Source organism: Xenopus laevis, chromosome 4L, assembly GCF_017654675.1.
Source record: "Xenopus laevis strain J_2021 chromosome 4L, Xenopus_laevis_v10.1, whole genome shotgun sequence".
Taxonomy (NCBI): Eukaryota; Metazoa; Chordata; class Amphibia; order Anura; family Pipidae; genus Xenopus; species Xenopus laevis.
This window is the reverse complement of record NC_054377.1, coordinates 154,040,373-154,184,551: the sequence shown is the minus strand read 5'-3', so window position 1 is coordinate 154,184,551 and position 144,179 is coordinate 154,040,373. Positions and strand designations below refer to the sequence as shown.

Genomic DNA, 144,179 nt, shown 5'->3' with positions numbered 1-144,179 from the left:
GGAGATAATAAACTAGGGAGAGACAGGGTCCGGGGAGATAAACTGGGGAGAGACAGGGGCCGGGGATAATCTAAACAGGGGGCGGGGGGATAATAAACTGGGGGAGAGACAGGGGCCGGGGGATAATAAACTGGGGGAGAGACAGGGGCCGGGGGATAATAAACTGGGGGGACAGACAGGGACGTTGGGTAACACAATGGGGGAGACACATATTAAAGGACAGGTCAACCCAAAAAAATAATTCATTGCCAAATAAAAGAAAACCAAATTCTAAGCAACGTTCCAATATATATTTATTAAACTGTGTCAGTGCATTTTAAGTTATTAGTAAAATTGAAAGCAGCATTGACTTAACTCCTGATTGTTACTTTTTATACAACGTTGCAAAAGTCTTGGTTCCCCAGCAGCAAAGCCCGGTCTGTTAATCAACTGCCTTGTCTTACATTGTATCAACAGTCTGAACCAGCAATGCAGAGAAATGGACAGACATTGCTTTCAATAACAATACAAATACACATAATTTATAAACCAGAGAGTATATATAATAAATGTACAGAGCAGAGTTGCTTAGAATTAAGTTTATTATATTAGACCAGGGCTGGTGCCCCGTGACCCCCCCCCTTGTGTGACCCCCCCCCCTTGTGTGACCCCCCCCCTTGTGTGACCCCCCCCCCTTGTGTGACCCCCATATGAAAGTCTGACTGCTGTGTCTCTTTAACTCGTGAGGCAACTTCGGGCTCTGAGTGCCATCCCGCCGGCAGTTTAGATTCAAGCTAGCGGGAAGGCATTGTGGGGTATTAGTCGCCCAAAGAAGAGTCGATTTGTCATCAGTTGATTAAATCTCCCGAATCTCCATGTGTGTCTCTGCCCTTAATACGTATCATCACTGAGATTAACTGACCCCTGTATTGTCTAATCCTCAAATTCACACTAATCCCCTGTATTGTTCACACCTGTGACCCCTCTATTGTTTCTATCCTAAAGCCCCTGTACTGTTCTACCTGAGACCCCTCTATTGTTTCTATCCTAAAGCCCCTGTACTGTTCTACCTGAGACCCCTCTATTGTTTCTATCCTAAAGCCCCTGTACTGTTCTACCTGAGACCCCTCTATTGTTTCTATCCTAAAGCCCCTGTACTGTTCTACCTGAGACCCCTCTATTGTTTCTATCCTAAAGCCCCTGTACTGTTCTACCTGAGACCCAGACTCCTGCTCCTGCTCTGTTCTGTCTTCCCTATGCTCCCTGTGTGTCTCATACTCTGCCCTTCTCATTCTCATCGTCATCCTCACTCGGATACTTCTCATCCTCCTCTTCATCTTCACTCAGATACTTCTCATTCTATTTTTCATTCTCACTTAGATACTTCTCCTCTTCATCCCCACTCAAAGTACTTCTCCTCTTCATCCTCACTCGGATACTTCTCTTCTTCATCCCCACTCTGATACTTCTCATTCTCATCTTCATCTTCACTCAGATATTTCTCATCCTCATCTTCATCTTCACTCAGATACTTCTCCTCTTCATCCCCACTCAAAGACTTCTCCTTTTAATCCTCACTCAGATACTTCTCCTATTTATCATCACTCAGATACTTCTCCGCTTCATCCTCACTCAGATACTTCTCTTCATACTCACTCAGATACTTCTCCTATTTATCCTCACTCAGATACTTTTCTTCATCCTCACTCAGATACTTCTCCTATTTATCTCCTCACTCAGATACTTCTCTTCATCCTCACTCAGATACTTCTCCGCTTCATCCTCACTCAGATACTTCTCCTATTTATCCTCACTCAGATACTTCTCCTTTTTATCCTCACTCAGATACTTCTTCTCTTCATCCTCACTCAGATACTTCTCATCCTCCCTTTCATCCTCACTCAGATACTTCTCCTATTTATCCTCACTCAGATACTTCTTCTCTTCATCCTCACTCAGATACTTATCCTATTTATCCTCACTCAGATACTTCTCCGCTTCATCCTCACTCAGATACTTCTCCTCTTCATCCTCACTCAGATACTTCTTCTCTTCATCCTCACTCAGATACTTATCCTATTTATCCTCACTCAGATACTTCTCCGCTTCATCCTCACTCAGATACTTCTTCTCTTCATCCTCACTCAGATACTTATCCTATTTATCCTCACTCAGATACTTCTCCGCTTCATCCTCACTCAGATACTTCTCCTATTTATCCTCACTCAAATACTTCTCCTATTTATCCTCACTCAGATACTTCTCCTATTTATCCTCACTCAGATACTTCTCCTATTTATTCTCACTCAGATACTTCTTCCCTTCATCCTCACTCAGATACTTATCCTATTTATCCTGACTCAGATACTTCTCCGCTTCATCCTCACTCAGATACTTCTCTTATTTATCTTCACTCAGATACTTCTACTCTTCATCCTCACTCAGATACTTCTCCTATTTATCCTCACTCAGATACTTCTCCTCTTCATCCTCACTCAGATACTTCTTCTCTTCATCCTCACTCAGATACTTATCCTATTTATCCTCACTCAGATACTTCTCCGCTTCATCCTCACTCAGATACTTCTCCTATTTATCCTCACTCAGATACTTCTCCTATTTATCCTCACTCAGATACTTCTCCTATTTATCCTCACTCAGATACTTCTCCGCTTCATCCTCACTCAGATACTTCTCCTATTTATCCTCACTCAGATACTTCTCCTATTTATCCTCACTCAGATACTTCTCCTATTTATCCTCACTCAAATACTTCTCCTATTTATCCTCACTCAAATACTTCTCCTATTTATCCTCACTCAGATACTTCTCCTATTTATCCTCACTCAGATACTTCTCCTATTTATCCTCACTCAGATACTTCTCCTATTTATTCTCACTCAGATACTTATCCTATTTATCCTCACTCAAATACTTCTCCTCTTCATCCTCACTCAGATACTTATCCTATTTATCCTCACTCAAATACTTCTCCTCTTCATCCTCACTCAGATACTTCTCATCCTCCCTTTCATCCTCACTCAGATACTTCTCATCCTCCCTTTCATCCTCACTCAGATACTTATCCTATTTATCCTCACTCAGATACTTCTGCTATTTATCCTCACTCAGATACTTCTCCTATTTATCCTCACTCAGATACTTATCCTATTTATCCTCACTCAGATACTTCTCCTATTTAACCTCACTCAGATACTTCTTCTCTTCATCCTCACTCAGATACTTCTCCTATTTATCCTCACTCAGATACTTCTACTCTTCATCCTCACTCAGATACTTCTCCTATTTATCCTCACTCAGATACTTCTACTCTTCATCCTCACTCAGATACTTCTCCTATTTATCCTCACTCAGATACTTCTCCTCTTCATCCTCACTCAGATACTTCTTCTCTTCATCCTCACTCAGATACTTCTCCTATTTATCCTCACTCAGATACTTCTCCTATTTATCCTCACTCAGATACTTATCCTATTTATCCTCACTCAGATACTTCTCCTATTTATCCGCACTCAGATACTTCTCCTATTTATCCTCACTCAGATACTTCTCCTATTTATCCTCACTCAGATATTTCTTCTCTTCATCCTCACTCAGATACTTCTCCTATTTATCCTCACTCAGATACTTCTATTCTTCATCCTCACTCAGATACTTCTCCTATTTATCCTCACTCAGATACTTCTCCTCTTCATCCTCACTCAGATACTTCTTCTCTTCATCCTCACTCAGATACTTATCCTATTTATCCTCACTCAGATACTTCTCCGCTTCATCCTCACTCAGATACTTCTCCGCTTCATCCTCACTCAGATACTTCTCCTATTTATCCTCACTCAGATACTTCTCCTATTTATCCTCACTCAGATACTTCTTCTCTTCATCCTCACTCAGATACTTCTCCTATTTATCCTCACTCAAATACTTCTCCTATTTATCCTCACTCAGATACTTCTCCTATTTATCCTCACTCAGATACTTCTCCGCTTCATCCTCACTCAGATACTTCTCCTATTTATCCTCACTCAAATACTTCTCCTATTTATCCTCACTCAGATACTTCTCCTATTTATCCTCACTCAGATACTTCTCCTATTTATCCTCACTCAGATACTTCTCCTATTTATTCTCACTCAGATACTTCTTCTCTTCATCCTCACTCAGATACTTCTCCTATTTATCCTCACTCAGATACTTCCCCTATTTATCCTCACTCAGATACTTCTCCTCTTCATCCTCACTCAGATACTTCTCCTCTTCATCCTCACTCAGATACTTTTCATCCTCCCCTTCATCCTCACTCAGATACTTCTCCTCTTCATCCTCACTCAGATACTTTTCATCCTCCCCTTCATCCTCACTCAGATACTTCTTCTCTTCATCCTCAAGCAGATACTTCTCCTATTTATCCTCACTCAGATACTTCTCCTATTTATCCTCACTCAGATACTTCTCCTATTTATCCTCACTCAGATACTTCTCCTCTTCATCCTCACTCAGATACTTCTCCTCTTCATCCTCACTCAGATACTTTTCATCCTCCCCTTCATCCTCACTCAGATACTTCTCCTCTTCATCCTCACTCAGATACTTCTCCTCGTCATCCTCACTCAGATACTTCTCCTATTCATCCTCACTCAGATACTTCGCCTATTTATCCTCAGTCAGATACTTCTCCTATTTATCCTCAGTCAGATACTTCTCCTATTTATCCTCACTCAAATACTTCGCCTATTTATCTTCACTCAGATACTTCTCCTATTTATCCTCACTCAGATACTTCTCATTCCCATTTTTAATATATTCATTTCTCCCACATTTCTCCTCATTTTCTCTCAATGTTCACATCTCCTGTATTTCCACTTCACTGCTCCCTACTTTTCTTTTGTTTTAATAAACTGAGTTCTCTCCATTTTCTCTATTAACTACACTGTCCCACCTTCTGTAAATTCTCACATCTTTCCATAACTACAAACCTTCTCCCCATGACAGATGCAGAATGGGGACATATGAGCAGACAAGACTGGATTGGGTTGGGTTGATCAGGGGTGAGTCTAGGCAGGTGTATGGGGCACCCCAGTTCCTCCCAGTATCTCTTTCCATTCAACTATTTGTCATATTTTCCTAACTCTTCTTCTGCCCCCCCCCCATTGACTCTTCATTCTTTTCTTTATTCCGTCTATTACCCCTTTTGTTTTCAATTCCTCTCCTTTCCCCCCACTTCTCTTTCCCCCATCATTTCTACAATATTCTGATTGACTCTCTTGTCCATCTTCCCTCCATTACTCATTTGTTTCCCCATCTTCTCCCTGAATAACAGACTCTGCGTCTCTTTCCCAGACATTTATTCCCATCTGAGATTTGGCCCCTCCACCTGAACTGACCCCCAGGATTTCTAAAACTGTTTTGTTCCCAGAACATCCAGTGGAGACTTTACATTGGCAGACACAGGTGATTAATGGGGGACACACAGTATCCGAAAAGCACCTTCTCTCTCAGGACTTCCACCCACACATACTCTCCTTTGTCTCCACTGTCTCCCCCTCCCCTGTCTCCACTACTCCCTTCACCTCTTTGTCTACAACCTGGACTGTGGCTCCGCCCCCTGTATCTGGGGGTTTAAGAGATAAAACAGAAGCATCGAATCCTGTCCCAAATGATCCAGAGACCAACGGCAGCAGCGCTTGGGGATTCAGGGAATTCAGGTGGGAATGGGTTAATCTGGAGACAGGAGGGAGATTTGGGATTAAGAAGGGAACGTTCCAGAAACTTCATTTCTACACCTCAAAAATACCCAACTTTCCCCTGTATTTCTCTCTTTTGACTTCCAGCAATACATGTGACATGGGCAAGGTGCAGGGAGTTGTAATTCACCATTAAGTTGATCCGTCATGTGTCAGTGCCAATGAGCTGCGGTTGCCCGGGGGGCACAATGTCCGATGCCCTTATGGCTGGAGGGAGACATTGATATCGGGGGGATAATTCCAAGTCACTTACCTTGTGCTGCCGACTCGCTCCCTCCCTCACTCACTGGTACCCGGGCACAATGGGCACAATGGGCACAGTCTCCTGATTCCTCACATGTTCCTCTGGGGGTCCCTCCTGCTGCTGCTGCTTCTGTGCCAGGGGAGGGTACTGGCAGGTTGGGCGCAGTCTGAGCCTGGCGGGTCCCGTGTTTCTGTGCCAGTGGCTGATGCCCAGGCAGGAGGGGCACAGGCTTGTTACATGGGGGGCACCCAGTCAGGATTTGCCCTCAGAGAAGGAGCAACGGGGGGTATTTTGGAGGCTCAATGTTCTGTGACTCTAGTGAGAGGGATCCTCCTGCTTCTCTGGTCTCAGTACAAATGCAGCTGCTCCTCCTTCCCTCCCTCCCCTCCAGCCGGCGGATTAGTCCCCCCCTTCACCTACAACACTGAGCCCCCACTTCTCCCTGAGCCCCCCACTGTCTCTGTGTTTCCTTTTTAGGGGGAGGCAGGGGATTCACTACGGAAACCCTATGAGCTGACAATCATCTCACCCCCGTATTTGTGTCTCTCCTGAGCTCCCTATAGCGAGAGATGCACCCGTGGGTGTTACTGTATTGCACTGCAAGGCTGGGGCTGCCCTACTGATTAGCACAGCAAGGAAGGCTGACATTGTATGGCAAGGGATGATATAGAGCAGTACCAAGTATTACTGGTCATTGTGAAAGAGTAATATTATATGGTACAGCCAGGCCAGGAGCAGTCATTATATAGAGTAATGAGCAAAACTCTCTCCATCCATTTATTATTCTCCCCTATTTATATAACACCAACATATGCCGCAGCGCTGTACACAGATCATACATCATTCCCATCAGCCCCTCTCTATCCTCCTGTCTGTCTGTCACACTGAGAGATAACTGGGCAACTGGAATGTCAGGTCAGGGTGTGGCCGAGCCTAAAGAGAGGATTAAAGGGGAAGTTATTGTCTTTATATCAGAAGTGAAGTGATATTGGATTCCTGGCTGGCGATTAGCCAATCAGATTTATTCATTTATTTACATAAAGTATTCACAGCGGTACAAATGTTTCATTGTTCAGGGAGGATTGACAGCAGTGCACTATTATAGGGGTGTTATTATCAGTGCAGTATTATAGGGGTGTTATTATCAGTGCAGTATTATAGGGGTGTTATTATCAGTGCAGTATTATAGGGGTGTTATTATCAGTGCAGTATTATAGGGGTGTTATTATCAGTGCAGTATTATAGGGGTGTTATGATCAGTGCAGTATTATAGGGGTGTTATTATCAGTGCAGTATTATAGGGGTGTTATTATCAGTGCAGTATTATAGGGGTGTTATTATCTGTGCAGTATTATAGGGGTGTTATTATCAGTGCAGTATTATAGGGGTGTTATGATCAGTGCAGTATTATAGGGGTGTTATTATCAGTGCAGTATTATAGGAGTGTTATTATCAGTGCAGTATTATAGGGGTGTTATTATCAGTGCAGTATTATAGGGGTGTTATTATCAGTGCAGTATTATAGGGGTGTTATTATCAGCGCAGTATTATAGGGGTGTTATTATCTGTGCAGTATTATAGGGGTGTTATTATCAGTGCAGTATTATAGGGGTGTTATGATCAGTGCAGTATTATAGGGGTGTTATTATCAGTGCAGTATTATAGGGGTGTTATTATCAGTGCAGTATTATAGGGGTGTTATGATCAGTGCAGTATTATAGGGGTGTTATTATCAGTGCAGTATTATAGGGGTGTTATTATCAGTGCAGTATTATAGGGGTGTTATTATCAGTGCAGTATTATAGGGGTGTTATTATCAGCGCAGTATTATAGGGGTGTTATTATCAGTGCAGTATTATAGGGGTGTTATTATCAGCGCAGTATTATAGGGGTGTCATTATCAGTGCAGTATTATTATAAAAAGATAGCAGCACCCCCATCTTGTAAAGATAAAACTTTATTATTTCATACGGCAACTCCACGAACGTTTCGGACCCTCCAGGTCTTTTCTCAAGCTGACAAAGTATCAATTGCAGATAATTACAACTTCCTTTTATACCCACATAACACATCGCCTCCTAGTGGTACAAACATAGAACTACAGTGAAACCTCAATTTTACATCCCCTGATTTGAAGTTTCCCCTCATTGGTGTTTTGTGGTCCCGCCTATATATTATACATAATGCATGAACCTGATTTTACATTTTCCTGGATTTTACACATTTTTTTCTGGTGCCCTGAAAAAACATAAAATGGGGGTTCTACAGTATACATATTTAAAATACATAGTACAGGGTTCCATCAGCAATCATAGCAACACCATAGCAACAACCAATGTAACGCAAATTCAAATATCAACTTTTTTAACATTGCTAAAAACAAGTGAGCCATATATACATCATAATTAATTCATATTCTTTATTGAGACCCCAGGCATTAAAGTACACATGTTTTTAATCCAGTTTTCTTCACATTTGGGGCTCTTACACACGGCCATTTTTGCCTGCTCTCCCCTGCGTTGCACTTTCTTCTGTTCAGCCGCAGGGGAGCGCAGGAGTACTCACACAGACGCATGTATGCGCCAAACGCAGGTGAAATGCACCATGCTGCGTCCAAACCTGCGTTTAGCACTTACATGCGTCTTTGTGAGTACAGCCCCCTTCACAATAATTCAATGCGTCTACTCCTGTAGTTCAATGGAAGAAAGCGCAACACAGGGGAGCCCATAAGTAACTGGTTTATTCTGTCTCCGCCCTCTTAGGTCTGGGAATGTGTTGGAGAACCTGAAAACGCAGCTTCCCAGACGTAGGAGGGCGGAGACAGAATAAACCAGTTACTTAAATGTGAAGAAAACTGGATTAAAAAACTGGGTACTTTAATGCCTGGGGGTCTCAACAAAGAATATTAATTAACTCAGTTGATTTAATTATGATGTATATACGGCTCAGTTTTTTTTTTTTTATAATTTTAATATTTTTTATGAAAATAGATAGATAAATCTTACAAGACGTAACACTATATGCATAAAGAAATGTAACAAATGTTGATATTTGAATTGATGTTACATTGGTTGTTGCTATGGTGTTGCTATGATTGCTAAAGGAAACCCTGTACTATTACTTCCTGTATTTTCAATATGTGTAGTTCTATGTTTGTACCACTAGGAGGCGATGTGTTATGTGGGTATAAAAGGAAGTTGTAATTATCTGCAATTGATACTTTGTCAGCTTGAGAAAAGACCTGGAGGGTCCGAAGCGTTCGTGGAGTTGCCGTATGAAATAATAAAGTTTTCTCTTTACAAGATGGGGGTGCTGCTATCTTTGACTCTGAGCTGGTATGGGAAGGTATCTTTTGCTGCACCCCCAGAAGAAAATACATATAACGTGTTCCCAGAGATTGTTGTTTTGGGGTATCACTGGGGACAGTAAAATTGCCCCGGTATGGGTGGGGGCATTATGGCACAATGTCAGATTGGAGGCAAGAGGGGCAGTTAGGGAAACACACTGGGCAACAGGGCAACAAAGGGCTGAGTCACTTGCCACTTAGTTTGTTTGATGGAAAATGCGGCATCAGGATTAAAGGGAATGAGCGGTGTCACTTCTTGTCACATGAACTGCGCCCCCTTGTGGCAGGTGGCCCCTTGACGCACAAGATAGATTTGGGGAGCATGTACTTGCCCCCACCTGCCCCCACTTGCACCAAGTGCTGCTTAACCCAGATAATTCTCTGACTGGGGGTTCTCTGGGTTTAGAAAAGGATCTTACAGTCTAGGGATTATTTTATATGTGCCCAAATATGGGTGTTTTGTACTTTGCATAATGTGCGGTGGGCACTGTAAATGACCCCCTATAGTTATTAGTCTTAAATATCTCCCTAAAATACTTCCCCCCCCAGCTTCCAACCAATCCAGAGACACTTCCCCAGCTTCCAGCCAATCCAGAGACACTTCTCCAGTTTCCAGCCAATCCAGAGACACTTCCTCAGCTTCCAATCAATCCAGAGACACTTCTCCAGTTTCCAGCCAATCCAGAGACACTTCCTCAGCTTCCAACTAATCCAGAGACACTTCCCCATCTTCCAGCCAATCCAGAGACACTTTCCCAGTTTCCAGCCAATCCAGAGCCACTTCCCCAGCTTCCAGCCAATCCAGAGCCACTTCCCCAGTTTCCAGCCAATCCAGAGACACTTTGTCAGCTTCCAGCCAATCCAGAGACACTTCCCCAGCTTCCAGCTAATCCAGAGACACTTCACCAGCTTCCAGGCAATCCAGAGGCAATTCCCCAGTTTCCAGCCAATCCAGAGACACTTCCCCCATCTTCCAGCCAATCCAGAGCCACTTCCCCATCTTCCAGCCAATCCAGAGCCACTTCCCCATCTTCCAGCTAATCCAGAGACACTTCCCCATTTTACAACCAATCCAGAGACACTTCCCCCAGCTTCCAGCCAATCCTGAGACACTTCCCCAGCTTCCAGCCAATCCAGAGACACTTCCCCATCTTCCAGCCAATCCAGAGCCACTTCCCCAGCTTCCAGCCAATCCAGAGACACTTCCCCAGCTTCCAGCCAATCCAGAGACACTTCCCCAGTTTCCAGCCAATCCAGAGACACTTTGTCAGCTTCCAGCCAATCCAGAGACACTTCCCCATCTTCCAGCCAATCCAGAGAAACTTCCCCAGCTTCCAGCCAATTCAGAGACACTTCACCAGCTTCCAGGCAATCCAGAGACACTTCCCCCAGTTTACAGCCAATCCAGAGCCACTTCCCCATCTTCCAGCCAATCAAGAGCCACTTCCCCAGCTTTCAGATAATCCAGAGACATTTCCCCATTTTACAGCGAATCCAGAGACACTTCCCCCAGCTTCCAGCCAATCCAGAGACACTTCACCATCTTCCAGCCAATCCAGAGACACTTCCCCCATCTTCCAGCCAATCCAGAGCCACTTCCCCATCTTCCAGCCAATCCAGAGCCACTTCCCCAGCTTCCAGCCAATCCAGAGCCACTTCCCCAGCTTCCAGCCAATCCAGAGACACTTCCCCAGCTTCCAGCCAATCCAGAGACACTTCCCCAGCTTCTAGCCAATCCAGAGACACTTTCCCAGTTCCAGCCAATCCAGAGCCACTTCCCCAGCTTCCATCCAATCCAGAGACACTTACCCAGCTTCCAGCCAATCCAGAGACACTTTGTCAGCTTCCAGACAATCCAGAGACACTTCCCCATCTTCCAGACAATCCAGAGACACTTCCCCATCTTCCAGACAATCCAGAGACACTTCACCAGTTTCCAGCCAATCCAGAGACACTTCCCCCAGCTTCCAGCCAATCCAGAGCCACTTCCCCATCTTCCAGATAATCCAGAGACACTTCCCCATTTTACAGCGAATCCAGAGACACTTCCCCAGCTTCCAGCCAATCCAGAGACACTTCCTCAGCTTCCAACCAATCCAGAGACACTTCCCCAGCTTCCAACCAATCCAGAGACACTTCCCCAGCTTCCAGCCAATCCAGAGACACTTTCCCAGTTTCCAGCCAATCCAGAGCCACTTCCCCAGCTTCCAGCCAATCCAGAGCCACTTCCCCAGCTTCCAGCCAATCCAGAGACACTTCGTCATCTTCCAGCCAATCCAGAGCCACTTCCCCAGCTTCCAGCCAATCCAGAAACACTTCCCCCAGCTTCCAGCCAATCCAGAGCAATAGAGGTGTAGACTATTCTCAGATATTGGTGAGCCCCAATGTTTGCCCTTATATCTCTATATATATATATATATATATGTGCCCCACGTATTCTCCCCATATATCAGTCCCTCTTATAGGAAATGACTGGTGAGTAATTATTGGGCCCAGCGAGGGGATAAAGTTACAAAGTCAATAAACAACTTTATTCGTTGAGAACAAAACCTGGGCTGGGTCAGAACCGATGCTCATTAAAGTAGAAACGACTTGTGATGTTAATGAGTTGCTTCCTCTCCATCTTCCTTTCAACATAAAAGTCTCTTTGAAGCGCAGGAGCCGCCTGGAAACACTTTGGACTTTGGGGCCAGTTTTGTTTCTTTGATAAAAACGGTGAGTTTGTTGCTCAATCCGCTCCCTTTATTCAGCCCTGTCCCTGCTCAGCCTCTGCCCCACGTGGGGTATCAGAGCATTAGCCCCGGGGTAAATGGATAAACAGGGAAACTGGGCTAAACTGGAATAATCCCCAGGAGTAACTACGGAAACAAAGCCCGGATCCTTCTATACAGGGATAGGACTGTCAGTCTCACCGGGCAGCAGTGCTGTAAATGCAGCTCTAAAGCTTCCACTGGCCCACGAGAGTATTAGAGTATTAGAGTATTAGTATTAGTCTGAGTAAGGGTACGACTCCACGGGCGATAATATTAATATTACCTTATTTCCGTCGCATCTGACTTGACGCCTGCGTTTTTGCGCATCGGATCGCGTTGAAATCGCCATGGAGTCCGACCCTTATAGCCGTGTATAGAACTTTTATCTTCATCCAAATGTGGAATCAGGAATTGATTAAAGGATAAGTCAACATTTAAAAAAATGAATGTAAAATTCCTCAGGATGCTTTACTAGGCACTTTTGCAAGAGGGGTGATTCACTTTTTCTGATGACTCTTTCCAGCTTTCAAATGGGGGTCACTGACCCCATCTAAAAACAAATGTTCTGTAAGGCTACACATTTATTGTTATTGCTACTTTTTATAACTCATGTTTCTATTCAGGCCTCTCCTATTCATATTCCAGTCCCTTATTCAAATCAACACATGGTTGCTAGGGTAATCTGGACCCTAGCAACCAGATGGCTGAAACTGCAAACTGGAGAGCTGCTGAATAAAACACTAAATAACCCAACAACCAGAAACAAAAAAAAAATAAAAAATTGTCAAAGAATATCCCTCTCTACATCATTAGTTAATTTAAAGGTGAACAACACCTTTAAGTTTTTACTAACTGCCAATATAATTTGTAGCACCACCTGCTGGTCAGTGCATGTAACTGTAACAGTCAGAGAGATTTACCTTCTGAAGGAAAACAGAGAAGTGTTTGGATGTTGTTCTGCTCAGGAAAGAGATGGGAAATGGCACCTGAGGCTTCTGATCTCTTTCCTGAGCAGAACAACATCCAAACACTTCTCTGTTTTCCTTCAGAAGGTAAATCTCTCTGACTGTTACAGGAACAACTCAACTACTCACATGTATTATTTTCCTCCTATCACTATGCACAGCACACTAATTGCCCCCTCTCTTGGTAGGGAATCCCATAACCTGACTGTCCTTACAGTAAAGAACCCCTTCCTATGCTGATGATGAAATCTCCTTTCCTCCCCACCAATGAATCACTCATTCCCCCTCTCTTGGTAGGGAATCCCATAACCTGACTGTCCTTACAGAAAAAGAACCCCTTCCTATGCTGATGGTGAGATCTCCTTTCCTCCCCACCAATGAATCACTCATTCCCCCTCTCTTGGTAGGGAATCCCATAACCTGACTGTCCTTACAGTAAAGAACCCCTTCCTATGCTGATGGTGAGATCTCCTTTCCTCCCCACCAATGAATCACTCATTCCCCTCTCTTGGTAGGGAATCCCATAACCTGACTGTCCTTACAGTAAAGAACCCCTTCCTATACTGATGGTGAGATCTCCTTTCCTCCCCACCAATGAATCACTCATTCCCCTCTCTTGGTAGGGAATCCCATAACCTGACTGTCCTTACAGTAAAGAACCCCTTCCTATGCTGATGATGAAATCTCCTTTCCTCCCCACCAATAAATCACTCATTCCCCCTCTCTTGGTAGGGAATCCCATAACCTGACTGCCCTTACAGTAAAGAACCCCTTCCTATGCTGATGGTGAGATCTCCTTTCCTCCCCACCAATGAATCACTCATTCCCCCTCTCTTGGTAGGGAATCCCATAACCTGACTGTCCTTACAGTAAAGAACCCCTTCCTATGCTGATGGTGAGATCTCCTTTCCTCCCCACCAATGAATCACTCATTCCCCTCTCTTGGTAGGGAATCCCATAACCTGACTGTCCTTACAGTAAAGAACCCCTTCCTATGCTGATGGTGAGATCTCCTTTCCTCCCCACCAATGAATCACTCATTCCCCTCTCTTGGTAGGGAATCCCATAACCTGACTGTCCTTACAGTAAAGAACCCCTTCCTATGGTGATGGTGAGATCTCCTTTCCTCCCCACCAATGAATCACTCATTCCCCTCTCTTGGTAGGGAATCCCATAACCTGACTGTCCTTACAGTAAAGAACCCCTTCCTATACTGATGGTGAGATCTCCTTTCCTCCCCACCAATGAATCACTCATTCCCCTCTCTTGGTAGGGAATCCCATAACCTGACTGTCCTTACAGTAAAGAACCCCTTCCTATGCTGATGGTGAGATCTCCTTTCCTCCCCACCAATGAATCACTCATTCCCCCTCTCTTGGTAGGGAATCCCATAACCTGACTGTCCTTACAGTAAAGAACCCCTTCCTATGCTGATGGTGAGATCTCCTTTCCTCCCCAACAATGAATCACTCATTCCCCTCTCTTGGTAGGGAATCCCATAACCTGACTGTCCTTACAGTAAAGAACCCCTTCCTATACTGATGGTGAGATCTCCTTTCCTCCCCACCAATGAATCACTCATTCCCCTCTCTTGGTAGGGAATCCCATAACCTGACTGTCCTTACAGTAAAGAACCCCTTCCTATGCTGATGGTGAGATCTCCTTTCCTCCCCACCAATGAATCACTCATTCCCCTCTCTTGGTAGGGAATCCCATAACCTGACTGTCCTTACAGTAAAGATCCCCTTCCTATGCTGATGGTGAGATCTCCTTTCCTCCCCACCAATGAATCACTCATTCCCCTCTCTTGGTAGGGAATCCCATAACCTGACTGTCCTTACAGTAAAGAACCCCTTCCTATGCTGATGGTGAGATCTCCTTTCCTCCCCACCAATGAATCACTCATTCCCCTCTCTTGGTAGGGAATCCCATAACCTGACTGTCCTTACAGTAAAGAACCCCTTCCTATACTGATGGTGAGATCTCCTTTCCTCCCCACCAATGAATCACTCATTCCCCTCTCTTGGTAGGGAATCCCATAACCTGACTGCCCTTACAGTAAAGAACCCCTTCCTATGCTGATGGTGAGATCTCCTTTCCTCCCCACCAATGAATCACTCATTCCCCTCTCTTGGTAGGGAATCCCATAACCTGACTGTCCTTACAGTAAAGAACCCCTTCCTATGCTGATGGTGAAATCTCCTTTCCTCCCCACCAATGAATCACTCATTCCCCCTCTCTTGGTAGGGAATCCCATAACCTGACTGTCCTTACAGTAAAGAACCCCTTCCTATGCTGATGGTGAGATCTCCTTTCCTCCCCACCAATGAATCACTCATTCCCCTCTCTTGGTAGGGAATCCCATAACCTGACTGTCCTTACAGTAAAGAACCCCTTCCTATGCTGATGGTGAGATCTCCTTTCCTCCCCACCAATGAATCACTCATTCCCCTCTCTTGGTAGGGAATCCCATAACCTGACTGCCCTTACAGTAAAGAAACCCTTCCTATGCTGATGGTGAGATCTCCTTTCCTCCCCACCAATGAATCACTCATTCCCCTCTCTTGGTAGGGAATCCCATAACCTGACTGTCCTTACAGTAAAGAACCCCTTCCTATGCTGATGGTGAAATCTCCTTTCCTCCCCACCAATGAATCACTCATTCCCCCTCTCTTGGTAGGGAATCCCATAACCTGACTGTCCTTACAGTAAAGAACCCCTTCCTATGCTGATGGTGAAATCTCCTTTCCTCCCCACCAATGAATCACTCATTCCCCTCTCTTGGTAGGGAATCCCATAACCTGACTGTCCTTACAGTAAAGAACCCCTTCCTATGCTGATGGTGAGATCTCCTTTCCTCCCCACCAATGAATCACTCATTCCCCTCTCTTGGTAGGGAATCCCATAACCTGACTGTCCTTACAGTAAAGAACCCCTTCCTATGCTGATGGTGAGATCTCCTTTCCTCCCCACCAATGAATCACTCATTCCCCTCTCTTGGTAGGGAATCCCATAACCTGACTGTCCTTACAGTAAAGAACCCCTTCCTATACTGATGGTGAGATCTCCTTTCCTCCCCACCAATGAATCACTCATTCCCCCTCTCTTGGTAGGGAATCCCATAACCTGACTGTCCTTACAGTAAAGAACCCCTTCCTATACTGATGGTGAGATCTCCTTTCCTCCCCACCAATGAATCACTCATTCCCCTCTCTTGGTAGGGAATCCCATAACCTGACTGTCCTTACAGTAAAGAACCCCTTCCTATGCTGATGGTGAGATCTCCTTTCCTCCCCACCAATGAATCACTCATTCCCCTCTCTTGGTAGGGAATCCCATAACCTGACTGTCCTTACAGTAAAGAACCCCTTCCTATGCTGATGGTGAGATCTCCTTTCCTCCCCACCAATGAATCACTCATTCCCCTCTCTTGGTAGGGAATCCATAACCTGACTGTCCTTACAGTAAAGAACCCCTTCCTATACTGATGGTGAGATCTCCTTTCCTCCCCACCAATGAATCACTCATTCCCCTCTCTTGGTAGGGAATCCCATAACCTGACTGTCCTTACAGTAAAGAACCCCTTCCTATGCTGATGATGAAATCTCCTTTCCTCCCCACCAATAAATCACTCATTCCCCCTCTCTTGGTAGGGAATCCCATAACCTGACTGCCCTTACAGTAAAGAACCCCTTCCTATGCTGATGGTGAGATCTCCTTTCCTCCCCACCAATGAATCACTCATTCCCCCTCTCTTGGTAGGGAATCCCATAACCTGACTGTCCTTACAGTAAAGAACCCCTTCCTATGCTGATGGTGAGATCTCCTTTCCTCCCCACCAATGAATCACTCATTCCCCTCTCTTGGTAGGGAATCCCATAACCTGACTGTCCTTACAGTAAAGAACCCCTTCCTATGCTGATGGTGAGATCTCCTTTCCTCCCCACCAATGAATCACTCATTCCCCCTCTCTTGGTAGGGAATCCCATAACCTGACTGTCCTTACAGTAAAGAACCCCTTCCTATGCTGATGGTGAGATCTCCTTTCCTCCCCAACAATGAATCACTCATTCCCCTCTCTTGGTAGGGAATCCCATAACCTGACTGTCCTTACAGTAAAGAACCCCTTCCTATGCTGATGGTGAGATCTCCTTTCCTCCCCACCAATGAATCACTCATTCCCCTCTCTTGGTAGGGAATCCCATAACCTGACTGTCCTTACAGTAAAGAACCCCTTCCTATGCTGATGGTGAGATCTCCTTTCCTCCCCACCAATGAATCACTCATTCCCCTCTCTTGGTAGGGAATCCCATAACCTGACTGTCCTTACAGTAAAGAACCCCTTCCTATGCTGATGGTGAGATCTCCTTTCCTCCCCACCAATGAATCACTCATTCCCCTCTCTTGGTAGGGAATCCCATAACCTGACTGTCCTTACAGTAAAGAACCCCTTCCTATGCTGATGGTGAGATCTCCTTTCCTCCCCACCAATGAATCACTCATTCCCCCTCTCTTGGTAGGGAATCCCATAACCTGACTGTCCTTACAGTAAAGAACCCCTTCCTATGCTGATGGTGAGATCTCCTTTCCTCCCCACCAATGAATCACTCATTCCCCTCTCTTGGTAGGGAATCCCATAACCTGACTGTCCTTACAGTAAAGAACCCCTTCCTATGCTGATGATGAGATCTCCTTTCCTCCCCACCAATGAATCACTCATTCCCCCTCTCTTGGTAGGGAATCCCATAACCTGACTGTCCTTACAGTAAAGAACCCCTTCCTATGCTGATGGTGAGATCTCCTTTCCTCCCCACCAATGAATCACTCATTCCCCTCTCTTGGTAGGGAATCCCATAACCTGACTGTCCTTACAGTAAAGAACCCCTTCCTATGCTGATGGTGAGATCTCCTTTCCTCCCCACCAATGAATCACTCATTCCCCTCTCTTGGTAGGGAATCCCATAACCTGACTGCCCTTACAGTAAAGAACCCCTTCCTATGCTGATGGTGAGATCTCCTTTCCTCCCCACCAATGAATCACTCATTCCCCTCTCTTGGTAGGGAATCCCATAACCTGACTGTCCTTACAGTAAAGAACCCCTTCCTATGCTGATGGTGAGATCTCCTTTCCTCCCCACCAATGAATCACTCATTCCCCCTCTCTTGGTAGGGAATCCCATAACCTGACTGTCCTTACAGTAAAGAACCCCTTCCTATGCTGATGGTGAGATCTCCTTTCCTCCCCACCAATGAATCACTCATTCCCCTCTCTTGGTAGGGAATCCCATAACCTGACTGTCCTTACAGTAAAGAACCCCTTCCTATGCTGATGGTGAGATCTCCTTTCCTCCCCACCAATGAATCACTCATTCCCCTCTCTTGGTAGGGAATCCCATAACCTGACTGCCCTTACAGTAAAGAAACCCTTCCTATGCTGATGGTGAGATCTCCTTTCCTCCCCACCAATGAATCACTCATTCCCCTCTCTTGGTAGGGAATCCCATAACCTGACTGTCCTTACAGTAAAGAACCCCTTCCTATGCTGATGGTGAAATCTCCTTTCCTCCCCACCAATGAATCACTCATTCCCCCTCTCTTGGTAGGGAATCCCATAACCTGACTGTCCTTACAGTAAAGAACCCCTTCCTATGCTGATGGTGAGATCTCCTTTCCTCCCCACCAATGAATCACTCATTCCCCTCTCTTGGTAGGGAATCCCATAACCTGACTGTCCTTACAGTAAAGAACCCCTTCCTATACTGATGTGAGATCTCCTTTCCTCCCCACCAATGAATCACTCATTCCCCCTCTCTTGGTAGGGAATCCCATAACCTGACTGTCCTTACAGTAAAGAACCCCTTCCTATGCTGATGGTGAGATCTCCTTTCCTCCCCACCAATGAATCACTCATTCCCCCTCTCTTGGTAGGGAATCCCATAACCTGACTGTCCTTACAGTAAAGAACCCCTTCCTATGCTGATGGTGAGATCTCCTTTCCTCCCCACCAATGAATCACTCATTCCCCCTCTCTTGGTAGGGAATCCCATAACCTGACTGTCCTTACAGTAAAGAACCCCTTCCTATGCTGATGGTGAGATCTCCTTTCCTCCCCACCAATGAATCACTCATTCCCCTCTCTTGGTAGGGAATCCCATAACCTGACTGTCCTTACAGTAAAGAACCCCTTCCTATGCTGATGGTGAGATCTCCTTTCCTCCCCACCAATGAATCACTCATTCCCCTCTCTTGGTAGGGAATCCCATAACCTGACTGTCCTTACAGTAAAGAACCCCTTCCTATACTGATGGTGAGATCTCCTTTCCTCCCCACCAATGAATCACTCATTCCCCCTCTCTTGGTAGGGAATCCCATAACCTGACTGTCCTTACAGTAAAGAACCCCTTCCTATACTGATGGTGAGATCTCCTTTCCTCCCCACCAATGAATCACTCATTCCCCTCTCTTGGTAGGGAATCCCATAACCTGACTGTCCTTACAGTAAAGAACCCCTTCCTATGCTGATGGTGAGATCTCCTTTCCTCCCCACCAATGAATCACTCATTCCCCCTCTCTTGGTAGGGAATCCCATAACCTGACTGTCCTTACAGTAAAGAACCCCTTCCTATACTGATGGTGAGATCTCCTTTCCTCCCCACCAATGAATCACTCATTCCCCTCTCTTGGTAGGGAATCCCATAACCTGACTGTCCTTACAGTAAAGAACCCCTTCCTATGCTGATGATGAAATCTCCTTTCCTCCCCACCAATGAATCACTCATTCCCCCTCTCTTGGTAGGGAATCCCATAACCTGACTGCCCTTACAGTAAAGAACCCCTTCCTATGCTGATGGTGAGATCTCCTTTCCTCCCCACCAATGAATCACTCATTCCCCCTCTCTTGGTAGGGAATCCCATAACCTGACTGTCCTTACAGTAAAGAACCCTTCCTATGCTGATGGTGAGATCTCCTTTCCTCCCCACCAATGAATCACTCATTCCCCTCTCTTGGTAGGGAATCCCATAACCTGACTGTCCTTACAGTAAAGAACCCCTTCCTATGCTGATGGTGAGATCTCCTTTCCTCCCCACCAATGAATCACTCATTCCCCCTCTCTTGGTAGGGAATCCCATAACCTGACTGTCCTTACAGTAAAGAACCCCTTCCTATGCTGATGGTGAGATCTCCTTTCCTCCCCAACAATGAATCACTCATTCCCCTCTCTTGGTAGGGAATCCCATAACCTGACTGTCCTTACAGTAAAGAACCCCTTCCTATACTGATGGTGAGATCTCCTTTCCTCCCCACCAATGAATCACTCATTCCCCTCTCTTGGTAGGGAATCCCATAACCTGACTGTCCTTACAGTAAAGAACCCCTTCCTATGCTGATGGTGAGATCTCCTTTCCTCCCCACCAATGAATCACTCATTCCCCCTCTCTTGGTAGGGAATCCCATAACCTGACTGTCCTTACAGTAAAGAACCCCTTCCTATGCTGATGGTGAGATCTCCTTTCCTCCCCAACAATGAATCACTCATTCCCCTCTCTTGGTAGGGAATCCCATAACCTGACTGTCCTTACAGTAAAGAACCCCTTCCTATACTGATGGTGAGATCTCCTTTCCTCCCCACCAATGAATCACTCATTCCCCTCTCTTGGTAGGGAATCCCATAACCTGACTGTCCTTACAGTAAAGAACCCCTTCCTATGCTGATGGTGAGATCTCCTTTCCTCCCCACCAATGAATCACTCATTCCCCTCTCTTGGTAGGGAATCCCATAACCTGACTGTCCTTACAGTAAAGAACCCCTTCCTATGCTGATGGTGAGATCTCCTTTCCTCCCCACCAATGAATCACTCATTCCCCCTCTCTTGGTAGGGAATCCCATAACCTGACTGTCCTTACAGTAAAGAACCCCTTCCTATGCTGATGGTGAGATCTCCTTTCCTCCCCACCAATGAATCACTCATTCCCCTCTCTTGGTAGGGAATCCCATAACCTGACTGTCCTTACAGTAAAGAACCCCTTCCTATGCTGATGGTGAGATCTCCTTTCCTCCCCACCAATGAATCACTCATTCCCCCTCTCTTGGTAGGGAATCCCATAACCTGACTGCCCTTACAGTAAAGAACCCCTTCCTATGCTGATGGTGAGATCTCCTTTCCTCCCCACCAATGAATCACTCATTCCCCTCTCTTGGTAGGGAATCCCATAACCTGACTGTCCTTACAGTAAAGAACCCCTTCCTATGCTGATGGTGAAATCTCCTTTCCTCCCCACCAATGAATCACTCATTCCCCCTCTCTTGGTAGGGAATCCCATAACCTGACTGTCCTTACAGTAAAGAACCCCTTCCTATGCTGATGGTGAGATCTCCTTTCCTCCCCACCAATGAATCACTCATTCCCCTCTCTTGGTAGGGAATCCCATAACCTGACTGTCCTTACAGTAAAGAACCCCTTCCTATGCTGATGGTGAGATCTCCTTTCCTCCCCACCAATGAATCACTCATTCCCCTCTCTTGGTAGGGAATCCCATAACCTGACTGTCCTTACAGTAAAGAACCCCTTCCTATGCTGATGGTGAGATCTCCTTTCCTCCCCACCAATGAATCACTCATTCCCCTCTCTTGGTAGGGAATCCCATAACCTGACTGTCCTTACAGTAAAGAACCCCTTCCTATGCTGATGGTGAAATCTCCTTTCCTCCCCACCAATGAATCACTCATTCCCCTCTCTTGGTAGGGAATCCCATAACCTGACTGTCCTTACAGTAAAGAACCCCTTCCTATGCTGATGGTGAGATCTCCTTTCCTCCCCACCAATGAATCACTCATTCCCCTCTCTTGGTAGGGAATCCCATAACCTGACTGTCCTTACAGTAAAGAACCCCTTCCTATGCTGATTGTGAGATCTCCTTTCCTCCCCACCAATGAATCACTCATTCCCCCTCTCTTGGTAGGGAATCCCATAACCTGACTGTCCTTACAGTAAAGAACCCCTTCCTATGCTGATGGTGAGATCTCCTTTCCTCCCCACCAATGAATCACTCATTCCCCTCTCTTGGTAGGGAATCCCATAACCTGACTGTCCTTACAGTAAAGAACCCCTTCCTATGCTGATGGTGAGATCTCCTTTCCTCCCCACCAATGAATCACTCATTCCCCTCTCTTGGTAGGGAATCCCATAACCTGACTGTCCTTACAGTAAAGAACCCCTTCCTATGCTGATGGTGAGATCTCCTTTCCTCCCCACCAATGAATCACTCATTCCCCTCTCTTGGTAGGGAATCCCATAACCTGACTGTCCTTACAGTAAAGAACCCCTTCCTATGCTGATGGTGAGATCTCCTTTCCTCCCCACCAATGAATCACTCATTCCCCTCTCTTGGTAGGGAATCCCATAACCTGACTGTCCTTACAGTAAAGAACCCCTTCCTATGCTGATGGTGAGATCTCCTTTCCTCCCCACCAATGAATCACTCATTCCCCCTCTCTTGGTAGGGAATCCCATAACCTGACTGTCCTTACAGTAAAGAACCCCTTCCTATGCTGATGGTGAGATCTCCTTTCCTCCCCACCAATGAATCACTCATTCCCCTCTCTTGGTAGGGAATCCCATAACCTGACTGTCCTTACAGTAAAGAACCCCTTCCTATGCTGATGGTGAGATCTCCTTTCCTCCCCACCAATGAATCACTCATTCCCCTCTCTTGGTAGGGAATCCCATAACCTGACTGTCCTTACAGTAAAGAACCCCTTCCTATGCTGATGGTGAGATCTCCTTTCCTCCCCACCAATGAATCACTCATTCCCCTCTCTTGGTAGGGAATCCCATAACCTGACTGTCCTTACAGTAAAGAACCCTTCCTATGCTGATGGTGAGATCTCCTTTCCTCCCCACCAATGAATCACTCATTCCCCCTCTCTTGGTAGGGAATCCCATAACCTGACTGTCCTTACAGTAAAGAACCCCTTCCTATGCTGATGGTGAGATCTCCTTTCCTCCCCACCAATGAATCACTCATTCCCCCTCTCTTGGTAGGGAATCCCATAACCTGACTGTCCTTACAGTAAAGAACCCCTTCCTATGCTGATGGTGAGATCTCCTTTCCTCCCCACCAATGAATCACTCATTCCCCTCTCTTGGTAGGGAATCCCATAACCTGACTGTCCTTACAGTAAAGAACCCCTTCCTATGCTGATGGTGAGATCTCCTTTCCTCCCCACCAATGAATCACTCATTCCCCCTCTCTTGGTAGGGAATCCCATAACCTGACTGTCCTTACAGTAAAGAACCCCTTCCTATGCTGATGGTGAGATCTCCTTTCCTCCCCACCAATGAATCACTCATTCCCCTCTCTTGGTAGGGGAATCCCATAACCTGACTGTCCTTACAGTAAAGAACCCCTTCCTATACTGATGGTGAGATCTCCTTTCCTCCCCACCAATGAATCACTCATTCCCCTCTCTTGGTAGGGAATCCCATAACCTGACTGTCCTTACAGTAAAGAACCCCTTCCTATGCTGATGGTGAGATCTCCTTTCCTCCCCACCAATGAATCACTCATTCCCCTCTCTTGGTAGGGAATCCCATAACCTGACTGTCCTTACAGTAAAGAACCCCTTCCTATGCTGATGGTGAGATCTCCTTTCCTCCCCACCAATGAATCACTCATTCCCCTCTCTTGGTAGGGAATCCCATAACCTGACTGTCCTTACAGTAAAGAACCCCTTCCTATACTGATGGTGAGATCTCCTTTCCTCCCCACCAATGAATCACTCATTCCCCTCTCTTGGTAGGGAATCCCATAACCTGACTGTCCTTACAGTAAAGAACCCCTTCCTATGCTGATGGTGAGATCTCCTTTCCTCCCCACCAATGAATCACTCATTCCCCTCTCTTGGTAGGGAATCCCATAACCTGACTGTCCTTACAGTAAAGAACCCCTTCCTATGCTGATTGTGAGATCTCCTTTCCTCCCCACCAATGAATCACTCATTCCCCCTCTCTTGGTAGGGAATCCCATAACCTGACTGTCCTTACAGTAAAGAACCCCTTCCTATGCTGATGGTGAGATCTCCTTTCCTCCCCACCAATGAATCACTCATTCCCCTCTCTTGGTAGGGAATCCCATAACCTGACTGTCCTTACAGTAAAGAACCCCTTCCTATGCTGATGGTGAGATCTCCTTTCCTCCCCACCAATGAATCACTCATTCCCCTCTCTTGGTAGGGAATCCCATAACCTGACTGCCCTTACAGTAAAGAACCCCTTCCTATGCTGATGGTGAGATCTCCTTTCCTCCCCACCAATGAATCACTCATTCCCCTCTCTTGGTAGGGAATCCCATAACCTGACTGTCCTTACAGTAAAGAACCCCTTCCTATGCTGATGGTGAAATCTCCTTTCCTCCCCACCAATGAATCACTCATTCCCCCTCTCTTGGTAGGGAATCCCATAACCTGACTGTCCTTACAGTAAAGAACCCCTTCCTATGCTGATGGTGAGATCTCCTTTCCTCCCCACCAATGAATCACTCATTCCCCTCTCTTGGTAGGGAATCCCATAACCTGACTGTCCTTACAGTAAAGAACCCCTTCCTATGCTGATGGTGAGATCTCCTTTCCTCCCCACCAATGAATCACTCATTCCCCTCTCTTGGTAGGGAATCCCATAACCTGACTGCCCTTACAGTAAAGAACCCTTCCTATGCTGATGGTGAGATCTCCTTTCCTCCCCACCAATGAATCACTCATTCCCCTCTCTTGGTAGGGAATCCCATAACCTGACTGTCCTTACAGTAAAGAACCCCTTCCTATGCTGATTGTGAAATCTCCTTTCCTCCCCACCAATGAATCACTCATTCCCCCTCTCTTGGTAGGGAATCCCATAACCTGACTGTCCTTACAGTAAAGAACCCCTTCCTATGCTGATGGTGAAATCTCCTTTCCTCCCCACCAATGAATCACTCATTCCCCTCTCTTGGTAGGGAATCCCATAACCTGACTGTCCTTACAGTAAAGAACCCCTTCCTATACTGATGGTGAGATCTCCTTTCCTCCCCACCAATGAATCACTCATTCCCCCTCTCTTGGTAGGGAATCCCATAACCTGACTGTCCTTACAGTAAAGAACCCCTTCCTATACTGATGGTGAGATCTCCTTTCCTCCCCACCAATGAATCACTCATTCCCCTCTCTTGGTAGGGAATCCCATAACCTGACTGTCCTTACAGTAAAGAACCCCTTCCTATGCTGATGGTGAGATCTCCTTTCCTCCCCACCAATGAATCACTCATTCCCTCTCTTGGTAGGGAATCCCATAACCTGACTGTCCTTACAGTAAAGAACCCCTTCCTATGCTGATGGTGAGATCTCCTTTCCTCCCCACCAATGAATCACTCATTCCCTCTCTGGTAGGGAATCCCATAACCTGACTGTCCTTACAGTAAAGAACCCCTTCCTATACTGATGGTGAGATCTCCTTTCCTCCCCACCAATGAATCACTCATTCCCCTCTCTTGGTAGGGAATCCCATAACCTGACTGTCCTTACAGTAAAGAACCCCTTCCTATGCTGATGATGAAATCTCCTTTCCTCCCCACCAATAAATCACTCATTCCCCCTCTCTTGGTAGGGAATCCCATAACCTGACTGCCCTTACAGTAAAGAACCCCTTCCTATGCTGATGGTGAGATCTCCTTTCCTCCCCACCCAATGAATCACTCATTCCCCCTCTCTTGGTAGGGAATCCCATAACCTGACTGTCCTTACAGTAAAGAACCCCTTCCTATGCTGATGGTGAGATCTCCTTTCCTCCCCACCAATGAATCACTCATTCCCCCTCTCTTGGTAGGGAATCCCATAACCTGACTGTCCTTACAGTAAAGAACCCCTTCCTATACTGATGGTGAGATCTCCTTTCCTCCCCACCAATGAATCACTCATTCCCCCTCTCTTGGTAGGGAATCCCATAACCTGACTGTCCTTACAGTAAAGAACCCCTTCCTATGCTGATGGTGAGATCTCCTTTCCTCCCCACCAATGAATCACTCATTCCCCCCTCTCTTGGTAGGGAATCCCATAACCTGACTGTCCTTACAGTAAAGAACCCCTTCCTATGCTGATGGTGAGATCTCCTTTCCTCCCCAACAATGAATCACTCATTCCCCTCTCTTGGTAGGGAATCCCATAACCTGACTGTCCTTACAGTAAAGAACCCCTTCCTATACTGATGGTGAGATCTCCTTTCCTCCCCACCAATGAATCACTCATTCCCCTCTCTTGGTAGGGAATCCCATACCTGATTGTCCTTACAGTAAAGAACCCCTTCCTATGCTGATGGTGAGATCTCCTTTCCTCCCCACCAATGAATCACTCATTCCCTCTCTTGGTAGGGAATCCCATAACCTGACTGTCCTTACAGTAAAGAACCCCTTCCTATGCTGATTATGAGATCTCCTTTCCTCCCCACCAATGAATCACTCATTCCCCTCTCTTGGTAGGGAATCACATAACCTGACTGTCCTTACAGTAAAGAACCCCTTCCTATGCTGATGGTGAGATCTCCTTTCCTCCCCACCAATGAATCACTCATTCCCCTCTCTTGGTAGGGAATCCCATAACCTGACTGCCCTTACAGTAAAGAACCCCTTCCTATGCTGATGGTGAGATCTCCTTTCCTCCCCACCAATGAATCACTCATTCCCCTCTCTTGGTAGGGAATCCATAACCTGACTGTCCTTACAGTAAAGAACCCCTTCCTATGCTGATGGTGAAATCTCCTTTCCTCCCCACCAATGAATCACTCATTCCCCCTCTCTTGGTAGGGAATCCCATAACCTGACTGTCCTTACAGTAAAGAACCCCTTCCTATGCTGATGGTGAGATCTCCTTTCCTCCCCACCAATGAATCACTCATTCCCCTCTCTTGGTAGGGAATCCCATAACCTGACTGTCCTTACAGTAAAGAACCCCTTCCTATGCTGATGGTGAGATCTCCTTTCCTCCCCACCAATGAATCACTCATTCCCCTCTCTTGGTAGGGAATCCCATAACCTGACTGCCCTTACAGTAAAGAACCCCTTCCTATGCTGATGGTGAGATCTCCTTTCCTCCCACCAATGAATCACTCATTCCCCTCTCTTGGTAGGGAATCCCATAACCTGACTGTCCTTACAGTAAAGAACCCCTTCCTATGCTGATTGTGAATCTCCTTTCCTCCCCACCAATGAATCACTCATTCCCCTCTCTTGGTAGGGAATCCCATAAACCTGACTGTCCTTACAGTAAAGAACCCCTTCCTATGCTGATGGTGAAATCTCCTTTCCTCCCCACCAATGAATCACTCATTCCCCCTCTCTTGGTAGGGAATCCCATAACCTGACTGTCCTTACAGTAAAGAACCCCTTCCTATGCTGATGGTGAGATCTCCTTTCCTCCCCACCAATGAATCACTCATTCCCCTCTCTTGGTAGGGAATCCCATAACCTGACTGTCCTTACAGTAAAGAACCCCTTCCTATGCTGATGGTGAGATCTCCTTTCCTCCCCACCAATGAATCACTCATTCCCCTCTCTTGGTAGGGAATCCATAACCTGACTGTCCTTACAGTAAAGAACCCCTTCCTATACTGATGGTGAGATCTCCTTTCCTCCCCACCAATGAATCACTCATTCCCCCTCTCTTGGTAGGGAATCCCATAACCTGACTGTCCTTACAGTAAAGAACCCCTTCCTATACTGATGGTGAGATCTCCTTTCCTCCCCACCAATGAATCACTCATTCCCCTCTCTTGGTAGGGAATCCCATAACCTGACTGTCCTTACAGTAAAGAACCCCTTCCTATGCTGATGGTGAGATCTCCTTTCCTCCCCACCAATGAATCACTCATTCCCCTCTCTTGGTAGGGAATCCCATAACCTGACTGTCCTTACAGTAAAGAACCCCTTCCTATGCTGATGGTGAGATCTCCTTTCCTCCCCACCAATGAATCACTCATTCCCCTCTCTTGGTAGGGAATCCCATAACCTGACTGTCCTTACAGTAAAGAACCCCTTCCTATACTGATGGTGAGATCTCCTTTCCTCCCCACCAATGAATCACTCATTCCCCTCTCTTGGTAGGGAATCCCATAACCTGACTGTCCTTACAGTAAAGAACCCCTTCCTATGCTGATGATGAAATCTCCTTTCCTCCCCACCAATAATCACTCATTCCCCCTCTCTTGGTAGGGAATCCCATAACCTGACTGCCCTTACAGTAAAGAACCCCTTCCTATGCTGATGGTGAGATCTCCTTTCCTCCCACCAATGAATCACTCATTCCCCCTCTCTTGGTAGGGAATCCCATAACCTGACTGTCCTTACAGTAAAGAACCCCTTCCTATGCTGATGGTGAGATCTCCTTTCCTCCCCACCAATGAATCACTCATTCCCCTCTCTTGGTAGGGAATCCCATAACCTGACTGTCCTTACAGTAAAGAACCCCTTCCTATACTGATGGTGAGATCTCCTTTCCTCCCCACCAATGAATCACTCATTCCCCTCTCTTGGTAGGGAATCCCATAACCTGACTGTCCTTACAGTAAAGAACCCCTTCCTATGCTGATGGTGAGATCTCCTTTCCTCCCCACCAATGAATCACTCATTCCCCCTCTCTTGGTAGGGAATCCCATAACCGACTGTCCTTACAGTAAAGAACCCCTTCCTATGCTGATGGTGAGATCTCCTTTCCTCCCACCAATGAATCACTCATTCCCCTCTCTTGGTAGGGAATCCCATAACCTGACTGTCCTTACAGTAAAGAACCCCTTCCTATGCTGATTATGAGATCTCCTTTCCTCCCCACCAATGAATCACTCATTCCCCCTCTCTTGGTAGGGAATCCCATAACCTGACTGTCCTTACAGTAAAGAACCCCTTCCTATGCTGATGGTGAGATCTCCTTTCCTCCCCACCAATGAATCACTCATTCCCCTCTCTTGGTAGGGAATCCCATAACCTGACTGTCCTTACAGTAAAGAACCCCTTCCTATGCTGATGGTGAGATCTCCTTTCCTCCCCACCAATGAATCACTCATTCCCCTCTCTTGGTAGGGAATCCCATAACCTGACTGCCCTTACAGTAAAGAACCCCATTCCTATGCTGATGGTGAGATCTCCTTTCCTCCCCACCAATGAATCACTCATTCCCCTCTCTTGGTAGGGAATCCCATAACCTGACTGTCCTTACAGTAAAGAACCCCTTCCTATGCTGATGGTGAAATCTCCTTTCCTCCCCACCAATGAATCACTCATTCCCCCTCTCTTGGTAGGGAATCCCATAACCTGACTGTCCTTACAGTAAAGAACCCCTTCCTATGCTGATGGTGAGATCTCCTTTCCTCCCCACCAATGAATCACTCATTCCCCTCTCTTGGTAGGGAATCCCATAACCTGACTGCCCTTACAGTAAAGAACCCCTTCCTATGCTGATGGTGAGATCTCCTTTCCTCCCCACCAATGAATCACTCATTCCCCTCTCTTGGTAGGGAATCCCATAACCTGACTGTCCTTACAGTAAAGAACCCCTTCCTATACTGATGGTGAGATCTCCTTTCCTCCCCACCAATGAATCACTCATTCCCCCTCTCTTGGTAGGGAATCCCATAACCTGACTGTCCTTACAGTAAAGAACACCTTCCTATGCTGATGGTGAGATCTCCTTTCCTCCCCACCAATGAATCACTCATTCCCCCTCTCTTGGTAGGGAATCCCATAACCTGACTGTCCTTACAGTAAAGAACCCCTTCCTATACTGATGGTGAGATCTCCTTTCCTCCCCACCAATGAATCACTCATTCCCCTCTCTTGGTAGGGAATCCCATAACCTGACTGTCCTTACAGTAAAGAACCCCTTCCTATGCTGATGGTGAGATCTCCTTTCCTCCCCACCAATGAATCACTCATTCCCCTCTCTTGGTAGGGAATCCCATAACCTGACTGTCCTTACTCAGTCACTGGGAATGATGATTTATTGCTGTAGTTTTGGGAAATGTATTGGGGGGTTAAAGAAATGAGGCAAATAATTCAATAAATCATAATTTTGCCTGAGATGAGAAGTGACTGGATCCAAACTGCCTGCGCCGCTGCTTTTGTTTCTTTATATCATTATTAGTTGTGAGCGGCGGAGGCTCTGGCAGGACAGAATTCAAATACATCAGAACTAAATTAATTTATTCTGAAAAAAAAATATCATTTCATTGAGAAAAAAACCCTGCTGAAATCTCCCGCCAGCCCTCCAGCTTCATATCTACCCCTGGACTAATGGCTGTTACACGTCTGAATACTCCTGTGCTCACATGCAGGACAGTCTGGGGCCCTCCAGCTGTAGAACTCCCAGAATGCCGTGCCAAATGCTGGGAGTTGTAGCTCAGCAACAGCTGGGGGTGTGTCTATCAGTTTAGGTTTTGGTCTGTGGGTCGTTATCAAGGAGAAGCTTCAAATTAACGAGGGGGGTTGGAATGAATGTAAATGAGATGCAGATGAGGATAAACGTGTCACTAATTGTGAGTAATGGGATTTATTCCAGAAATACATTTCTCTGCTCTGATCTCACGGCTTCTGATTAAACTAAATTGTGCCCCAAAAATATCATTCGGTCCCTAGTGGTTTTACCTGTGACGCTTCCTTGAGGGAAATGACTGCTCTGCCCCCCAACATCTCATTCCCAACACATGGGGTTAATATTCAGTTGCCCCTCCCTTTGCTGCTATAACTGCCCCGGTGCTTCTGGGAAGGTTCCACTGGATGATGAACATTGTTACTGGGAGTTGTTCCTGGGAGTTGTTCCTGGGAGTTGTTCCTGGGAGTTGTTGCTGGGAGTTGTTCCTGGGAGTTGTTGCTGGGAGTTGTTACTGGGAGTTGTTGCTGGGAGTTGCTTCCATTCAGACACAAGAGCATTAGTGAGGTTGGGCAGTGATATTGGGGATCAGTCTCACAGTTGGGGTCCCAGTTCATCCCACAGGGGTTCAGTTGGGTTGAGGACTCTGTACAGTCAGGTTCTTCCCATCTCAGCAAACCCATTGTGTATGGACCTGGCTCTGTGCATGGGGGCAAGTTAGGGTGTTGACCCCCATGACTGTTTGACTCATCTCAGGAGGACTAGCATGGGGGGGGTCTTTGCTGTAAGAATTACAGGGGAGATACTGCTGCAGCGCCTCTTTGTTGCAAAAAGTGAAAACTTGAATTTATGAGGTCAAACAATCAGGCAACGTTTCCCCCATAAATGGGCCGATAAAAGCGTCTGACAGACTGAGCTTATTGGCTCGTGCGTGGGGCCATCTGACAGGGGTCCCCAATCGATATCCGAAAGTCGTCCAGATGCCAAACGGGCAGGTTAAAAATCCCGTTGATTGCGGCTGCGAGGCGGGTCCCGCAATCAGGCCCGGATTTGTGGAAAGACCACCAAGGCCCAGGCCTAGGGTGGCAGGATTTTAGGGGGGCGGCATGCTGCCCAACCACACCCACATTGGTTCAAAAACACTGGGGATGCGCAGGAGATACAATCTCCATGAACATTTGCACGAATAAAGGGGAGGGGACAGGGGCGACAAATGGCAGTGGGCCTGGGGGCGTCCGCTATGTAAATCTGGCCTTGCCCGCAATACGACCGCCCATTTTGCCTCCATTCTGATCCGATCGCCGGACGTGATCAGTTCAGCCTGATATTGCCCACCTCAATGTGGCACATTGGGGAGACATGAACAGGGCTGGATTTGTGGAAAGGCCACCAAGGCCCGGGCCAGCAGGATTTTAGGGGGAGGCATTCTGTCTAATCACACCCACATTGGTTCAATAACACTGGGGATGCGCTGGAGATCCAATATTTTTTTAAAATTTCCCATGCGACAATCTCCAAAGGGGCGGGGACAGGGGCAACGAACAGCAGTGGGTCTAGGGGCCCCCACTATGTAAATCCGGCCCTGGAGATGAATGTGGCCCATTGGGGAGAGATGAATGTGGCCCATTGGGCTCATTAGGCGACATCTCCCTGTGTATTGCAGCCATTACTCTTGCCCTTTCTCAAGCTTTGAAGCCAACCTACAAGGTTAAATAAGGTGGTTGAAGCACTGACACAATATCGTCTATTTCGGATACTATTTGCTGTAACAATTAGACACGTCACACAGCAATGAGGTGAATCAAGACTTGTGAGGAAACTTCGGGCGACTTCGGAAAACTAAGCGCTCCGTCTGCCATCCCGCCAGTGATTTACATTGTAGCCGCGGGAAGGCAGTTCGGGGAGATTAGTCGCCCGAAGAAGAAGCGATTTGTTGCTGGGCAACTAAATACTTCTGTTCCCCAATTGCTGCAGCATCTTGTGGGGGCTCTTCCCCAAATACTCACTCCTTGCTGGAACATCAGGTTCTCCTGTGTCTCCTAATATCTCCCCAAACCTTTCTGACCCCGTGTTACGGATACGTTACTTCCAGCCGCACGTGACTTTAGGTGGGACTATCAGGGGTCACTCAGTCTCTCACCCACTTTGTACACAGCTTAGACTAACACAAAAGCCCCCCAAATACCAATCAACACCCACAAAACTCATTCGCTGCCACCATCTATCATACACAGTCGATAGAAACCTAATGTGACTATTCCCCCGTTCTCTCTAACAGGTAATAACTCACAATACACCAATTCATTAACCACTCTCTCACTATAGTCCGTTAGTTCCTACTGATCCAACCAGTACTCCAGCACACCAAGGGTTAATCAGCATACACACAGACTAGTGTTTCCATTCAGCATGCAGAGGGTTAAGGCTCACAGTTAACTCTTTCAGGCTTTGTTTAGAGCATCAAAGACAATCTTATTAAGTTATTTAATATTATAAAAGGTATAACAGTGCAATATACAAAAAGATGTTACAAAAGAGACAGACATTCAATAATACAATTACACACAGTTGTAAAATAAAAGGGAAAACATGGAAAACCTAAACTTAACTCCAAAGATATAGAATTGCTGGTCCTGGAGGCAAGCGGATAACTTCCAATCGCAATTGGTCCTCCAAAGTAAATTTAAAGTTTAGTCAGAAGAGCTGACTATTTATCAGTGATTTCAGGGCATCAGGTGACTGCACACTCCCCCCTCCCTCAGGAATGTAAGGGGCGTGGCCTAGCAGGACACAGATTGAGTGAGTATGAGCTCCTGTGAGTAGGAACTGGACCAAGAATATAATGACCATAACTCCTTATAGGAACATAGGAGAGAGATGATATTATATTCATTGGTTATTAATTCTCTCAGGGATTCCATAGATACTAAACATCAATACTGTGTGACCTGCCCCTGCCCAGATATTCACATCTGATACACAGAGTAACTAACCCAGTCATGTTTGGACTCATCTGAAATTGCCTTGAGCCCATCAGCAGTTCTTTATATTGTTGGTACAACAGGTCTGGGTTCTGTGAGGAGAAATATATTTAAGGATACATTATATGTCACCTTTATTTCATCTTTGAGGGTCTCGCTGGTGAATTTCTCACTCCTTGGGCTTCCCCTCCCCATGGAATGGCTCTTATCAGCCCGGGCTTGTAGATCTTCAACATGGACTGTGACCCCTCTGACCATAAAGAGAGGCCTAATATGTGTCTGATTTTTTTTATTAACTATTATAGACCTGGATCCAGTGTCAGACTGGCCCACTATGATACCAGGAAAAGTCCCGGGGGCCCAGGTGTCAGTGGCCCCTCCTGCTGCTAAACATTTGGCCTATTTCATGGTCATTCCCTATTTCTATGAGAACAAAGAGGCTAAATAGGTGGAATAATAGATTATAGTCTGTAAAGAAGAGAGACTAGGAGATTAGAGGTTGAGTGAGGAGAGGAAGAATAATATTACTGAGAGTGGCCCTGGGATAAGGTTTTTGGGCCCCTGGTGTCCCAGTCCAACACTGTCTATATAATGACACCCCATAAGAACATATAAAATAAACAGGAAGGGAACCCCCCAAACTAGACTTACTAGAACAAAGTCAGGGGGGGGGGTCGGTGCAGAAATAAACTCCGTGACCCTACAGACACGTCTCCAATTGTTCCTGAAGTTTCCGTGTGTCTGGTTTTGCCCTGAGAGTGAGGGAACAACTAGACGGACGATTCCCCGCGATTGTGCCGGATCCGATTCGCTGCACCAAAACGCAGGCGTCAATTCGGATGTGACAAAACAAGAAATACAAATGTCACATAATTCATCCGACACGACTGTGAAACGCTGCGACACCATCCGACATTTGTATTTCTTGTTTCCGTCACATCCGACTTGACGCCTGCGTTTTGGTGCAGCGAATCGGATCCGGCACAATCGCGGGGGAATCGTTTGTTTAGTTATTCCATAAAGTCAGGGACTCGGGGTACAGCTACAGTCTGGGAATGTGAGTGACCCCTCTCTAACTCCCCCTGTCCCTTTTCCCCCCAATCTCATCAGCTGCCCCCCCCACAGAATTATTAACCCTTTCTTGCCCTTACTGACCATGTGACTTTCTTTTAACCAACCAGATGTGAACATTTCCTGTGGAATAAACATTAATAATAATCTGTATAAGGAATTTGGCAGCATGAGAGGTGAATACATAGAGCAGAGAGAGAAGAGTTAACCCTATGTTTGTTATATACAATACATGAAGTATATATATATATCTGCTGTGTGTGCAGCTGCTGAGCTGGGGGATTTGTCCCCATTGTCTCTCACTCTATAATAATATTTATTACCCACACCCCCCAATTTCCCGCATCGTTACAGTCTATGGAAGTCATTAAGGACAGGGCTGTACCCCGACGCACTTTATACAACAATTGGGGGGCACTGACACTGACATAGGAATGAGATCCAGTGGGTTCTGCTCTGGTACCAGGGGTGGAGAGACAAGTGGGTCAGAGAACTTTCCCAGTTGTTTAACATGAGGAGCTGATTTCTGAGTCACCGAGTGCCCGACATCCAGTCATTATTGGGGGGTACTAGTTGAACTAACACTCACATCTGCACTGCACATGGTTCCACTGAGGTCACTGGGAGGTAGTAGAGGGGTTACTACTTATCACCATTGCACTACAGTGTCCGGGGCCCACCTGCCACCCCCCCCAGTCACAAACTTCTAATGTTGCCACACCCCTGGGTCAGTGGGGCAGTGAGTCCGGCCCATTGGGTTTGTTACTGGGGTCCCACTGGCCCAGTCTGACCCTGGAGTTACACCAGTGACCCCTACATCTCACTGACACCCCTTCTGACTCACTGGCTGACCATTACATCTCTGTGTCTGTCTGTCTGTCTGTGTCTGTGTGTCTGTCTGTGTCTGTCTGTGTGTCTGTCTGTGTCTGTGTGTCTGTCTGTGTCTGTGTGTCTGTCTGTGTCTGTCTGTCTGTGTCTGTGTGTCTGTCTGTCTGTCTGTCTGCAGCTGCTGATGAGATGCCAGGAAGGTCTCACTAACTCCTGAACTTCCAGTGGGGGAATTTGCCTACAGACAATCCTTGAGCGCCACCTACTGGCTGAACTGAATATTGTCCAACAATTTAATCAACGAAATCAGATATATTATTAATATTAATATTACTAATAGTAAACAATTTCTAATGTTCCTTTATTGGGATTGGATTACAGAGAATGTTGGTCACTACATGTCAGTCGGCCAGTGTGTGGATTGGTGCTCGTGGGTTAGTGTGTGTCTGTCGGAGCAGGAGGGTCGGTGCTCGTGGGTCGGTGCAGGGGGTTTATGATGCATCTGCAGATGAAGTTGGAGCTCCTCTTCCTGCTGTTCTTGCACTTTTGCTCACAAATAGTTGGAAATGAGGAAGGTGCCCCCACCCTGTGTCGCCCCTCATACACTTTGCCCTGTGCCCGGCCTCCTTTATTCTCCCCTTATTGGTGAATAAAACATTTATACAAAATTTACACAAGGGAATCATGTGACCCATGAAATTCTGCCAGTAGCCACCCTGATGTGACATATCCAATCATTCTGTCAGTTAAAATGAACAATAATATTTATTCTCCCCGACTCTATATTATCCATTAACTCCGCCCTCAGTCCAATACCAAAATGACTGCCAATGATTGGCCTCTTTTATCCTATAGTGTCGAGTGCCTCTCATTATCCCTCCAGATGCCCCAATTCTGCTTCCTGGGGCAAATCCTTCCCTTTCTGACCCACAGGTTCAATGATCACTACTGAGCACTAACACTAACTGAGCACTAACACCATCTGAGCACTAACACTATCTGAGCACTAACACTATCTGAGCACTAACAGTATCTGAGCACTAACACTATCTGAGCACTAACACTATCTGAGCACTAACACTAACTGAGCACTAACACTAAGCACTAACACTAACTGAGCACTAACACTAACTAAGCACTAACACTAACTAAGCACTAATACTAACTAAGCACTAACACTAACTGAGTACTAACACTAACTAAGCACTAATACTAACTAAGCACTAACACTAACTGAGTACTAACACTAACTAAGCACTAATACTAACTAAGCACTAACACTAACTGAGTACTAACACTAACTAAGCACTAATACTAACTAAGCACTAACACTAACTGAGCACTAACACTAACTAAGCACTAACACTAACTAAGCATTAACACTAAATTCTCCACTATCCAGACCCTGCCAGGGGCACAGTGTCATTATTCCCAGAATTCATAGCTGATCACCTACATCACAGTCTGAGGGTTCATGGGATCCAATTACAGGAGCCGCTCTCTCTGGTGCAAATCAGGGGACATTTCTATCCCTTCCTCAGGGTGCCAGAACCACATTGTCAATCCAAGCTGGGCATTTGCAACTAAACTTCATCTCTGCCCCCCCTGCTCCCACTTAAACCACATCAGTGTCTTCCTGAATTACCCCTGGGCAACATTCCCATCAGTCCTTGACCCAGTGAGCTTACAATCTAAGGTCCCAATTACATTCCCATCAGCCCCTGCCCCAGTGAGCTTACAATCTAAGGTCCCTATCACATTCCCATCAGTCCCTGCCCCAGTGAGCTTACAATCTAAGGTCCCTATCACATTCCCTTCAGTCCCTGCCCCAGTGAGCTTACAATCAAAAGCCCTATCACAGACATGTATGTATTTGGGGTGTGGGAGGAGTCAGAGTTAGTAGAGACAAACACAGGAGACTATAGAGACTCCTCGTACCCCAGTGCTGTAAGTCAGTCAATAAATGTGCCATCCTGATTGGGGGGCAGTGTTTGAGGGACCCAGAATACAGGTCAGTTGGGGTGGGATTGGGAGAGAATTCCCATTTGCGCTTGTCATACTGTTGGGGTCACAGCTGGAAGGTGGATTTGGGTGAGATTTGGGGGTGTCCCAGATACTCTGGAAATTGAGGCTAAATAGATAAAAAGCAGTTTATTCCTAAAATTCCATTTAGCGCTGATAATGGATCGGCCGCTGTCACATCATTGGATCTGGGCTGAGAGGCTCTGGCACTAACTGGATCTTATGCCCCTACTGCTCCCAAATAGCCCCCCGGCCTGTATCACTTATTGGCACAAACATCCCCCTCAATAACAAGCGGCACATGAGACCCAAACTGCTCCCCTGGTTTCTCTAATCTTTCTGGATAACAGGTTTCCAGATAAAGGGACCCCATAACTGCACTTTACAGGGGCCACAAATTCTCCCATTGAAATAGTTAGGAGAGGTCGTATTCCCTGTGTGGGGGTTGCCATACAGCTTGGCTTCTAATAAAGGGAAAGTCTCACATTCAGGTGCTGCATAGAGAGTGTCACATATAAACTGATGCCTTGGGGCAGAGCATTGCAGGGCAGGTTAGTGGTCTCACAGCAGGTTAGGGGTCCCGGGGCAGGTTTGGGGTCTCAGAGCAGGTTTGGGGTCTTGGGGCAGGTTTGGGGTCTCAGGGTTGAACTATAACAAGGGTAACTTCTCTGTGTTCTTCTGGTTTGGAAGGTGCTGGGAGTTGCTAGTCAGTGAAAATCTGTAAATAACTGTCTCTATATAAGAGAATACCGAACAGAATCCGAACCCTCATTTGCATATGCAAATTAGGGGTGGGAAGGGGAAAACTTTTTTTTACTTTCTTGTTTTCTGACAAAAAGTCACGCGATTTCTCTCCCAGCCCCTAATTTGCATATGCAGATTTGGATTCAGTTCGACCTGACAGAAGTATTCGGCCGAATCTGAATCCTGCTGAAAAAGGACGAATCCCCAACCGAATCCCCAACCGAATCCCTAGTATTTGGTTCATTATTTGTCCCTCAGTCTCTGCCTAATGTTCATTTTCTGATCAGAGATACTGGGGGGGGGGACTGACATGGGGGGTTATTATTTATATTTATATATTATTTAAGCCCCCCACAATGTGCCACACAAAATGCCCCCCTGTTAATGTTCCCCAATATCAGATGTAGAACATTCCAGCCCATTGGACCTTAAAGGGGAAGTTCACCTTCAAACAACCAGTTGGTTTCAGTTCACCAGAAATAACGACTTTTTCCAATGACTTTCTATTTTCTACGTGTCATTGTTTTTCTAATATTGAAGTGTAAAGTGTCATTTTTCACCTTCTTAAGCAGCTCTGGGAGGGGGTCGCCGACCCTGTAAACTGTTCTAAACTGATACATTTAGTTGATACATTTGTTATGTTTGTCCCTGCTGAGCAGAATCCCTGAGTTTCATTACAGGCGGCTGTGAGACTTGATACAATAGTTTCACTGAAACTCCAGAGATGAGAAATGGATCAACTCAATGTTGTAAAATTGTAACAGAATCTGCACCTGAATTACTGAGCTGTCACTCAAACACCAGAGACACCGACATTCAACTTTACACTTAGATTTGGGAAAAACAATAAAAAAATAAATAATGGAAAGTAAATGAAAAAAGTCTATTTCTGGGGAACAGACTGAAAAGAACTGAACTGAAAAAACAGTTTGAAAGGTGAACTTCCCCTTTAATACAAAAGCCACATAAACTGTCCCATAATAACCCACAGCAGGAGGTTGACATGGGCAGCCACTATAGGCTTATACCAGTCTGTGGGTTCAGTCCATATACAGATGTTTGTCAGCGAGTCTCTGCTGGAGCTGCCATAGTGCTTGATACAAATATACTACACTCTCATTGTCTCATTATTCCCCAAGGCCACAGACAACCTTTGGGGTCACAGGGTTAATATGTCAGGGCTGGGGGGGGGGCTGATCCACATAAAGTGCAATTATTCACACCCCCGAGCAGCAAGTCAATATATATATATATATATATAGTGCCCCGGTCCTTCAGCTACAACTCCCTGCAACCCTCCCACTATAATGTGTTGGACTGCTGGGAGTCATTACGTTGCAATAGTCCCAACTCCACCCGGTGCTTCTACCAAAGTGTCACTGCTGGGGGGCCCCAAATTGACATAAAGAATCTGACCCCCCCCCCCAGGCTATTGCTGAACTACAACAGCAGGAGAGGAATTTATTTTAATTAACCCTTAATAGAATACTGATTTACTCTAAATCTCTATCCAGTTGGGCTGATACAAAGGCCACAATATCACACTTTATAACTGGCCCGTTATTCACTGGATAGTCCCGATTTTGACAGCTCAGGCAGCAGTGCCGACTTTCTCTCTCATCTCCTGCGCTGAACAACCAGAAATAGATACAACGTTTCGGACTTAATTAAAATAAGAGGCTTTTGGCAGAGAGGGCAGAATACAGCGGCTGCACTTAGATACAATTGTAACAATTTAAGATAAGCAGCTCTCTTGGGAAAACTGTGACTTGCAGCTTAAAGGGGTGGTTCACCTTTAAGGTAACTTTTTATAATGTTATTAAATGGCCAATTCTAAGCAACTTTTCAATTGGTCTTCATCGTTTATTTTTTATTTTTTATAATTATTTGCCTTTTTCTTCTGATTATTTGCAGCTTTCAAAAGGGGGTCACTGACCCCATCTAAAAAACAAATGCTCTGTAAGGCTACAAATGTATTGTTATTGTTACTTTGTATTCCTCATCTTTCTATTCAGGCCTCTCCTATTTATATTCCAGTCTCTTATTCAAATCAATGCATGGTTACTAGGGGAATTTGGACCCTAGCAACCAGATAGCTGAAATTGCAAACTGGAGAGCTGTTGAATAAAAAGCTAAATAAGTGAAAAACCACAAATAATAAAAAATGAAAACCAAATGCAAATTGTCTCAGAATATCCCTCTCTACATCATACTAACAGTTAATTTAAAGGAGAACAACCCATTTAAAGGACAATTCACCTTAATTAGTAAAACTATAATAACACAAAAAAAAACACAGAAATGTGTTCAGACTTTCGTAACCTGCCAAATTTTGTAAAATGAACATGGTAATTAGGGGGTGTGGCCACAAAATGGTCATGGCCAAAAAGTTCAAATCTTTTAGTCCCTCTTTCTATTTCCAAAATGTTGGGAGGTGTGTAATACGGGGTACAGGACAGAGTGTGTAGAACATGGACCACTCCCTGCACTGGAGACCTGAAATGATTTGAAACCTTTGGAGTTGTTTGGGGGGAGCATCTCTGCTTGAGGGGTGTTCATGTGCCCCCCCCCCATGCCCACAGAACCCTACAAATAAACATCTTTTCATAACCCGGGACTTTATTCAGGGAAAGGGAAATTAACAGGAATTCACAGAGAAATGAAATCGCCTTTTCAGGGAGCCCATGACTGGGGTCCAATTCTTTCGCACCTTCATCTCGTTCTCATTGACTTTGATCCTGAATTTCATCCCCTGGAAAGTTCTCAGACTCCAGACCATGAGGAAGAGGAGGAGGAAGAGGAAGAGGAAGAGGAAAGTGTTTGTGACCAGGAAGTGGGAGCAGAGGTTCAATGTCCCAGAGCAGGAAGTCAATAGTGTGGGGGCCACAAGGGCCAGGGGTTTCCCATTCAGGTTGGGGGGTGTCAGGCAGACGGCGCCAGAGTTGAGCCCCTCACTGTCCAACCACAAGTGCAGGTAGCGGAGCTGACAGTCGCAGTGCAGGGGGTTGTGGGATAAATTCAGTTTCCTCAGGGCAACGAGATGATCAAACGCCCCCGGGGGGATTGAGGTCAGTTGGTTCTGCTGCAGGTCCAGTTCCTCAGTGGCCCCCGGGAGTAGCGGAACCTTGTGCAACTCCCTGCGACTGCAGTCTATAATGAGCTTGTTGGAACACTGACATGGAGCCGGGCAAATCTCTCCATCAGAAGTGCCCAAGAGCATGAGGCCCAGCAGGAGAAGATTGGGGCAGAAGCACATCCTAAAGTGAGAAGGTCACAATGTTATGGAATTCTTTCCCTTTTACCCCTTCCTGCAGTTGGTCTTCTTTATTTTACATCATCGCTGAAATCCCAGTCCAACAAGCTTGGCAGACTCACTTTCAGCTGCACTCTGGCTTCTCATTGGCTGAACTGTGTCTTCTTTGTTATCAATGTAACCAATTAATGCAGCCAAAAAGTGAGTCAGCACAGCTTACTAGATATGCTTTACTGCACTAATGAAGCTCAGTCTCCAGCAACTGTCACCTACTGTCCAACCTTCACTCTACCAACAGTCTCTAACTACTGTCACCTACTGTCCAGCCTTCACTCTAACGACAGTCTCTAACTACTGTCACCTACTGTCCAACCTTCACTCTACCAACAGTCTCTAACTACTGTCACCTACTGTCCAACCTTCACTCTAACGACAGTCTCTAACTACTGTCACCTACTGTCCAGCCTTCACTCTACCAACAGTCTCTAACTACTGTCACCTACTGTCCAACCTTCACTCTACCAACAGTCTCTAACTACTGTCACCTACTGTCCAACCTTCACTCTAACGACAGTCTCTAACTACTGTCACCTACTGTCCAACCTTCACTCTAACGACAGTCTCTAACTACTGTCACCTACTGTCCAACCTTCACTCTACCAACAGTCTCTAACTACTGTCACCTACTGTCCAACCTTCACTCTAACGACAGTCTCTAACTACTGTCACCTACTGTCCAACCTTCACTCTACCGACAGTCTCTAACTACTGTCACCTACTGTCCAACCTTCACTCTACCGACAGTCTCTAACTACTGTCACCTACTGTCCAACCTTCACTCTACCAACAGTCTCTAACTACTGTCACCTACTGTCCAACCTTCACTCTAACGACAGTCTCTAACTACTGTCACCTACTGTCCAACCTTCACTCTACCGACAGTCTCTAACTACTGTCACCTACTGTCCAACCTTCACTCTAACGACAGTCTCTAACTACTGTCACCTACTGTCCAACCTTCACTCTACCGACAGTCTCTAACTACTGTCACCTACTGTTCAGCCTTCACTCTACCAACAGTCTCTAACTACTGTCACCTACTGTCCAACCTTCACTCTAACGACAGTCTCTAACTACTGTCACCTACTGTCCAACCTTCACTCTACCAACAGTCTCTAACTACTGTCACCTACTGTCCAACCTTCACTCTAACGACAGTCTCTAACTACTGTCACCTACTGTCCAACCTTCACTCTAACGACAGTCTCTAACTACTGTCACCTACTGTCCAGCCTTCACTCTACCAACAGTCTCTAACTACTGTCACCTACTTTCTCATTTTGGGTACAACTTGCCCTTTCTTCCCTTAAAAGAGACCCATAAAAACCTCCATGATGAACCAGTTCCATTTTGCTATTGGACGGCTGATTTTTGCTGGGATCCTCCATGTTGATAAAATCAGGGTTATGGGGGGGATTATAATATAATTAAACACAATAATCCAAGATCCTGTTGACAATAGAAAATCTCTGCATCATTTAACCCTCGGTGACCCCCTCACTGTGAGTTTATTGTTGAGTTTATTTAATTTAATTGTGAGCTCTGTGATTTCTCACTAACCCACAAATTGAGTTTATGTTGCATGAAATTAAAAAAGCAAATTCTCTGGGACTCGGCCGAGCAGCCTTGCAATGAAATGCAGCTGTTTTTCTGGCGAGTTAAAGGGGCAGTAACATTATTTAGCCAGTGCAATTCGTATGTTACAGAAGTGAAGCCTATCTCTCCTGCTTGTCAGACTCACATTCTGTTCCATGAGATTTTCAGGCGACATGTTCTGCTCACATTCTCATTGGTTGGATGATGTGATGTGAGCCCCCCAGCTGCCACCCCCCCTGCACCTCAACCAGTAAAAGCCACAGTCAGTTAATGGAGCCCCCATTCCATGTGCTATGGGGGAGGCCGGGAGGGAGACAGATTTAAAGTGATATTGACACTATTAAAATGATTGACTTGTCAGTATTGGGCAACAATATTCTCCCTACCCCCCCCCCACCTTAGCCCAGTGAATAAGTGACACCCAGTGAATAAGTGACACCCAGTGAATAAGTGACACCAAGTGAATAAGTGACACCAAGTGAATAAGTGACACCCAGTGAATAAGTGACACCAAGTGAATAAGTGACACCCAGTGAATAAGTGACACCCAGGGAGGGTTAGATCTGTGAGCTGGGGGCAGAGAAAGCCTCCCATAGGCTGGAATACAAAGACAAACATGGCTGTAGCCAATGGAAGAACTGCTCCACCCCAGGTCCAGTGTGAGTGACAGATCTGACTCTCCGGCTGCTAAAGAAAATGTAAAGGAAACCCTTGTGCTTCAACTGGGGGTTGGGGATGTTGGTGGGGCGCTGGGAGTTGTAGTTTAGCAGCAGGTTGGACTAGGAAACCTGCCTGACACCACTGACCTGTGGGAAACTCCCAACAGGCCCGGACTGGCAATCTGTGGGTTGCGGCAAATGCCAGAGGGGCTGCTGTAAGTTCCCATAGACTCTCACTATTTATTGGGGGGCTGCTTGGGCCCCTGTGTACTTGGAATGCCAGGGCCTATTTTGATTCCCAGCGACCCCTTGGGCAAAGCCTAACTCATGTATGGGGGAAACTACAACTCCCTGCAGGTCATGGCTGGAGTTAACCCCTTTCAGTAAAGGAACTATATACAATAAATGCATCTTTGGTACAGTCATTTTAACCCTTTCTGCCCCGGGCTGTTACTGACCTAGAGAAGCACTTGGGAGTTTTTCTTATTCTTCTTCTACTAATTATTATTGTCACATTTTCCTCTGGTTATAATGGGGGAATATTTGGGTGGTCTCTTTCCCAATGACTGGGGCTCTTCACCTTCAGTAATGACCTTGGGTTGCCCGAGCTATTAACCCTCCCAGCCCCAGGAGCGACCAATCTGCTTTTGTCCAACGTACAAGTAAGTGAGAAGAAAAAGAACAATTACCTTTAGTAACTAATTGCAGCCCCTCTGGGGGGTTCTGGTCACATCGTTTTCAGCCTCAGTAGAACCTTGTGGGACCAACGTGTAAACTCCCGGGTCCGTCAGACACTGCGGGGAGTTGTTGAATAAGTTCAGGGGCCTGGGGGGTTAATGAGTTGGGTGCTACTTGGTGCTTAGTCACAGCTGATAAGTCCCAGTGCTGAGGATTGTGGGACTGAGCTGAGGAGTCACAGGAGACGGGTGCTATAGAGAGATAAGGGCCCCCTACTTATCTGATCCTCTGATCCTCTGAGCCAACACTCACTTCTGCCCCTCCTCCATCTGCCCTCTACCCTCTTATCTGACCCCGCATCTGCCCTCTGCACCCCATATATGTCCTCTGCCCCCCAATCTGCCCTCTGCCCCCCATATATGTTCTCGGCCCCCCAATCTACCCTCTTATCTGCCCTGTTTACCCCTGATCTGCCCTCTGTCCCCCATAAACGCCCTGTGTACCCCCAATCTGCCCCTGCGCTCATTCTGTATAGAATTCGATTCTATGGGAAAAGGTTTTATCCTCTGAAATGGAAAGACCCCCAGTAGCCCCCCCACTGTTACACTAACCTTGTAGTGACACTTTCACCCCCCAACTGATATGGGACGTAGCCCCCCTGGTCTCGTCAGTAGAACATATATGAGCAGATCTACAGAAGTTCCCCATTAATCTCTTTGCGGCTTTATGGGGGTACAGTATTTGCTAAATAAACCCATTTCCTCCTAAATATTTGCCCCAGACAATTGCAGGTCTCTGACTTCACCAGAAAGACGTCCCCCCTCCCCCGACCCACTGGTGAAGTTACAGACGGGGCACAGTAAATGGGGCTAGTGGGGGGCACAGGGGGTGTCATGAATTCTGCACAATTGGTAAAATGAGAAGCTGTGGGAACTTGTCGACTATAATGGGAGTTGCTTCTTTAATAGGAACACCAACACCTTCCCTAGAAACCCCACCCCCTGCCCCCCACACTGCACTGCTTGGCCTAGGAGCTGACACTTTTTCCATCTGATAAAGCAAAAGGCACTGTAGATTTATATTTCCTTTATTTGCAGTTTTTACTCACAATATCGCCAGCTGGCCACTTGTAACCCCCGCACAGACTGATTGGGGAATAATTGGGGATAACCCAGTGAGCCCACAATCTATTGACACATTAACCCATGCAGTGCCTACAGGAGGCCTGGATACCATGTTGTCTTACAGATTTATATAGCAGAGTAGGGTGAGGAAATACTCAAGTTGATTCTATACCAGAGCCTCATTGAGTTCTTCCCCTCCCCCCATGGATTGGCCAATGTGGCCGTTTCCTGACTCGGGGGCTTCACATGGTCCTACTTTGACTTGAGCACATTCTTGGCGCTGGTTAAGCGACGAATGTTCCTTGAAGAGTTAATTGCGACCCTACAGGCGAGTCTCTTGGTGATAATGAGGAAACAAGTGAAGATCAGGAGGATCAGCAGGGAAGGGCCAATAAGGAACAAATCTCGTACAAAGAACTGGTGACACTTGATGGGCCTCAATGTTCTACAGTCGGACATTTGGTTTCCAGACAAGTGGTACAAGGGGGTCCTGGAGAGGGACGGGGGGGCTGAGCATTGCACGTGGGGGCTGTTCCTCACCAGGGTCTGCGACTCCAGCCAGACCTTCAGGTACCAGATGTCACAGTCGCAGCTCCAAGGATTGTGGGAAATATCCACTTCCTGCAGATTGAGGAGTCGATCCAAGGTCCCGGCGCTGACCCGTGTCAGACTGTTGTTCTGCAGGAAGAGCCTGATGGTGTTATAGGGCAGGGGGGGCACCTCGGTCAGTTGCCTAAAGCTGCAGTTAACTGTTAACCCTTTCCACTCAATGGCTGTACATATACACGAGTGGGGGCACTGCCCAACGCTTCCAGAGATGCACATGGCCAACAGCACAAATCCTAACCGGGTCGTCATATCTGCCCTGGACTTGGGGCTCTAGAATGGGGCAAAACATAGAATTATTAGATCATGTGATATTTATGTACTAGTGGCAATACAGAAGCCTGTGCCTATGCTGATAAATGATACATATGCTGTTCCTGCTGAATTGTGCTTAGTACAGGGGAATACCTATGTGCCATAGTTTTATGGGATCTCTCTGCACAGACTATGAGCAAACTTAGGGACTGTTCCTGCTGAATTGTGCTTAGTACAGGGAATACCTATGTGCCATAGTTTTATGGGATCTCTCTGTACAGACTATAAGCAAACTTAGGGGACTGTTCCTGCTGAATTGTGCTTAGTACAGGGAATACCTATGTGCCATAGTTTTATGGGATCTCTCTGTACAGACTATGAGCAAACTTAGGGGACTGTTCCTGCTGAATTGTGCTTAGTACAGGGAATACCTATGCTGCCATAGTTTTATGGGATCTCTCTGTACAGACTATGAGCATATTAGGGGCTGTTCCTGCTGAATTGTGCTTAGTACAGGGAATACCTATGTGCCATAGTTTTATGGGATCTCTCTGTACAGACTATAAGCAAACTTAGGGGACTGTTCCTGCTGAATTGTGCTTAGTACAGGGAATACCTATGCTGCCATAGTTTTATGGGATCTCTCTGTACAGACTATGAGCATATTAGGGGCTGTTCCTGCTGAATTGTGCTTAGTACAGGGAATACCTATGCTGCCATAGTTTTATGGGATCTCTCTGTACAGACTATGAGCATATTAGGGGCTGTTCCTGCTGAATTGTGCTTAGTACAGGGAATACCTATGTGCCATAGTTTTATGGGATCTCTCTGTACAGACTATGAGCAAACTTAGGGGACTGTTCCTGCTGAATTGTGCTTAGTACAGGGAATACCTATGTGCCATAGTTTTATGGGATCTCTCTGTACAGACTATGAGCAAACTTAGGGACTGTTCCTGCTGAATTATGCTTAGTACAGGGAATACCTATGCTGCCATAGTTTTATGGGATCTCTCTGTACAGACTATGAGCAAACTTAGGGGCTGTTCCTGCTGAATTGTGCTTAGTACAGGGAATACCTATGCTGCCATAGTTTTATGGGATCTCTCTGTACAGACTATGAGCAAACTTAGGGACTGTTCCTGCTGAATTGTGCTTAGTACAGGGAATACCTATGTGCCATAGTTTTATGGGATCTCTCTGTACAGACTATGAGCAAACTTAGGGGACTGTTCCTGCTGAATTGTGCTTAGTACAGGGAATACCTATGCTGCCATAGTTTTATGGGATCTCTCTGTACAGACTATGAGCAAACTTAGGGGCTGTTCCTGCTGAATTGTGCTTAGTACAGGGAATACCTATGCTGCCATAGTTTTATGGGATCTCTCTGTACAGACTATGAGCAAACTTAGGGACTGTTCCTGCTGAATTGTGCTTAGTACAGGGAATACCTATGTGCCATAGTTTTATGGGATCTCTCTGTACAGACTATGAGCAAACTTAGGGACTGTTCCTGCTGAATTATGCTTAGTACAGGGAATACCTATGCTGCCATAGTTTTATGGGATCTCTCTGTACAGACTATGAGCATATTAGGGGCTGTTCCTGCTGAATTGTGCTTAGTACAGGGAATATCTATGCTGCTATAGTTTTATGGGATCTCTCTGTACAGACTATGAGCAAACTTAGGGGACTGTTCCTGCTGAATTGTGCTTAGTACAGGGAATACCTATGCTGCCATAGTTTTATGGGATCTCTCTGTACAGACTATGAGCAAACTTAGGGACTGTTCCTGCTGAATTGTGCTTAGTACAGGGAATACCTATGTGCCATAGTTTTATGGGATCTCTCTGTACAGACTATGAGCAAACTTAGGGACTGTTCCTGCTGAATTATGCTTAGTACAGGGAATACCTATGCTGCCATAGTTTTATGGGATCTCTCTGTACAGACTATGAGCAAACTTAGGGGCTGTTCCTGCTGAATTGTGCTTAGTACAGGGAATACCTATGCTGCCATAGTTTTATGGGATCTCTCTGTACAGACTATGAGCAAACTTAGGGACTGTTCCTGCTGAATTGTGCTTAGTACAGGGAATACCTATGTGCCATAGTTTTATGGGATCTCTCTGTACAGACTATGAGCAAACTTAGGGACTGTTCCTGCTGAATTATGCTTAGTACAGGGAATACCTATGCTGCCATAGTTTTATGGGATCTCTCTGTACAGACTATGAGCATATTAGGGGCTGTTCCTGCTGAATTGTGCTTAGTACAGGGAATATCTATGCTGCTATAGTTTTATGGGATCTCTCTGTACAGACTATGAGCAAACTTAGGGGACTGTTCCTGCTGAATTGTGCTTAGTACAGGGAATACCTATGTGCCATAGTTTTATGGGATCTCTCTGTACAGACTATGAGCAAACTTAGGGACTGTTCCTGCTGAATTGTGCTTAGTACAGGGAATACCTATGCTGCCATAGTTTTATGGGATCTCTCTGTACAGACTATGAGCAAACTTAGGGACTGTTCCTGCTGAATTGTGCTTAGTACAGGGAATACCTATACTGCCATAGTTTTATGGGATCTCTCTGTACAGACTATGAGCAAACTTAGGGACTGTTCCTGCTGAATTGTGCTTAGTACAGGGAATACCTATGTGCCATAGTTTTATGGGATCTCTCTGTACAGACTATGAGCAAACTTAGGGACTGTTCCTGCTGAATTGTGCTTAGTACAGGGAATACCTATGTGCCATAGTTTTATGGGTCAATTGGACTTGGGAGTTCAGACTCCAGAGATAGTGGCTGTGAGCATTAATCACCAGCAATGAGGTGTTGAAAGGGGTTTGGTTGCGGAAATGCCTTAAACTATTGGTGTGGGGAATGGGTAGAATAGCTGATAAAGGACATTTTGCCCCAAATATACCAGTAAATGACTGATGCAGTAAAGTAGTGGCTGCTTTCTTCTATTCATTTATTTATATGCTGAGTCACGTTGCTATTGACAGGCACACAAGTGGTTAAACTAAGAGGAGCTGAGTCTGCTTCTCCTGATGACGCTTAATATTTTCACGTGTGTAGCTGTATAAGGTTGCTAGGCTCCCTTTCCATAGCAACCATGCAGCATACAGAAGGACAAAGAGAAATACTAGACCCCTAGTGCATGGGCGCTTTAAATCCTGTAACTCCCTGAATGTGGGGTAAAGCTCCAACCACCCCCCAACAAAATATCAGCTCCTCTTTGAATTGGCTCAATGATCCCACGACCCCCCGCCAGCCAATAGAACATCGGCCTCCTCAGACATAAGTAAAGTGTCACTGCCCTCCTTGATTTAACCCTCTAGGGTAATGGCTCCTCTTACCTCTATTCCCTGTGCTGCTCTGGTCTGAGACGGGGGGATGTGACTGGGGGTGTCACTGGGCTCAGGGGTAACACTGGGGGAAATGAATTCACTTCCCCTGATAACGAATCATTGGCTTCCGACCAACCTGTCATACAGGGGCCCCGGGGCCCTCACATTCACTGCCGCAGTTTAACCACAGGCCTATCAGCCCCAGCCCAGACTTCCCTTTAATTCTATTTATTCCTCAGCCTATTGGAGCCCAAATTAACCCCCAAGTGCTCAGCAGGCGGCTCCCTATTTATAATATTAGCTGGATGGATATACGGGGTCCCTAGATTTTTGACTTGTGCGGAGGGGCCCCTGGCTCATGGGCGATGTACCTCACAGTGAGATATACAGACTTTATGTCATTACCTGACCTGCGGGGGGACCATTGACTGTACCCAGTACCTCAACAGCAGCCGCAGCTTTTGTATTGGATTCTGTGCATTGTATGTGTGTAATTGCATTGCATTCCTGCAGTTGGTCGTTGTTCTCTTTGATTCCAAGTGATTAAAGGGCCACAGACCGCTGAACACGACATGGGCAAAAGGACAAGGCTATTCAGGGAATGATGGGAGTTATAGTTCAAAACAACTAGCACTACAACTAATTTTAGTAATGCTTCTATCACTTATATGGGCCCCAGAAACCCTACATTGCCAGGGGCCCGACCAACAATACCAAAGCCAAAGCTCAGTCCCTTCCCAAGAAATCGTATTGACCCCCATGTGTTGCTTCTTGCCCCACAGTATCCTTCCCACGGGCACATCAGCTGCCCCCACATACAGATATGGGACCTGTTATCCAGAATGCTCAGGACCCGAGGTTTCCCCTGATAATGGATCTTTCTGTAATTTGGATCTTCATACCTTAAGTCTACTAGAAAATCATATAAACATGAAATAAACCCAATAGGCTGGTTTTGCTTCCAATAAGGATTAATTATATCTTAGTTGGGATCAAGTACAAGCGACTGTTTTATTATTACACAGAAAAAGGGAATCAGTTTTAGAATTATTTGATTAATCTATGGGAGATGGCCTTTCTGTAATTTGGAGCTTTCAGGATAACGGGTTTCCGGATAACAGATCCTGCAATACAACTAATACTTTGTCCTCTCAGTTGGGGGATACACACAGTTTTGCCAGTATTTTCCCTATGGTGGTGCCCCCAGGCATCATCGCACTGGAGATCACACAGGGCAATGGTGTCATTTAGAGCCAGTTAGAGGGTGACAGTAAGAGGTAGGTACCCACTACCCCCAAACACTCTTGTTTAGCAAGTAAAGCAGTATGGTCCCTACTATATATATATATATATATATGTGTGTGTGTGTATATGAGTTATATAAGTGTATCCTGACTGCCCCTCTAATGGTGTTGGGGAGATAACAATAGGCAAAGTGCCCCTATAATGCCCCGTATGAGCTGAGGGATAATAAATCACAGGGCAGTATATTGGCCCCCGAGGGCCTGTTTCTAGGTGGCAGCTTTAGGGAAGGGGCCCTTGGGCACTTATAATGAAAAAAACTTAGAGATACAGTCATGGGAATTTATATTCTCCAAAACACATCAGTTAATAGAGCTGCTCCAGCAGAATTCTGCACTGAAATCCATAATTTTTAAATCTGACATGGGGCTAGTCATATTGTCAATTTCCCAGCTGCCCCAAGGCATGTGACTTGTGCTCTGATAAACTTCAGTCTCTCTTTACTGCTGTACTGCAAGTTGGAGTGATATCACCCCCTCCCTCCCCCCCAGCAGCCAAACAACAGAACAATGGGAAGGTAACCAGATAGCAGCTCCCTAACACAAGATAACAGCTGCCTGGTAGATCTAAGAACAACACTCATTAGTAAAATCCAGGTCCCACTGAGACACATTCAGTTACATTGAGTAGGAGAAACAACAGCCTGCCAGAAAGCAGTTCCATCCTAAAGTGCTGGCCTGGCAGAGATAACAACATGGTGGACAGAGAGAGAGACCAGAGAGCTGAGAGGCTGCACCACATTCATTTGGATCAGACTGGCACAGGGAAGCCTCATACTGTGCCTGGAGAGACAGAGAGTGTGAGAGGAATCCAGACTGGAGGAACAACCAGCAGGAGTTTCCTATCTGAGCATCCAAAGGGGCTGCTAGTCTCACTGTATGTCTGACTGTGCTGGACTCACCTGGAGAGACTCTAAAGTATCCAAAGAGGATTTGTGAGTATCCTGGTTAAAGGGACAGTACCCAAGAGTTCTGAAGATACAGAGACTGTTTAATAAAGGACTTTGACTTTCCATAGTTAGCTAGACAGCTTTGCACTAGCAAGTCAGTTAGTGAGGCCCTATTGCCACCAGTTAGGAGTGCTGCCTGTATTAGGTGCCCATTTATTTTAGATAAACAGTTATTCAGTTTAACCAATAAGGTGTGTGTTATTACTGTATTCCTAGTGGGGCCACCCGTAGGTGCATTCCCAGATCCCACTAGGTGTAGACACTGCACTAGTAAGTACCAGGTACCCAATCTCCCCCCATACCACTGCGGAGTGGCTCAGGTTTGTCCTGTGTCATCAGGTAAGAGCCACACGTGGAGTGTAACACCGACAAAGGGGTGTTGAAATGGTTACAAATGTAAATGTAATAAATGTAATGTATAAAGGCTGGAGTTTGTTACAGAGAGAGCTGTGAAGATGTGGAATTGTCTCCCTGAATCAGTGGTACAGGCTGATACATTAGATAGGTATAAGGAAGGGTCGGATGCTTTATTCACCAGTAGCTCCTCCCAGCAGACAGGAGGGAGCCAATGAGATTAGAGGAGGGAAAGGGGTGTTACAGGGAGAGCTGGGAAGTGAATCAGTGGTAGAGGCTGATACATTAGATAGGTATAAGGAAGGGTCGGATGCTTTATTCACCAGTAGCTCCTCCCAGCAGACAGGAGGGAGCCAATGAGATTAGAGGAGGGAAAGGGGTGTTACAGGGAGAGATGGGAAGTGAATCAGTGGTACAGGCTGATACATTAGATAGGTACAAGGAAGGGTCGGATGCTTGATTCACCAGTAGCTCCTCCCAGCAGACAGGAGGGAGCCAATGAGATTAGAGGAGGGAAAGGGGTGTTACAGGGAGAGCTGGGAAGTGAATCAGTGGTACAGGCTGATACATTAGATAGGTACAAGGAAGGGTCGGATGCTTTATTCACCAGTAGCTCCTCCCAGCAGACAGGAGAGAGCCAATGAGATTAGAGGAGGGAAAGGGGTGTTACAGGGAGAGCTGGGAAGTGAATCAGGGGTACAGGCTGATACATTAGATAGGTACAAGGAAGGGTCGGATGCTTTATTCACCAGTAGCTCCTCCCAGCAGACAGGAGGGAGCCAATGAGATTAGAGGAGGGAAAGGGGTGTTACAGGGAGAGCTGGGAAGTGAATCAGGGGTACAGGCTGATACATTAGATAGGTATAAGAAGGGGTTGGCTGGTGTTTAGCAAGTGAGGGAATACAGGGATATGGGAGAGAGCTCATAGTACAAGTTGATCCAGGGACTGGTCCCATTTTGGAGTCAGGAAGGAATTTTTCCCCCTCTGAGGCAAATTGGAGAAACTTCAGATGGGTTTTCTCCTTCCTCTGGATCAACTGACAGTTAGGCAGGTTATATATAGACTTAAGGTTGAACTTGATGGACGTGTGTCTTTTTTCAACCTCACTTACTATGTTACTATGAGTGAGTGGATGTGTAACATAATAGCCAGAACACTACTTCCTGCTTTTCAGCTCTCTAACTCTGAGTTAGTCAGTGACTATAAGGGGACCCACATGGGACATAACTGTTCAGTGAGTTTGTAATTAATCCTCAGCATTCAGCTCAGATTTAAAAGCAACAGATATGACCCATGTGGCCTCCCCTCAAGTCTCTGATTGGTTACTACCTGGTAACCAATCAGTGGAAAGCAAGAGCTGAAAAGCAGGAAGTAGAGTTCTGGCTATTATGTTACACATCCACTCACTCCAGCCTTTATACATTACATTTTTGCCTAACTAACTATATTAGATACATTTTTTATTTAGCGCAGCCTATTTATTTACCCAGTTTTTATTTATATACTTAAAGACCCCTCCCCAGCCCACCATCAGTCCCTGCCTCTGTCTTGTACCAACTGGTGAGGGGGGGGGGCTGAGGAACCTACTGCAGCACTGGCCCAAACTACAGCCCAACGCAATGCAGCCCCCAGACATTTCTCAGGAATCATCTTTATTAAAAACAAATATAACAATACAATGTAACAATGAGGATTTCAGGCAAATGAACCCCCAGAATATAATGCGGTGTCCCCTCTGGCCCCATTTATTACTACCTGCCCCCATTCACCTCCCCACTGGGTGCAGTTTGTGTCATAATCACTGAGGTTAATACCCCCTATTTATCTCCCCTTTATATACGTCATCACATTTTGTATGCGCCCCTCCAACCCCGCACCCCATATATAAAAATACACATTTCACATCTTTATTGTACATCACTCTACAGAGGAATTTGCCAGTATGTACTATTGGTCTGTCCCTATGTACTATTGGTCTGTCCCTATGTACTATTGGTCTGTCCCTATGTACTATTGGGGTGTGTTTCCCATGAAGGCAGGACTAAGATTTTCCCATTTTGTTCATTTCTCAGCCCAAGTCCTGTACTTGTCTGACTTCATATCCCCCGACTACAATAAAAACTGTTGGTCTCAGAGTGGGGCTGGTTCTGCTACAGGAACATTGGGGGAATATAAATGTAAATATAAATATCATTTGCCCTTGTGCCTCTCTTCAAAGTGAAGGTGAAAATTGTGCTGGGTTGTCATGGGCAGAGATTGCAGCAGAAGAGTTTTTATCTTTTTACTTTTCTTATTATTTTTCTTCCCAGACTCCCTCCCATCCACCCTCTTTCTGCCGTACAAACAAGTATATGGTTGTTATGGTCAGCAAGCCTAGCAACCAGGCTGCAGTTAAATAATATAACAGTAACGAGTAAGGTTGCCACCTTTTCTGGAAAAAAATACCGGCCTTCCTATATATTTATCTTTATTCCCTATTAATAACATTGGGATCACTGACCTTCCTATATATTTATCTTTATTCCCTATTAATAACATTGGGATCACTGACCTTCCTATATATTTATCTTTATTCCCTATTAATAACATTGGGATCACTGACCTTCCTATATATTTATCTTTATTCCCTATTAATAACATTGGGATCACTGACCTTCCTATATATTTATCTTTATTCCCTATTAATAACATTGGGATCACTGACCTTCCTATATATTTATCTTTATTCCCTATTAATAACATTGGGATCCACCATCATTTTTACTGGCCAGGTGGCAACCCTAGTAACGAGCGGCAGAATAAATCCCTTAATGAGGGTGAAGGTTCAGGAGTCTGTGCCCTTGAGATTTTATACAGAACAGGGGTATGAGCATCACCCCCAGGGGCAATAACTGCACATTTCCATCCAATCACCTGTAGGACTGGCAGCAGTATAAATGACTGGTGGGATTTTTCCCAGAATTCCATGCAGCATGAAGCAGAGACAGAGTACGGGGTCTCCCTGGCAGATGGGCAAGGGCCGGACTCTCCTTAATAACAAACCCAATGGAGCCGACAGAGGCTGGAGAGTTTTCATGTTTATGCGGCAGAGCAGGGGTGATACTCAGCATGGCCTGTAGGTGTCGCTGCTCAACAAGAAATAACCAGTGAGCTCCCCATTGGCTGCTGCTCTGCTGCTTCTTTATGATACAACTCACACTGGGACAGTTCATGGTGCAGAGAGTTCAGCACTTCCATTGCCTGATCCTTCCCTGAAACACAAAGAGAACAATTTCTTATTATTTCTTTTAACCATAAACCAGCTGGATATTTTCCAGTAGGTTCGTTTTAATTTAAATAATATAAAATAAAGATAAAATTTAAAAATTTCTCTGCTCGACAACTAATTAAGGGATAAAGTCTCGAAGAACTAAACTGTCAATGTGAATGAGCTGACTCTTATATTACAGAGGAAGAGCAGCCTCAGAATCTAAACTTTCTCTTATTGGCTTCTAGAATTCCAAGAGAAATGGACCATATACAATTAAAACGCTCCCTGTTGTGCAACGTGTTGTCTCTTGTAAACAAAGGTTATATAAGTAACTTTATATAAAAGGAACATTTTACTTGATCCAGTATAGATATATTGACTTACGAGTTGCAGCCATTAATTAAAAAAATAGAAATATAAGATTTTATTGTAAGGTTAAAGTCTGAATCTTTATTTTCCCATTGTAGAGAGTCTTCGTGGTCCAATAAAGCAAATGATGGGGTAATAACTATATCCATTTTGTTTTTTTCTCTGGCTCAACTTTATACCAATACATTGTAATATCTGGACAAGACCATAAGTAAATAGAATAAGATTCTATTTCCCCTAATGTTCCCTTCAGCACAGATCAGAGGGTGGCGCTGTTCCATTGCAGCGTATAGGAAACATTTGTGGTGAGACATGGTACTGCAACTAATAATCGGTCCAACCAAAGGAAGCTGCAAAAATTATATACACATAATATATAGACATAATATATAGACATAATATATACATATAATATATAGACATAATATATAGACATAATATACACATTTAGGGGCTGATTCATTAAGGGTCGAATATCGAGGGTTGATTAACCCTCGATATTCGACTAGGAATTGAAATCCTTCGACTTCGAATATCGAAGTCGAAGGATTTAGCGCAAATACTGCGATCGTACGATCAAAGGATTATTCCTTCGATCGAACGATTAAATGCTTTGAATCGAACGATTCGAAGGATTTAAATCCAACGATCGAAGGAATATCCTTCGATCAAAAAAACTTAGGCAAGACTATGTGGACCTTCCCCATAGGCTAACATTGACTTCGGTAGCTTTTATCTGCCGAACTAGGGGGTCGAAGTTTTTTCTTAAAGAGACAGTACTTCGACTATGGAATGGTCGAATAGTCGAACGATTTTTAGTTAGAATCCTTCGATTTGAAGTCGTAGTCGAAGGTCGAAGTAGCCCATTCGATGGTCGAAGTAGCCCAAAAAATACTTCGAAATTCGAAGTTTTTTTACTTCGAATCCTTCACTCAAATTTAGTGAATCGGCCCCATAATATATACACATAATATATAGACATAGTATATACATATAATATATAGACATAATATATAGACATAATATATACATATAATATATAGACATAATATATAGACATAATATATAGACATAATATACACATATAATATATAGACATAATATATAGACATAATATATACATATAATATATAGACATAATATATAGACATAATATACACATATAATATATAGACATAATATATAGACATAATATATAGACATAATATATAGACATAATATATACATATAATATATAGACATAATATATAGACATAATATACACATATAATATATAGACATAATATATAGACATAATATATACATATAATATATAGACATAATATATAGACATAATATACACATATAATATATAGACATAATATATAGACATAATATATAGACATAATATATAGACATAATATATACATATAATATATAGACATAATATATAGACATAATATACACATATAATATATAGACATAATATATAGACATAATATATAGACATAATATATACATATAATATATAGACATAATATATAGACATAATATATAGACATAATATATACAAATAATATATAGACATAATATACACATATAATATATACATATAATAAATATATAGACATAATATATAGACATAATATACACATATAATATATAGACATAATATATAGACATAATATATACATATAATATATAGACATAATATACACATATCATATATACACATAATATATAGACATAATATATAGACATAATATATAGACATAATATGTACATATAATATATAGACATAATATATAGACATAATATATAGACATTATATATACACATAATATATAGACATAATATATACATATAATATATACATATAATATATACACATAATATATAGACATAATATATACATATAATATATAGACATAATATATAGACATAATATATACACATAATATATAGACATAATATACACATATAATATATACACATAATATATAGACATAATATACACATATAATATATACACATAATATATAGACATAATATATACATATAATATATAGACATAATATATAGACATAATATACACATATAATATATACACATAATATATACACATAATATATATACATAATATAAACACATAATATATATACACATATAATATATAGACAGTAACAAGCCAGGCTGCAATGTGTCCCAGTGAGATTCCCACAATCCCCTGTACATTCCCATATACTGGCTGCACCCTGTGTTACCCCTGTGTAATGAAATGTAGGTAAAGACTAAGGGAACAGGGAGGGTATTGGCTCCATAGAAACAATTTCTGGTTATTCGCAATGAGTTTAATTGGCACAAAGCTCGTCAACAGGAGAACTTTCATTTCCCGCTGATTCTCCGGTTTATACCGGGCAGTGCCAGGGCCACATGGAATTCTGGGATTTATTTCTGGAACGTTTCTCTCTGTGTCCCTGAGAGTCTGACGTGAGACGAGAAGGACATTGATTTCCTGCATTGCTGGTTCTGTAGAATCCAATAAACAACAGGGAGTCTCTGCTTTATAATGAGGAGATTTTCTCACAGACCAAATGTTTCCCATCGGCAACAACACAAACATGAGAAATCCACTGGCCCTATACCAGTAACCCTTTGTATGCTGAAAGAGAGGTTATGGGATTCCCTACCAAGAGAGAGGGAATGAGTGATTCATTGGTGGGGAGGAAAGGAGATCTCACCATCAGCATAGGAAGGGGTTCTTTACTGTAAGGACAGTCAGGTTATGGGATTCCCTACCAAGAGAGGGGAATGAGTGATTCATTGGTGGGGAGGAAAGGAGATCTCACCATCAGCATAGGAAGGGGTTCTTTACTGTAAGGACAGTCAGATTATGGGATTCCCTACCAAGAGAGGGGAATGAGTGATTCATTGGTGGGGAGGAAAGGAGATCTCACCATCAGCATAGGAAGGGGTTCTTTACTGTAAGGACAGTCAGATTATGGGATTCCCTACCAAGAGAGGGGAATGAGTGATTCATTGGTGGGGAGGAAAGGAGATCTCACCATCAGCATAGGAAGGGGTTCTTTACTGTAAGGACAGTCAGGTTTTGGGATTCCCTACCAAGAGAGGGGGAATGAGTGATTCATTGGTGGGGAGGAAAGGAGATCTCACCATCAGCATAGGAAGGGGTTCTTTACTGTAAGGACAGTCAGGTTATGGGATTCCCTACCAAGAGAGGGGAATGAGTGATTCATTGGTGGGGAGGAAAGGAGATCTCACCATCAGCATAGGAAGGGGTTCTTTACTGTAAGGACAGTCAGATTATGGGATTCCCTACCAAGAGAGGGGAATGAGTGATTCATTGGTGGGGAGGAAAGGAGATCTCACCATCAGCATAGGAAGGGGTTCTTTACTGTAAGGACAGTCAGATTATGGGATTCCCTACCAAGAGAGGGGGAATGAGTGATTCATTGGTGGGGAGGAAAGGAGATCTCACCATCAGCATAGGAAGGGGTTCTTTACTGTAAGGACAGTCAGGTTATGGGATTCCCTACCAAGAGAGGGGAATGAGTGATTCATTGGTGGGGAGGAAAGGAGATCTCACCATCAGCATAGGAAGGGGTTCTTTACTGTAAGGACAGTCAGATTATGGGATTCCCTACCAAGAGAGGGGAATGAGTGATTCATTGGTGGGAGAAGAAAAGAAGATTTCACCATCAGCATAGGAAGGGGTTCTTTACTGTAAGGACAGTCAGGTTATGGGATTCCCTACCAAGAGAGGGGAATGAGTGATTCATTGGTGGGGAGGAAAGGAGATCTCACCATCAGCATAGGAAGGGGTTCTTTACTGTAAGGACAATCAGGTTATGGGATTCCCTACCAAGAGAGGGGGAATGAGTGATTCATTGGTGGGGAGGAAAGGAGATCTCACCATCAGCATAGGAAGGGGTTCTTTACTGTAAGGACAGTCAGGTTATGGGATTCCCTACCAAGAGAGGGGAATGAGTGATTCATTGGTGGGAGAAGAAAAGAAGATTTCACCATCAGCATAGGAAGGGGTTCTTTACTGTAAGGACAGTCAGGTTATGGGATTCCCTACCAAGAGAGGGGGAATGAGTGATTCATTGGTGGGGAGGAAAGGAGATCTCACCATCAGCATAGGAAGGGGTTCTTTACTGTAAGGACAGTCAGGTTATGGGATTCCCTACCAAGAGAGGCTGGAATGAGTGATTCATTGGTGGGGAGGAAAGGAGATCTCACCATCAGCATAGGAAGGGGTTCTTTACTGTAAGGACAGTCAGGTTATGGGATTCCCTACCAAGAGAGGGGAATGAGTGATTCATTGGTGGGGAGGAAAGGAGATCTCACCATCAGCATAGGAAGGGGTTCTTTACTGTAAGGACAGTCAGGTTATGGGATTCCCTACCAAGAGAGGGGAATGAGTGATTCATTGGTGGGGAGGAAAGGAGATCTCACCATCAGCATAGGAAGGGGTTCTTTACTGTAAGGACAGTCAGGTTATGGGATTCCCTACCAAGAGAGGGGGAATGAGTGATTCATTGGTGGAGAGGAAAGGAGATCTCACCATCAGCATAGGAAGGGGTTCTTTACTGTAAGGACAGTCAGATTATGGGATTCCCTACCAAGAGAGGGGAATGAGTGATTCATTGGTGGGGAGGAAAGGAGATCTCACCATCAGCATAGGAAGGGGTTCTTTACTGTAAGGACAATCAGGTTATGGGATTCCCTACCAAGAGAGGGGGAATGAGTGATTCATTGGTGGGGAGGAAAGGAGATCTCACCATCAGCATAGGAAGGGGTTCTTTACTGTAAGGACAGTCAGGTTATGGGATTCCCTACCAAGAGAGGGGAATGAGTGATTCATTGGTGGGAGAAGAAAAGAAGATTTCACCATCAGCATAGGAAGGGGTTCTTTACTGTAAGGACAGTCAGGTTATGGGATTCCCTACCAAGAGAGGGGAATGAGTGATTCATTGGTGGGGAGGAAAGGAGATCTCACCATCAGCATAGGAAGGGGTTCTTTACTGTAAGGACAGTCAGGTTATGGGATTCCCTACCAAGAGAGGGGGAATGAGTGATTCATTGGTGGGGAGGAAAGGAGATCTCACCATCAGCATAGGAAGGGGTTCTTTACTGTAAGGACAGTCAGGTTATGGGATTCCCTACCAAGAGAGGCTGGAATGAGTGATTCATTGGTGGGGAGGAAAGGAGATCTCACCATCAGCATAGGAAGGGGTTCTTTACTGTAAGGACAGTCAGGTTATGGGATTCCCTACCAAGAGAGGGGAATGAGTGATTCATTGGTGGGGAGGAAAGGAGATCTCACCATCAGCATAGGAAGGGGTTCTTTACTGTAAGGACAGTCAGGTTATGGGATTCCCTACCAAGAGAGGGGGAATGAGTGATTCATTGGTGGAGAGGAAAGGAGATCTCACCATCAGCATAGGAAGGGGTTCTTTACTGTAAGGACAGTCAGATTATGGGATTCCCTACCAAGAGAGGGGAATGAGTGATTCATTGGTGGGAGAAGAAAAGAAGATTTCACCATCAGCATAGGAAGGGGTTCTTTACTGTAAGGACAGTCAGGTTATGGGATTCCCTACCAAGAGAGGGGAATGAGTGATTCATTGGTGGGGAGGAAAGGAGATCTCACCATCAGCATAGGAAGGGGTTCTTTACTGTAAGGACAGTCAGGTTATGGGATTCCCTACCAAGAGAGGGGGAATGAGTGATTCATTGGTGGAGAGGAAAGGAGATCTCACCATCAGCATAGGAAGGGGTTCTTTACTGTAAGGACAGTCAGATTATGGGATTCCCTACCAAGAGAGGGGAATGAGTGATTCATTGGTGGGAGAAGAAAAGAAGATTTCACCATCAGCATAGGAAGGGGTTCTTTACTGTAAGGACAGTCAGATTATGGGATTCCCTACCAAGAGAGGGGAATGAGTGATTCATTGGTGGGAGAAGAAAAGAAGATTTCACCATCAGCATAGGAAGGGGTTCTTTACTGTAAGGACAGTCAGGTTATGGGATTCCCTACCAAGAGAGGGGAATGAGTGATTCATTGGTGGGGAGGAAAGGAGATCTCACCATCAGCATAGGAAGGGGTTCTTTACTGTAAGGACAGTCAGGTTATGGGATTCCCTACCAAGAGAGGGGGAATGAGTGATTCATTGGTGGAGAGGAAAGGAGATCTCACCATCAGCATAGGAAGGGGTTCTTTACTGTAAGGACAGTCAGATTATGGGATTCCCTACCAAGAGAGGGGAATGAGTGATTCATTGGTGGGAGAAGAAAAGAAGATTTCACCATCAGCATAGGAAGGGGTTCTTTACTGTAAGGACAGTCAGGTTATGGGATTCCCTACCAAGAGAGGGGAATGAGTGATTCATTGGTGGGGAGGAAAGGAGATCTCACCATCATCATAGGAAGGGGTTCTTTACTGTAAGGACAGTCAGGTTATGGGATTCCCTACCAAGAGAGGGGAATGAGTGATTCATTGGTGGGGAGGAAAGGAGATCTCACCATCAGCATAGGAAGGGGTTCTTTACTGTAAGGACAGTCAGATTATGGGATTCCCTACCAAGAGAGGGGAATGAGTGATTCATTGGTGGGAGAAGTACAGAAGATTTCACCATCAGCATAGGAAGGGGTTCTTTACTGTAAGGACAGTCAGATTATGGGATTCCCTACCAAGAGAGGGGAATGAGTGATTCATTGGTGGGAGAAGAAAAGAAGATTTCACCATCAGCATAGGAAGGGGTTCTTTACTGTAAGGACAGTCAGATTATGGGATTCCCTACCAAGAGAGGGGAATGAGTGATTCATTGGTGGGAGAAGAAAAGAAGATTTCACCATCAGCATAGGAAGGGGTTCTTTACTGTAAGGACAGTCAGGTTATGGGATTCCCTACCAAGAGAGGGGGGAATGAGTGATTCATTGGTGGGGAGGAAAGGAGATCTCACCATCAGCATAGGAAGGGGTTTATGGGAGGAGTGAGTGAGTTATGTGCCGCTATATAAAACTATAGGCTTGGGATGTTATTGGCTGAAATCTCTCCGTATCGAGCTCTTACTTGGTGCTACTCATTCAGCTTCTGAAGTGCCGTCTCATTGGGACACAAGTCCATATAAAAGTGACAGGGTGACAATGATAATTTCGGGGCCCCTGTTGGTACAATTGTAGGAGAGTGTGGCCCTTACCCGGCTGTGGTTCTCTGCACGACTCCAGGGCACTGAGGAGTAACTTTCCCAGGTCTCGCTTTGATATTTTCTGCAGAGAAAGAAGGAAAGTCTGTGAGGAATTCTGAGTTCCTATTGGCAAAGGGAATTGACCCCAGTTTTATTCTTCTACAACTGTCAGCTCAAGGGGCCCTGGGTGGCAGTCGGTGATGGATATTGGTCACAATATTAGTTACATCCCCAGGGCTGCCACAAGGGGGTACAGAGGGGGCCCAAACAGACTCACTTTCAGGTTATGAAGGGGTGGAGCTTTGTGGGGAGTGGGAGGGGTTTACATGATTCATGGTGGGGTCTTTTTACTTTTGGATTCAATTCTGACCCCTATTCCAAATGGGGAGACTAAAACACGACCTTGTGTTGGGAGAGACCATTTTTGTTGCAGTTGTTGGAATAACAAAATACTAATACTCATACTAATACTAATATTAATACTCAGGGGGAGCCATTACTAATACTGTAAGCCATGGAATGGGGGGGAGTTAACAATTTTGGGGACCCCTCCCAGGTTCCATCACCTGTGGCAGCAGAAGAGACAGAAGGAGCAGTTGATGGACTCACCCGGTTCCTGACCTTCTCCAGCAGCTCCAGAACATCCAGAAGTTTCTCCTCCACAAGAGACAAACGGACTCTCTCTGTCTCCAACATCTGAAGCTCTGACCTCAAGAACTCAGTCTCCTCCATCTTCTTCTCCAGCTCCTCAACCAACGGCTCCTTCAGCTGCACAGAAACAATAGCCACAAATGGACCCTGGAACCTTCTCTTGGCTCAACCCATGAATGTAGAACCGTATTTCTGCTCAGACTGACGTCTTCCACACAATCAACCCCCTACAGCCACTGCCTCCTGATGGGGGAGGAGTCGGTGACTCAAGCAGTGGGCTGGGCCACAATGCTCTGATGGAAGCTTACAGGGGAGGAGCAGGGAGTCTGACTTAAGAAGTAGGTGGGACTAGAATAGTGTGATGGCAGTTTATAGGGGAGGAGCAGGGAGTCTGTGACTTAAGAAGTAGGTGGGACTAGAATAGTGTGATGGCAGTTTATAGGGGAGGAGCAGGGAGTCTGTGACTTAAGAAGTAGGTGGGACTAGAATAGTGTGATGGCAGTTTATAGGGGAGGAGCAGGGAGTCTGTGACTTAAGAAGTAGGTGGGACTAGAATAGTGTGATGGCAGTTTATAGGGGAGGAGCAGGGAGTCTGTGACTTAAGAAGTAGGTGGGACTAGAATAGTGTGATGGCGGTTTATAGGGGAGGAGCAGGGAGTCTGTGACTTAAGAAGTAGGTGGGACTAGAATAGTGTGATGGCGGTTTATAGGGGAGGAGCAGGGAGTCTGTGACTTAAGAAGTAGGTGGGACTAGAATAGTGTGATGGCGGTTTATAGGGGAGGAGCAGGGAGTCTGTGACTTAAGAAGTAGGTGGGACTAGAATAGTGTGATGGCAGTTTACAGGGGGAGGAGCAGGGAGTCTGTGACTTAAGAAGTAGGTGGGACTAGAATAGTGTGATGGCAGTTTACAGGGGGAGGAGCAGGGAGTCTGACTTAAGAAGTAGGTGGGACTAGAATAGTGTGATGGCAGTTTACAGGGGGAGGAGCAGGGAGTCTGAGACTGAATTGAAATTAAAAGAGGTGAGGTTTTCACAGCCCATAGTTCCCCTCTATCAAGTCCTAAAGGAGAAGCAGAAATGGCAGAACATTGAGAGCCACTTACCTTGTGCAGGTCGGTCTCCAGCCTCCTCATCTCCTGATGTTTTTCCTGCAGTTGGTCGCTCAGCTGGTCAATCCTCTCCATGAGCAGAACCGTAATATTCCTGTAATCAATACTGTCCGACCCACCAGCGCACCGACCCAGCGCCTTCAGTATCTGCTCGTCGCACCTGGGAGAGAGAAAACTGTCATTTTCTGGGTTTTCTTCCATCATTCTTTTGCTATTGGGCCACATAATGAGGGGGTTTCCTATGTCTCCAATGGGCACTGGGCAGAGTTAGGAAACTCTAATTGGGCTTTTGGAACTTCTCAGAATGTGACACTTTATAAAGTCAAATGGTAATATCCCGAGCCCCGAGGGACAAGCCCAGGTACTTACCTTCTCACACAGCAAGCGTCTCTGGCCAAAATCCTCTCCGTGACCCCCGCTGGGTGTTGCTGCTCCGCTGCCCAATCTTCCTCTTCCTCATCCGAAGCCGCTTGTCCTTCTACTGATCTGAACACCTGGTCCTCCCCTGTAACACCAGCACTTGCGATAAGTCTCCCGGGCAGGTAAGTGTCTCTCTACTGCACAACTGCAGCTCCCACCCTGTACTTTATACATACCGATAATACATACCTACTGTATAGTACATACCTATAATACATACCTACTGTATAGTACATACCGATAATACATACCTATAATACATACCTACTGTATAATACATACCTATAATACATACCTATAATACATACCTACTGTATAGTACATACCTATAATACATACCTACTGTATAATACATACCTATAATACTACTGTATAGTACATACCTATACTACTGTATAATACATACCTATAATACATACCTACTGTATAATACATACCTATAATACATACCTATAATACATACCTACTGTATAGTACATACCTATAATACATACCTACTGTATAATACATACCTATAATACTACTGTATAGTACATACCTATACTACTGTATAATACATACCGATAATACATACCTACTGTATAATACATACCTATAATACATACCTATAGTACATACCTATAGTACATACCTATAGTACATACCGATAATACATACCTACTGTATAGTACATACCTATAATACATACCTATAATACATACCTACTGTATAATACATACCTATAATACATACCTATAATACATACCTACTGTATAGTACATACCTATAATACATACCTACTGTATAATACATACCTATAATACTACTGTATAGTACATACCTATACTACTGTATAATACATACCGATAATACATACCTACTGTATAATACATACCTATAATACATACCTATAGTACATACCGATAATACATACCTACTGTATAGTACATACCTATAATACATACCTATAATACATACCTACTGTATAGTACATACCTATAATACATACCTACTGTATAGTACATACCTATTATACATACCTACTGTATAGTACATACCTATTATACATACCTACTGTATAAAACATACCTATAATACATACCTACTGTATAATACATACCTATAACAATACCTATAATACATATCTATAGTACATACCTATAATACATACCTATAGTACATACCTATAATACATACCTATAATACATACCTATAATACATACCTACTGTATAATACATACCTATAACAATACCTATAATACATACCTATAATACATACCTATAATACATACTTATAGTACATACCTATAATACATACCTATAGTACATACCTATAATACATACCTACTGTATAGTACCTACCTATAATACATACCTATAATACATACCTATAGTACATACCTATAATACATATCTACTGTATAGTACATACCTATAGTACATACCTATAATACATACCTATAGTACATACCTATAATACATACCTACTGTATAGTACATACCTATAATACATACCTACTGTATAGTACATACCTATAGTACATACCTATAATACATACCTACTGTATAGTACATACCTATTATACATACCTACTGTATAGTACATACCTATAATACATACCTATAATACATACCTACAGTATAGTACATACCTATTATACATACCTACTGTATAGTACATACCTATAATACATACCTATAATACATACCTACTGTATAGTACATACCTATTATACATACCTACTGTATAATACATACCTATAATACATACCTACTGTATAATACATACCTATAACAATACCTATAATACATACCTATAGTACATACCTATAATACATACCTATAGTACATACCTATAATACATACCTATAATACATACCTATAATACATACCTACTGTATAATACATACCTATAACAATACCTATAATACATACCTATAATACATACCTATAATACATACCTATAATACATACCTATAGTACATACCTATAATACATACCTACTGTATAGTACATACCTATAATACATACCTATAATACATACCTTTAATACATACCTATAATACATACCTACTGTATAGTACATACCTATAACAATACCTATAATACATACCTATAGTACATACCTATAATACATACCTACTGTATAATACATACCTATAATACATACCTATAGTACATACCTATAGTACATACCTATAATACATACCTATAATACATACCTATAATACATACCTGTAGTACATACCTATAATACATACCTACTGTATAGTACATACCTATAATACATACCTACTGTATAGTACATACCTATAATACATACCTATAATACATACCTACTGTATAGTACATACCTATAATACATACCTATAGTACATACCTATAATACATACCTATAGTACATACCTATAATACATACCTATAATACATACCTACTGTATAATACATACCTATAACAATACCTATAATACATACCTATAGTACATACCTATAATACATACCTATAGTACATACCTATAGTACATACCTATAATACATACCTATAGTACATACCTATAATACATACCTACTGTATAGTACATACCTATAATACATACCTATAGTACATACCTATAATACATACCTATAGTACATACCTATAATACATACCTATAATACATACCTACTGTATAATACATACCTATAACAATACCTATAATACATACCTATAGTACATACCTATAATACATACCTATAGTACATACCTATAGTACATACCTATAATACATACCTATAGTACATACCTATAATACATACCTATAGTACTTACCTATAATACATACCTACTGTATAGTACATACCTATAATACATACCTATAGTACATACCTATAATACATACCTACTGTTTAGTACATACCTATAATACATACCTATAATACATACCTATAAATACACTATCCAGATCTCCGGCTGGGGACGTGCGGCCCTGTGGGGGGACAAAGCAATGAAGCCTCCCAGATCGTCTCCTGTGTTGGTGGCCACTCAGCCGAAGGTCTCTCACCTCTGCCCTGGGGGGGGGGGAACCACTGACATTAGAAATGGGAAATGTCAAAAACAACCTTGAAAAAGTTCTCTAAACTCTTCTCAATTGAATGAATATTAATAGGAAAAGGGCTGACCAGAAACAGGATCCAGAATGATATATTAATGCCAAGAGCTGACAATTGGATTAGAAGTGCAGGGGGTACAGGGACATCACATGATGGATATTACATGTTTGGGTGCAGAGAGTGGGGTGTTCTGGGAGGGGAGGATAAAAGGCCCAAAATAGTGAGAGCCTGGGGCATGAAGAGTTAATAGAGACAACACAAACTGCACTGGGGCAATATCCCCCTGGGGGACATGGGGGGGGGGTTGGAGAGCAAATATTGAATTCAGTTCGTTAGTTCTGCGCCTGTTTCTTTAATTATGAGCCACTAGTGTTTCCTCCCCGACCTCAACTCTCACTGCCGAGTCCGACCAACTGCAGAACCAGGAGACGTAGTTAACTCATTCACTGCCAAAGCACTGCCAGGAGTGGCCTGAATCAGAAGCAGACCTGGCAACACCCCAAAATCAAAAGCATTTGTGGGTGGGCTGGAGGGACCCCCTCACCCCCTGTATCTGGGGCAATCACTAGGGACAGTGACATATTAGCGACATTTACATCTCCTGTGTTTCCTCTGACTTACATTGTTCAGAAAATCACCCCAAAATAAATATGAGGCCGGGGCAGAGATCACAGGGGGGACCTCAGTCTGGGAGACCCCCCTGTTTCCATGGCGATGCTGAAGCCGACCCCAGTCATTTCCATCAGCCCTTTGTGCTGCTCAGGAAAACAAAGCCCCGTGTTATAGACTTTTCTCTGCCCGTGGGGTTAAATAATCTCTGGGTCTGAATAATCACACACTGGGGGGTAAAATAACGGGGGCAGATAATGAAAGAAAAAGTTTCATCCTCCCCACGGTACTGGCTGGTTTTAGGGTTCAACACTGGCCCCCAGAATCAGATGATAAGAGAGATATTCTATATATTATATCATGTGACATTCAGTATCTGCCCCCCAGCACTAGCGGATGGTTTGTTTTCTGTTTCTATTAATATAAATGACACTTCATATGGTTTTATTATTAGATCTACTGCCCAATGATTAGTTACAGCTCTAATTCTAATTATTACATCTCTTCTACATTCAATTCTCTCCCAAATGAAATGTATCGACGGCCATTCAACAGGAATCATAGGGAGTGACGCCAATAACCTTATATTACAACAGGGGAACTCTGAGTATCACTCATGTATTATAAGGGATAATGTACCCCCTACTGTAAATGATAAGGATATTAGAAGTCACTGAGGGGTTGTTCTGTGACCATATAAAGACACAAGGCTGCAGGCTGAGTTATACAGGGAACTCTGAGTATCACTCATGTATTATAAGGGATAATGTACCCCCTACTGTAAATGATAAGGATATTAGAAGTCACCGAGGGGTCTGTGACCATATAAAGGCACAAGGCTGCAGGCTGAGTTATACAGGGAACTCTGAATATCACTCATGTATTATAAGGGATAATGTACCCCCTACTGTAAATGATAAGGATATTAGAAGTCACTGAGGGGTTGTTCTGTGACCATATAAAGGCACAAGGCTGCAGGCTGAGTTATACAGGGAACTCTGAGTATCACTCATGTATTATAAGGGATAATGTACCCCCTACTGTAAATGATAAGGATATTAGAAGTCACTGAGGGGTTGTTCTGTGACCATATAAAGGCACAAGGCTGCAGGCTGAGTTATACAGGGAACTCTGAGTATCACTCATGTATTATAAGGGATAATGTACCCCCTACTGTAAATGATAAGGATATTAGAAGTCACTGAGGGGTTGTTCTGTGACCATATAAAGGCACAAGGCTGCAGGCTGAGTTATACAGGGAACTCTGAGTATCACTCATGTATTATAAGGGATAATGTACCCCCTACTGTAAATGATAAGGATATTAGAAGTCACTGATGGGTTGTGACCATATAAAGGCACAAGGCTGCAGGCTGAGTTATACAGGGAACTCTGAGTATCACTCGTGTATTATAAGGGATAATGTACCCCCTACTGTAAATGATAAGGATATTAGAGGGGTTGTTCTGTGATCACATAAAATCAAAGTGAAAAGTGATTCAGTTAAAGGTTCTAGTTTGAATCCACAGAATCAGAAGAGTTTTGTCAGGATCAGGTGAAGCTGTTTGTGGGGTGAGGAGTCTGTTATGTGCAGTTTCTCTCTGTATTTTCTGCCGTTTCCTGTATTTATATAAAATAACCTCAGGCAGATAATTATCTCACACTTCCATCGTTACTGTAATTCTAATGAGGGGATTAGGAGTGAGGATTCCTTTGCATTGCTACACACAGTCGCGTTATTACTAATTCTATTGCTATTATTAGTCAGAGTCGCTCATTATAGTTCCCTGCCACGTTCCATCTGTGCTTGGGAAATTCATACTTTGCTTTTTCCTGTTGGATTGGGAAACTGAAGATTGTTCCTCGGGTGGGAAAGGAAATCTCATTATGTAAAGAAATATAATATATGGGGGGGTTGTTCCTTTCTGTGCAGTTCCAGGATTATCTCATGGATTGGATACTAAATGGGAATAACAGCCCCATACCCTCTGTAACTATATCCAAAAAAACGACCCCACTGGGAAATCAGATTCCCCCAAAATCACAGATTTAGGAAAAATCTATTTCATTGTCTGGATAATGTGAATCTTCATTTGCTCCAGGTCCATTAATTCACTCAGCAGCTGCTTCTGAACTTCTTGCTTCCTCTGCCCCAGCTCAGCTTTCCTATGTCTCCCCTGTGTCTCTGAATAAGCAAAACTCATGGGACTTGTGTGACTATTGTCTGATCCTGGTGCCTGAGAGACAGTGGGACCCCATGGAAGCCCCTTCTGTTATTCAGCTTTATAGCAAAACCCAATTATTTAGCTGGGCCAGTGGGGCCCCAACATTGTTATACTGTAAACTACAGCTGAAAGCTCCCAGTTATATCAGCTGACCTGAGCCTGATTCAAACCAGCCTTGATAGGGCCTCACTATTTCAAGTTTAACTATTTAAAAAGTTAGACCGTTCAGCATGTGATCCATCCACTGCCACAATGGCACTTACTGTCACCTTTTGCCTAATAGCTGCCATTTAATGGATACCATAGATAGGTACAAGGAAGGGTCGGATGCTTTATTCACCAGTAGCTCCTCCCAGCAGACAGGAGGGAGCCAATGAGATTAGAGGAGGGAAAGGGGTGTTACAGGGAGAGCTGGGAAGTGAATCAGGGGTACAGGCTGATACATTAGATAGGTACAAGGAAGGGTCGGATGCTTTATTCACCAGTAGCTCCTCCCAGCAGACAGGAGGGAGCCAATGAGATTAGAGGAGGGAAAGGGGTGTTACAGGGAGAGCTGGGAAGTGAATCAGGGGTACAGGCTGATACATTAGATAGCTACAAGGAAGGGTCGGATGCTTTATTCACCAGTAGCTCCTCCCAGCAGACAGGAGGGAGCCAATGAGATTAGAGGAGGGAAAGGGGTGTTACAGGGAGAGCTGGGAAGTGAATCAGGGGTACAGGCTGATACATTAGATAGGTACAAGGAAGGGTCGGATGCTTTATTCACCAGTAGCTCCTCCCAGCAGACAGGAGGGAGCCAATGAGATTAGAGGAGGGAAAGGGGTGTTACAGGGAGAGCTGGGAAGTGAATCAGGGGTACAGGCTGATACATTAGATAGGTATAAGAAGGGGTTGGATGGTGTTTAGCAAGTGAGGGAATACAGGGATATGGGAGATAGCTCATAGTACAAGTTGATCCAGGGACTGGTCCCATTGGAGTCAGGAAGGAATTTTACCCCCTCTGAGGCAAATTGGAGAGGCTTCAGATGGTTTTTTTTGCCTTCCTCTGGATCAACTGGTAGATAGGCAGATTAAAAAAATAATTAAAAGGTTGAACTTGATGGACGTGTGTCTTTTTTACTTACTATGTAACTATGTTACTGTGCCCACATTTTCCTAGTGTCACAATTTTGCCCTACCATCTCTATTTTGTTCTGTTATTTCCATCTTACCCTGCTGTCTCCCTGTTACCCTACTTCCTACATCTTTCTTCACTGTCTCCATCTTGTCCTACTGTCTCCATCTTGCCCTAATGTCTTCATCTTGCCCTACTGTCTCCATCTTGTCCTACTATCTCCATCTTGTCCTACTGTCTTCATCTTGCCCTACTGTCTCCATCTTGCCCTACTGTCTCCATCTTGTCGTACTGTCTCCTTCTTGTCCTACTGTCTCCATCTTGTCCTACTGTCTCCATCTTGTCCTACTGTCTCCATCTTGCCCTACTATCTCCATCTTGTCCTACTGTCTCCATCTTGTCCTACTATCTCCATCTTGTCCTACTGTCTCCATCTTGTCCTACTATCTCCATCTTGTCCTACTGTCTCCATCTTGTCCTACTGTCTCCATCTTGTCCTACTGTCTCCATCTTGTCCTACTATCTCCATCTTGTCCTACTGTCTCCATCTTGTCCTACTATCTCCATCTTGTCCTACTGTCTCCATCTTGTCCTACTGTCTCCATCTTGTCCTACTGTCTCCATCTTGTCCTACTGTCTCCATCTTATCCTACTATCTCCATCTTGTCCTACTGTCTCCATCTTGTCCTACTGTCTCCATCTTGTCCTACTGTCTCCATCTTATCCTACTATCTCCATCTTGTCCTACTATCTCTATCTTGTCCTACTGTCTCCATCTTGTCCTACTGTCTCCATTATTCCTACTATCTCCATCTTGTCCTACTGTCTCCATCTTGTCCTACTGTCTCCATCTTGTCCTACTGTCTCCATCTTGTCCTACTGTCTCCATCTTATCCTACTATCTCCATCTTGTCCTACTGTCTCCATCTTGTCCTACTGTCTCCATCTTGTCCTACTGTCTCCATCTTGTCCTACTGTCTCCATCTTGTCCTACTGTCTCCATCTTGTCCTACTGTCTCCATTTTGTCCTACTGTCTCCATCTTGTCCTACTATCTCCATCTTGTCCTACTGTCTCCATCTTACTCTCGGAAACATCTGTGGGGACCAGCCCTTAATTATATTCCATTGATTCCAGGGAAGAGAAGATGAAAGTTCTGTAGAAATGGAGGGAACATTTTCCATGTGAATATAAAATATTGTTGGTTCCATATTATTTCCCTCTGGAGGACAAATTCAAAGAGAACTTCCAGTGTCAGAATAATAGGAATTCTTTAATCTCAGTAAGTGGCACAAGCTGGGAATGTGAATGGGGAAAAGGAACATCTGGAGAACAGAAACCAGCTCAACCCCCTCACCCCCTTTGTGTCCGGTGTTTCTTTCACAGAGAAAGATCTGCAGTTGTGGTGGAATCTTACTATTCCCACTGTCTCACAGTTACAGGTCGTGCACCTATACAGACCTATAGTTTTGAGGCTGAGAACAAGATCCCTTTTTAATAGTGACACCACATTTTGCCAGTCTCTGCACCGTGATAGACCTCAATGAATCCTAAAAATTAAGTAAAGAATTTAGCAATCACTAAGTACCCTGGGATAAATACCATCCGGCCCCCGGACCTTTGTTTATCTTAACATGTTCTAGTCTCTTTCCTCATGAGTGAACCATGCCTCATTAGTTGTATTACTAGAATTGGGACTATTAAGAAGGAAACCTTCATTAACTGGTACCTTATCTGTGTAGACAGATGAAAAATAACTTTATGCTTTAGGACCAAATGACAGTAGGACAAGATGGAGAGTAGCGCAAGAAAGAGACAGTAGGACAAAATGGACAGAGTAGAGCAAATTGGAGACCGTATGGTAAGATGTAGACAGTAGGACAAGATGGAGACAGTAGGACAAGATGGAGACAGTAGAAAAAGATGGAGACAATAGGACAAGATGGAGACAGTAGGGAAAGATGGAGACAGTAGGACAAGATGGAGAGAGTAGGACAAGATGGAGACAGTAGGACAAGATGGAGACAGTAGGACAAGATGGAGACAGTAGGGCAAGATGAAGAGTAGGATAAGATAGAGACAGTAGAACAAGATGGAGACAGTAGATCAAGACGGGCACTGTAGCACAAGATGGAGACAGTAGGACAAGATGGAGACAGTAGAACAAGATGGAGACAGTAGATCAAGACTGCACTGTAGCACAAGATGGAGACAGTAGGACAAGATGGAGACAGTAGAACAACATGAAGACAGTAGCGCAAGATGGAGACAGTAGAACAAGATGGAGACAGTAGGGAAAGAAGTAGGAAGTAGCACTGTAGCACAAGATGAAGATCGTAGAACAAGATGGAGAAAGTAGGACAAGATGTAGACAGTAGGACAAGATGGAGCCAGTAGAGAGTATGACAATATGAAGACTGTAGAATAAGATGAAGACAATAGGACAAGATGGAGACAGTAGGGCAAGATGGAGACAGTAAGGAAAGATAGAGAAGTAGGGCAAGATGAAGACAGTAGGACAAGATGGAGACAGAAGAACAAGATTGAGACAGTAGGGCAAGATAGAGACAGTAGGGCAAGATGGTAATAGCAGGACAGGATGGAGACAGTATGACAAAATGAAGTCAGTAGGACAAGATGGAGACAGTAGAGCAAGATGGAGTCAGTAGGACTGGATGGAGACAGTGGGGCAAGATGGAGACAGTAGGGCAAGATGGAGACAGTAGGGCAAGATGGAGACAGTAGGGCAAGATGGAGACTGTAGAACAAGATGGAGACAGTAGGGCAAGATGGAGACAGTAGGACAAGATGGAGACAGTAGGACAAGATGGAGACAGTAGGGCAAGATGGAGACAGTAGAACAAGATGGAGAAAGTAAAACAAGATGGAGACAGTAGGACAAGATGGAGACAGTAGGACAAGATAGAGACAGTAGGGCAAGATGGAGACAGTAGGACAAGCTGGAGACAGTAGGACAAGATAGAGACAGTAGGACAAGATGGAGACAGTAGGACAAGATGGAGACAGTAGGGCAAGATGGAGATAGTTTGGATAAGACTTATACAGCTGCTCAACCTTTGGCCCTTTTATTATTCCCTGTCCCTCCAGCCTTCCCTCTGTCTGTCCATCCTACTCTTTGACCTGCTAAACTGCCCCCTGACCCTTGCAAGGTACTAACCCCCTTCTGGGGCACCTGAAGTTTATGCTTGGGGGTCTCACACAGATGGGAGCAGTTAGTGGAGCTCAGACAGCTGTTTCCTTTGTTTATTATAAACCAGACGGATTGGGGGTGGGGGGCAGAATATGAGCAACAGGAAAGTTTACGGCCACTGAACATAAAGAGGGGGCACATTTGTTCCCTGTACCTGCACTGCTGTTTACCCCCGGGGCCCCAGGACAAACATTAATACAGATTATTTAATATCCCAGCAAAACAAAAACAGCTCCGAACTTTAAATGAACTGGAATCTCCAACTGGATCAGATCCCTGAGCAGAAACAGAAAACTCAAATCAACAACAGGGGGGTCAATGTTCCCACGAGGAGCCGAATTCCGAATCCCAGAAACTCATCCCACAACCTGAAACCTGTTTATTTTTCACTTGAGCAGGAATTATTCTCTCACCAATCATCTTATTAAAGGGAAACTCCGTCTAATGTGAGATTATACAGTATAATTCATATCCATTCATTCCTCATTCTCTTCTCTGCACTGCTGCTTCTGACTCCTGATACAACTTCCCAATATCCATTCATTCCTCATTCTCACTGGGTTTATAGTTCTGTGTAACTGTCATTGTGTCTGTCCCTTTCTCTTCTCTGCACTGCTGCTTCTGACTCCTGATACAACTTCCCAATATCCATTCATTCCTCATTCTCACTGGGTTTATAGTTCTGTGTAACTGTCATTGTGTCTGTCCCTTTCTCTGCACTGCTGCCTCTGACTCCTGATACAACTTCCCAATATCCATTCATTCCTCATTCTCACTGGGTTTATAGTTCTGTGTAACTGTCATTGTGTCAGTCCCTTTCTCTTCTCTGCACTGCTGCTTCTGACTCCTGATACAACTTCCCAATATCCATTCATTCCTCATTCTCACTGGATTTATAGTTCTGTGTAACTGTCGTTGTGTCGGTCCCTTTCTCTGCACTGCTGCTTCTGACTCCTGATACAACTTCCCAATATCCATTCATTCCTCATTCTCACTGGGTTTATAGTTCTGTGTAACTGTCATTGTGTCTGTCCCTTTCTCTTCTCTGCACTGCTGCCTCTGACTCCTGATACAACTTCCCAATATCCATTCATTCCTCATTCTCACTGGGTTTATAGTTCTGTGTAACTGTCATTGTGTCAGTCCCTTTCTCTTCTCTGCACTGCTGCTTCTGACTCCTGATACAACTTCCCAATATCCATTCATTCCTCATTCTCACTGGGTTTATAGTTCTGTGTAACTGTCATTGTGTCTGTCCCTTTCTCTTCTCTGCACTGCTGCCTCTGACTCCTGATACAACTTCCCAATATCCATTCATTCCTCATTCTCACTGGGTTTATAGTTCTGTGTAACTGTCGTTGTGTCTGTCCCTTTCTCTGCACTGCTGCTTCTGACTCCTGATACAACTTCCCAATATCCATTCATTCCTCATTCTCACTGGGTTTATAGTTCTGTGTAACTGTCATTGTGTCTGTCCCTTTCTCTTCTCTGCACTGCTGCTTCTGACTCCTGATACAACTTCCCAATATCCATTCATTCCTCATTCTCACTGGGTTTATAGTTCTGTGTAACTGTCATTGTGTCAGTCCCTTTCTCTTCTCTGCACTGCTGCTTCTGACTCCTGATACAACTTCCCAATATCCATTCATTCCTCATTCTCACTGGGTTTATAGTTCTGTGTAACTGTCGTTGTGTCTGTCCCTTTCTCTGCACTGCTGCCTCTGACTCCTGATACAACTTCCCAATATCCATTCATTCCTCATTCTCACTGGGTTTATAGTTCTGTGTAACTGTCATTGTGTCTGTCCCTTTCTCTTCTCTGCACTGCTGCCTCTGACTCCTGATACAACTTCCCAATATCCATTCATTCCTCATTCTCATTGGGTTTATAGTTCTGTGTAACTGTCATGGTGTCTGTCCCTTTCTCTTCTCTGCACTGCTGCTTCTGACTCCTGATACAACTTCCCAATATCCATTCATTCCTCATTCTCACTGGGTTTATAGTTCTGTGTAACTGTCATTGTGTCTGTCCCTTTCTCTTCTCTGCACTGCTGCCTCTGACTCCTGATACAACTTCCCAATATCCATTCATTCCTCATTCTCACTGGGTTTATAGTTCTGTGTAACTGTCATTGTGTCTGTCCCTTTCTCTGCACTGCTGCTTCTGACTCCTGATACAACTTCCCAATATCCATTCATTCCTCATTCTCACTGGGTTTATAGTTCTGTGTAACTGTCGTTGTGTCTGTCCCTTTCTCTGCACTGCTGCTTCTGACTCCTGATACAACTTCCCAATATCCATTCATTCCTCATTCTCACTGGGTTTATAGTTTCTGTGTAACTGTCATTGTGTCTGTCCCTTTCTCTTCTCTGCACTGCTGCTTCTGACTCCTGATACAACTTCCCAATATCCATTCATTCCTCATTCTCACTGGGTTTATAGTTCTGTGTAACTGTCATTGTGTCAGTCCCTTTCTCTTCTCTGCACTGCTGCTTCTGACTCCTGATACAACTTCCCAATATCCATTCATTCCTCATTCTCACTGGGTTTATAGTTCTGTGTAACTGTCGTTGTGTCTGTCCCTTTCTCTGCACTGCTGCCTCTGACTCCTGATACAACTTCCCAATATCCATTCATTCCTCATTCTCACTGGGTTTATAGTTCTGTGTAACTGTCATTGGTGTCTGTCCCTTTCTCTTCTCTGCACTGCTGCCTCTGACTCCTGATACAACTTCCCAATATCCATTCATTCCTCATTCTCATTGGGTTTATAGTTCTGTGTAACTGTCATGGTGTCTGTCCTTTCTCTTCTCTGCACTGCTGCTTCTGACTCCTGATACAACTTCCAATATCCATTCATTCCTCATTCTCACTGGGTTTATAGTTCTGTGTAACTGTCATTGTGTCTGTCCCTTTCTCTTCTCTGCACTGCTGCTTCTGACTCCTGATACAACTTCCAATATCCATTCATTCCTCATTCTCACTGGGTTTATAGTTCTGTGTAACTGTCATTGTGGTCTGTCCCTTTCTCTGCACTGCTGCTTCTGACTCCTGATACAACTTCCCAATATCCATTCATTCCTCATTCTCACTGGGTTTATAGTTTCTGTGTAACTGTCATTGTGTCTGTCCCTTTCTCTTCTCTGCACTGCTGCTTCTGACTCCTGATACAACTTCCCAATATCCATTCATTCCTCATTCTCACTGGGTTTATAGTTCTGTGTAACTGTCATTGTGTCTGTCCCTTTCTCTGCACTGCTGCTTCTGACTCCTGATACAACTTCCCAATATCCATTCATTCCTCATTCTCATTGGGTTTATAGTTCTGTGTAACTGTCATGGTGTCTGTCCCTTTCTCTTCTCTGCACTGCTGCCTCTGACTCCTGATACAACTTCCCAATATCCATTCATTCCTCATTCTCACTGGGTTTATAGTTCTGTGTAACTGTCATTGTGTCTGTCTGTCCCTTTCTCTGCACTGCTGCTTCTGACTCCTGATACAACTTCCCAATATCCATTCATTCCTCATTCTCACTGGGTTTATAGTTCTGTGTAACTGTCATGGTGTCTGTCCCTTTCTCTTCTCTGCACTGCTGCTTCTGACTCCTGATACAACTTCCCAATATCCATTCATTCCTCATTCTCATTGGGTTTATAGTTCTGTGTAACTGTCATGGTGTCTGTCCCTTTCTCTTCTCTGCACTGCTGCTTCTGACTCCTGATACAACTTCCCAATATCCATTCATTCCTCATTCTCACTGGGTTTATAGTTCTGTGTAACTGTCATTGTGTCTGTCCCTTTCTCTGCACTGCTGCCTCTGACTCCTGATACAACTTCCCAATATCCATTCATTCCTCATTCTCACTGGGTTTATAGTTCTGTGTAACTGTCATTGTGTCTGTCCCTTTCTCTGCACTGCTGCTTCTGACTCCTGATACAACTTCCCAATATCCATTCATTCCTCATTCTCACAGTCATTGTGTCTGTTTCTGCAGCAAACTCTAATCTTCCTTCAGCTTTAAAGAGCCCTTAAATATTTTCACTTTGGAACCACCAAATAAAATTCTATAATTTTGCCGGGGGTGCTGTGAATTTTAAAGCACAAACAGCAGCTGCTGTGAAGGTAGTGGGAGTTGTAGTTAAGCAAGAGATGGAGGGCAGGTGGATGTGTCTGACAACTAAATATAAGAAATAATATATAAAGGACATTTTGGTGCTGGAGTGGCTCCTTTTTTCAAAGAAAAGTAACTTCTATTCAGCAAAGTGTATGGGACAAAACTGGCACCTGGGGCAACTGATGTGACAAATGAGGCCTCTGCCAAATATTATTTCTGGAGGAATTCTGCAGTCATTAATGTAACTGTATTTTTATATACACACTGATACACACTGATACACACTGATACACACTGATACACACTGATACACACTGATACACTGATACACTGACACACACTGATACACACTGATACACACTGATACACACTGATACACACTGATACACTGATACACTGACACACACTGATACACACTGATACACACTGATACACACTGATACACACTGATACACACTGATACAATACTGACACACACTGATACACTGATACACACTGATACACACTGATACACACTGATACACACTGATACACACTGATACACACTGATACACTGATACACACTGATACACACTGATACACACTGATACACACTGATACACACACTGATACACACTGATACACACTGATACACACTGATACACACTGACACACACTGATACACACTGATACACTGATACACTGACACACACTGATACACACTGATACACACTGATACACACTGATACACACTGATACACACTGATACACTGATACACACTGATACACACTGATACACACTGATACACACTGATACACACTGATACACTGATACACACTGATACACACTGATACACACTGATACAATACTGATACACACTGATACACACTGATACACTGATACATACTGATACACACTGATACACACTGATACAATACTGATACACACTGATACACACTGATACACTGATACACACCCCCCCTCATTAATTCAGCCAATTGTCTCCTGTGATTCCCCCCGTCGGGCCCTTCTGGGACAAGATTTGGGGGCTATTGTGACTCTCTGGTGAGAGAGAATAAAGGGAAGAGACCCCTGTCCCCCTCCAATTGTTCCATTTCTCTTTCAGGGACACTGGGGCTTTTCAGGATTTTTGTATGAGGAATAAGTTGTATCAGTGACACAATATATCAGCGTATTCCTGCCCCGAGTCCTGATGCAGCCTGTACAGCCAAACCACACAGACATGCGCTCTCTCCTACTACTGATTGTACTTACTACAGGCGTAAATGCAGGATAATAACAAGACCCCAAAATCGCTCCATGGAGTTCCTCCCAAATACTCGGCATCAGGAATGTCTATTACTCAATATGAAATATGTTACAAACTGTGCCAAGTTTATTGTATGAGAATGTGCCACTGCCCCTAATGATCATCCAGGGACTGAGCAGCAAAACCCAACAGAAACTTTAGTGACTTTCTACTTGTGTAACAACTGCTCCCTTTACTGTTGGACTTGGACATTAAAGAGATACTGACACCACAAATTAAACTACTTGTAACTTTGCCATAAAGTATTAGCCTGATACTTTTACATTACGTGTCTGATGCCTCTGTATGAGGGAGCTGCCATATGTGTGCGTTACTATTAGAAACTCTAAATGACAGAGTAACAAGGGACAGTCAGGTTGGCAAAACAGTCAGGTTTAGAAACTTCGACTAATAATAACTTAGATAAACAAACATCTTAGCAAAAATCAATCAATAAAGTAGTTTATTAGTGTCAGTATAACTTTAAATTACAGTGAGGTGTTTTATAACATTTCAGCAATGTCTTCAATTAGTATCTCCAGTCTGTGCCAACTACTTCTAATTAATAATGTCTGAGTAGCCAAAATCAACACATTTGACAAAAACACCCTACTGTCTCCATCTTGTCCTACTGTCTCCATCTTGTCCTACTGTCTCCATCTTGTCCTACTGTCTCCATCTTGTCCTACTGTCTCCATCTTGTCCTACTGTCTCCATCTTGTCCTACTGTCTCTATCTTGTCCTACTGTCTCTATCTTGTCCTACTGTCTCCATCTTGCCCTACTGTCTCCATCTTGTCTTACATTCTCCATCCTACTGTCTCCATCTTGTCCAACTTTCTACATCTTGTCCTACTGTCTCCGTCTTCCCCTACTGTCTCCATCTTGCCCTACTGTCTCCATCTTGCCCTACTGTCTCCATCTTCTGCTACTGTCTCCATCTTCTGCTACTGTCTCCATCTTGTCCAACTTTCTACATCTTCTCCTACTGTCTCCATCTTGTCCTACTGTCTCCATCTTGTTCTACTGTCTCCATCTTCTCCTACTGTCTCCATCTTGTCCTACTGTCTCCATCTTGTTCTACTGTCTCCATCTTCTGCTACTGTCTCCATCTTGCCCTACTGTCTCCATCTTGTTCTACTGTCTCCATCTTCTGCTACTGTCTCCATCTTGTCCTACTGTCTCCATCTTGTCCAACTTTCTACATCTTCTCCTACTGTCTCCATCTTGTCCTACTGTCTCCATCTTGCCCTACTGTCTCCATCTTGTCCTACCGTCTTCATCTTGTCCAACTTTCTACATCTTCTCCTACTGTCTCCATCTTGTCCTACTGTCTCCATCTTGTCCTACTGTCTCCATCTTGTTCTACTGTCTCCATCTTCTGCTACTGTCTCCATCTTGCCCTACTGTCTCCATCTTGTTCTACTGTCTCCATCTTCTGCTACTGTCTCCATCTTGTCCTACTGTCTCCATCTTGTCCAACTTTCTACATCTTCTCCTACTGTCTCCATCTTGTCCTACTGTCTCCATCTTGCCCTACTGTCTCCATCTTGTCCTACCGTCTTCATCTTGTCCAACTTTCTACATCTTCTCCTACTGTCTCCATCTTGTCCTACTGTCTCCATCTTGTCCTACTGTCTCCATCTTGCCCTACTGTCTCCATCTTGTCTTACATTCTCCATCCTACTGTCTCCATCTTGTCCAACTTTCTACATCTTGTCCTACTGTCTCCATCTTGTCCTACTGTCTCTATCTTGTCCTACTGTCTCCATCTTGTCCTACTGTCTCCATCTTGCCCTACTGTCTCCATCTTGTCCTACAGTCTCCATCTTGACCTACTGTCACCATCTTTTCCTACTGTCTCCATCTTGCCCTACTGTCTCCATCTTGTCCTACTGTCTTCATCTTGTCCTACTGTCTCCATCTTGTCCTACTGTCTCCATCTTGTTCTACTCTTTCCATTTTACTGTACAATAACTGAAATCTTCATGAGGTTTTCATGCAAAGCTGATAATATTCCCAGGAATGTTCTGTTTGGCCCCATCTTTTAGATAATACTAAATATTCATAGTAACTGCCCTTTTGCATTTGGATGCAGAGTTTCCTGAGGTCGAGGGAGTCTCCATTTGTTCTGATGCCAAACATGGAATGAACTAACAGATGTGGAGCAGATGAAGGGCCTGACCGATGTCCTGAGCTTCACATCCCAATGAGATCATCCCATCTGGCAGGTGGAGAATTGGGCAATAGAGCGACCCCAATGTGTCAGCTACAGGGCAGGTGCTTTGTTCTCTTTCCTTAACTGCTTAGTGCCCGCACTGGTGTATAATCAGAGATGTGCAGCAGCTCCAAATAAAGGCTTCTATGTTTCATCTATTTAAAAGAAAAGTAACACTAAAAAATTAAAATGTTTTAAAGGAATGACAATATAATGTAATGTTGTGCTGCACTGATACAACTGGTGGATTTGCTTCAGTAACTCTACTATAGTTTATATAAACACTCTGCTGTGTAGCCATGGGGGCAGCCATTCAAGCACAGGATACACAGTAGATAACAGATAAGTACTACTATAGTTTATATAAACAATCTGCTGTGTAGCCATGGGGGCAGCCATTCAAGCACAGGATACACAGTAGATAACAGATAAGTACTACTATAGTTTATATAAACACTCTGCTGTGTAGCCATGGGGGCAGCCATTCAAGCACAGGATACACAGTAGATAACAGATAAGTACTACTATAGTTTATATAAACAATCTGCTGTGTAGCCATGGGGGCAGCCATTCAAGCACAGGATACACAGTAGATAACAGATAAGTACTACTATAGTTTATATAAACAATCTGCTGTGTAGCCATGGGGGCAGCCATTCAAGCACAGGATACACAGTAGATAACAGATAAGTACTACTATAGTTTATATAAACAATCTGCTGTGTAGCCATGGGGGCAGCCATTCAAGCACAGGATACACAGTAGATAACAGATAAGTACTACTATAGTTTATATAAACAATCTGCTGTGTAGCCATGGGGGCAGCCATTCAAGCACAGGATACACAGTAGATAACAGATAAGTACTACTATAGTTTATATAAACAATCTGCTGTGTAGCCATGGGGGCAGCCATTCAAGCACAGGATACACAGTAGATAACAGATAAGTACTACTATAGTTTATATAAACAAGCTGCTGTGTAGCCATGGGGGCAGCCATTCAAGCACAGGATACACAGTAGATAACAGATAAGTACTACTATAGTTTATATAAACAAGCTGCTGTGTAGCCATGGGGGCAGCCATTCAAGCACAGGATACACAGTAGATAACAGATAAGTACTACTATAGTTTATATAAACAAGCTGCTGTGTAGCCATGGGGGCAGCCATTCAAGCACAGGATACACAGTAGATAACAGATAAGTACTACTATAGTTTATATAAACACTCTGCTGTGTAGCCATGGGGGCAGCCATTCAAGCACAGGATACACAGTAGATAACAGATAAGTACTACTATAGTTTATATAAACAAGCTGTTGTGTAGCCATGGGGCAGCCATTCAAGCACAGGATACACAGTAGATAACAGATAAGTACTACTATAGTTTATATAAACAAGCTGCTGTGTAGACATGGGGGCAGCCATTCAAGCACAGGATACACAGTAGATAACAGATAAGTACTACTATAGTTTATATAAACACTCTGCTGTGTAGCCATGGGGGCAGCCATTCAAGCACAGGATACACAGTAGATAACAGATAAGTACTACTATAGTTTATATAAACAAGCTGTTGTGTAGCCATGGGGCAGCCATTCAAGCACAGGATACACAGTAGATAACAGATAAGTACTACTATAGTTTATATAAACAAGCTGCTGTGTAGCCATGGGGGCAGCCATTCAAGCACAGGATACACAGTAGATAACAGATAAGTACTACTATAGTTTATATAAACAAGCTGTTGTGTAGCCATGGGGCAGCCATTCAAGCACAGGATACACAGTAGATAACAGATAAGTACTACTATAGTTTATATAAACAAGCTGCTGTGTAGCCATGGGGGCAGCCATTCAAGCACAGGATACACAGTAGATAACAGATAAGTACTACTATAGTTTATATAAACACTCTGCTGTGTAGCCATGGGGGCAGCCATTCAAGCACAGGATACACAGTAGATAACAGATAAGTACTACTATAGTTTATATAAACAAGCTGCTGTGTAGTCATGGGGCAGCCATTCAAGCACAGGATACACAGTAGATAACAGATAAGTACTACTATAGTTTATATAAACACTCTGTTGTGTAGCCATGGGGGCAGCCATTCAAGTCTGTTGTGTAGCCATGGGGGCAGCCATTCAAGTACAGGATACACAGTAGATAACAGATAAGTACTACTATAGTTTATATAAACAAGCTGCTGTGTAGCCATGGGGGTCTCCATTGAATGGCTGCCACCATTGCTACACAGCAGCTTATTTATATAAACTATAGTAGTACTTATCTGTTATCTACTGTGTATCCTGTGCTTGAATGGCTGCCCCCATGGCTACACAGCAGCTTGTTTATATAAACTATAGTAGTACTTATCTGTTATCTACTGTGTATCCTGTACTTGAATGGCTGCCCCCATGGCTACACAGCAGCTTGTTTATATAAACTATAGTATTACTTATCTGTTATCTACTGTGTATCCTGTGCTTGAATGGCTGCCCCCATGGCTACACAGCAGCTTGTTTATATAAACTATAGTAGTACTTATCTGTTATCTACTGTGTATCCTGTACTTGAATGGCTGCCCCCATGGCTACACAGCAGCTTGTTTATATAAACTATAGTAGTACTTATCTGTTATCTACTGTGTATCCTGTGCTTGAATGGCTGCCCCCATGGCTACACAACAGCTTGTTTATTTAAACTGTAGTAGAGTTTCTCAAGAAAACACACCAGTTTTACTAGTGGAGGGCAACAGTAAATTATATTGTCATTATTTTAAAATACTTTTCTTTTTGGTGTTATTGTTCCTTTAAACTGACAGACCAGATGTAAGGAGTCTCTGAATGTGTAATTAGACAGTGCTGAGTGAGGTTTCAGTTGACTAGACAGTCACAAGCAGGGTCACAAGTGAGTGTCCCTTGGAAATACATTAGTTAAGTTAGACAAATGGGATGTACTGATTGGTGCCAAGCGAGTCTTATAGTAGAAAGCCTGTGGGAGACACTATAACAGAAAGAGGTGGTCTTGTCCCAAAAACAACATCTGAGTGATTATCCTAAGTGACGTCACTATGGGGCAATAATTCTGATGAGTGACGTCACAATGAGACAAATACTAAAGAACTTCTCAGGGAGAGTGAGAACAAATTGGCTTAGGAGTTTTATTGCAGTTGTGCCCTTTGTGTGGGGCAGGAGTCACGTGAGGCGAGAGTGTTAGACACATATATTTGGGGGCGCAGAGCTGAGAGGCGAGTTTATTTGGAAATCTTGTGAGGAGTTGGCAAAAGGCTCCAATGAAATTCCCCGCACAGGATTTTCTCCCCGGGTGCAGGAAATACGGGGAGGTCTTGGCACGGTGCTTGAGAGTTTGGCCACCAGGCAGCTCCCATAATAGTAGCCCCGGCCACAAAACACACATGTTGGCTCTGGGGGTACAAACCCAGCCTGGGGGTAGCGAGTGTGTTCTGGGGCCGCTGTGAGGAATTAGAGTTTTTATGAGAAATCTTTGTAGAATTCCTCCATCTGGAGAACATTTAGGAGCATCGAGTCTCTTTGAAGGTTCCTGCTGGATTCAGGGGCCCCCCAAACAGGCCCACAGGGGTTACTGACCCCCAGAGTCCTAAAGGAGGGGGGACGGCCTTGAAACCTAAGATGGCAACTGACACAAAGCGGGACCCCATTAAATTATAAATCTAACCTGAGCACTTTGCAACCGCGCGAAAACTGCAGTTAAAGGAGAAGTTAACCTTTTAGGATTTTGCAGATGGAAGTGATTTAAGCAATGGATCTTGTTATTTACCAACCATTTGCTTCTCTTCTGTTTCCCCCCAACTCAAACTTCAAACACAATCATCTCCCTCCCTGGGTCACTGACCCCAGCAATTAGAGACTCGGAATCAATATTATTCCTCATTATAAGTATTATTTCTGATTTACATCAGATCTGCTGTATGGTCCAGATTCCAGATATCCAATCAGCAATGGCCCCGCCTGGTAAGGTCCCTTTATATAAAGGCGCAGTTACAGCACTGCTGTCTGGAGAGGCCTGACTACAGAAACAATGTACCAACTCCCACAATGCAAAGTCCCCCTCTTTCTCCACAAGTCTTCAGTCAACTGGCCCTTACCCTCCTGTAATACCGACCCCTAGAGGGGGTACTGTACCCCGACATACCTCCTAACCAATATAAAAGGGGTAGTATCCCCCTTTGTGCAACATGAGTGCAATGAAGAGGGCTTGTGCTGATCATACATTGTTTTATAAGGCAATATCTCTTTTTTGTGTTATTTCTCGAGCCAAATAGGGAAACAGAGACATTGAAATTAATTTCATTTTTTTCCAAGGGTGGTGGGGTTTGTTTATACAGAGCTCATTACCTCTTGTTATACTAACAGTGCTCCCTTACTGTTTATAGTAATATAATTTTTAGCAGAAGCTCCATTATTTTACACATGCTTGTGTCCGCGGCATGTCATGGCAAGGAATTATGGGTAAAACCCGATCATGTGATTAAATTAATGTTGCTGATTTGCTCACATGGCTTCACCCTAATTGCGTTCAGATTTCCCAGTCACCCCAATGGCCCCCCCTTACCTTGAGCGCTGCAGTTCCATCTCCAGTTGCTTCAGGCGCATTTGGAGGAGGGGAACTTTATTGGATTTCTCTTCCAATTCTTTAACCTTCGTGAAACAGGTCAGAACCACCTGCCGGGCCTCCCCCGCCCTCCTCCTCATCTCCACCTGCTCCTCCTTCATTCTCCGACTCAGCTCCTCCCCCCGAGCCAGACATTCCTGCGAGCGACCAAGCTCCTCCTCCAGCTCTTGGTTAATCCGGATCAGTTCTTGGATCTGGACATCACTCGAGTTTTGGATCAAACTGACCCTCTGCACCACTTGTTCCACATGTTCCACGTGCTGAGTGAGTGTGTAAGTGTGAGTGAGCACTCGGCTGTCTGATGTGGCCCCGCCCCCTTCCGCTGTCTGGCTCTTCCTCAGACCAACCTCAAATAGGGAAAATAAATGGAAAATCCAATAAGTGGATCCCTCATCTCGACATTTAAGGGAAAGTAAACCCATACATAAAATTAGCTTCCCAATATCCATTCATTCCTCATTCTCTTCACTGCACTGCTGCCTCTGACTCCTGATACAACTTCCCAATATCCATTCATTCCTCATTCTCACTGGGTTTATAGTTCTGTGTAACTGTCATTGTGTCTGTCCCTTTCTCTTCTCTGCACTGCTGGTTCTGACTCCTGATACAACTTCCCAATATCCATTCATTCCTCATTCTCACTGGGTTTATAGTTCTGTGTAACTGTCATTGTGTCTGTCCCTTTCTCTTCTCTGCACTGCTGCTTCTGACTCCTGATACAACTTCCCAATATCCATTCATTCCTCATTCTCACTGGGTTTATAGTTCTGTGTAACTGTCATTGTGTCTGTCCCTTTCTCTGCACTGCTGCTTCTGACTCCTGATACAACTTCCCAATATCCATTCATTCCTCATTCTCACTGGGTTTATAGTTCTGTGTAACTGTCATTGTGTCTGTCCCTTTCTCTTCTCTGCACTGCTGCTTCTGACTCCTGATACAACTTCCCAATATCCATTCATTCCTCATTCTCACTGGGTTTATAGTTCTGTGTAACTGTCATTGTGTCTGTCCCTTTCTCTGCACTGCTGCTTCTGACTCCTGATACAACTTCCCAATATCCATTCATTCCTCATTCTCACTGGGTTTATAGTTCTGTGTAACTGTCATTGTGTCTGTCCCTTTCTCTTCTCTGCACTGCTGCCTCTGACTCCTGATACAACTTCCCAATATCCATTCATTCCTCATTCTCACTGGGTTTATAGTTCTGTGTAACTGTCATTGTGTCTGTCCCTTTCTCTTCTCTGCACTGCTGCTTCTGACTCCTGATACAACTTCCCAATATCCATTCATTCCTCATTCTCACTGGGTTTGTAAATACAAAACTACTCTCTGGGGGCACAGGGTTACACAGAGCAGTTTATATTAATATATATCACTTTCCGTGGCTTCATGCGGGGTCTCTAGATGCTGCTCATGTGAAATATCAGTGATTCCCAACCAGCGGCTCTAGTGCAAGTCCCGACCCCTTGGCTGTTGCTCCCAGTGGTCTCTGAGCAGATATTATTTCTGAGTTTGAGGCCGGAGGGAAGTTTATTTGGATAAACACCAGATGTAAAACCTGTCGGCTGCCTGGCCACATGGGGGGCTACCAGTTACCAATCACGTTTTGTCCCCCTAGAAAATCTACTCATGATTGTGCTGCTCTGAGACTCTTTGTAAATGTCATTGTGGCTCATGGGTAGAAAAGGTTGGGGGACCCCCGTGTAAGAGACTCCAGACCAGAAAGAGTTTAGGGAGGGGATCTCAGGAGACAAGTTACTGAATGTTGTTCATTTACTGTGACATTTACTAAAACTGTAATTAGTGACTGACACAGGGGGGTACAAGGGTTTAGCCCCATTAGGGAACATTGATGCCTCCCCCTATGGAAGTCATTGAGAACATACTTTGTGTCTAGGGGTGTCTGGGGGTAATTAAATAAGCAATTCCGGTCCGCAGTTTCTTCTGACACCCCTTCCCCACTGGGGGCCCCTATTTGCCCCACTAATACACAATCCTAATTCCTGAGCACCCAATGGTCTGACCGTGGCCCCTGCTTGTTACCTGTGTGTCCCGAGCCCCCCCCCGTGACACTGACACCCCCCAGTACCTGAGTATAAGGGGCCCCTCTCACCTGCAGGGCCAGACATCGGGCATCACTGCTCTGTAGCGCGGCCCTCAGATCCTCCACCAGTTCCCGGAGGCTGCTGTTCTCCTGCTCCAGACTCCGCTCTGCGTCAGACTCCAGGCGGCTCCGAGGGGGCGGGTCTCTGCGTCTCCTCGGGCTCCGCAGGCGGATCTGGGTCTGGATGAGTTCAGTGTCGGTGCCGCAGGGGAAGCGGCAGGTGTCGGAAGCAGATTTGCCGCTGAAGTAGCCGCAGAGTCGGGCGTGGAACTGGCGGAAGGTGAGTTGCCCCGGGAGGTTGTCCAGTAGCCCCTCACATTCCTCCTGCCCCCCCGACCCCTCCAGCCCCAGCACGTGACACAGAGCGCGGAAATCTGCCCCAGGGATGGTCTCTTGTGCCCCCCAGTCCAAGTGATGGAAAACCTCCTGCAGGTACTGGTCCAGCCCAGTGGCCAAAACGATGATCTCGTTCTCCACCCCCCGGTCCTGTCCGAAGTGATGAGTCAGAGCGCTGAGCAGCCACTGGGGCCGCCGGGCCGGACTATACGAGTCTCCCCTAGTGACCTCCAGCCTGGGAATGACACGGGCCCCGGGGCCCAACCGGACGATTTGGGACTATTTGTCCAACTGAGACTCCCCCTCCCTCCTCCAGCCTCACCAACTGAACTCATGGGCGTGTCCTGCTCCCCGACCCCCCAGCACCGACCCCTCCCTCCAATGAGACACTGAGCGCAGAGACACAGAGAGAGAGAAGGATAATGGGAGGGGGGTGAACTCCCCCGAACTGACTATACCCCCCTCCTGATAAATGCTCGTTGTGAAAGAGTCACCGACCCTCATAACTACTTCTGTCTGACACTGACACATCCCGAGACATTTACTGATACTAAAGCTGACATTCTTCTCTGACCCCCCCAACTTTACTGACCCCCACCTTTACTTCTGTCCCCCCAACTCTACTTCTATTGTCTCTTTACTCCCCCCCACTGTACTTCTATTGTCTCTTTACTTCCCCCCAACTCTACTTCTATTGTCTCTTTACTTCCCCCCAACTCTACTTCTATTGTCTCTTTACTTCCCCCCAACTGTACTTCTATTGTCTTTTTACTTCCCCCCAACTGTACTTCTATTGTCTCTTTACTTTCCCCAACTGTACTTCAATTGTCTCTTTACTTCCCCCCAACTCTACTTCTATTGTCTCTTTACTTCCCCCAACTCTACTTCTATTGTCTCTTTACTTCCCCCAACTCTACTTCTATTGTCTCTTTACTTCCCCCAACTGTACTTCTATTGTCTCTTTACTTCCCCCAACTGTACTTCTATTGTCTCTTTACTTCCCCCCAACTCTACTTCTATTGTCTCTTTACTTCCCTCAACTATACTTCTATTGTCTCTTTACTTCCCCCAACTGTACTTCAATTGTCTCTTTACTTCCCCCCAACTCTACTTCTATTGTCTCTTTACTTCCCCCAACTGTACTTCTATTGTCTCTTTACTTCCCCCAACTGTACTTCTATTGTCTCTTTACTTCCCCCAACTGTACTTCTATTGTCTCTTTACTTCCCCCAACTCTACTTCTATTGTCTCTTTACTTCCCCCAACTGTACTTCCATTGTCTCTTTAATTCCCCCAACTCTACTTCTATTGTCTCTTTACTTCCCCCCAACTCTACTTCTATTGTCTCTTTACTTCCCCCAACTGTACTTCTATTGTCTCTTTACTTCCCCCAACTGTACTTCTATTGTCTCTTTACTTCCCCCCAACTGTACTTCTATTGTCTCTTTACTTCCCCCAACTCTACTTCTATTGTCTCTTTACTTCCCCCAACTGTACTTCTATTGTCTCTTTAATTCCCCCAACTCTACTTCTATGGTCTCTTTACCTCCCCCAACTGTTCTTCTATTGTCTATTTACTTCCCCCAACTGTACTTTTGTCTCTTTAATTTCCCCAACTCTACTTCTATTGTCTCTTTACTCCCCCCAACTGTACTTCTATTGTCTCTTTAATTCCCCCAACTGTACTTCCATTGTCTCTTTACCTCCCCCAACTGTTCTTCTATTGTCTCTTTACTTCCCCCAACTGTACTTCTATTGTCTCTTTACTTCCCCCCAACTCTACTTCTATTGTCTCTTTACTTCCCCCCAACTGTACTTCTATTGTCTCTTTACTTCCCCCCAACTGTACTTCAATTGTCTCTTTACTTCCCCCAACTCTACTTTTATTGTCTCTTTACTTTCCCCCAACTGTACTTCTATTGTCTCTTTACTTCCCCCCAACTCTACTTCTATTGTCTCTTTACTTCCCCCCAACTGTACTTCTATTGTCTTTTTACTTCCCCCCAACTGTACTTCTATTGTCTCTTTACTTTCCCCAACTGTACTTCAATTGTCTCTTTACTTCCCCCCAACTCTACTTCTATTGTCTCTTTACTTCCCCCAACTCTACTTCTATTGTCTCTTTACTTCCCCCAACTCTACTTCTATTGTCTCTTTACTTCCCCCCAACTCTACTTCTATTGTCTCTTTACTTCCCCCAACTGTACTTCTATTGTCTCTTTACTTCCCCCCAACTCTACTTCTATTGTCTCTTTACTTCCCCCAACTGTACTTCTATTGTCTCTTTACTTCCCCCAACTGTACTTCTATTGTCTCTTTACTTCCCCCAACTGTACTTCTATTGTCTCTTTACTTCCCCCAACTCTACTTCTATTGTCTCTTTACTTCCCCCAACTGTACTTCTATTGTCTCTTTACTTCCCCCAACTCTACTTCTATTGTCTCTTTACTTCCCCCAACTCTACTTCTATTGTCTCTTTACTTCCCCCAACTCTACTTCTATTGTCTCTTTACTTCCCCCAACTGTACTTCTATTGTCTCTTTACTTCCCCCCAACTCTACTTCTATTGTCTCTTTACTTCCCCCAACTCTACTTCTATTGTCTCTTTACTTCCCCCCAACTGTACTTCTATTGTCTCTTTACTTTCCCCCAACTCTACTTCTATTGTCTCTTTACTTCCCCCAACTGTACTTCTATTGTCTCTTTACTTCCCCCAACTCTACTTCTATTGTCTCTTTACTTCCCCTGGTGTATATATTTTAGTGAAAAAGGGGTGGAAACAGCCAAATATTGGCATTACCAAGTGAAAAAATAATTAATAGGTTTAATAAAGAGTGAAACAAGACTCACAGTTTACCCCAGTCTATGGGTAAATATATTTACATAACCAAAAAAATATGAGATTTTTTCAAAACAATAAACTAAAAACTGTTTTTTAAAAGTTCAATTCCATTTATTAGTACAATACAGATGATGTCCTAACGTGTTTCTTGCCTATTGTGGAACTTTCTCATATCTAGTGTTGCCACCTCTTCTAGAGAATAATAATGGCCTGCCTATATATTTCTGGTTGTTCCCTATTAATAACATTGTTATCAAGCAGCAATACTGTATGTATGTATGTATGTAACTCTCCTCACAGCCTATGAGTAAGTGCCCCAATAGGTATGAAACGTGTTGGGCATCACCTGTATTGTACTAATAAATGGAATTGAACTTTTAAAAAACAGTTTTTAGTTTATTGTTTTGAAAAAATCTGATATGTTTTGGTTATGTAAATATTGTGTCCTCAGTTGTACAGAGATTCTCAGCTGAGACTTGTGTGTCAGTAAAAGGAGAGAGAGTTGCAGTTCATGTGCTGGAGGGTAATTTGTGATCGGAGGGTAATTTGGGGTCGGAGAGTAATTTGGGGTCGGAGAGTAATTTGGGGTCGGAGGGTCGGGCTGAGACATTGAATGCAAATATAGATGATGGAAAAGGAATTCCAGGAGGGATTAGTGCAAATGAACGTTTATTGTGAGTAGTGTCAAACAGGACATGTTTCGGGTTCAATTCTCTTTATCAAGTGAATAACATTAATTAATAAGTGTTATGAAGTGTAACTATAAACCTCAATGCAGTCTGGGTAATCCATTTAAAGGGCAATACACTCGTTACATAACTAAAAGCATAAAGTTCTATTGCAGCAGATCCATATCAATAAAACAGTGGAATATATAAACACAATGATTAATAAAAAACCCAATGTTCATATTAAGCACCAATAATGAAGACAAAATGGTAAAAGTTGAAAAAATCCAAAAGTTAAAAGGATTTAAGTTGAAAATCACAAACAAGTATTGAATCTTTATCTGTAAGTGTCCAAATGTTTATATATATATAGAAATGTAAGATAATTGTGAAACAAAGTGACCAATTGCTCAGAGGAAATATCACAGGACAGGCCACTGAATTCCATCCCATGAGGTCACGCCCCAGTGACATAACCGAGAGCTGATTGGCTGCAGTAGATAAGAGGCCACGCCCAGTCAATGTCTCTCCGGGGTTTCTCCCGTGTGGCCCCAGTTTAGTTTCTGTGAGACTGAGGGGAGACAAGTTCCCTCCATTCCCCGCCCGTGTCTTTATTGTCTCTGCTGCCCCCCGTGTCCCGTTATACAATGAGCACGTTCTACTCCCGGGTCACTACCTGTCACTCTTCTCTTAGCCACACCTCTGTCCGGTTCCGCCAATCACTCTCTTCAAATCCAGCCCCTCGCTGTAGAAAGAGACCGTGTAGCCCCGCCCATCCCTGTCCATTGCGAGGGACCCGCCCCCTCATCTTGGCAGCCCCTCCCCACGACTGGCCCCGTCTCCATAGCAACGAGCAAGCGCCTCTGAGGCCCAGGGGAGAGTCCGGTGAGTCGGGGAAGGAGGGGGGTCCGTGTCGTTTTTGTCTGAGAAGAAGCCGAGGGGCAACTTGTCCTCCCCCTACTGACTGGGGGTGTCACTCTGGTCCCCCAACTTGTCTAACCGACACCCTCAAACTGGATCACTGCTGCACCCCCTAATTGTATCCCCCCCTCTCTACTGCCACTCCCTGTACCCTCCTCCACTACTCCCTGTACCCTCCTGTGTGACTCAGATAAACGCTACTCTCTGTACTACTCCCTGCACCCTCCTCTACTACTCCCTGCACTACTCCCTGCACCCTCCTCTACTACTCCCTGTACTACTCTCTGCACCCTCCTCTACTACTCCCTGTACTACTCCCTGCACCCTCCTCTACTACTCCCTGTACTACTCCCTGCACCCTCCTCTACTACTCCCTGCACCCTCCTCTACTACTCCCTGTACTACTCCCTGCACCCTCCTCTACTACTCCCTGTACTACTCTCTGCACCCTCCTCTACTACTCCCTGTACTACTCCCTGCACCCTCCTCTACTACTCCCTGTACTACTCCCTGCACCCTCCTCTACTACTCCCTGTACTACTCCCTGCACCCTCCTCTACTACTCCCTGCACCCTCCTCTACTACTCCCTGCACCCTCCTCTACTACTCCCTGCACCCTCCTCTACTACTCCCTGTACTACTCTCTGCACCCTCCTCTACTACTCCCTGTACTACTCCCTGCACCCTCCTCTACTACTCCCTGTACTACTCCCTGCACCCCTCCTCTACTACTCCCTGCACCCTCCTCTACTACTCCCTGCACCCTCCTCTACTACTCCCTGCACCCTCCTCTACTACTCCCTGTACTACTCTCTGCACCCTCCTCTACTACTCCCTGTACTACTCCCTGCACCCTCCTCTACTACTCCCTGTACTACTCCCTGCACCCTCCTCTACTACTCCCTGTACTACTCCCTGCACCCTCCTCTACTACTCCCTGCACCCTCCTCTACTACTCCCTGTACCACTCCCTGTACCCTCCTCTACCACTCCCTGTACTACTCCCTGCACCCTCCTCTACTACTCCTTGCACCCTCCTCTACTACTCCCTGTACCCTCCTCCACTACTCCCTGTACCCTCCTGTGTGACTCAGATAAACGCTACTCTCTGTACTACTCCCTGCACCCTCCTCTACTACTCCCTGCACTACTCCCTGCACCCTCCTCTACTACTCCCTGTACCACTCCCTGTACCCTCCTCTACCACTCCCTGTACTACTCCCTGCACCCTCCTCTACTACTCCTTGCACCCTCCTCTACTACTCCCTGTACCCTCCTCCACTACTCCCTGTACCCTCCTGTGTGACTCAGATAAACGCTACTCTCTGTACTACTCCCTGCACCCTCCTCTACTACTCCCTGCACCCTCCTCTACTACTCCATGCACCCTCCTCTACTACTCCCTGTACTACTCCCTGCACCCTCCTCTACTACTCCCTGTACCACTCTCTGTACCCTCCTCTACTACTCCCTGCATCCTCCTCTACTACTCCCTGCACTACTTCCTGTACCCCTCCTGTTTGACTCAGATAAACGCTACTCCCTGGACCTCTCCTGTGGGACCCAGATAAACGCTACTCCCAGCACCCTGCTGTACTACTCCCTGTACCCTCCTGTGGGACTCGGATAAACACTATTCCCTGTAGCCCCCTGTGTGATAAACGCTACTCCCTGTACCTCTCCTGTGTGACTCAGATAAACGCTACTCCCTGCACTACTCCCTGTACACCTGTGTGTATAAGAAACAGTGTTTCTCTATCCTGTCAGGCTGATTGAGGAAGATCTGGATGGGAGTTGGACGAGAGTTGAAGATGGAGGTGCCACTCAGTACTACTCCTATAAACAGAAGGGAAATCTCACCTCACAACCCTGGGGGTGACAGTGACTGTGATAATGGGGTTCCCACTGGCAGTGACAGGATCACCCCACGGAGGGGGTCTGTGGCCCTAGGAGACTCCGACGTGTTGGATTGTGGGAGCGGCCGTTGCACCTGGGACACAAGTGGATCAGAAAAGGAAATGGGGGTGACACATGGGAACATGTCGGACACAAGGAACCGACTCATCTCTGGGAGGAACCGGATGGAACTGGACCCCGGGGCCACAAGCACTGACCTGCTTGATTCCCCCCATACAGTCACCTGTACAGTAACAGTGACATTTGCCATCCCAGCCCCCCGCAATAAAGGTACATAGGGATCTGTCTCCCCAAAATCTGATTTAACTTAGGGAGGGATCTACATGTCCTTCTGCTAAATTCTCTCCAGATCTGTAGTCCTTCTGTCTCCATCTTGTCCTACTGTCTCCATCTTGTCCTACTGTCTCCATCTTGCTCTACTGCAGTGATCCCCAACCAGTAGCTCGTGAGTAACATGTTGCTCTCCAACCCCTTGAATGTTGCTCCCAGTGGCCTCAAACCAGATGCTTATTTTTGAATTCCAGGCTTGGAGGCAAGTTTTGGTTGTATAAAAACCAGGTGTACTGCCAAACAGAGTCTCAATGTAGGTTGACAATCCAAATGGGGCTACCAAAAACCCAATCACAGCCCTTATTTGGAAGCCCAAGAACATTTCTCCACCTTGTCCTACTGTCTCCACCTTGTCCTACTGTCTCCGTCTTGCCCTACTGTCTCCATCTTGTCCTACTGTCTCCATTGTGTCCTACTGTCTCCATCTTTTCCTACTGTCTCCGTCTTGCCCTACAGTCTCCATCTTTTCTTACTGTCTCCACCTTGTCCTACTATCTCCATCTTGTCCTACTGTCTCCACCTTGTCCTACTGTCTCCACCTTGTCCTACTGTCTCCATCTTGTCCTACTATCTCCCTCTTGTCCTACTGTCTCCATCTTGTCCTACTGTCTCCATCTTGCCCTACTGTCTCCATCTTCTCCTACTGTCTCCATCTTCTCCTACTGTCTCCATCTTGTCCTACCGTCCCCATCTTGCCCTACTGTCTCCGTCTTGCCCTACAGTCTCCATCTTTTCTTACTGTCTCCATCTTGCCCTACTGTCTCCATCTTGTCCTACTGTCTCCATCTTGCTTTGCCGTTGCTACTTTGTACATGACCCAAGGCAGTTACCCCTCAGTATAGTCCCCTAAGTGCAGATTTACCCAGTTTAACCCCTGATAGCTGGTATTATAACACTGATGAAGGAGAGGCTGAGTGCAACATGGTGGTGATTGTAACTTGAAACCCCCACGCAGGGTTGTGATGGATAAGGATATTGGGGAAAGGAGGGGGAATGATTAGGAATGTTATTTGACATGTTACATTTAATACTATTATTTCTGCATTTTTCCATTTTTGCAGTGGAGGAGGCGACTCAGAAAGGAAAGGGAAAAACTCCCAAGAACGTTATTGAGGCCCCCAAGGCCCAGGGTTATTACCACTTTGAGTGGCAGTTGCACCCCGGGGACACTGAGCCAATGAGGGCAGATGTGGTGACATTTGGGGCTGTGGCAAAGTTGTATTTGGAACATGAGTCCAGGGTGAGTGGATCCATTCTGGGGTGTAGTGTCATGTGACATGCGCAAGTCAATCACGTAATCTGCTGAACCCACTGGCCAATCAGAGGGAGGTTATTGACCCAGGTGTTGCTGAGATGAGCCCTAAGGCCACATATTCTCTGTGCAGCCCAGAAGAACTTCCACTATGTCCTGTAGGGGGAGCCTGTGTGACCTGTCCCATAGAATACAGTGAGACCTGTTTGGTCCTGGTGCTGCTGTGAGTCCTGGTGGGGCATCTCAGGTGTTGAGATATACCAAGGCTCCATGATTGCGAAAAGAAAGACTTACACTCGCACACCCTGGCCGTCCAGACTTCAGCGACTCCCAGGTGCTCGATGTCCGAGGGAATGGGCAACCTCAAAAACAACGTAGAAATAGGACACACCGGCACAACATGGGTAATTCCAGCAGGTAAAACCTTGCTCGTTTATTGCGGATGCAACGTTTCGGGGCGTGACCCCTTTCTCAAGCATGCTTGAGAAGATGCTTGAGAAAGGGGTCACGCCCCGAAACGTTGCATCCGCAATAAACGAGCAAGGTTTTACCTGCTGGAATTACCCATGTTGTGCCGGTGTGTCCTATTTCTAAGGCTCCATGATTGCCCATTTATTTCAGATTCTAAAGCCGTGGAATGAGGGTGACAGGACGTGGCTGATGTGGAACCACAATGTGGAACTGAGTGTCACTAAGAACCTGCTCCTCGCGCTTCTCACTCACGAAATTCAGGTTAAAGTCTGGGACAGCAAAGAGAAAGTGTCGCCCAAAGCTCGATTTGATAGACCCAAGGCTTTCAGGGTTCCTCAGGGGCAGCAGGGAGAGGAGCCCAAAGGTAAATACAGTACAGCAAGGGACTGTCCTTATGTACACAAGGAAAACTGCCAATTATGTCATGCCATGTGGTGCCAGTTCATGACTCGTTACTGATTGGCCACAAGTGTCTGTGTGTATAATGTGCCCTGGTGCCAATGAGCCCCTATTTGTTCATTTTCTGTCTGTCAGTGAAAGATTTCATTCTGAGGCAGAGGAAAATCTATGAGGACGGGCAGCCGAGAGCAAGCTTCGTGGCACAGAGCAGGGAGAAGATTAGCCGTTCCCGGACAGGGGGCACCGCAGGTACTGACTGTGCATAATGATTCCTCTGGGAATATTCCCCACCTGTGCCCAGACTGGCCATGCCAACCTCCATCCCAGCCTCCATTCCAACCCCCACACCAGCATTCATGCCAACTTCCCTGCCAGCCTCCATGCCAACCCCCACACCAGCCTCCATGCCAACACCCACACCAGCATCAATGCCAACCTCCATGCCAACATCCATGCCAGCCTCCATACCAGCCTCCATGCCAACATCCATACCATACCCCATGCCAACCCCCAAACCAGCCTCCATGCCAAACTACACCCCAGCCTCCATGCCAACCCCCACACCAATCCCCATGCCAACATCCATTCCAACTTCCATACCATCCACCATGCCAAACCCAACACCAGCCTCCATGCCAGCATCCATGCCAGCCTCCATACCAACCTCCATGCCAACCCCCACACCAGCCTCCATGCCAACACCCACACCAGCATCAATGCCAACCTCCATGCCAACATCCATACCATCCCCCAAACCAGCCTTCATGCCAAACTACACACCAGCCTCCATGGCAACATCCATTCCAACTTCCATACCATCCACCATGCCACCATCCATGCCAAACCCCACACCAGCCTCCATATCAGCATTCATGCCAACCTACATGCCAACCCCCACTGGGACTGGGAGTTGTAGTTCTTTTAACTTAGAGGTGAAACACATCACTGCATCTCCCAAATTATCAGTTGCACCCTCCCCCCCACCACTGCTATTTCAGTTACAAACAATTTCCCAGTTACTAAGCACTTTGCACTCGGCAACTTCAAGTAACATCTCTGCCTTTCCCCATATCAGCTTAGTCGCTCTTCCCTGTTCTTTCTCTATTTCATTACTGTCCCCCCTTATATATTTATATATAGTGATCATATCCCCTTATATATTTATATATAGTGACCATATCCCCTTATATATTTATATATAGTGATCATATCCCCTTATATATTTATATATAGTGATCATATCCCTCTTATATATTTATATATAGTGATCATATCCCCCTTATATATTTATATATAGTGATCATATCCCCTTATATATTTATATATAGTGATCATATCCCCCTTATATATCTATATATAGTGATCATATCTCCCTTATATATATATATATATAGTTTACAAAGCAGTCATTTGTGGGGTACTGTATCAAATGTTTTGGCACAATACAAATAGATCCCACCTACTGCTCCCCCACCGTCTGACTTCTTATAAACTTTTTCATAAAATTCATACCCATATGACATTATTCTGAACATCATTTAAAATGTTATCCCTTAAACCTCTCCCTACAGGTGTCAGACTTACTGGCCCATAAATGCCAGGCTGATACCATAATCTCTTTATACATAGGAATGACATCAGCTTTCCTGCAATCCATAGGTACCTTACTATAATAAAGTGAGAAAATCAGAAATAGAGACCAGGCTAAAACTAAACTAAGCTTAATGGGGTTTGTCTACATTGTGGAAAGTAACTGATGAAAAGCATTTGTTGGTCTGTAACCAAGATATTACCATATTGCTAAATATTGTTTTCAGGTTACTTTGTTTGTGAAGGAATCATTTACTGAAATGTCACATGCCCAAAGAACTGACAATCAAATGGAGTCAATATTATATAAAATACCAGTCAGTCAAAACGACATGAAAACATAAGTCCAGTAAAATCAAATTAAATATCAACCAATCCAAAATAAAATAGAAATAAGGTAAATCAGTGAGAACATGTTGTGATCTGGGCAACTAGTGACTCAACGAATAATCATCAGAAAAGCAAAAATGACAAGAAAATCGGTGAAATGTTCAGAATATAAAAGAAAAAAGACAAGTGATCATTTTTATCTGCAAAATAACAATAATTCATCAATTATTTTTGTCCTCGTTTCTAACAAGCCGATTTACCATTGACGCTGCTCATGCCGTAGAAATAACCACAGTGATGATGATGATGATGATATTTTTCTTGGGTTCAGTTTAGAGAAATTATTTCCAGCCGGAATCTCATTGGTGGGTTTGGCGCCTCCGGTGTCTAATTTGTGTTTCACTTTACAGAAGCGACATGTGATGCAGAAATATCTCCTGATCCCCCCACTGTGCCTCGTTCTGCGTCTGCTCCAGAGAAGGGGTAAGAACACGTCCCATTTACTCACTGCTTGGCTTGGGCTCTAGATGGATTTATTGTTCCAGTCACATGGACCCGTCTCATTGTGACATCAGTAGGACCCCCCATAGTGACACCTCAGCACTGACCCAATTGGATTCCACCCAGAGTCTGAACCCATAACCACTGATGTGTAAAATCTGCCCAATCAGAGACTCCGTTAGCCTTAATCATCGGGGTCTGTCATTTGGGGGTGCTTTGTGATAATGATCTGCGTGTGTTTTGTGCCACAGGGCAGTGCCCACCGACAGCGACGTTTATCCATCAGTAGAAAATCTGTCTGTCAGTCTGAAAGGGAACCGGAAGGTTGGCACCAGTCACACAGACGCAACTGATTTAGATGCTGCCCTGCAGAAGTTTAAACTGAGCGCTACGGCTTTAAATGAACGAAAATTAGACACAGTGGCAAGTAGAGGTAAGTCATGTCTGTCTGTCTGTGTATCTGTCTGTCATAGCAAAGCAGATAATAGGGAGAAACCTCACTGCTTTGTATTAGTAACACTGCAGGCTTGGACAGAATGTTCTGTTATACAGATAGCTAGAATCTCAGCTGCCATAAAGCAGGACAGGACTGCTGCTTACAATGGGGATCAGATAGGATCTGTGCAGCCACTGGGACACAGTGTTCTGTTATACAGATAGCTAGAATCTCAGCTGCCATAAAGCAGGACAGGACTGCTGCTTACAATGGGGATCAGATAGGATCTGTGCAGCCACTGGGACAGAATGTTCTGTTATACAGATAGCTAGAATCTCAGCTGCCATAAAGCAGGACAGGACTGTTGCTTACAATGGGGATCAGATAGGATCTGTGCAGCCACTGGGACAGAATGTTCTGTTATACAGATAGCTAGAATCTCAGCTGCCATAAAGCAGGACAGGACTGCTGCTTACAATGGGGATCAGATAGGATCTGTGCAGCCACTGGGACACAGTGTTCTGTTATACAGATAGCTAGAATCTCAGCTGCCATAAAGCAGGACAGGACTGCTGCTTACAATGGGGATCAGATAGGATCTGTGCAGCCACTGGGACAGAATGTTCTGTTATACAGATAGCTAGAATCTCAGCTGCCATAAAGCAGGACAGGACTGCTGCTTACAATGGGGATCAGATAGGATCTGTGCAGCCACTGGGACAGAATGTTCTGTTATACAGATAGCTAGAATCTCAGCTGCCATAAAGCAGGACAGGACTGCTGCTTACAATGGGGATCAGATAGGATCTGTGCAGCCACTGGGACAGAATGTTCTGTTATACAGATAGCTAGAATCTCAGCTGCCATAAAGCAGGGTAGGACTGCGGCTTCTGATGGGGATTAAATTGACCCATTTCAATGTATTGACAGGGAGAAGAAAAGCTCAGGAGGAGAGGAGTGAGAAGACGCCGAGTGCCAGTTTCCTGCGAGCAGAGGGGAAGTCCCTGGAACTGACACTCAGCTTTCTGCCTCTCATTGCCGGTGAGTTTGGCCCCTGGAGATGACGGCCGGTGTGTAGGGGCCACTAGGGTGGGAGGCTTCTTTTATTCTGTCCAACGCTCATTGGGGTTACAGTGAGTCTCAATCTCAATACATTGTGTCAATAGGAAATGTGTTGTTAGAGGAGGAGGAGGAGCTCCCCTAGTGGCAGAGAGAATAACTGCAGGTACAAAAGAATCAGTTGCTTTATGGCAGCTCTGTCTGTTTCCTTCTCTTGGGGTATAATGTGGGCAGGGCTGGTCCTATCAAATGTGGGGCCCAATTGGGACCATGTTGGCGGGGCCCCTAGACAAAGTGTTGCTGGCTACTGACACAGCAAGTATTTAGGCAGCGCCGGATTTCAATGTGCGGCGCCCCTAGGCCGCGCTGTCCGACCAGGCGGCCGCACGGTCCTAGCGCCCACCTCCCCTTCCCAGCGCGCCGGCGTTTTTTCGCCGGCGCAGCTGCTGTAATTGAATGGGGACGCACGCGTCCCCATAGTGCGGCTGGGCGGCATGCCGCCCCTATTTTTTAGGGACACATAATAGGGGCAGACAGGGTAAGAGAGAGAGGGAGGAAATAGGAGAGTGGACTGGGCCAATTAGTTTGGGGCAGGCTGGGCCGATTCAGCTTGGGAGCAGGTTTGGTTGGATTGGGGGCAGGCAGGGCCTATCAAGGTTGGAGGAAAGCTGGGCCTATGAGAGTTGGGGCAGGCTAGACCTATGAGAGTTGGGGGATAGTCTGGCTTATCAGAGTTGGGGTGGGCTGGACCTATGGATTTGGGGATGGGCTGGACTCTAAAGTTGGGGGCAGGCCAGGCAGCATCATGTGCTGGGGAAAATATTATCTGTGCTGCCCTCTGGTGCGGGGCCCCCAGAGGTGCGGGGCCCTATTGGGCCCAATTGGTCCAATAGGCCTAAGGCCGGCCCTGAATGTGGGGTGCAAGTTTTACTGAGGCCGATATTGTTTTGGGTCACAGCAGAGGGGGGGGGGGTGTGGGGAGACCGGTCCCTAATTCTCTGTGTCGTTATACAGGAGACCTGCGGGTGGCGGATCGATTACAGGAGACATCGGATATGATATTAGACTGTTATGTCTCATTGGCTGTAGATGGCCCCATGCTCTCCGAGGAACAGAAAAGGGATCTCAATCCATTAGTCATTCGCATTCATTCCGTCACTTCACTCCCACAAACACCAGCACCAATCAGTGTCCTCAAGGTAATAACTGTCAGCCAATCAGAAACAATCTTCAGTCTTAAGTCTTCTGATCTAAATGAATCTTAGAAAGACTGACCCCCGCAGCCAATCACAGGCAGAGTAGATCCCTGGACCCAAAGAGAGACGATTACTCACATCCTTTGCATGTGCTTTAAATACATATGGTATATGGTATGGGACCTGTTATCCAGAATGCCTGGGACCTTGGGTTTTCCTTGAAAACAGATCTTTCCATAATTTGGGTCTTCATCCCTTAAGGCAATACAGGAATGGGACCTATTCAGAATGTTTGGGACCTTGGGTTTCCAGATACTGGATCTTTCCGTAATTTAGATCTTCATACCTTAAGTCTACTAGAAAATCATATAAACATGAAATAAAGCCAATAGGCTGGTTTTGCTTCCAATAAGGATTAATTATATCTTAGTTGGGATCAAGTACAAGATTATCCTGTAATTTGGAGCTTTCTGGATAATGGGTTTCTGGACAACGAGTCCCATACCTGTATATATACATAAATATACAGGCCTCCTGCACCAGTGGGGCAGATATGGAAGGTCTGTGGATAAATATTGCTGGAATGACCAGTAAATCCCTGGTTGTCAGGGTCTCTGACCATAGCAACCAAGGAAGGTTTAGGGAACTTCCTTCTGCAACTCTTCAAAACATAACAAAAAAAATGATTGTGAAAGTGGATTTGCCCCCGGACTGAGTCCGGACCCTGAAGAGATTTGCCATGGGGGGTGTAACTGATTCTGGGGGTCTGTTGTGAATCAGTTTGTGCGCAGGGGGGTCTCTTTCTGTTTGTTCTCTCTCTGTTGTGTTGCTAGGGTCAGTGATGCCTGGCAACCAGAAAGCAAATTCATCCTCAAGGTGCATTTGTATTATTTTTCTTTCTATCCAGATCCCCCTCCTCATTTCCCAGTCTGTCATTGTAACCCCTGCCTGGTCGCTAGGGTCAGCAGGACAGTTACTCTCCTCTTCATCCCCAGTTTGCCATTCCACTCCATGGTAACTGTTACCGTAGCAACTGATCAGTTGCAGTTGTAGGCCAATAAGGTTGTGCTGAATATTGGGGGGCTGCAGATTCAGTGACATGTGTGTTCTGTGTCCTGCAGGATCAGTGTCTCCCCGTGTTCTGTCAGTACCAGTTCCACCATCAGCCCCTTCACCGGACCCGGGGCCGAGATCACGGGACACACGTGTACTTTAAGGATGTAAATGTGATTTTAGCGGGAACCTTTAGTCCCGGGGAGCTGCGCGAGTACCTCCAGGGCCCTCCCTTGGAAATCGAGGTGCACGACCGAGACAGGAGAGCAGTTGAGGGGTCCAGTCGTCCCTCGCTGTTTGGCCGTGAGACTGAGGATGAGAAACTGAGTAACGTGGGGCTCGTCACCTCCAAACTGACAGTTGCCAATCCGTATAGAGAGAGGGAGGAGCTGTGGGATCCGTACGGAAGCGCCAGAGTGGATATGAGTGAGTTACTGCACGGGGCCAAGTACCTGAACCTCTGCACCCCAATTCAGAACTGCGAGGCCCTGGACCCCATTGGGTACAATTCCGATGGCAAAAGGGAAATTCCGGGGGTCACTCAGATTCCTGTAGGACATTATGTGGATGCTCAGTCCCTCCTTAAAGTCCGGATCGACATCGCCGTGCCACTTGCCCTTGAATCCGAAGCCTCCGATTGCCCCTATGGGCTCATTGTCTACATTTTCCATGAGAAGAAGCGGCACTTCCTGGAGAGGCTCCTCCTCCAGATCTGCCAAATCAATGCCAGGGCCCTGAATGTGGGCGGCGCCCCAGCTGCTTCCATCCAAGAGGCTCTTTCCATGGTGGGATTGAGGGAGGAGCAGAAAGACGACGCCTCCCTGGATGTAATAACGGGGTTCCATGTGATGGACGGGGAGCTGCACCTCTTTGTGTTGGAGGGGCTGAAGGAGAAAGGGGTCCGGCTGCTGTGGGAGACAATGACAAGCAGGTACTGGGGTGCAGCTGCTATTGGGGCGCCTGTTTCAGCATAGGGTGTAGAACCACAAAGCATGGAGGGGAGGTCCTTGTCTGAAGAGCTTAAAGTGATACTGACACTAAAAAATGTATTTCAAAATATGAATCTACATGAAAAGTTCCCTATAGGTCATGTTAATTGTTATTCACTGATAGTTCTGCGTTTGTAAGAAATTTTTACTTGAACTTCCTAAACCTGACAGTTTTGCCAACCTGACTGTCAGTTAGAGTTTCTAATACTAAGGGACTCGTGCTGCACAAATATGGCAGCCCCCTTATACAGGAACATGGGGGACCAGACAGGTAATGGAAACGCATCAGACTAATACTTATATGGCAAAGTTAGAAATGACAGTCAAAGACAATGATTGATATAAAAAAGTTTATTTTCTGGTGTCAGTATCTCTTTAAACTCAGAATGTAAATAACGGGGGAGGGACCTGCACTAGTGCAACTACAACTTACTTCCCAAGCACACAATTTCAGAATAGGACATTTTTATAGACTTAAATTGGAGCCCCACTGTGCCCCCTATATTCCCTGGGCCCCCCGGCAGGTCACATGGTCTGCTTCAGCAGTCTGATTGGCCAGTTCTGTGCAGCGTCACATGACACGGGCCCCACATACTGGACACATGGGGGGGTTAATGAGCTGCCTGTCTGGCACTCACCTCTGCAAATAATGGAAATAATGAATCTAATAGTGTTAATAAAGGGGAGGTGCTACAGGGCAGTCACATGGGGGGTTCTGGGTCGTTTGTATTAAATGAAATATTTGATATTCCTTTGGATTCAGATCAGAGGAACCGGAAGAGGAAAATGTGGAAATTCTGTACAACTCCCAGTTGGGTTTCCACCGGCGCCGCTACAGAGACCTGGGGGTCCTATTGTGCCACATCCAACTCCATGCCCCCCTCTCCTTCATTGTGCAGCAGCCCCTCCTCTATGTCCGGGATATGGTACCTGCCCCCTGCCTCCATGCACTCTCCAGGTGAGCCCCCCATCTAACAGAACATGCTCCCCTTTATTCCAACTCATGCAGACTGTCCAGTGTTAGTGTCCAGTGTCAGTGCCCAGTGTCAGTGCCCAGTGTCTGTGTCCAGTGTTAGTGTCCAGTGTCAGTGTCCAGTGTCAGTGTCCAGTGTCAGTGCCCAGTGTTAGTGTCCAGTGTTAGTGTCAGTGCCCAGTGTCAGTGCCCAGTGTCTGTGTCCAGTGTTAGTGTCCAGTGTCAGTGTCCAGTGTCAGTGCCCAGTGTTAGTGTCAGTGCCCAGTGTTAGTGTCCAGTGTTAGTGTCAGTGCCCAGTGTTAGTGTCCAGTGTCAGTGCCCAGTGTTAGTGTCAGTGCCCAGTGTTATTGTCAGTGCCCATTGTTAGTGTCAGTGCCCAGTGTTAGTGTCCAGTGTTAGTGTCAGTGCCCAGTGTTAGTGCCCAGTGTTAGTGTCAGTGCCCAGTGTTAGTGTCAGTGCCCAGTGTTAGTGTCAGTGCCCAGTGTTAGTGTCCAGTGTTAGTGTCAGTGCCCAGTGTCAGTGCCCAGTGTTAGTGTCAGTGCCCAGTGTTAGTGTCAGTGCCCAGTGTTAGTGTCCAGTGTTAGTGTCAGTGCCCAGTGTTAGTGTCAGTGCCCAGTGTTAGTGTCAGTGCCCAGTGTCAGTGCCCAGTGTTAGCGTCAGTGCCCAGTGTCAGTAACCAGTGTTAGTGTCAGTGCCCAGTGTCAGTGCCCAGTGTCAGTGCCCAGTGTCAGTGCCCAGTGTCAGTGCCCAGTGTTAGTGTCAGTGCCCAGTGTCAGTGCCCAGTGTTAGTGTCAGTGCCCAGTGTCAGTGTTAGTGTCCAGTGTCAGTGCCCAGTGTTAGTGTCAGGGTCAGTGCCCAGTGGCATCTAACCCAGTACATAACATACATATAAACACTTAGCTGCTGCTGCTGCTACATTAGTCCAAATGGGAAAGGACAGAGATGCCCATGGGGGGGGGGGCTTAATAAGAGGTTCCAGTTGTTGGCAGACAATGGGGTGCATGCATGGGGGGGTAGTTTAGCAAAAGAGCAGTACAGGATTGAGGTGTAGATGGTTGTGTCACCTGATTTGTATTATTCTATTATTTATCTTTCTGTCCTGTCACCATCATACTCAAACCTGGTTACTAGGGGCAGTGAACATAGCAACCAACACATGGAAAATAATAAGTATAAAACAAAGAGAAGCTGGGGTGTATCTGCCCCCAATGGTTTTATGTAGGAAGAGTCACTGCATATAAATGTCACATGGAGTTGGGGGGTTCATCACTACTACCCCCCCCCCCGTGTTGTAAATAAGAGTCTTGTGCAGAAGTGCTGGAAATATAAATATATAAATATCTGTGACCCGTCTGACCAGTGTTAGTGCAGCTCTGACTGCCCCCTACAGGCTCCTTTAGGAAACACACACTGATCCCACTCACACTTGATAAAGAGCAAGTTGTGCTCCTGGTCTCATTTGCCACCTATTGGATTAATTAATCCCACTCATGTCATTCCCACAGACTGGACTAATCCCACTCATGTCATTCCCACAGACTGGACTAATCCCATTCATGTCATTCCCACAGTCTGGACTAATCCCACTCACGTCATTCCCACAGGCTGGACTAATCCCACTCATGTTATTCCCACAGACTGGACTAACCCCACTCATGTTATTCCCACAGGCTGGACTAATCCCACTCATGTCATTCCCACAGGCTGGACTAATCCCACTCATGTCATTCCCACAGACTGGACTAATCCCACTCATGTCATTCCCACAGTCTGGACTAATCCCACTCACGTCATTCCCACAGGCTGGACTAATCCCACTCATGTTATTCCCACAGACTGGACTAATCCCACTCATGTCATTCCCACAGTCTGGACTAATCCCACTCATGTCATTCCCACAGTCTGGACTAATCCCACTCACGTCATTCCCACAGGCTGGACTAATCCCACTCATGTCATTCCCACAGACTGGACTAATCCCACTCATGTCATTCCCACAGTCTGGACTAATCCCACTCATGTCATTCCCACAGGCTGGACTAATCCCACTCATGTTATTCCCACAGACTGGACTAATCCCACTCATGTTATTCCCACAGGCTGGACTAATCCCACTCATGTCATTCCCACAGGCTGGACTAATCCCACTCATGTCATTCCCACAGATTGGACTAATCCCACTCATGTTATTCCCACAGACTGGACTAATCCCACTCATGTCATTCCCACAGGCTGGACTAATCCCACTCATGTCATTCCCACATGCTGGACTAATCCCACTCATGTTATTCCCACAGGCTGGACTAATCCCACTCATGTTATTCCCACAGACTGGACTAATCCCACTCATGTAATTCCCACAGACTGGACTAATCCCACTCATGTTATTCCCACAGATTGGACTAATCCCACTCATGTCATTCCCACAGACTGGACTAATCCCATTTATGTCATTCCCACAGCCTGGACTAATCCCACTCATGTCATTCCCACAGGCTGGACTTTCTGTGCCGAGTGAAGAAGTTGCGCCAGGCAGTAAAACGAGACCTTCTTCCCTCAGTGGAAATGATTGAGCTCCTGAGTCGAGAGTTTGGGGTTCCCGTAACTTCGATTCTATTGTTCCCCAAGGAACAAACTCCTATAATAAAAAACCTGGTTATTTCCCACGGTGCCGACCAGCCGAGGGGCAGAAAGGGGGCGCTGAGCCCACTGGACAACTACAACTCCCAATATATAGAGTGGAAGAGGGACAGGGCGGGGCGGAGCTCCAAGGACTTTATCCAGGTACTCGCTGCTGCCACGGGGAACATGATGTGTCATACAAGCCCCACCCCCACGTATCCCCCCATATTCCTTTCTTGGTTACAGTCCCCCCTCCCTGTTCCCCACTGTGTTTCTCCCCACAGAGTAACAAAGAGAAGGTGAACCAGCAAAACCGACTCATGAGAAGACACAGCAGTGATTGGATCCGAATCTCTCCCCCTGATGGCACTGCAGTGCATAACTACAGCTCCCAGACCCTCAACTCCAGCCAATGGGCTCACAGGCTTCTACTGCAGGACATTTCACAGGTAAATACTATGGGGGGCTTACTGGTACCCCCTTGTGTCATGCACCTCTACTGGGCACTGTCTTCTCTTTCACCTTCATCCTCTGCTTCATTGTGACAGTGAGTGGGTTTTGGGGTTCAGTTGTATCCTATTAGCCAGATCTCTGTGTTACCCCCACAATGTGAATTCCAGGAGCCGAGACAGAGATTCACTTACTCTCAAGAATTTCACTCAGCGACTCTCACTTTGTCCGACCCCGATACTGAAAGGAAAATCCTCGCTGCCCAATCGAAGGCCAAATGGATGACTCCTGCTGGGTTTCAGTACCCCGGATTCAAGAGCAGCATCGAAAGCAATGAACACCCCAAAAAACTAGATGAAGCGCGAATAGCGGAACTTAGTAAAGTAAGTGTCCAGTATCATAGGCTGGGACTTATTTCTCTAGAGTCTTTCCTACGGACCATTTGGTACCTACACAGAGCTATATAAGTCTCAGTAATGAAATAAAGTACAGAGAAGAGCAACTAAGCTGATAAAGGGAATGGAAGGGATCAGTTATGGGGAAAGACAAGTTGGGATTGGTTACACTGGAGAAGAGACAGTTAAGGGGGATATGATCACTATATATAAATATATAAGGGGATATGATCACTATATATAAATATATAAGGGGATATGATCACTATATATAAATATATAAGGAGATATGATCACTATATATAAATATATAAGGGGGATATGATCACTATATATAAATATATAAGGGGATATGATCACTATATATAAATATATAAGGGGATATTATCGCTATATATAAATATATAAGGGGATATGATCACTATATATAAATATATAAGGGGGATAGGATCACTATATATAAATATATAAGGGGATATGATCACTATATATAAATATATAAGGGGATATTATCACTATATATAAATATATAAGGGGATATGATCACTATATATAAATATATAAGGGATATGATCACTATATATAAGGGGGATATGATCACTATATATAAGGGGGATATGATCACTAAATATAAATATATAAGGGATATGATCACTATATATAAATATATAAGGGGATATGATCACTATATATAAATATATAAGGGGATATGATCACTATATATAAATATATAAGGGGATATGCTCACTATATATAAATATATAAGGGGGATATGATCACTATATATAAATATAAAAGTGGACACTATAATAAACTGATCTGATCTGATGCTTTATTTGCCAGAAGCTCCTCCCAGCAGACATGAGATAGCCAATCAGACTAGAGGAAAGTTCATATTTAGGATGAGATAATAATACTGTTAATTCCAGGCCTGGAGGGAAGGAATCCTGCACAGAAACTCCCTGTGTCCCACCCTTCCCCGAGAGCGTTGGAGTTGGGATCAGCGGCACCAGGACTTTCAGTTGTTCAGGAAAGTGTCAGATAGAGACGGCCGGTCGCCCCCACTCTGCGCTCCACCAGCAGGTAAAAGTTCTCCCCCCGGCTGCTCATTTCTCCCAGAAGGAATAATCCATTAAAATAGGGGAGGATCCTAGTGATTTGGGGCCCCTCCCAATGCAGTGAATTCCCTTGTTCCAGCACCACCAGTAATTCTGCTGTAGGATTCAATGGAGGATATGGGGGAGAGCAGAGCTAAATAATACCTTACTTATGTGATGAGATTGATGTGCTGTCCCTTTAAGGTGAGACCCTGCAGGAGGAAGAGAGAAGAGGGGCACGGGCCGAGGGTCTCAAGGTGAATGATTCGCTCATGAGGTTCCACCGCTGTCTGACGGCTACAGAACTGACAGCAAGGGGGCCCCAGGCCAGTAACGCTCAGGGCCGGCTGGAGGGTCTCCTGAAAGATAAACCCACCAAACTGTCCCTGCGTCGGGCTGGACTGGTACTGAAGGTAATGGGATAGAGAGTAAACCTCACAATACTAGTCACTAACAAATGCCAGCTCATCCCTTTAAATGGTACCAAATCCTCTGCACTTAGTATAATTCATTGCAGTCTGCAGCAGCTCTTATATACAGACCAGCCAGATGCATAGGATTGGTGTCTAATGGCGCAGACCCCCAATAACTGATTGCTTCGCACTGGTCTAGAAGGGTGCAGGGAGTATTTTGCATACTGAAGGGTGTGAGGGGTTGTTTTAATAATGAAGGTTGCGGAGAGTGGTTTGCATAATGAAGCATGCAGGGAGTCATTTGCATATTGAAGGGTGTGGGGAGTACTTTGTATACTGAAGGGTTTGGGGAGTGGATAGCAAACTGAAGGGTGCAGGGAGTAGTTTGAATACTGTATTTGTGTTTTTATAGTGAATGATTTGTATACTGAAGGGTGTGGGGAGTCGTTTGCATAATGAAGCATGAAGGGGTGCGGGGAGTGGTTTGTATACTGAAGGCATACCTCCCAACATTTGAGAATAGGAAAGAGGGACAAAAAATTAGCCGCGCGTAGCGCGGCCGAATTTTTTTTGGCCACGCCCACTCGATGGACACCCCCCCAAAGACACACCCATTTTACAAAAACACACCCCTTCCCCTTGGTTGACACGTGCCCCTGTTAATAGTGAGCAGCTGTACAACACACCCCAGGAACCCACTGTGCCCTTCCATTACACACACCTGTAGTTCTGCGGGCATTTATGCAGCTGAGCTCTCAAGTCCCGACACGACACTTTGTAGCAGCAGAGCTCGGACACCGCCAGACTCCTCCTCCATCGGTTTGGCCGCAGGCGCAACGCCGCAGTAGAACCAAAACAAGCGAGCGTCGCTAGTGACAGTGTGTGCTGCGGGTATAGCAGTCTGGCAGCCAAAGGATCCAAAATGAAAGCTCCGGGAAAGCCAGGCTCCTTTGTATAGCGGCTTTCGCCTTTCCCCCCGCCTCAGCTCCCAGCCCAGACTGAGTCCCAGCGCGCACAAGTCTCTGAATCCTGCCCCCTCCTTACAGGGTGGGACTAGATGGAGACGCGCACGCCGCACAGCTTGTGACATCACGGCAAAGTCTCTTCTCGCGAGACTTCGGCAAAAAACGCACCAGGAAGAGCGACAGAGCCCCAGTGTAGCGGGACATTAAGGCTACATTCCGGGACAGCGGGACAGGCGCATAAAAGCGGGACTGTCCCGCCTAAAACGGGACGGTTGGGAGGTATGCTGAAGGGTGCAGGGAGTAGTTTGTATACAAAACATTACCTATAATGAAACAAAGGGCAAGTCAGATGCAAATGCTGCAGAGTTTGTAATACAAGGGTTTTCTTCCCCTTTAAATCAATAGGCAGCGAGGATTTGCCAAATGCTCAGGGTGGGGGAGTTTACTCGGGGGGGTCGGTGTTTATGATGAATTTGATTTCGTGCAGCCGGTGCCAGCGCTGTCAGTGGTGCAGAATTGGGGAGTGAGTGACAGTTCCGTTGGGAAGGAGAGGGGTCACTATGTACCGGGGGAAGTGCAGCGCCACCGTCTGACCTGGGAAGGAAACGCAATTCCCTGTCCCAACATGGAGCACAGGAAGTTCCAGCAACTTAAAGGGAAAGACTTTGAGTGAGTCCAATTTATATTCATGATTATTCCAATTATTGTATTAGCAATGACTGAGGTGCATTTGTGCTCCCCCTCGCTGCTCCCCCACATTTATAGCCCCCTCTCCACCCCCTGAATCACTGTCCGACCGATACAGAAGGAGGGGGGGCACAAGATACAAACTGGAAGTGACCCACGAGCCATTAGAGAATCAGGCCCTGGCTCATTGGTTACTATGGAAACGCCCTGTACCCCAATCCCTGTGGCAGCGTCACATCCATTATCCTGTATTTTCCTTATTTGTCTGCCGCAGGCTGCACTGCTCCCAGCGCTCATTTGTGCACAAGAGAGAAATAAAGGATTTAAGTGCAGAAGAGAGAGAAGTTCTGGAGGCGCTGGCACAGCCCAGGGCTCAGGGGGGCACAGAGTCGGGCACAAGAAACGTTCAATCCTCCACTAACATTATCCAGACCCACAGCTACAATGGATTCCTGCTGCAAGTTCAGTAAACTCCGCCCATTTCTTATCTGACAATAAAGATTTGCTTTACTGCTCCCCAAATACAACATGGAAATCTCACTTCCTCTTTGCATACCTCCCAACATTTTGGAAGTAAAAAGAGGGACAAAAAATTTTTCCCGCACATAGCGCAGCAATTTTTTGACCACACCCCTTTCTGTGGCCACACCCCCTAATTACCATGTTTGTTTTACAAAATTTGGCAGGTTATGAAAGTTTGAAAATATTTCTCCTTCTCTAAACTGTGTTTTTGTGTCTCAAAATTGTTACAAAGTATCTTATTTGCACCTGTTGGCTGTTCTGGGCTCTCTGCTAAAAGCCAATTCTTTTTCTGGCTGTTCAGTGCAGAGAAAAGAGGGACTTTCCAGTACAAATGAGGGACTGCGGGTTGAGCTGTCAAAAGAGGGACTGTCCCTCTGAAAAAGGGACAGTTGGGAGGTATGTCTTTGTCTTGTGATGTTGTTGGGAACGAACAGTCATTGTTATTTGGGGCCCCTAGTTCCGCCTCTGTAGGATAAAGAAGGCAGTCGGGGGTGCTGGGAGTTCCTTGGAAGAAACATTGGGGGATTAAGGCAGTTTGGGGGGAGGCACAGGATAAAGGGGAAACGGAATCAGAAGTTGGAAATGAATTTGATAAAAAACTGATAGAAAGTAGCGATGAACCCGCCTCCTGACTCTGTGCTCTGATTGGTGGGTCTGATCTAGTGTCATATCCACTATGGAAATCAATTAAGGCTAAATTATTTGGTTGTATTAGTGACAGCGGGTGGGAGCAGGTGTACCCCCTCTTCTCCACAATGGGCCCCGATATCTTCCAGATACTTGGAACAGAGAATGGTCAGTAATGTTAGGGCTTTAAACTATTAGTATTTCCCAGATAAAATTCACGTAATAACTTTGCAATTGGTCTTCATTTCCCCAACTTTTCTTTTTCTTTTTGCTACTTTGCCTGAAATTCCAGGGATGTCCCAGACACTCAGGAGTTCGACAGCTGCAGCTCCTCAACTTGCTCTGACTTATAACTGGGGATCCACCAACTCCACTATTTGGGGTTCGGCCCTTTTCCCAAATCCTTTCTGAAAGATTTGGACGTATAGTGAACCGAATCTTAATTTGTAAATGTAATTGGCATAATTTGCTGGGCCCTATAGTAAACCCTGGTCCTGTACAGAACAAAAACAAGGGAACGATTGTGAAAATATAAATGTAATATAAGTTTCCTTATACTGAAATAAGAAACTTTCTAAATACAATCAATTAAATATTCTGTCTCTGAAATAATCAAGTTTATCTTCACTATCCCTCTCTCAGCATCTGTTTCTCTTCATTCTCTCTTCATGCAGCAGTTGGGTGTCAGATATTCACTGACAGTTACATCCAATATATCTTATAGGGGGGCTCCTTTCCTAGCAGATGTATTAGAGGTCACTCAAATAACTGATTCCAGTACAAACAAAATGTAACAAAATAACTGCCTTTTGCACAAATCCTGCATGTAGAGAGACATGATGTCTGGTGAGTTTAATAGAGTGACCTCTAATACATCTTCTAGGCAAAAGGAGCCCCCCTATAAGATATATTGGATCTGTGACATCATTATGTCTTTGTAGAATAAAGTGATAAATACATTGCTTTGTACATCTCTATATAATGTCAGTGCAGTGAGGGGGCGGGGCACCTACATCGTGGTTGTGATTGGACAGCCCCACACTGATTGATGACGACTATTAAATGATCCACCAGTCTCTTCAGCGCAAACTGCTCCTCCTCGATGGTCTGGGAAAGAAGAGCCTGAAACTTCCCATAATGCAACTCTCACCCCCCTCCCCCATCTTATGCTCCAATGGAACAGTCCCAGGAACCACCGTGTCATTGTGTTTGTACATGCAGCTGACATTCCAAATAGACAAATAGAGCTCCACCCACATACGGGCCTAATATTAGCTCCGCCCATGGACCATGTTTTGCTCTGACACATGAAAGGGAATTTGTGCCTCTAAATAAAATCTAATCCCATGAAGTTCATTGCTCCCCCCCCCCACTATAGGTGTCAGCCCCATGGTACGAAGAGTTCCCCCTTAACCCCAAACTGATAATGTCACTTTTTCAGGTGATACAATCAATCTTAATCTTAATCACTCATTCCCCTCTCTTGGTAGGGAATCCCATAACCTGACTGTCCTTAGAGTAAAGAACCCCTTACTATGCTGATGGTGAGATCTCATTTCCTCCCTACCAAAATCCCATATCCTGACTCTCCCATTGCAGGTTTATGTGGCCCAGAAGTGAACCCCCAATCCAGTGACTGTCAGTTTCTCAGTACCCACAGACTAAGGGAGAGCTGGCAGTTGACACCCAGTTATGTATCACCACATTATACAGGAATGTGAATAAGCAATTCTTGCAGATTCTACAACTGCCAAACAAAGAAGGGATAAATAAATCTCATTAAACACCTCTGACTGGCCGTTTGTCATGTGCAATAAAGTAATTAGCTAACGAGGCCTGGAGGGGAGGGGATCAGCGATTCTGTTCTACTTAACTTGCCAGACCGGTACAGCAAAGTCTCTACTGTGGTGCCAAAATAATAGTCATTCTCCTCCTCTTCTTGTTGTTCTCCTGGGGGCAGAGAGGTTCATATATTATTTCTACTGACCTTCCTCATTCCCTCTCTATATAATGAGTCTGTTACATGGGGGAATATTGCAAAGTCACTGGATCACTTAGTGCCCATAAAGATTCCTAATGTGGATCCCCTTCCCTCCTGTCATTGGCTGGAAATTCAAACACTGCCAATAAAACTCACACACAGCAAATAAGCTGGAAATAAAGGAATGTTCTGCTTCCCGTTCCTCTTCCTAAATGATCCAAGTTTTATTTTGCCCTTTACATCTAAATATATTTATATTCTTGTTACTGGTACAGTCGGCTCTAAGGGGTAATTACTGTCTGTGCAGCCCCCTTAGCTCATAACAAGGTTACAGATATAAAGAAACATTGGGGTAACAGTCACCCTGCTATAGTTCCAGGGGTACCCAGGGTACAAATAATCACTCACCCCAAATCTCCCCCTAACTGACCTTCAGACTGGGCCCCCTTAGCTCATAACAAGGTTACAGATATATAGAAACATTGGGGTGTCACCCTGCTATAGTTCCAGGGGTACCCAGGGTACAAATAAGCACTCACCCCAAATCTCCCCCTAACTGACCTTCAGACTGGGCCCCCTTAGCTCATAACAAGGTTACAGATATATAGAAACATTGGGGTGTCACCCTGCTATAGTTCCAGGGGTACCCAGGGTACAAATAAGCACTCACCCCAAATCTCCCCCTAACTGACCTTCAGACTGGGCCCCCTTAGCTCATAACAAGGTTACAGATATATAGAAACATTGGGGTGTCACCCTGCTATAGTTCCAGATGTATAGAAACATTGGGGTAACAGTCAAGCCACAAATAAGCATTGACTGATCTCCGACCTGCTCCCCAACAACTTCTCTGGGGCACGACAGTTTGGGGGGCACATTATATGCAGTTGGACAGACACTGCGGGTGTAGCGGTTGCTGAATACACAGTAACTAATAGTAAGGAATGTGCTTTGCCAGTTGCTGGGGGTATTGGGGTGCTGTGAGCAGGTTACAGACAGATGAAGGGGCACTTAACTAACAAGGGTCTGTGTGTTGGGGGGACTCACCTCCAGGCTTGAATGAACGACACCCTCATTCCCAGTCAATCCCAAATTATTCTTCATTCCATGCCGCCGTCTCTCCGTTTCTTAAAGAACATTTCCATAGCAACGCTGAGGTCCCCTTTTACCATTTCTCTGGGGAAGGTACAAAGTGGTAGAAGCCGCGGCCAGTGGCACCAGCAGAACTAAACTGACAGTCGGGCCACAACTGCTGTGTTTATAGGCTGGCCCTAGGGTCCCTGGGAGTTGCAGGGAGTAGAAAGTGATGAAAGTGCAGAAGCCTTAAAGGTGCGGGTGGGATAAAAGTAACGTCCAGGAGAGATAAGGAGGGGACAGAGTGGGGGCTCCACTGTACCCCATTTCACCCATTTCTACTGTATTATGCCCAATTTTTGTGGCTCCTCCTCCACTGTGATTTGGGTTCTGGACTGTTTTTATCCCAATTTAATGCAGTGAATGTGATTGTGGGACTTGGTGCGGAGACTTATTGGGTGAACTCCCCACCGCACCCCAACATTTCTCTGATGATCCCTTAGAAAGAAAGGAAAATATAGTTCTGGGGGTCTCAGGAACCTCACAAAGTTGTTAAATGACCAGGAGCTGGTAACAAGGGGTTAATTGCTACTTGATTTTGCTGGAGCTCATTTGTCCCATAGAAGAACACTGTTAACCCTTTGCTGGGCACTAGTTTGGACAAGTAGTTATGCGAGTATATGGCCGACTGAAAAACTGCAGCATATTTCCCATAATGCATTGTTTGTCAGAATCTGTGGGACACACAAGTATTTCAGGGGTGTCAAGTCCCTGTACCCCAGATTGTGCATCACTTATACAGAAAACTGAGGGGGGCCATGTTCCTGCAGGGCGGGGGTAGACAACACCCTAAAGATTTGGGGAATTCACATCACCTGTTTCCTGGGAATGTCTATGATTCCCTGTGGGGTAGCAGAGAAAGGAATAGCAGCCCAGGATACTTAGGGTTAAACCTGTGATGTCTCTTTAAATATAAAAAAACATTTATTATGGGGGCGACTCAGCGCTGATATTTTCATCTATAAATTGTGACAAATAGAGAATGAGACTGAAGTGACAGCAGACAAATGACTCCATTAGAAACTCAATGAGACTGACTAGAGCTCTGTGCTGCTGAACTACAACTCCCATCATCCCCAACAGCCAAAGCCTATGGTGTATGTCTTTCATATCTTTACCCCTATAATAGCAATGAAATTGGGCTTTCCATCACATCATTTGACATCACTTTACTGTTCTGATTGGCTGTGTGGCCATTCTGTATCTGTGATTGGTTCTGCTACACCAACACTACGGCCAATCACATGAGAGCTTAATGTTGGGCCCAGACATAAGCAGCATCAGCCAAATAATCTCATTGGTTTGTGCAGAGAGAGACTGAATCAACTATGAGACCCTTCCGTATGTCTCTGAGAAATGAGACAGCCCAAATACATGGGACATGTCATTAGAGCGACAGTGTTTAGCCCAGTGAGATGTAATAGTGCAGTGTGGGGACAATATCCCTTTAATGATGAGGGGAGGCTAATTCATCAGACTCTGGGACAACAGTCCTGTCTTGCTTTATGGCTAAATATATGGTCAGGGCAACTGTCATTTACACTACAGCACTGCTGCCTGGAGATCCACTGGACTCCCAATGTTATTAATAGGGAATAAAGATAAATATATAGGAAGGTCAGTGATCCCAATGTTATTAATAGGGAATAAAGAGAAATATATAGGAAGGTCAGTGATCCCAATGTTATTAATAGGGAATAAAGATAAATATATAGGAAGGTCAGTGATCCCAATGTTATTAATAGGGAATAAAGATAAATATATAGGAAGGTCAGTGATCCCAATGTTATTAATAGGGAATAAAGATAAATATATAGGAAGGTCAGTGATCCAATGTTATTAATAGGGAATAAAGATAAATATATAGGAAGGTCAGTGATCCCAATGTTATTAATAGGGAATAAAGATAAATATATAGGAAGGTCAGTGATCCCAATGTTATTCATAGGGAATAAAGATAATATATAGGAAGGTCAGTGATCCCAATGTTATTAATAGGGAATAAAGATAAATATATAGGAAGGTCAGTGATCCCAATGTTATTAATAGGGAATAAAGATAAATATATAGGAAGGTCAGTGATCCCAATGTTATAATAGGGAATAAAGATAATATATAGGAAGGTCAGTGATCCCAATGTTATTAATAGGGAATAAAGATAAATATATAGGAAGGTCAGTGATCCCAATGTTATTAATAGGGAATAAAGATAAATATATAGGAAGGTCAGTGATCCCAAATGTTATTAATAGGGAATAAAGATAAATATATAGGAAGGTCAGTGATCCCACTGTTATTAATAGGGAATAAAGATAAATATATAGGAAGGTCAGTGATCCCAATGTTATTAATAGGGAATAAAGATAAATATATAGGAAGGTCAGTGATATGATCCCAATGTTATTAATAGGGAATAAAGATAAATATATAGGAAGGTCAGTGATCCCAATGTTATTAATAGGGAATAAAGATAAATATATAGGAAGGTCAGTGATCCCAATGTTATTAATAGGGAATAAAGATAAATATATAGGAAGGTCGGTGATCTCAATGTTATTAATAGGAATAAAGATAAATATATAGGAAGGTCAGTGATCCCAATGTTATTAATAGGGAATAAAGATAAATATATAGGAAGGTCAGTGATCCCAATGTTATTAATAGGGAATAAAGATAAATATATAGGAAGGTCAGTGAACCCAATGTTATTAATAGGGAATAAAGATAAATATATATTCATACAGATGCAGAGTGAATACTGAGCTGCCTGTTGTATTCAGTGATTGTGCTGCATTATATAGTGATACACATAATATATATAATAAAACATAGTGAGGCAGGTTGAATAAAGACACTTAATATTCATACGGTACAAGGTTTCCACACAAAGTCTGGAGTAGAACTGATACAACTGATCTTCTCTTTGTAACGCTCTGGCCAAGCCCAGGACATGTCTGATACTCACAAGTCACAGCCGCTCATACACTGCACATGTGCACAGCAGGGGAGTCTGGTATTAGCAAGGGTGCGGGGAGTCTGGCTTTACAAAGGGTGCGGGGAGTCTGGCTTTACAAAGGGTGCGGGGAGTCTGGCTTTACAAAGGGTGCGGGGAGTCTGGCTTTACAAAGGGTGCGGGGAGTCTGGCTTTACAAAGGTTGCCGGGAGTCTGGCTTTACAAAGGGTGCGGGGAGTCTGGCTTTACAAAGGGTGCGGGGAGTCAGAGCATTAGTGAAAGACAACTTTGCTGTTTGGAAGGAAACACTTGTCTCAGGTAAATAAGGTAAAAATCAATTTCAATATTTAATTTCCCGTTTTTCATCCTTCGCAGGAATGTGACAGAAGAGCTCACAATCTAATCTCCCCCCCCGCTAAAAGCGACAGTTGCTGCTGATTCCCCAGTGATGTTTTTGGGGGAACAATTCAATGTGCCCCCCCCCAGCCCTGACACCCCCACTGATTTACTTGTGACACTCAGTGTATGGGGGGGGGAGAAAAGCCCCCAGTGTCAGTGCTGGGGGGGTCACACAACATTATAGAGCCCCCCCAGGATGAAGCAGGAGGCGCCAGTTAGTGAGAAAGTGTCAGACACCACAGGGGGGGATATAAATAATACAGGGGGGGGTCAGTCACTGGAGGAAACAGCCCATTTATATATTTATTTACATTTATATGGGGGGGGAGTTACCAAACTGATAATGAAACAGAAAAAGGCAAATCCTGGGGGGGGGGGGGGAGTTAAATTGTGGGGGGCCCAGAAGTCCCAGTGAAACCTGTGGCCACTGAGGAATCTGATTTACTGCAACTCAGGGGCCACAATGTTCCCTCAGACTCTTCCCTTTATAACCAGCAGGTGGCGCCACTGAAATCATTTCTTCTTCTGCCTCATGTCACATGTGAGTGAGTCAGTAAGTGAGTCATTGAGTGAGTGAGTGAGTAAGTGAGTGAGTCAGTCAGAGTGAGTGAGTCACATCTTTCCTAAGCAGAAGAACATCAGCCTCTTTCTTTCTCCTGACAACTTCCTTGACTACTTGCTGGTCAGACTGGTGGGAAACTGACCAGCAGGTGGCGCTGTTGTAACAAAATTCATTCATATTAACAGCACATGTATCCCTTAATATCTTGGAATAGAAAGAAAATAAATAATGAATGTAAATGACAAAAGTGCTTAGAATAGACCCCTCATCCATTTTACATTCACTTATTTTAAAGGTTTACTTATCCTTTAAGGAATCTATACACACATAGATCAGATTGTATGCAATGGTCTGCGCATCTGTGGGGTCCAACCCAACCCCAAGCTCTTCCCGTAGTCCTATAATTATATGAGGGGCCAGGAAGTTCTAGAATGTTCCCCGCAGAGTTGCCCGTGCCACTGGTACTGACTGGCAATCAGGAGTGAGAACCAGCAGTGCACAAAGTAATGGCACCAACTCTGCAATTGGGGGGCCAGTACAGGGGAGCAGATTGGTTGGGGACTGTGGGGGTGATGCTGGTTGGGGAAGGGGAATTATTCACTTTCTATAACATCTCCCCTCCCTTAACATTTCAGTTTCTCTGTGTGGCCCCTGGACTGAGTGGGGCCCCTGGACAGACAACAATGAAGAAGAGGCACAAAATCTTCTCTTTTCTGGTTTATTGAGTCACATGATCACAGTTATTATCGTTGTACACGGAGGGGGAGGGGGTTTAACTAACAGACAAAACCATTTCCACTGTTGCACTTTCCTTCCGTGAGTTACAAAATGCCCCTCGGCACTTGCGCGGGGGGGGGGGACTAACAGTCAGCTCTTGTCGCTAATTCTAAGGTTTCCTATAGGAGGACGAGTTTATTCGAGTCTAGTGGAACCTCTGCAGGAATTTACACGCTATGTACAGAAACCTCTAGATATTATATACCCCTCCTTTTATTATATACACTGCAGGCAAGAGCAGGAATGGTATGTTACAATGGAGCAAACACATGCTGGACTGCAGAACACACGCTCCAATGGGACAGCGACACACAGTCAATATACACGTCTGTATAAATATCCGCTGAACGAGTGCCAGCTTCTTGGACGAGTCCCGGTGCATGCAGCACAGCGTGGGGGTCATTCCACACCGGATGGCGGCCCAGCTTGCGTGTTGATATTGCAATACATACATGTACAGTATATAGGAAGAGATTTGTTTCTTCTGATTTACCCTTTTACATTGTTGTACAATTTCATTCTTAACTGAAAATATACGGATACAGGGTCTGCTCATTCCAGGGAAGATTCCCACTATCCAGAGCTGCATTCTAATCTATTTACCCCTCCCTACATCTTGCTCTGTATTATACACCTGCAGTTATTGGGGTGTAATAATACAAACAGGGGTGTCTCCTGTGTTCTTACAGGAGGAAAGGAGATCTCACCATCAGCATAGGAAGGGGTTCTTTACTGTAAGGACAGTCAGGTTATGGGATTCCCTACCAAGAGAGAGGGAATGAGTGATTCATTGGTGGGGAGGAAAGGAGATCTCACCATCAGCATAGGAAGGGGTTCTTTACTGTAAGGGCAGTCAGGTTATGGGATTCCCTACCAAGAGAGGGGGAATGAGTGATTCATTGGTGGGGAGGAAAGGAGATCTCACCATCAGTATAGGAAGGGGTTCTTTACTGTAAGGACAGTCAGGTTATGGGATTCCCTAAAGAGAGGGGGAATGAGTGATTCATTGGTGGGGAGGAGATCTCATCATCAGCATAGGAAGGGGTTCTTTTCTGTAAGGACAGTCAGGTTATGGGATTCCCTACCAAGAGAGGGGGAATGAGTGATTCATTGGTGGGGAGGAAAGGAGATCTCACCATCAACATAGGAAGGGGTTCTTTACTGTAAGGACAGTCAGGTTATGCGATTCCCTACCAAGAGAGGGGGAATGAGTGATTCATTGGTGGGGAGGAAAGGAGATCTCACCATCAGCATAGGAAGGGGGTTCTTTACTGTAAGGACAGTCAGGTTATGGGATTCCCTAAAGAGAGGGTGAATGAGTGATTCATTCTCTGCATATATAAATAGACATGGATATAGGAGCTGCCATAGTGATTGCTGCAGGATTGTAATTAGAGAGAAGTCTTCCGGCTGGCGCTCCTGTGAGACACACCGTGTGTATATAGATATATTTATATATTTATACAGTGGCAGAGCAATGAGGGTTAACCATTCGGATGTGCCGTTAATCTTCCCTGGAAAGAGGCGCAGGCTACAGGTAAGTGCAGGTCTAGTACAGAGGTAAGTGAAGCTACAGAGTAAATAGGTTATAAGTGGTTACTATAATGACCAATAATACTGATATATTCTGTAATATACAATAGTGAGTGTGGGAATAGCATAGGGCATGCAGTACAGTCCCTCTCCTCACTACAGCGCCCCCTACCTACGCTGTAAGTCCAAACAATAAGGGGCACCGGGGGGCTCGTGTAGTTACAGAATAATGTGAGTGAGAATTAGAAAAATATTTCTGTAAATCCCCATTTCTGCTGAGTTTCTGAAGGAAAGCGTTTGCTCCGGCGGCAGCAGCAGCATGAAAATAACAAGTGCTCAGGTTCAATCTGCTGCTTTTAGTTCAGCAACGCTCAGTCCTCCCAGCGATCACGGAATTACAACTCCCAGGGCCTCCCGGGAGTTATAGCTCGGCGTCTCCTAAAGCCCCGTGCCACAAAATCGCTATTTAGTCCACTAAAAAGTCTTTTTTCATTTTAGAATTGAGATTTTTGCAAGAAAAAATATTTAAATATTTAATCACAGTGCTAACGATCCTGAAGCAGTCGTGTCATGAGGCACCAAACTTAGATTGTAAGCTCTGCAGGCCAGGGTCTCGCATCAGCATGACAGATTAGAATCCGTTACAGGCAACGCAAGCAATGGGGGGACGTGGGGGGGGGGGCACACTCGCCAATTAACAGAAGACAAAGGGGAAATAAAGCCTAAAAAAAGTTGTAAAATACAATCTCTGCTATAAAAGGTGCGACACTGGGGAGAGGAAAGGGTTACAGTGACACAAAGCGGGTTTACTTGCCCTTGACAGACGCTGACGTGAAACAATTCCGGGTTATTTCTATACAAAGTGGATGTTTCTATTCAAAAAAAAATCACATCCTGAAAATTCACAGTTCTCGGAGCCTTTACAGTGTCCTAAATTTATTGTTTTTATCATCAAACCGCCAGGACTACGGAGTCACATGGGTGGCGATTATTGATCCAATATCATATTCAGAGAGGGGGAGTGTGAGTGAAGCAGAGTGAGTGAGGGAGTGAGTGTGAGTGAGTGATTGGCACATTTGTTCATGGATTAAGTGCAACAACAGCAGTGCAGTCCGTCCAGCTCCGCCCCATATTGCTACAATTGCTCGAAGTCAGAACAAAAGGATTTCAGGTTCAAGTAGAATCATCCCAGATGCTAAATTCTAGCTAATTACCCGCACGCTGGCTCGTTAGAGAACCTCTGATTAACCCTAGCAGCTCCAGAAAGCAAAGCAGAACTCGGGGGGTTGTATAGGAGTTACAAAGCGACAATGCAGTTGGTCTATTTGTTACAGTTACTCAGTTATCAAGCAATAAATAAGATTTGTTTCCCGCCCCCTAAAACATGACACTTACTCATAGCATAAATGCAGGGCCACATCATTTATCTAGAATTGTTAAACGGTATAATATGTTCGTTGTACTTTTATCTACGTAGGTTCCATGGGCCCCGCTGCCCAACCCTGCATTAACGTCTCCCATTAAATAACAGAACTACATCAACGTTAACGCATTAGTGAGACAGAACCCTATTCCGCCAGTAGCAATGCATTGTGGGCCTGGAGCGCTAGACTATTGTACTGATCCCGCTGTGTTTTGGTTTGGTGCTTACAGATGAGGAGGAGGCCTGCTGGCTGTGGTGGTGCTGTGCATGCTGGGAATGTGCAGAGGGAGGGAGGGGTGGGTGGGAAGAGTGGGAATGTTGTGCATGTTGCATATAGGGGGTGTGCTGTGCCACGGGGTGGTACTGGTGCTGCTGAAGGTGCTGAGGGGGCAGATAGTGATGATGATGATGGTAGGGAGGAGGGTTTTGCTGTATGTGACAATACTGGGAGTGCTGAGCGTGTACTTGTGCCTGGGTTTGGCCTTCAGACGGCCCTACCAGTTCCCCCGTTGAGTGACGTTGATGGGAGATCAGAGTCGGGTGCTGCGACTGGGATGCGCTGGAAGCCAAGTGGCCTTGGGACGAAGAAGAAGGTTTGCCCCGTTTTGTGCCAAACAAAGAGCCTAAGAGGGAGGAGGAAGAGCTAGGCATGCTCTGGCGAGATGGGCACTCCCGTGTAGATGGGGTTCGTCGGCGTATGTGAGGGCTGCTAATGATGGACCCCTGGGGGAGAGAAGGGAACAAAAGAACAATTAGAATTTTGGCAGTTTCTTTGTTTTATCAACATGCTAAGTAGACATAGACCCACAGCTAGAACATGCCTAATCTAGAACCCATACTCAAGCCCACTTTAGCACCCACACTCAAGCCTACTTTAGCACCCACACTCAAGACTACTCTAGCACCCACACTCAAGCCTACTTTAGCACCCACACTCAAGCCTACCGTAGCACCCACACTCAAGCCTACCGTAGCACCCACACTCAAGCCTACTCTAGCACCCACACTCAAGCCTACTCAAATCTACTCTAGAGCCTACACCCTTCCCTCTACATAGTCTGGGATGTGGGATGTCAACTCGATTGGTCCTCCTATTAGCCCTGGTCAGCCATATTTGGCCACTGAGGATCATCAGCAGAATTCTAGAGTAAGTGTGAGCTCTGCTTTGGAGTGTTCTAGGTCTAGAGGTCCTACAGCTGAGCCTGTGAACAAGGGGTGGTCTTTGTGCGCTCATGGGACACTGAGCCAAACACACGCAGTTATGCAGGCCGGGGGTGGGGGGACAGACATGACCAGTGTAGATTAATGGCTTCAAGATGAATGAAATCTCATGAAATCCACATTGAGTTCATTATTTTCTTATTCTCCCTAGCTGTAAGCCTGCCTCCCCATGGGTAGATATATATATATATAGTATATAGGATAAATATGGACAGAGAAGCAAGTAGAGGAGGAGTAGGAGAGTGAGGAAGAGAGAATGCTGATAGCAAGCTGGTGCTTTGCACACACAGAGGCCCCTGAGAGTGAGAGAAGCAGAGGTCCCACCATGCTACAGGAACGGGTTGGACTAACAGTGTCCCACAAACCAGAATATTGGACTGATTTGCTCTGATAAGGGTGTGAGTGTCCAAGCATGCATGGTATCTGAGGCAAGCAGAAGAATAACGAAAAGAAAGGTTGGAAATGCATATCACATCCAGCTAGACATACGTCGCTTCCTACTTACTTCCATATTGCTGTCTAGCGATCCTGCACTGCTGCGTCTCCCACGCTTGCCTGCCCAGAACATGCAATACCACAGATTAGAGACCGAGATGAGACCTGGCACATTACACCTTGCACCCTGCTCTAACTCACAACCATCATTATTACAACCATAGGGGAGCTTCGCTAATGCTGCTGCCCAACATATGTTACATCACATACCCTCCCAAATTTCACTCTTGGTTTGTGCCATCAAACACTTTCCATAAAGAGAATGAGCCATTTGACATCATCTGAAGGAAACTTCTTCTTAAGACACCTTCTAAACTTTCATCCTCTGAAGGCACCTTCTAAACTTCCATCCTCTGAAGGCACCTTCTAAACTTCCATCCTCTGAAGCTTCCATCCTCTGAAGGCATCTTCTAACCTTAGATCTTCTGAAGGAACCTTCTACTGAGAAAAACAACCTCCTGTCCTGGCGCAGTCCAGATGTTGCAAAGTAGCTGAACTGGGGAACAATGCTGGATGCTGACTTTCTGCCCCGTCTGGAGTATAAAGGTTTCCCAATTGTTTTCTTAACCAAGCATAGTGAGAATGCATCATCTTACTCATTATTTAATGACTGGTGCCTTATAAACATGAATTGTTTTAGGATCTGGAATGACTTGGAGGCACCTTCTAGAGGTTTAATCACATGCAGGTACCTTATAAATGTGATCTACTGCACCTTCTGAGCTTTTAGAGACATAAAAAGCACTTTCTAAAGGAGCAATACCCTGATAGAGGCTTATAGACCTTTAGGAGGCACCTTCTAAACATCTAATCACTCAAATGCAGCTTTGAAAGGTTGACTTGTTTGAAGGTCATTTCCAAACCAGATCAAGTAATGGTTTGAGTGGAGTTTGATAGCAGAAGACCATAGAGGAAATATGGTGGGCAGTGCTATTGGCATTCACTATAATGAGCTAATTGCCTAATGCTCGTTAGGATTAATGCTCGTTAGTTCTAGCTGCACACTAATGATTAATAGTCCAGCCTTTCAATATATAAATGTACAGATACCAGCAGCTTCTTAGAAGACTATTCAATATCCAGATCATATTTGTAGCATCCCAGTTTTATGAATGCGCTAATTATTTCCAATCGGAATAGATTTGAGTTGATCTTCTAGTTTGAAGGGAACCACCAGGAATTTCATTACAGCAGAATAATGAAGGGAGGAACTTGTGATTCAATTCCTACATGTGATTGGTTACTGGAAGCTCTAGCTCAGCAGGGTGGCACTTTAACTCTAACAGGACGGGGAGGGGGTATTTGGCTAAAAGGCAGCGGCACTAGGATAGCGATGCCAAGAAGAAAAGAGAAAGTCTTACTTGGATGCAAAGGGCTGTTTCCAAACAAGAGATCAAAGACTGAAAAATGATACTGAATGATTAGTAAAGTACCGACCAACTCTGAGCCGCTACTCTGTGTGCTGGGGGTCAGTTGCTGCATGGGGCGGAGCCAGAGACTGTATGGGTGGGACCAGTTGCTGCATGGGGCGGGACCAGTGACTATATGGGGTGGGGCCAGTGACTGTATGGGGCAGGGCTAGTTGCTGCATGGGGTGGGGCCAGTGACTGTATGGGGTGGGACCAGTTGCTGGATGGGGTGGGACCAGTGACTGTATGGGGCAGGGCTAGTTGCTGCATAGGGTGGGGTCAGTGACTGTATGGGGCAGGGCCAGTTGCTGTATGGGGCAGAGCTAGTGACTGTATGGGGTGGGACCAGTGACTGTATGGGGCAGGGTTAGTTGCTGCATGGGGCGGGGCCAGTTGCTGCATGGGCTGGGGCTAGTGACCGTTTGTGGTTGGGCCAGTTGCTGCATGGGGCGGGGCCAGTGACTGTATGGGGTGGGGCCAGTTGTTGTATGGGGTGGGGCCAGATGCTGTATGACACAGGACAGCTCCAGATTACTGGGGAATGATATCCAGACCTGGGGTGGAATTTCTGCAGTTCACAGTAAAGTATCAGAGGGTTAAATGGCACAAGTGAGTGAGTTTATTATATAGTGAATAAAGTGCCCCCTCTTGTAAAATATAAGGATATTATAAGTTACCGCGGAGTTTCATGACCATATAAAAGTACGAGGCTGAAGGCAGAGTTATACAGGTCATGGAACTCCGAGGTGACTTCTAATATCCTTATATTTTACAACTGGGGGTACTTTATTTATTATAATACACAAGTTTCAGTGAGTCATGTGACAGAAATGACATCAGAACTCACCGTTTATAACTGATGACATCAGAACTCACCGTTTATAAGAATATAATTTACAAGATATTCATGGCTTTTGTGTATTATAAGCAAATTAATTCAGTGGGGGGGGGGGCAGTTCCAGAAGTCCAGTTCCAGTCTGATGTCAGGGCCAAATATCCAATATTAATGTCATTTTATTGTGTGACATCATTATTTGAACATAATCCCCAAGCCTGGACCCTGTGAGTGTTAGAGGAGTATTGTGTGATGTGACACATTGTATCAGTGAAGCCCAGCAGCTACACACAGACACAACGAGACAAATGTTCTGGGGACACAGCGGATCACGGAACCAGTACAGGAATAGGGTGAATGGGCCGCCAGGACATTATACAATTTGGTTTTGGCAAATGCCGGGGACACGGACGTTACACAAATTGCAAGAAAAGAAAATAACTACAAACAAACTCATTTTAAAAGAAAAGGAAATGATTCCGAGGTGTCGGTAGGAGAAGCTCATCCCATAGTCGGAAGCTCACACTGGGGCCCTACACTTCCTGGTACTGAGGGGCCACGTCTTGCCTCTGGCCAATCACAAACTTCACAACTCAATCCATTGGCCCCAGAACCTGAAGGAAAATCTTTATCTTTCTGTCAAATGCACCTTCATCTGGAAGCCGGGGGTCCTGCCCTGGGAAACACAGTCAGTGGTGGTGAAAACAAGGGGAGCAGGGGGTACGGCTGCACCGGGGTCACTGGGAGTCCTGCAATACGGTGCACACTCCCCCCACTCCCGGCATATGGGGGGGGCAGGAGGTCTGACGTTGCAATTATGCCCTGGGAATCATAAGCCTTAAGTGACACCCCTAAACATTGTATCTAGAATCCGCCAGGAACCCTAACTCACACCTCAGTCGCTGACTGGAACTCCCAGCACCCTTGCCATGCCTTGTACCAGTACTGAAGGTATAATATTACATTGTAACGTGAAGGAAGAATCAGTGTAAAGTAAAATGTTACGTGTTGTGTCTGAGAACAATTTGGTGCAAGAGTCTCCGGTTATATTCACTAAATAAATATGGAATTATGTACCCCCTATTGTAAAATGTAACGCTATTAGATGTTCCAGGGTGAAGGTGATTTCAAATATCCAAATATACTACCATGTAATATTTATTATAATACACAAGTCATGTGACAAAAATTACATCACTAAGCACCGAATATTAAGATTACCAGACATTTGGTCTCTTGTGTTTTATAAATAGATATATATATATTTATAGGAACTGGATCAAACATTCTGTCCCAGTGGCTGCACAGATCCTATCTGATCCCCATTGTAAGCAGCAGTCCTGTCCTGCTTTATGGCAGCTGAGATTCTAGCTATCTGTATAACAGAACATTCTGTCCCAGTGGCTGCACAGATCCTATCTGATCCCCATTGTAAGCAGCAGTCCTGTCCTGCTTTATGGCAGCTGAGATTCTAGCTATCTGTATAACAGAGCATTCTGTCCCAGTGGCTGCACAGATCCTATCTGATCCCCATTGTAAGCAGCAGTCCTGTCCTGCTTTATGGCAGCTGAGATTCTAGCTATCTGTATAACAGAGCATTCTGTCCCAGTGGCTGCACAGATCCTATCTGATCCCCATTGTAAACAGCAGTCCTGTCCTGCTTTATGGCAGCTGAGATTCTAGCTATCTGTATAACAAAACATTCTGTCCCAGTGGCTGCACAGATTCTATCTGATCCCCATTGTAAGCAGCAGTCCTGTCCTGCTTTATGGCAGCTGAGATTCTAGCTATCTGTATAACAGAACATTCTGTCCCAGTGGCTGCACAGATCCTATCTGATCCCCATTGTAAGCAGCAGTCCTGTCCTGCTTTATGGCAGCTGAGATTCTAGCTATCTGTATAACAGAACATTCTGTCCCAGTGGCTGCACAGATCCTATCTGATCCCCATTGTAAGCAGCAGTCCTGTCCTGCTTTATGGCAGCTGAGATTCTATCTGTATAACAGAACATTCTGTCCCAGTGGCTGCACAGATCCTATCAGATCCCCATTGTAAGCAACAGTCCTGTCCTACTTTATGGCAGCTGAGATTCTAGCTATCTGTATAACAGAACATTCTGTCCCAGTGGCTGCACAGATCCTATCTGATCCCCATTGTAAGCAGCAGTCCTGTCCTGCTTTATGGCAGCTGAGATTCTAGCTATCTGTATAACAGAACATTCTGTCCCAGTGGCTGCACAGATCCTATCTGATCCCCATTGTAAGCAGCAGTCCTGTCCTGCTTTATGGCAGCTGAGATTCTAGCTATCTGTATAACAGAACATTCTGTCCCAGTGGCTGCACAGATCCTATCTGATCCCCATTGTAAGCAGCAGTCCTGTCCTGCTTTATGGCAGCTGAGATTCTAGCTATCTCTGGAACATATCTAACCCTGCATTAGGCACAGTAGCCTTTGCAGACGATACTTGAGCAGAGAAGAAAGCCAAAAACAGAACAAATATCCAATACTTGATATTTAAATAAACAAATACTACACAGAACTGAAACATTAGAAAAGAAATAGAATACTATGGGATGTGACCTCCCCAAACCACATACAAACACAATGTACCCCAGGATAACATCTAGGGACTGCTGGGGGTGTCACAAACATTATCCTATAAAGTCTAATAAATCACTGATTATTCTGAATGACACTTCTCGGCACCGTATAACACACTGCTGGCGGCGGCACTACATTTGCTTTGGAGTCGGAAGGTTTCTCTGCATATAATTATTATCATGAATCGGCTCTGGGGTCACATTCACTGCAATGGAGATGGGATCAGACACAGAGGCCAACAGGACACAGTGGGTGTGATGGAAGGGTTAATGGCTCAGATCTGGAGATTGTGCCACAGACAAAGGGCAATGTATGTGTCAGCAGCAGCCCTGGGAAGGGTTAACATCAGTTATTTGAGGCGACTGGGGGAGCGCAGTTCTGAATTTAGTTTCAATCCATTTCATTCATCGGATGTGATGGGAACACAAAGCACAAATTACACACGAAGAAGTGTATACGCTTGTTTAGCCCAACCCAAAGCCCTGCAGGTGTTGCCAAATAACAACTTCCTTCATCTCCAGAGGATGATGGGAATTGTAGTTCAGCCGCATCTGGAAGGTCGGAGGTTGCTAAACCCTTAACATGGCTCAGTCTGATCTCTAAATCTAAAGGTTCACTTACGCTCAGACTGTCTTGTTTCTCCTTTACAAATACACAGATTAATCTATATTGTGCACTTTATTAATCCCATTGTTTGGGGGGAAGAGAGGGAAATAAACAAAAGGTTTTAGTCGCAGGTTACGGCTGTATACAGCACAAAGTATAGTATATTTACATTTAATATACATATTTGTGTATATTTAGCTCATAACCACACGAGCTGTAAGGTCCTCACCTGCTTCCGAGAGGTCCCTGAGAGAGCTGCTTAGAGCGCTGCGTTTTAGCCCCTCCCCTGAGGCGTAGCTGTCGTCTAGACACGCCCTGTTCAGAGCGCTGTTACCGGACTCCTTCTTCAGGCTGGAGCTCTGGGACATGCTGGGCCGCACCACTCCCTTTTGCTTTTCTAACTCCGCTGAAGCAACAACAGGGGACACCAGTTAGTGCCAAGAAATGCCACAAAGCTTCACAAAATATCCAAAAATTTAGAGACAGGAAAAAAACAGGAAAGGCATAGAATAGATTCACAGTATGTATATATATATATATATATATATATATTATATATTATATATATATATATATATATATATATATCCCCAGAATGGGCCTTTGGGTTCCATATCCCCAGAATGACATTGGGCCTTTGGGTTCCATATCCCCAGAATGACATTGGGCCTTTGGGTTCCATATCCCCAGAATGACATTGGGCCTTTGGGTTCCATATCCCCAGAATGACATTGGACCTTTGGGTTCCATATCCCAGAATGACATTGGGCCTTTGGGTTCCATATCCCCAGAATGACATTGGGCCTTTGGGTTCCATATCCCCAGAATGACATTGGGCCTTTGGGTTCCATATCCCCAGAATGACATTGGACCTTTGGGTTCCATATCCCAGAATGACATTGGACCTTTGGGTTCCATATCCCCAGAATGACATTGGGCCTTTGGGTTCCATATCCCCAGAATGACATTGGACCTTTGGGTTCCATATCCCAGAATGACATTGGACCTTTGGGTTCCATATCCCCAGAATGACATTGGGCCTTTGGGTTCCATATCCCCAGAATGACATTGGGCCTTTGGGTTCCATATCCCCAGAATGACATTGGGCCTTTGGGTTCCATATCCCCAGAATGACATTGGGTATTTGGGTTCCATATCCCCAGAATGACATTGGGCCTTTGGGTTCCATATCCCCCAGAACAACATTGTGTTTTTGGGTGCCAGGGTACTGGGCAGGTAGGGGTACTGAGGCTGGACATGGTGCATTCACTGGAGCAGAACCATCAGAAAGGTTTGGATGGGTGCGCTATGGATGGACCATCGGGATACAGAAGGTAAATGGAATGTTAGGAGAAGAAGTAAGAAACAGGTGAGTGCATGCACAGGTATGTACCTTTGTACTTACACTCTATTCTGTACTTTTCCATCTCTTGAACCTCAGCTATGGACTCTCGCAAATCATCCGTGAATTTCTTTCGATCCTGAGGATTTGGGGCGTTGAAGTTGATGAGAACCTTAATGTCTGCACCAGGGATGGCCGAGGTGAGACGAATGCCGTTAGGGTAATCTAATATGCAAATGAGAAGGGGGTTCTGATCACTTCAATGACGAGAGAGAAGGAAGGTCCCAGGAATCTCTGGGACAGTTTGGGTTCATATGAAGAAATCATCTCAGTACTTTCCCTGAGTGACAACTGAAGTTTGGGCTACTGATCACTATCAATTGGACCCTCAGTGGACCCGTCTTTAGGAAGCACTAACTCGTGCAAGTGGGAGCACTAACTAGGGAGGTCCCAGAATAATATAATGATGCCAATGGGACTGATGATGATGAATAACTTCCTCCCAGTGCAGTGGGTATGGAGGGGGGTCCCTGGGTATGTGGGGTAGGGACCAGGTATCAGGATAAGGCAGTTGTACAGAACTTACATTGATTCTCAAACAGAAGAACTTGCATTCCATAAAGGGAAAACGACTGCCGGAAACTGTAAGTCACAGAATTTTTCTTCTTCTGGAAAATCTTTGTGACCTGAAAAAAATAATCAGTTTTATTTAGGGATGCACCGAATCCACTATTTTCGATTCATCCGAACCCCCGAATCCTTTGCGAAAGATTCGGCCGAATACGAATTTGCATATGCAAATTAGGGGTGGGAAGGGGTAAACATTTCTTACTTCCTTGTTTTGTGAGAAAAAGTCACGCAATTTCCCTACCGCCCCTAATTTGCATATGCAAATAAGGATTTGGTTTGGCCGAATCCTGCTGAAAAAGGCTGAATCCCAAACTGAATCCTGGATTCGGTGCATCCCTAGTTTTATTTATTAGAGGAAATGCCCAATAAAGAGCAATAATCTGCATATTCCTGTAATAGAAAGCATTGCATTCCTTTCCTTTAGTCTCATTAAGGTGGGACAGTCCTTAAAAGGGGTGTGGCTTATTGTAACATGGGTGGAGTTTCACGTAGATTATGGGGATCTGGCTCCAATCAGTCATGGGCGGGTGGATAGGGGTGCGGCATCATATAAAACACCATTTCTAGACACATTCTCTTCTGCTGGAGCTATTACTTTACAAGGGCCCCAAGCAGCTGGAGGAACACATCAGTATGTTTGGAGTTTTCAGCCCCAGGGCTCAGTTGGATGATAAATTTGACCCCACTGCCAACCTGTAACACTGACCGTCACCCCCCCGTTACTTACCACAAGCAGGTCATTAAACAGGAAGATTTCCCGCTGGTGCAGACCCAGTTTCTGGGGTTTATTTGGATCTGGAACCTCGAAAAGTCGACAGTAACAGACGAGCCTGCGGTGAGGTAACGAGAGAACCTACAGAAGAGAGAGAATAAACCCGAATGGAACCGACACTGGGACAGTTTCTGTACTGAGTCTTTGCTGGAGGGACCTGCCCACAACATAATAAATAGCAATACAAACAGGGTGGTTTAAGGGAAAATAATACAGGGTACAGGGTACATATAGGATATTGAGTAGAGTTACATATGGGCAGTATATGAACTAGCACTGCCCCAACTATGGACCCTCCACCACTCGGCCTCGTCCTCTGTCCCACCAGGATTTGCAGTTTAACAACAGGACCACAGCTTGAATATCCCCAAAATTTCCCCCACAGTCAGGGACCCCCAGGATTTCTAAGCCAAGGACAGGAATTTCTACTCCTCTCTGTTCTGAAAGTACAACCAACGACTGAATCAAGGTGCCCAAACTGCGCAGCCTCATTTTATTAAGCTCCCATCATTCTTAAGATGTAGGAGTTCATATATTTATTTCCCTTTAAATTGCTCTTCACCTGGTGGTAATAGGAGTTCCTGCACCAGATAAATACTGCCCAACTGATACCTCATTACAGGGGATTCCACCATCAGCATAGGAAGGGGTTCTTTATTGTAAGGACAGTCAGGTTATGGGATTCCCTACCAAGAGAGGGGAATGAGTGATTCATTGGTGGGGAGGAAAGGAGATCTCACCATCAGAATAGGAAGGGGTTCTTTACTGTAAGGAAAGTCAGGTTATGGGATTCCCTACCAAGAGAGGAGGCAATTAGTGATTCATTGGTGGGGAGGAAAGGAGATCTCACCATCAGTATAGGAAGGGGTTCTTTACTGTAAGGGCAGTCAGGTTATGGGATTCCCTACCAAGAGAGGGGGAATGAGTGATTCATTGGTGGGGAGGAAAGGAGATCTCACCATCAGCATAGGAAGGGGTTCTTTACTGTAAGGGCAGTCAGGTTATGGGATTCCCTACCAAGAGAGGGGGAATGAGTGATTCATTGGTGGGGAGGAAAGGAGATCTCACCATCAGTATAGGAAGGTGTTCTTTACTGTAAGGGCAGTCAGGTTATGGGATTCCCTACCAAGAGAGGGGAATGAGTGATTCATTGGTGGGGAGGAAAGGAGATTTCACCATCAGTATAAGAAGGGGTTCTTTACTGTAAGGACAGTCAGGTTATGGGTTTCCCTACCAAGAGAGGGGAATGAGTGATTCATTGGTGGGGAGGAAAGGAGATCGCACCATCAGCATAGGAAGGGGTTCTTTACTGTAAGGAGAAGTGGAAGAATAACGCTATTTATTATCCAGGCAAGGGAACGTTGGGTATTAGAGTTCAGCAACATATGGGAAACCCAAGGGGTCTATGTTGGAACAGATTCAGTTTATGAATTTATCAAACAACTCAGTTTCTCTAACTGCCCCCCCCCCCCAGTTTGCACACACAGTATAATAAGGGAAACATTAGCCTATGGCCCAGGCAATTATAAGAAGGATTCTATGAGCTGAATTAGGTACAATGGGCACAGACTGTAGGGGGCGCCTCTTGCCAGTTATACGGGGGCACAGTAACGTCTCATAACTGGATCAACTGAAGCACAATCAGTGCAGTGAGTCTATGTCTGGCCCAGAGAACATCTCGTGGTGCATTGCTGGTGGGCAAGGATATAAATAGCAGCAATATTGGACCCGGCAGAACCAGAATGTCAGCAGTCTGAACCCACAGTGACGAGGCAGATGGACTGAAGGATCATTTCTCATTGCAGAGGGGTAACATTTACAATTCTGTCTCCTCCCCCTGCATCATTATATAGTGCAACTGAGTACTGTGCCAGCACCATAAACCCCACTGTACAGTTGCACTTGTTATAAATGCAGTGATGCCAACCAGTCATGTGACCCGCGTGGTGAGAGCAAAGGAGTCTGGGAAGCTCTTTAGACAGGCTGTACAACATTAGCAGGACAGTTATCTGACGTGATCAGCTCGAGGATATAACAATTAACATTTAATAACATTTAATAACAATTAATAACAATTAATAACAATGAAGGACACAGGAGCCCATAGAGAATGAAAGGGAATACCTACACAGCCCAGTCCATGGTGCAAGGATCCGATCTACAGTAGAAAGACAGACAGACACATTAGTCGGTCACAGCAGTAACAGACTTGCAGGACTGTAGTACCCACACTGTGATCCATAGCAACAAACCCCCATAGGCTGCTGCATGCGCTACATTATCTGAGTCCCACCCCCTTTCCCCAGTACATCATATTGTGCTGCCCCTCACTCCCCGGGGCAGTTATTAACCTGCAGATATAAATACACATAAGGTATGTCTCCTTGTCTGCTGAAAGCCACAGCAACCAATCACCACTTACCTTCTATTTACCAACTGCAATAAGACTAATAAAAGCAAGACTCTGATTGGCTGATTTTTAAACAGTTTTGTGTAACTGCAATTGCTAAAGAAATCACTGTCTGCCTCTTTCTGTTGTCTAGTTCTGACTCATGACACAATGTCAGCTGTACTGCAACCTGGTTTGAGGAGTCAGGACCAGCAGTGCAGGCAGTGAATAACAATGATACAGTATAATATAAGGTTAGTGTGAGCAGTGAATGGATATTGGGGAACTGAGTGGAATTCGGTGAGTTCTTTTCTACACACTCCCTGGTACCAGGGGGGCATTTGTCTGTATCTCAGTCTCACCCGGGGGTTTGTGTCCCCCAGCGGCAGAGCCAATAACGCAGATCATGTGACACGAGGAAACACGGGATACAGAGTCGCACACACGGAACCAGGGAATGGAGATTTAGATGCAAATGGGTAAATTCACTGGATAGGGCCCATAACATAAACCTGCAAGAGCTGGTGCCCACGTGAGTTACAGTTCAACAAGCCCATGCTGAGGGTTTCTCTGCACCAACTGCACCAGGTTCTACAGCAGCTTCATATTAACCATTTAATTGCTGAATGGAAACGAGACCCGATTACTGGGAATGTTCTTACCGGCTTCTTCCCAACGATCAGTTTTTCCACTTTCTGCACCTGCGACACGTGATCCTCGTTTGTCTTCAGCTCCCGCTTGCGGATCCGCTCGTAAATCCCAACCAGAGTTTCCCGCGGGATGTCCTCCCCATCATCCACCCCTGCGGGGGGCAAATCCCATTATCAACCTCATTCCGGAACATTCCTGTCTCTCCTCTGCACCTTCAGCCCCATTCCTACTGCCCCTTAGGGAAATGCCCCCCTCTGTCCTGTGTCCTGCCCTCTGCTTAACAGCCAGTAATGGGGGAACCCCGGCCCCCACATACCCCAGCCCCCCTTTAGACTAGAGGAACACAACTTTCATTTGAGGCAGAGTAGGGGGTTCTATCACGGTGAGGACAGTGAGGTTGGTCAGTTAGGGGGAGATTTGGGGTGAATGTTTATTTGTACCCTGGGTACCCCTGGAACTATAGCAGTGTGACACCCCAATGTTTCTATATATCTGTAACCTTGTTATGAGCTAAGGGGGCCCAGTCTGAAGGTCAGTTAGGGGGAGATTTGGGGTGAGTGTTTATTTGTGTCCTGGGTACCCCTGGAACTATAGCAGGGGAACTGTTACCCCAATGTTTCTATATATCTGTAACCTTGTTATGAGCTAAGGGGGTCCAGTCTGAAGGTCAGTTAGGGGGAGATTTGGGGTGAGTGCTTATTTGTACCCTGGGTACCCCTGGAACTATAGCAGGATGACACCCCAATGTTTCTATATATCTGTAACCTTGTTATGAGCTAAGGGGGCCCAGTCTGAAGGTCAGTTAGGGGGAGATTTGGGGTGAGTGATTATTTGTACCCTGGGTACCCCTGGAACTATAGCAGGGTGACTGTTACCCCAATGTTTCTTTATATCTGTAACCTTGTTATGAGCTAAGGGGGCCCAGTCTGAAGGTCAGTAAGGGGGAGATTTGGGGTGAGTGCTTATTTGTACCCTGGGTACCCCTGGACCTATAACAGGGTGACACCCCAATGTGTCTATATATCTGTAACCTTGTTATGAGCTAAGGGGGCCCAGTCTGAAGGTCAGTTAGGGGGAGATTTGGGGTGAGTGTTTATTTGTGTCCTGGGTACCCCTGGAACTATAGCAGGGTGACACCCCAATGTTTCTATATATCTGTAACCTTGTTATGAGCTAAGGGGGTCCAGTCTGAAGGTCAGTTAGGGGGAGATTTGGGGTGAGTGCTTATTTGTACCCTGGGTACCCCTGGAACTATAGCAGGATGACACCCCAATGTTTCTATATATCTGTAACCTTGTTATGAGCTAAGGGGGCCCAGTCTGAAGGTCAGTTAGGGGGAGATTTGGGGTGAGTGCTTATTTGTACCCTGGGTACCCCTGGAACTATAGCAGGGTGACACCCCAATGTTTCTATATATCTGTAACCTTGTTATGAGCTAAGGGGCCCAGTCTGAAGGTCAGTTAGGGGGAGATTTGGGGTGAGTGTTTATTTGTACCCTGGGTACCCCTGGAACTATAGCAGGGTGACACCCCAATGTTTCTATATATCTGTAACCTTGTTATGAGCTAAGGGGGCCCAGTCTGAAGGTCAGTTAGGGGGAGATTTGGGGTGAGTGTTTATTTGTACCCTGGGTACCCCTGGAACTATAGCAGGGTGACACCCCAATGTTTCTATATATCTGTAACCTTGTTATGAGCTAAGGGGGCCCAGTCTGAAGGCAAGTTAGGGGGAGATTTGGGGTGAGTGCTTATTTGTACCCTGGGTACCCCTGGAACTATAGCAGGGTGACTGTTACCCCAATGTTTCTATATATCTGTAACCTTGTTATGAGCTAAGGGGGCCCAGTCTGAAGGTCAGTTAGGGGGAGATTTGGGGTGAGTGTTTATTTGTACCCTGGGTACCCCTGGAACTATAGCAGGGTGACACCCCAATGTTTCTATATATCTGTAACCTTGTTATGAGCTAAGGGGGCCCAGTCTGAAGATCAGTTAGGGGGAGATTTGGGGTGAGTGCTTATTTGTACCCTGGGTACCTCTGGAACTATAGCAGGGTGACACCCCAATGTTTCTATATATCTGTAACCTTGTTATGAGCTAAGGGGGCCCAGTCTGAAGGTCAGTTAGGGGGAGATTTGGGGTGAGTGATTATTTGTACCCTGGGTACCCCTGGAACTATAGCAGGGTGACTGTTACCCCAATGTTTCTTTATATCTGTAACCTTGTTATGAGCTAAGGGGGCCCAGTCTGAAGGTCAGTAAGGGGGAGATTTGGGGTGAGTGCTTATTTGTACCCTGGGTACCCCTGGAACTATAACAGGGTGACACCCCAATGTGTCTATATATCTGTAACCTTGTTATGAGCTAAGGGGGCCCAGTCTGAAGGTCAGTTAGGGGGAGATTTGGGGTGAGTGCTTATTTGTGCCCTGGGTACCCCTGGAACTATAGCAGGGTGACACCCCAATGTTTCTATATATCTGTAACCTTGTTATGAGCTAAGGGGGCCCAGTCTGAAGGTCAGTTAGGGGGAGATTTGGGGTGAGTGTTTATTTGTACCCTGGGTACCCCTGGAACTATAGCAGGGTGACACCCCAATGTTTCTATATATCTGTAACCTGGTTGACGTGAGTCATGTGATTGGCTAGAGGACAATATTTACCTCGTAAGTTTTTCACAAAATCCTCTAATTTCATCTTGCGCTCGGGTTTGACGTTGGGGCTGTACATGTCCGTATTGAGGAGGATGATGGCGAACGCTAAGATGAAGATGGTGTCGGGGTTCCGGAATTGTCTGACCACCCCGGGGTTACACATACAGTATCGTTGGCTGAAAGACACAAAGGTTCAGTCAGGCACATGTAGACTTGGCTCTAGGGAGGGAATAAAGGGAGCAGTGGGGACAGAAATATAACTAGAATTTATTCCCTGCTGCAAATAACCCAGTCCTGCTGTCACTTCCAGACTAACATTAGGAGTTTTCTCTCCGTGTTGCCCCAGTAATAGATTCAAAATCTGATCTTACCTAAAGCCTTCAATTAAACGTTCCACCTTCTGGGCCTCTCCCTGTACCCGAATATGAGCCTGAAATTTTCTGAGAGCTTCATCGAGTTCCATCACGGAAAAGTCCATTTCATCCACCACGCAGCTAAAAGTCACAGGGTTAGAGCGTCAGTGGGAATGAAAGTCTTTAACACCCACCCGTATTGAGGGAAATCATGGCTGTGCAAAAGTACAGAATTCAGCAACAAAATGAATAAATGGGAACAATGATAAGAGTAAAGGTGGCCGGTGTCCTGCAGATGAGGACATGAGTCTCTGTATTGTGTATAGACATAATGGCCCTACTCACCCCACGGGCAGGACGTAAGGTGGCCATACACGGGCCAATAAAAGCTGCCGACAGACCGAGTCTGCAGCTTATTGGCCCGTGTATGGGGGCCCCCGACGGGCTTCCCCGATCGAGATCTGGCCGAAAGTCGGCCAGATCTCGATCGGATGGGGTTAAAAATCCCGTCGGATCGCGGCCGCATCTGTTCGTTGATGCGGTCCCGCGATCCGACCGCCCGTTTGAGTGCTTATTTGTACCCTGGGTACCCCTGGAACTATAGCAGGGTGACACCCCAATGTTTCTATATATCTGTAACCTTGTTATGAGCTAAGGGGGTCCAGTCTGAAGGTCAGTTAGGGGGAGATTTGGGGTGAGTGCTTATTTGTACCCTGGGTAGAAGGACATTCACAAAGGAACCAGTCCTGTAATCACATGGTTTATTGATGATGTAAAGCTCTAATGCCGACATCATCAGCAGGGTCACTGACCCTAGCAACCAGGTAAGGGTTAAAATGCCATGATGCCAAATGAAAGGGGAGGGAATGTAACCTCAACTGAAGGGCCACAGCTTGGGCAACACTTACAAAAATGTTAATACCCCCTTCATGCAACATTGGTCTTCTCCTCTCAACTTGCTGTCTCCATCTTGTACTACTGTCTCCATCTGGCCCTGCCGTCTCCATCTTGCCCTGCCGTCTCCATCTTGTCCTACCGTCTCCATCTTGTCCTACCGTCTCCATCTTGTCCTACTGTCTCCATCTTGTCCTACCGTCTCCATCTTGTCCTACCGTCTCCATCTTGTCCTACCGTCTCCATCTTGTCCTACCGTCTCCATCTTGTCCTACCGTCTCCATCTTGTCCTGCCGTCTCCATCTTGTCCTGCCGTCTCCATCTTGCCCTACCGTCTCCATCTTGCCCTACCGTCTCCATCTTGCCCTACTGTTTCCATGTTGCCCTAATGTCTCCATCTTGTCCTACCGTCTCCATCTTGCCCTACTGTCTCCATCTTGCCCTACTGTCTCCATCTTGCCCTACTGTCTCCATCTCTCCCTACTGTCTCCATCTTGTCCTACTGTCTCCATCTCTCCCTACTGTTTCCATCTTGCCCTACTGTCTCCATCTCTCCCTACTGTCTCCATCTTGCCCCGCTGTCTCCATCTTAACAATTGTAAGGTTGCAGTTATTACTCCCAATGCTAGGGCCCCCCATTCTCCAGCTCCGCCTCCTCACAACACTTACTCCAGGACGTCCCTGTTGAATTGTTTCTGCCGATTACCCAGAAATTCTCCGATCATCTGTCGGCTCAGTCCCTTTCTCTGCAGGAGGAAATGTGCGACCCCGACGGGTGTGTCCGGCACGAAGCCCCTCTCTATCAGGTACTGGACCCCCTTCTCCGGCTTCCTGAAAACACAAAGGGACAATCAGCAGGGGAACCATTGTGGGTTATAGAGAATGTCCTCATTGCTGCTCCTCTCAACTCTCCTTTCTTTAAAGGGGAAATAAACCCAAACATAACATGTTGCCCAGTGAAATTAAATACAATCTTCTACGACTCCCCAATATCCATTTATCATTCTCTCTGTTTTTATACTTATATGTCATTCCTATTCTCTGTCTGTTTCTCTTCTCTGCTAATTCTGACTCTGAAAACAATGTAGCAGACGTCCTTTATTCTTCAGCCAAACTCCATATTTTTGGGTTTACACCCCCTTTAAAACATTGCCAACTGCATAACATGTGGTGGCACCAAATACCCTTTATATGAGAGGCTCATTTCCATAGGAAACATGAACTCAGCCAAAAAGCAACAATCTGGGACCCCCAGTGAGAGAGGAGAATAAAAGGGTACTAGTAAAGAGTGTAATAATGTGAAAAATATGAAAGGGGGGGCTCTTGTAATGGCAGAAACATGCACCACCGGGGTATTTGTACAGCATTTGTATTGTTCCCCCCAACCAGATTGCTGGCTGTGTTATCTCCCCTTAACTGGCCTTCAGGCTGGGCCCCCTTAGCTCACAACAGATATATAGAAACATTGGGGTAACAGTCACCCTGCTATAGTTCCAGGGGTACCCAGGGTACAAATAATCACTCACCCCAAATCTCCCCCTAACCGACCTTCAGACTGGGCCCCCTTAGCTCATAACAAGGTTACAGATATATAGAAACATTGGGGTAACAGTCACCCTGCTATAGTTCCAGGGATACCCAGGGTACAAATA

The 144,179-nt window shown here is 45.1% G+C and overlaps 6 protein-coding genes across 17 annotated transcripts in view; 1 reads left to right on the top strand and 5 right to left on the bottom strand.

Annotated features, from left to right (window-relative positions):
- Positions 1-6,383, bottom strand: part of hrh1.L (histamine receptor H1 L homeolog) — a 19,335-nt gene extending 12,952 nt beyond the window's left edge. Inside the window, exon 1 of the mRNA XM_018240425.2 lies at positions 5,998-6,383. The gene's annotated coding sequence lies outside the window, so the exon portion shown is untranslated. The remainder of the gene's footprint in view (positions 1-5,997) is intronic.
- Positions 6,384-40,683: 34,300 nt separating this feature from the next.
- Positions 40,684-44,578, bottom strand: LOC108704049 (platelet glycoprotein IX). The gene is made up of 2 exons (XM_018240426.2): positions 44,340-44,578; positions 40,684-41,339 (listed from the first exon to the last, which is right to left on the bottom strand). Exon 2 carries the CDS (start codon positions 41,336-41,338, stop codon positions 40,721-40,723), a length of 618 nt encoding a protein of 205 aa, XP_018095915.1. The 5' UTR covers position 41,339; positions 44,340-44,578; the 3' UTR covers positions 40,684-40,720.
- Positions 44,579-45,397: 819 nt separating this feature from the next.
- Positions 45,398-49,704, bottom strand: gp9.L (glycoprotein IX platelet L homeolog). Its single transcript, NM_001094099.1, is given in 2 exon segments — positions 45,398-46,331; positions 49,678-49,704. A coding segment is annotated over 1 exon segment (606 nt). The 5' UTR covers positions 46,311-46,331; positions 49,678-49,704; the 3' UTR covers positions 45,398-45,704.
- Positions 49,705-54,965: 5,261 nt separating this feature from the next.
- LOC108704010 (EF-hand and coiled-coil domain-containing protein 1-like) lies at positions 54,966-90,748 on the bottom strand. Its single transcript, XM_041591071.1, has 9 exons — positions 90,671-90,748; positions 89,891-90,496; positions 87,717-88,123; positions 68,169-68,293; positions 65,216-65,351; positions 64,841-65,006; positions 63,696-63,854; positions 63,099-63,168; positions 54,966-55,525 (listed from the first exon to the last, which is right to left on the bottom strand). Exons 1-9 carry the CDS (start codon positions 90,746-90,748, stop codon positions 55,404-55,406), a joined length of 1,869 nt encoding a protein of 622 aa, XP_041447005.1. The 3' UTR covers positions 54,966-55,403.
- Positions 90,749-94,312: 3,564 nt separating this feature from the next.
- On the top strand, positions 94,313-114,290 carry cfap92.L (cilia and flagella associated protein 92 (putative) L homeolog). 2 transcript variants are annotated; one of them, XM_018240417.2, is made up of 18 exons: positions 94,489-94,612; positions 96,416-96,835; positions 97,957-98,135; positions 98,769-98,982; positions 99,153-99,266; positions 101,348-101,420; positions 101,690-101,871; positions 102,805-102,915; positions 103,948-104,132; positions 105,251-106,113; positions 106,935-107,129; positions 109,640-109,928; positions 110,051-110,215; positions 110,387-110,599; positions 111,541-111,694; positions 111,913-112,121; positions 113,574-113,755; positions 114,048-114,290. In XM_018240417.2, the coding sequence occupies exons 2-18, from the start codon at positions 96,436-96,438 to the stop codon at positions 114,241-114,243; spliced, it is 3,924 nt and encodes a 1,307-aa protein (XP_018095906.1). In that variant the 5' UTR covers positions 94,489-94,612; positions 96,416-96,435; the 3' UTR covers positions 114,244-114,290. The 2 variants fall into 2 exon arrangements, with proteins under 2 accessions (XP_018095907.1, XP_018095906.1); XM_018240418.2 differs by lacking the exon at positions 96,416-96,835 and having other exon boundaries at positions 94,313-94,612.
- A 9,669-nt stretch (positions 114,291-123,959) lies between these two features.
- The window catches only part of LOC108704046 (IQ motif and SEC7 domain-containing protein 1), a 184,971-nt gene continuing 164,751 nt past the window's right edge, over positions 123,960-144,179 (bottom strand). For 7 of the 11 annotated variants that reach the window (XM_041591008.1, XM_041591012.1, XM_041591013.1 and 4 more), the window contains 12 exons: positions 143,197-143,358; positions 141,652-141,774; positions 141,290-141,456; positions 138,647-138,786; positions 137,724-137,753; positions 135,551-135,676; positions 134,780-134,879; positions 134,245-134,418; positions 133,081-133,257; positions 128,762-128,800; positions 127,411-127,460; positions 123,960-126,407 (listed from right to left, as the gene is read on the bottom strand). In XM_041591008.1, the coding sequence (XP_041446942.1) occupies positions 125,868-126,407; positions 127,411-127,460; positions 128,762-128,800; positions 133,081-133,257; positions 134,245-134,418; positions 134,780-134,879; positions 135,551-135,676; positions 137,724-137,753; positions 138,647-138,786; positions 141,290-141,456; positions 141,652-141,774; positions 143,197-143,358 (1,828 nt within the window). In that variant the 3' untranslated portion in view covers positions 123,960-125,867. The remainder of the gene's footprint in view (positions 126,408-127,410; positions 127,461-128,761; positions 128,801-133,080; positions 133,258-134,244; positions 134,419-134,779; positions 134,880-135,550; positions 135,677-137,723; positions 137,754-138,646; positions 138,787-141,289; positions 141,457-141,651; positions 141,775-143,196; positions 143,359-144,179) is intronic. The other 4 variants (XM_041591009.1, XM_041591010.1, XM_041591011.1 and 1 more) reach the window with 4 other exon arrangements.

What these genes read in the sequence shown, in the direction of transcription:
- LOC108704010 (XM_041591071.1), bottom strand. Translation starts at nt 90,748, where the DNA reads ATGTGTCAGTGTCAGACAGAAGTAGTTATGAGGGTCGGTGACTCTTTC. An exon ending in GACGCTTGCTGTGTGAGAAG is followed by an intron (nt 65,007 to 65,215) that starts GTAAGTACCTGG and finishes TCTCTCTCCCAG; the next exon opens with GTGCGACGAGCAGATACTGA. An exon ending in TGGAGAAGGTCAGGAACCGG is followed by an intron (nt 63,169 to 63,695) that starts GTGAGTCCATCA and finishes CTTTCTCTGCAG; the next exon opens with AAAATATCAAAGCGAGACCT.
- cfap92.L (XM_018240417.2), top strand. Translation starts at nt 96,436, where the DNA reads ATGGGAGTTGGACGAGAGTTGAAGATGGAGGTGCCACTCAGTACTACT. An exon ending in CCGGACAGGGGGCACCGCAG is followed by an intron (nt 99,267 to 101,347) that starts GTACTGACTGTG and finishes TTCACTTTACAG; the next exon opens with AAGCGACATGTGATGCAGAA. An exon ending in TGGGAGACAATGACAAGCAG is followed by an intron (nt 106,114 to 106,934) that starts GTACTGGGGTGC and finishes CTTTGGATTCAG; the next exon opens with ATCAGAGGAACCGGAAGAGG.
- LOC108704049 (XM_018240426.2), bottom strand. Translation starts at nt 41,338, where the DNA reads ATGTGCTTCTGCCCCAATCTTCTCCTGCTGGGCCTCATGCTCTTGGGC.